At 40.9% G+C, this 144,179-nt stretch overlaps 3 protein-coding genes, 2 long non-coding RNA genes and 1 pseudogene across 13 annotated transcripts; 2 read left to right on the forward strand and 4 right to left on the reverse strand.

Annotated features, from left to right (window-relative positions):
* Positions 1–49,121: 49,121 nt before the first annotated feature.
* Positions 49,122–73,503, reverse strand: LOC139954840 (uncharacterized). Of its 7 annotated transcripts, none has more exons than XR_011788201.1 (12): positions 71,752–73,503; positions 70,260–70,360; positions 69,597–69,675; positions 68,871–69,023; positions 67,869–68,625; positions 65,628–66,955; positions 64,674–64,756; positions 55,399–55,735; positions 54,568–54,835; positions 52,814–52,906; positions 52,333–52,423; positions 49,122–52,234 (listed from the first exon to the last, which is right to left on the reverse strand). It is a non-coding gene; the product is annotated as an uncharacterized lncRNA (long non-coding RNA). The 7 variants fall into 7 exon arrangements; XR_011788199.1 differs by having other exon boundaries at positions 55,190–55,735; XR_011788200.1 differs by having other exon boundaries at positions 55,190–55,735; positions 65,628–66,958.
* On the forward strand, positions 52,838–55,347 carry LOC139954836 (uncharacterized). The gene is made up of 4 exons (XM_071954802.1): positions 52,838–52,950; positions 53,163–53,274; positions 54,615–54,761; positions 55,202–55,347. Exons 1-4 carry the CDS (start codon positions 52,867–52,869, stop codon positions 55,345–55,347), a joined length of 489 nt encoding a protein of 162 aa, XP_071810903.1. The 5' UTR covers positions 52,838–52,866.
* On the forward strand, positions 67,900–71,424 carry LOC139954834 (uncharacterized). The gene is made up of 4 exons (XM_071954799.1): positions 67,900–68,088; positions 68,447–68,606; positions 68,899–69,005; positions 70,303–71,424. The coding sequence occupies exons 1-4, from the start codon at positions 67,900–67,902 to the stop codon at positions 70,408–70,410; spliced, it is 564 nt and encodes a 187-aa protein (XP_071810900.1). The 3' UTR covers positions 70,411–71,424.
* A 20,026-nt stretch (positions 73,504–93,529) lies between the features above and the next one.
* LOC139984486 (uncharacterized) lies at positions 93,530–99,029 on the reverse strand (annotated as a pseudogene).
* A 4,720-nt stretch (positions 99,030–103,749) lies between these two features.
* On the reverse strand, positions 103,750–114,365 carry LOC139984859 (uncharacterized). Of its 2 annotated transcripts, XM_071998963.1 has the most exons (6): positions 112,479–114,365; positions 108,775–109,491; positions 108,367–108,572; positions 106,330–106,538; positions 105,493–105,658; positions 103,750–105,054 (listed from the first exon to the last, which is right to left on the reverse strand). In XM_071998963.1, exons 3-6 carry the CDS (start codon positions 108,554–108,556, stop codon positions 104,909–104,911), a joined length of 711 nt encoding a protein of 236 aa, XP_071855064.1. In that variant the 5' UTR covers positions 108,557–108,572; positions 108,775–109,491; positions 112,479–114,365; the 3' UTR covers positions 103,750–104,908. The 2 variants fall into 2 exon arrangements, with proteins under 2 accessions (XP_071855064.1, XP_071855063.1); XM_071998962.1 differs by lacking the exons at positions 108,775–109,491; positions 112,479–114,365 and having other exon boundaries at positions 108,367–108,759.
* Positions 114,366–129,217: 14,852 nt separating this feature from the next.
* Positions 129,218–135,953, reverse strand: LOC139985054 (uncharacterized). 2 transcript variants are annotated; one of them, XR_011799267.1, is made up of 4 exons: positions 135,507–135,953; positions 132,812–132,926; positions 131,662–131,790; positions 129,218–130,022 (listed from the first exon to the last, which is right to left on the reverse strand). It is a non-coding gene; the product is annotated as an uncharacterized lncRNA (long non-coding RNA). The 2 variants fall into 2 exon arrangements; XR_011799266.1 differs by lacking the exon at positions 129,218–130,022 and having other exon boundaries at positions 131,347–131,790.
* Between the last annotated feature and the right edge of the window lie 8,226 nt (positions 135,954–144,179).

Genomic DNA, 144,179 nt, shown 5'->3' on the forward strand with positions numbered 1-144,179 from the left:
CTCTCCAGATGTGTGGCGGTCTGTGTGTTGCAAGTCACTAGATAGCCGTCTCAGGGACTTGGCGTGGAGGATTGCACATGGGGTCCTCATCACTAACCATTTTCGCCTAGTCAGGTGGCGATTAGGTGATGGGATTTGTCCCCGTGTGGGCTGTAAAGCCATCGAGACTATGCAACACCTTTTGCTGGAGTGTCCCTTTGTCCGGTTGGTGTGGGATTGGTTTCACGCCTTCGTTATTGGTGTTATTGGTTGCACACAGTGGGCCATTAGTAGTGATTTTGTTTTGTATGGTTTGTTGCCCTCTGTGTGCCCAACCTGGGTTAGGGATCTGCTGTTGTTGTTTGCCGCTGTCATCAGGAGACACATCTGGAACAGCAGATGCCGCCTAGTTTTCGACGGGGACGTCTGGAGGGCAGAGGATGTTGTCCCCCTCGTGCAGAGTGACATCAGGTTGCGCATGGAGGCGGACCATGCACGGCTTCCCGACACTGCCTTTCGTAGACGCTGGAGCAAGCCCGTCGTCTACTATCGGGACGGCGTACCCCGGATGAAATTTTGAGTTAGTTGGTAGGTGTTGGGGCTGTGTGGTCGTTACATATTATAGGTTGGTTTAATTTTTCTCTTTGAGGTTTGGGGTTTTCGCGTCACGTTAAACGCTGCGTTAGTGGGAGATTGATGGGTTTCAGTTGTTGCTTTACAGACTGGGTTTGTTTTTGGTTTTGTTGACCTTTGGTCCGTGTCCGTTTCTTAGCACGTAAAAAGCACACCATCAATTGCCTTTCAGCATCAAACAGACCAGCAATTCCTTTTGAAATCATCTCTTTTGTTCACTGCTGGTCAGCCTATTTAACATTGTGACTCAACAGAATAAATCAGGCAAGCTCACCTGTTGTTGAAATATCTTCACTACCGTACCCTAGTAGATGTTTTTGTATCATGGCAAGAACTGGCCAATCAAGAGACAGTCTTGAAAAAAACACATGACTCAATTTTGTGGATACATAGCATGTGCAGCCATTTTAGTACAAGGACTTCACCCTGGAAGCAAGAAATCTCTGCTAGACACATGCAACTGTATATTACAACTCATCTGCACTACGTTATGTTTTATCAGCTGCAATAACTACCAAGAGGAATTCTCATATATATTGAATCCATGAGCAGTAGCAGTAGTATTATTGTTATTAACTATGATACTTTTAAATAAGGTGTAAGAAATCGGCCTGACATTTCGACTGTGGAAAACAGTCGAAACGTCAGGTCGACTTCATACATCTTATTCTTAAACCTTGGTGATTTTGTGGATAAGCAGTTTTTATCAGCTACGTTATTTTACTTTTAAATTTGGTTTTGTCAGGGTTGTCCAAGCTTTTGATGAGGAGGGCCACCTCGAATGATTATGATAAAGGAGGGGCCGCATGAGCCTACAAGCTCCTGTGGCATATCCAGGGTTTCGTGCCAGAGCGGCCAATTTCAGTGGGCCCGCTAGGGGTCTGTATTGGAATGTAATGGATAGAATTGGATATAATTGATATAATGATCTCTGAAATTTATCCAAAAAGAATTCCTGGGTAAAAGTACATTTGTAAATTAATGAGGTTGGCTGGCCGGACGGGACCTTGCGGCGGGCCGCACTATGGCCCGCGGGCCGTACGTTGGACAACCCTGGGTTATATAAAAGACGTGCAACATCCGGTCAATTTCTAATTACTACATGCATTTTTGGATTGTCATGCTTTAACGTTTCATATCAGAAAAATAATCTGATATATCACAATCAGAAAATAATCTCATATATCAGAATAATAATCTGAGATACCAGATTAAGAAAATTTTCTTTCATGGCCCTAATGGGCTTTCGTACTACGGAGTTCACCAGCTAAAGGTCCGCCTGGTTAACGGGCTCGTGGGGGGGGGGGCGCTGGGCGTATTTTGGTTTAGTTCGGGTAGTAACCTGGGTGAGGTATCTGTGCCGGTGTATCTGTGCGGGTAGAGTTTTCCCGGAGGTAATTGCTGGGGGGTGGGGTTAATTGTCCTCGGGAGTATTTGTTCTCGTGGGTGTTTGTCCGGGGGTAGTTGTCCCGGGGGTAGTTGTCTGGGGGGTACTTATCCTCGGGGGTATTTGTCCTCGGTGGTGTATGTCCGGGGGGTATTTGTCCGGGGGGTAGTTGTCCTCGTAGGTATTCGTCCTCGGGTTTTTTTGTCCGGGGGGTACTTGTCTCGGGGGTATGAGTCCGGGGGGTATTTGTCCGGCAACCCAAACTACAGACTCTCAAATACTAAGACATAAAACTTAAAACAAAGCTGGCAAGATACGTAAAAACGGTAAAATACAGTAAAACAGCACCAGAGATACTTGTGAAACATTGGATTGCACAATGAGCAAGATTACTGACCTAACGAGTAAAAGAATCATTATGAAGTTTAATTCAACGAGGGATAAAGGAGGATTTGTAACGATTCGTAACGGCACGGGGTAGTCTCATCCGCCCTCTGCGGGGTATTATTGCACTTTCCAAATTAATGTGTACAGGGTGACTACAAGAAGATGATATGAGGTGTTCACTGACTGCTGACGTTCGCCTAGGATGCGACTGACTTGGCTTGTAATAGAATCTATCCGTTTTCTGTCGGTACCATTGACGTTACCTCCCCAACAATTAATGCAATATGACCACACACTGGAAATCTTAGAATTGCAGAAAATAGAAAGAATGTTTCTACTGATGTTGAAGGTGTTCAATTTCCGCAAGCAATAGAGTCTTGGCTTGATCCGTCTTACCAAATAATCAATGTGGTCATGCCAATTCAGCTGATCATCCAGAACTACGCCAAGTTACTTATAGGACGAAACACGGTTTACAGCCAGGTCTTTGATAACAACAGTAGGTTCATGATCTCCTTTGCTAAAATCAATCACCATTTCCTTCGTCTTCTCCACGTTAAGCTGAAGGAAATTTTGATCACAGTAGTCTACAAACCAATTTATTTGAGACAAATTTTCACCTCCATCATCTCTTGTAATCAAACCCACTAAAGCAGTATCATGAGCAAATTTAATTAGAGGGCAGCTGTTATGTGATGATCTACCATCTGAAGTATAAACATAAATATGGTCATTCAACTGGTTGACAAACTGCTGAAGTGTACGCCGAATACGCGGCAAATACACTTAAGTAGAGAGCATACATCTGTCCATCACTGTTAGGATTAAGGAGTCCAGTTCTCTCAAGAGCAACAGAAATATCATAAAAGACATTTACACACCCATTCCACATCTCCTTTCTCTTATGGCACTTCCTCGTCCCGGCCCGTGGTACATTTCCGTGAATTCACACCCCTGGAGTTCTCACCTCCATTGTCACATCGGATTCTCGAAGGGATGCCATACTGCCTGGTAGCATCTTGGAACAACTTAAGGACAGTGTTAGAATGGTTGCTAGTGCTGGCGTCCATGAAAGTTATTAATCGTGAGTATCCGTAAATTTCACCATGTAGTACAATTCGCTACCTGGATTTCAAAATATAAAAAGTTGCTACTGATTATGCCATGAATTCTACAAAACATGATGGAAATCAAATATCACCTTCTAAATGTTGAAAAGAAGAGCTCCACCAAGATTTTGTAACCAGGTCTTCAGACTAAACCCTGCTGAACTTACAATGTTTCACTCGTGTAACAGCAGGGATCATCTACTAACACTAACATTTACCTCCTTGAAAATAGGTCTGAATTTCAAGCATCCATACTTGTTAATAGTCTTTGTGAGGTTTGCACACTTTGCCATATGTTGACCTTAAAAGACTAAGCAATAAGGATTATTTACTCACACTGGGTTAAAAACATGCCCAGTTTGAAATGCAGGCAACTTCACCATCTTGAGGCAGCTTCTTTATAAGCTTGAAGCATGAACCTTGCACACACACACTCCATAAACACATCACATGGATAACATCAGTAATTGAAATGAAAACCAAAAAAGAGGAGCTTCTGCACTATTGTCAGTCTAGAAGAATGTAAGAACTTATGGTAAATATAGAAATTCGATTTAATGGATTACTTTCTGAACTTTGGGATGTCCAATGTGTAACAGTTTTCAGGTACTAATTTGGTTACATATATGTTAAGAACCCAGCATGCAGTTAAGTTCAGAATAAGTGGTAACAAGACCTTAGACCTACCTTATAAATATATGTTTGCCATCCAAATGGTACACTCTCCTCTTAACAACCCTCCTAGAACGAAGAGCAACTCCAGCTGGATCTACTCGACGTATGGACTGACGCACTCGTTCCCTCGGCACCCACACTCCATTATTGTTTAGGCGGGTGAGAACAGCATTTGCACCAATACTTATGTTGCCCATCATTACTGGCCGCACAGCACTATCCAAATCTTCATCAGCGATTTTCACTGCACTCTGTGGTAGCTAGATTAAAGGTTGTAGTGAAAAGAAGCAAAGTGAAAACAACAATTAAATCATAATTGCAAGTACTTGTGGCTCTAAAGCTTGCACCTTCAACTTTTCACCAGTGACCTAACAGATGAGGAATCTGGACCACTTCATAGTATGCATTTGATGATAATACAATCAAAAGTGTATGGTTTGGTTTGGCTTGTGTGTTTGTGTAGTGAAGGGTGGGGGGGGGGTGCGAGGATTGTTCCATGACAATGATTATCTAATGTAATTAATTGCCAGTATTTGACATAGCGCTATTTCATGCTAAAATGTACTGGGTGGATGTCCTCATCCATTCCTCTCCCCCTCCCCTCCCACCTTGCACAGGCCACCATGATGTCGGAATTACCACCGAGTCATTAAAAGGCATGAGAAAAGTATATAAACAGTAAGGCCCATTACTGTTATGGTAATGTATACCAAGTATAATGTATATACCAAGTATTTCAAACATTTACTATTAGCAATAATTACATAGGTACAGGAAGCATGTCATTCTTTGCCAGCGAATATATGAGCGAACAGTTTAGGTCGTAAAATGACCAACGGCTGCAAATGAGCCAGCACTGCCTGCTGAGCGTTTTATGTAGACCCTTCATATGCAATGTATCCAATGTTATGTTGGTTTTAAAACACCAGTATGTCACATTATACAAGTCATTGAGTAGAAACTTTTGGGGGCTAATACCACAAATTAAGTAAATTTCTTTTCCTTTGTATATTTCCCTTTGGTATACCAAAGGACGAATGAAGGGCCCAGCAGGATAAGAGCTAGGACAGGAGTAAGCTTCATTTTACCTGGCCTGATCAGTATTAGTCTCTACTCACTTTAAACGATTATTAACAGTTTTAGTTGGAACATTTAGCAGCAATCTGTTTCTTCTTAAGTCGACAGTTCAAAAGGAACTGCAGCTGTGTTTTTGAAATGTCATATCTTGGTGCACCTCTTCGCATAGGCATGGAAACTCGCCGACTGTGAAAATGCATAGAAAGTCGTGGACCTGAAAGTAACAAAAGTATTAATTTCAAAGTATCCATCATGCTCTTACAGCAATAATGAATTCCCGTACATCTGTCTAACAACGTTGTGGATTTTTTTTGTGCAAGTAATTAAGCTCTTTAATCTTTTCATTAACAAAGTATGGTTGCATGCAAACATTTAATTATAGCGACACTTTTCTTGCTTTCATTAATGCAAACTGGGGGGTAATGAACATGCACAAAACATATATTCTCATGATAATTGGGTGAAAAAATTCAACTAAAGTTAGGTGATACTGTCAAAGTTCTACAGTTCTATAGAACTATATGTTATTAAATATTACATCTTTTGCTCATAATTGTAAATGACCTCCCAAGGTTCCCATCTGTGCACAGGAGAAAAGGGCACAGCCTGTTGGTACTGGTCAGTATACTGTGTGTTACATGATCAGGTGAATACTAAATACGGATTTACTTGGACCATTTCGCCTTCACACACAGTGATTTAAACCAATGATGTCCACAGATAGTTAATTCATCCGAAACAAATTGTTTTCCACTAATCAGAACCATCTGAAGAAATGCTTGTCTAAATACATGTTGTAGAAAACAGACACTTAAAACAGACACTCTTGTATCGTTTTAAGGACAGGGAAGTAAAGACTAACTTTCAGAACTTTCTGGTTCTTGTAACCCTTTTTTAATTATGGGTGGAATTTGCTGTCTGAAGGGGAGTGCCAAACATGGGTAATGGTTGTATGTGCACACTCCTTTGTATCCATTAAGAAGTTGGGGGCAAGCCACACATCAGGCAGTGTAATCTTAAACAGGCTATGGATATTTCTTTGTTTATAGTTGTCACTGCAACTTTAGTTGCACTATAGTGTAGATGAAATTTTATTGGCAAGCTTCATTACGTGTTTCCAGCTCTTCCAAGCTTTGCGTATCGTAATGCTTTTCGAAGATAACAATACGGTTGAAAGCATTGCGAACTGGTAAATCATCGGACTGGGATTGAGGGTCAACATTTTTCAATAACCTACAAGTATCGTTCGCTTCTCGACGAAAATGCTGCAAAAATTCTTCTTTGTCTGTCGTGTGTGCCACTGCATTGTATGTTGCACCTTACTTGCTAGCTACAACTACGAGCCTTTTACGCTGGGGGATTAACACTATAACTCAGAGCGTCGTAAAAAAAGATCGCTGCTGTCATTGCTCTATTAAATACCCGTATCAATTCTATTTAATACCCGTATTAATTATATTTGCTGCATGGTGATTGGCTGAGAATTAATGCCGGTATTAAACATAATTAATACCGGTAATAATTTTAATTCCTACGGACATTAAATCAGCAATTATTTCACGTATGGCCTACCATATACGTGTTGGCACAATGAAATAACTTTGGTTTTGTGTCTTTATTTGTTCAGCGTCAGGGGCTATTACTTTAACCTAAATAAGAGGGCGGACGAACCACATATATTACACATAATACATATATATGTGAGTTTTCCCTAAGCGGAGCGAACTTTGGGGGCTCATTTGATAATCGTTTGTCAACAATCAATGAGCCCCCAAAGTATCAATATAGATCAAATCATTTGCGTAAGGGAAGGGGGATTAAGAAAAGACAACACACATTACGTGAGGAGAACAATATACTTTCTTTTAGCTGAAGACCAAAATCCAGCTGTCAACTTCGTTTTGATGTTCAAGTCGGTTGCCGAAACTTTGAGGCTTTCCTGTTAGTTAGTCTTACACATGATTTCAACTTGATCTGAAATAAATCTCTGTGTACTGTGGTCAGAGTACTGTTGTTACGTGAAAAACCACATACCAGGAAAAGCCAAGTACAGCTTCTGTTACAAACAATAGCAGCGCTTCTCAATTAAGAACTCGATGATCATTACTTTCACGAAGGTTCTGTGGATGTGTGCACTCAAGCGTCAGCGTTATGCAGGTGTATATAGTTTTTACCGTAGACAACTAGCACAATATGGCGATAGCCTAAGTTAGGCCATACTACCTATAGGCTTATTTCACAAACAATTAACGATAAAACATGGCGAGTAAGTTTAACGTTTTGGCGAGTAGGTTTTGCCTCGGCCGCCAGTTGGCGAGTAGTTTCAAAACAAATTGTCGAGACCTGGTTACAATGAACCTCAGTCTGTAAACATGTTACTTAGATGAGGATCTACATGGCGGACTGGTGTTTCATGGAAGGATTATGTGTTTGCTCACTCAAGAAAGCATAGAGTATTGTTTAACATTCTTTAACTAAAAATTAATAACGGGGTATATGATATATCTTACTGTGAGGGCATCATGAATATTACTGTGTCATAGGCTACATATTCCTGCTAAAAGTTGTACTGCACATACGAACTTTTGTTCGTCAACCTTGTTAAAAACAGTTATTTAAATCATGCCAAAAGAAAAATCAATTACAAATTGATTCAACTTAACTGAATTTCTTTGCGATCTATTGCTGATTTTGCTGTTGTAGTCGAGAAATTGCAACACAACAGAGTTTGAGGGTGATAGTTCCCACTCCTCAATTTCAATGGCTTTAAATGCCGATAAATCAATTATGTTAGACTGATAACAGAAATGATGATCCCAAATGTTTATATGAAAACACAGTGAGACAAATTACTGTTACTTGTCAGATCCAGCTGTGCAGGAATATCTTTGAGACTTCTGGTGTTGGAGATGACGAGGACAAATGGCAGTCAATTGTTTCGGCAGTACTTGGTCCTTCCCGAAGGAATCAATGCGATGGTGATAGCGTGTTTGTGTGCGTGTGACGCCTTGGCTTGTAAACATGATATCTCAAGAAGTAAAAGTTGGTTGAACTTCAAATTTGCTATTTGGGTAACCCTTAGTTAGCAGATGATCCCTTTTGTTTTTCATGGAGGTCAAAGGCCATGTGAGGTCAACAATGGTGAAAGTCTGAAAACCTTGTAAACACGGTATCTCAAGAAGTGAAAGTTGGTTGAACTTGAAACTTAGTATGTGTGTAGCCCTTAGTAAGTAGATGACCCTTATTGTTTTTTATGGAGGTCAAAGTCAGAAATCTTCGTAAACACGATATCTGAAGAAGTGAAAGTTCGTTAAACTTCAAACGTGGTATGTGAGTAGCCCTTAGTAAGTAAATGATCCCTACTGTTTTTCATGGAGGTCAAAGTTCCCTTTAGGTTAGAAGTAAGTCTGAATATGATCACTGAGGAAGTTAAAGTTGGTTTGAACCTTCAAGTGATATTTTTGCATGTATTTTTTGGCATGTATGTGTTAATCAATATTCCAAGATGAGATGTCGAGCCACCATCGAGGTTTTCTGAGCTAATGAATATACTCTAATGACAGTTAAAACTTGATAAATTGAACAAAATTCCAAACTAAAAGTTTAAAAACACTAGCTGCGATTGTGACATGGAATACTCGCACATTATCTAAAACTTAAAACAGATAGTGGCAACGTCTTCACATGAATTCATTTATTGCTGATATTTCTTGAAAAAAAAATCCTTTTAATGTATCCCAACAGGAAGAGAGGAAAGGAGTTGTGAAAGTTTTCGTCAAGTTTGCTACACTAGACCATGATTGTTACCAGATGCTCCATCAAATGTTGACGCTGCATAGCAACGGGAAGTTGAAGGGGCAAAAACTTTCTCCTTTGGACATTGCCAATGGCCCTGACCTAAGGCCATATACGTTTGTTGGCCTAACAGAACTGTCACTGAGTGACAGTCAGCGGGTGCTGTCTGAAGTGAGGGACAACGTAATATAAGTTTCGGTAATGCAGGTGAAACTGCTGAAGAAGTTGTTGAGAGTTGAACGGTTTTTTTTTTGGACCTGGTTGGTGCCACTAGCTGGGATGACACTCAGACTCGATTTCCTCATGCAACCACGAGGGAAGTCTTGGAACACTTTTGCAAGTGTAATCTGCGTTCCACTCCAGGGGTACTGAAAACATTCTGCCGGCAATTACAGAGAGAAGAGGACATGGAATTTGATGGCTTCCAAGGTGATGGCGATGCCCTTGGTACTCTCCTCAATTGTGATGTGGCACTGTTTGAGGCACAGATGCTGGAGGAGGTTCCAGTATTCACTGGATCATCACTCATCATTCTTGACATGCCTGAGGTAAAGAATTAGTGCAGTTATTTTTGAAATGTAGCTTCAGTGTGGAAATGTTAAGCTCATATTGGAAAATTGCCTCACAGAACTTACTGTGGGAACTGCAAATGGGTTGTGTCTATATAAATCTCACTATTCCATATTTAATTATTAATCATAGAGCCCATGAAGCTCTCCAGAGGTGAATGAAACAGAAGCTGAGAACCACTCTTGGTAACTTGATGGCAAAATTTGACCTATGTTGTCTGTGATCTTTTCAGGTCTGCAATTGAGAAATTTTAGTGCAAGTGTTAACTAATATCAGGCACCGTCCTACCATTGTCATCCCAAAGAAAATGCCATCATAGCCATGCTCTCTGTTTGAGTCAGTCACTAAAATTTCACTACCTGAAAGCAAACACCCATTATGTGCTTTTTACGTGACCCGTCATACGGGATACAAAAACGTCACGGCCAAACGGCACTACCAAACCATCCCATTCTGAAAAACGAACCTCAGGTCAAGCGAGCCAAAAAAAGTACAAACGCTCACCGACCTGCAGAGACAAAACGCCCAACCCCCCACTGAAATATTAAAAAACTACAAAAGGACGACCAGCACGCAGCAAAAGAAAACACCCTTCCCCAGCACACCACCGTCCAAAAAAGGCAGCCCTAGATAAACGGCGAAAATCGCCTTCAACCTGAAGGCGAATGTCAGACTTCACCGCCTCCAGGACTGCCTGCCAACTGGCGAATTTCCCCCTAAAAACAACATCACATCTATTCCTCGAAATAAGTTTTTTTACAACAGAACAAACATAAATAATACGCTGCAACACAGCAACGGAACAAACTGGAGGATCTAATCCATACAAAACAAAACCCTGTCCTACCGACCAGGAACGGTCTCCCGCTAAACGGTCGGTCCAGGACTGAAACCACTCCCACAAGTTCAAAACAAAGGGGCAATGCCAAAAAACATGGGCAGTACTCTCTAAACTGTCACAGCCGGTCCTCGGGCACAGTCCATCACCCAATCGCCAGTGATACCTTTTCAGATTGGTCACCAAGGCACCGTGTGCAATTCTCCATGCAAGGTCACGGAGCCTGCAACCATTCAGCCTTGAATGCACCGAACGCCATACTTCGACAGGATGACGTCCCTGTACAAAAATTGCATTCAAGGCCCTATCCCGCAACGAACTGTGAACGAGGGCCGGCTGTGACAGGTCAACAGGGGGCAACTCAATCAGAGCGGAGCAAATGACACGCACCACCCTGTTTGGAGTACTACTATGCGGTTCTCTGTTGCTAAACAGCGCCGGGACCCATCGACGCAGGTGCAAACCGCCCCAAAAACGTACAAAATATGAACAAGGCAACCCTGGGTCAGTTACCGCTACAAACAACTGCTTAAATAACAAACAAGTTAACTTACTTTCCAGATGAACCACCCCTAACCCACCCTTCTCCAGTTTTTGGTACATTACCGCCCTTTTGACAAGCTCTGTATCACCCGACCAAATAAATGAAAATATCGCTCTCTCCAACCGCACCAGGACGCGACGCGGAATTGGATACACCGCGCCCGGGTACCACAAGATGGGCGAAACAAAACGATTAACTACGGTGACTTTCCCTAGGATCGAAAGCCAGCGGGTGCCAAAGGTTTCGAGCCTGCTCTCAAATACCTCAGCCCTCTCGCTCCAGGTGACATCACCAGGTGCATCGTAGCCGAACCATATACCATTAATTTTGATATTCTGATCCGACCACGACGCACCGAATGGTAAGTCTCTGTATCTCCAGCTACCAAGACGAAGGCCCTTTGTCTTTTCTGGATTCAACTTCGCCCCGGTAGCTCTCTCAAAAATAGATAAATCCTGCGAGAGTGCGCGAAAGGAGCCCAGACTCGAAACAACACATGTCACGTCATCTGCATATTGAGCGCATTTCACTTTGGCACCCCCTGGCACAACGAATGGAACAAGTCTGGAGTCCCTTTCCAAAAGACGAGAGAGGGACTCGCTAAACAAAACATAAAGTAATGGAGACAGAGGGCACCCCTGGCGCACCCCCCTCTCTACGTTAAAAACCTCCGAACAAAACCCATTTACGATAACAGAACTGAAACTTTGTTCATACAAAACAGAAATCCATTTACGAAAATTTGGGTGCAACTGAAACGTCTCCAATACATTCATTAAAAAACCGCGATCCACCATGTCAAAGGCCTTCTGCTGGTCCAGAGACACCAATGCACATGGCAGATCACGCTCAATAACAAAGTCGGTCAAGTCGCGCATCAACCACAAGTTCTGCTGGATGCAATGACCCTTCACTGCACAAGTCTGGAGATCACCCACAAGATGCGGCATAGCCAGTGCAAGGCGGTTGCACAAAGCCTTAGCCAGCAACTTATAGTCCACATTTAACAAGGTGATCGGACGCTTGTTACGGGGATCCAAGGGGTCCCCAGACTTGGGCAGCAAAGTAATCATGCCCATACGTTGACTTTGGTTTAACAGTCCGTTTTGGAAGGCGTCCTCGAAGACGGCTCTGATGTCGGGTCCTATTATTGCCCAGAAGGTTCGGTAGAACTCCCTCGGAAGCCCGTCCGAACCCGGGGACTTGCCATTCTTCATCTTCGAAAGCGCCTTCCAAAGCTCAACAGTGGTTATTCCGCCCCCCAAAATATCATTGACATCGTGGGGAACGGTTTTTGAGATTCCCCTCAATAAATCAGACTGTGCCGACAAGTCGACATTGCCACGCGTAAACAAACTCGAATAATACTCTTTATATACGCGGACAATGCCGTGAGGGTCACTGACCACGGTCCCATCGGTAGCGCGCACAGACGGGACGCGTCTGTCACCCGCCGATGAGCTAACGGACTGGTAAAACCTCAGTGAAGGGCGCTCCTCGGCTTCCACCGCTTCGACACGGGCCCTGACGCGGGCACCGTGGTACTTTTCATCGAGATACGTCTGCAAAGCGATGACTGCCGAAGGGTCGCCAAACTTCACCTCCGCGCACAGCTTCGAGAATTTTTCTCTTCGACGCCGTGCGCGGGTCACGCAATACTGAATTGCGTAGCGTTTGATGCGCAACTTGATATTATCCCACCACTGGGATGTAGAAGCAAAGGCCGGCTTCAATGTTTGCCATCCTTTGTACCTGGTCTCGAAACCTTGGCGGAATTCTGCCTCGCCAAGAATCCGACAGTTAAGCTTCCATAGGCCCCGCCCGATCGGGAAAATGGAAGGCAAAACAAAACGTGCTACCACAGTGTCATGGTCAGAGAGCGGACAGCTGAGCGTCTCGCAACCCGAAAATTTAAAACTTACGGGCGCATACACTCGATCTATCCTGGAGGCATCTTCTCCGTTAGGCCTCACCCACGTATACACCGTACTACACGGGTGTATACGCCTCCAGACATCGGCTAAAAGGTGTGCGGAAGTGAATCTGTCCAATTCTGTGATCCCAGCGTCGGGACTAGCAGACACAGAAGCCCCGAGTCTGTCAAGACCCGAGTCTGGGACACAGTTAAAGTCTCCGACCATGACACATGGAGCACTACCAGGAACAAAGGAAGGCAGTGTGTTAAAAAAATCTCGTCTAGCAGAAGGCCGATTGGGAGCATACACATTGCAAAGGGAGATGTTACCCTGTGGATACTTGAAAAGAATGCAAACCAATCGGCCCTCGTGATCCGTCTCCACCCTAGTGGCACAACCCGCCTGACGAGGTGACAGGAGGATGACAGTGCCACAGGATGAAGACGAACCAAACGAAGCATGCAGCCCACCACCCCACTCATAGGCCCATAGAGGGACATCTTCTTCCAAAATATGTGTTTCTTGTAGGCAAACGCAGTCGACTTCCATTGAAATACAATATTGGAAAATGCGACTGCGCTTGCGATGATCCCTCATGCCATTCACGTTGAAGGTGGCAACTGAAAATGTATGGGCCATGAGAGGGCAATGGGGCAAAACTACGCCGACGTCGATTCTGTAAGCTTCAAGCGCGCTCTAGACGACATATCGTCGTCGGAGTCGTCACTTGAGGCCGACCTTTTCAGTGATGGTTCCCCCATCTCGTCGTACCAGCTCGTCCCAGTGGCACGTTTCGGCTCGACGATCACCGAGCCTCCGGAGTCGCTGTCAGACAGCCTCCGGAGACCGGACGACCGAGTCGTCGTCAGACAGAGTCTCCGGATCTGGCGATACCGGCGGCGGACTGGGGACGGAACTGGACGGGTTGATGGGGGAAGCTGGTGGAGACCCCGTGTCCGCTTCGCTGTGTGGTGGAGACGGTGTGGGCACGGGGTTGATGGGGGAAGCTGGTGTAGACATTCTCGGTGCGGGCACGGGGTTGGGGTCTGCAACTACGGGGGAGGGTGAAGGAGGTGCGGAGAGTGAATCCGCACCCGTTTCCCCCTCGCGTGGAGCTTCCTCCGGGGCAGTAGGTGCGCCAGAACTTGGCGCCTTTGCTTGACCCCCACTCTTTGTCATAAAGACATAAGAGGAGGGACAAGCGCGAAAGACATGTCCCTCCTTCCCACAGAGTGAGCACACGACTTCGCTTGGGCAAGCAGAGGTATCATGCCCAAGACGAAGGCAGCGCCCACACTTTTTATTTGGGCAGCCCTTGGCTTCGTGCCCGGTCTCCCCACACCTGAAGCAGGTACGGGGCTGACCGGGGTAACGCACGTGAGCTTTATGCCCGGCAATAAAAAGGAAGGAGGGAATGTCCTGCTTGAGGTCGATCCGAACCTGTCGGTGCCCGTTGAACACCCCAGGGGCCTGTGCGTAGGAGCACATTTTAATAGCCTTGACAGCCCCGAACCGACCTAAAACAGTTGCGACAAGTTCTTGACGCACCTCTAATCCTACGTGGATGACAGTTACCCATACGGAACGTTCGTATGGAGTAACTGTCAAACCTTCAACCCCACTCAGCAACGTGACACCCTTCTGCCGGGTCACGTCACTGGTAAAACGTAGATCATACGTATTACGACCCTGGAGAGCTTGTAGAGCATCAACCTCTCCAGGCACAACAACACCCTTACTTTTTAAAATACTAAAAACTTGCACCGGTGGAACCGCTTGTTCACCGGTGAAGGTCAACTTAACAATTTTCGAATCACGGCGCGATGCCATGATACCGAAGGTGGCCAGGCCACAGAGGAGTAACAAAAACAAACTATAAAGACAGGTTTAAACTTAAAACGATATACGATAACTATATACGACAAACGCACACACCCGCCTGGCGGGAAGTATAGCACAGTACAGTACAGTAAGGTAAGGTAAGGTAAGGTAAGGTAAGAAAGTAGCTGTATCAGATGGAGAGCGAGAGCGAAACACGTCTGCACTCCACGAAAGCCATTATAGAGATATGGCATTCACTTCTGCATCTCCAACACTTAGTAATTCCCTCCCCTTTAAAGATTTGCTTTATTGGCCCCAATTACAGCACGCTATAGCTGGTAAAGTTTTGTGATTATGTAATCGACCCCATGCTCTATAAGTAGCCTTTGTAGCTTCTTGACACCATGAGGGTTTTTATGTAAACAATGTGTGGAAATATGTCCTAACATGTCTACAGTGTAGTTAATCATACAGCGTATACACAAACACCCTCATAGAAGGATAAAACATGTGGCAGAAGTTGTAGACAAATTGGTAAAGAGAGGTAATTTTACTAACAAGGCAGGTCGATAACGTAATCTCAAGAAACCTTTTTGTGTTAGCGTGCTATACTTGGGGTCTATACAGCTGACCTTTAAGTTATATGCTCCCCAACCCCCCCCCCCCCATGTGACTCAGGAACTCAGATCCCATCAATTCTGTCCTATTTCATTTGTGAAGGGCATTTAACAGTTCTGTTGTTGTTTGCATTGTATAAATTGAAATATTTCTATTTTTATCATTGTTAATGTAATCAATATTATATCTCATATTTCATTGTCATTTTTTAAACACCAACTATGGAGACTTTTCTATGAACATAAAATCTCACCATTTTTCATGTATGTAATCCTTAACTGACTCCAATTACATTGCTGTAATTAACTTTACCAATTTCGGACGTTAAATAAGTGAAAAATGGGACGAAAAGTCAGCTTCTATTTCAGACATTCCTGAAACATTCCTAAGACATCAGCTGACCATGTGACGTCAACGTTTGTATACCTCACTCACAACTATACTTTTAGTGTGTAAAGTCGTATACTTGAGCTGCCAAAAACATCAAAGATATTACTCCTTTTTCCTCAAAATGTCACAATTCTGTGTTGTTGGAGGTTGCAGTTATACCTCATCCAACAAAAGCATCAGCTTTTTTAGATTTCCGAGTAAAAGAACCGACGTAAAACGCCGCAGACTTTGGATCAATTTTTTGAGATCCACGCGGAAAGATTTTTCAGCACCCGGAGTATCTCATGCCCATGAGTCCACATGCATGACCCTGCTTCTGTGTATGCTGCAAATGTCTCATTCTGTGAAAATTATATACTGTCGATAGCTGTGTGGGACCATGGTCGGACATAGCTAATGTGAAATTGACCGTAAACACGCCCTGGACGTCCTTACATGTAACATTATATCACGCAATTGACAGTTATATATTTACTGTAAGAGATGACCGTATATATATATACAGTGCCAAGGGTATAGCATTGTTAGTACATGTACGGTAGTTAGAACTCTCGCCGGCGTTGGCTCACAGCATGTGTAAATAGCCATGTTAGGATTTATCTATTTCATTTGTTGTATTCCAGTATCATGAGTTCGTGATACATGTGTAATATTGTCCGTTCTGTTTATTCCGACATTTGCATGGTCCAAGGAGTTGAATAAAAACGGTAGTATGTAGCGATCGGACGTTTTATTTCGTTAGTGACTGTCTTGTGATTGTGGGATGTTACTGGTCAAGGCCTGTTTCAACTAGACCTAACTGTATGGAATTATACTATGTAAGTATATTGTACCGTACGGACCTATTTACGCTAGGCTATGTAAAAGATGTCTCCATTTGAGTGTAAATTTTGCTACTAAAATAAGCAATTTAACTAAAATTTCTGCTTATAATTGTGTTAAAACTTGTTGTTAACCTTCATGTGTTCTTGTTTTAAGCTAACAGCTTTTCAAACGCTCGAAATTGGAAGTCAAAAACAGTACAATTGTTCGCTATCTGTGTACAAACAGTGCCTATATCAGCGTTTCATTTTCGCGGTATACAAACTTTGACGTCACACGGTGACCAGAGGCTCCTCTGGGTCACTCTCTGTTTTCAGACGTTCCAGAGGTTCATGTCACGTGACTACCCAAAATGTCCATTTTCGTGGTCGTTTTTGATGGGTTATAGTAGGTTTTTTCGAAGATTATTTTTTACACATGTTGATTATGGGTATGTAAACTCCTAAATTAATGGAAAATCTCAAAAAAAATTGCCTCCATATTTGGTCTTTAAGGATTGGATGTGTGCAGAGGTGAAAACTTTTATAAACCACGTCACATCGGTTAACATCAACCACCGGATACAAGATTTGACTTTTGTCATCCTTAGTCCTGTCAGGGAAATGGCCAAATTGCAGCAAGCCATCAGAGAATCCAGGCATTTAAATGAGCCGATGTTTGTTTTCTACATGATAAACAACCAAAGTCCATGTGAGTGACTTCTTTTCTCTACACACATAATCTATGTTTTACAATGTTTGTGTAAGATCTTTCCATTAAGGAAATAAAGTAGGTGAATTACAGATTTTTGGAATTTAACAGCAATCACCATTTTGAAGACAAAATTCTTGTCGGTTCAAATGCTATGTTATCATGACAAAAAAGCTTTTCCATTTGCAATCTTACATGGTGTGTCAAGGTACTTTTAATGAATGTAGGAATTTTGGTTTCTCTTATCATTCAGCTTATTATTTTCAACTACTTTAATAATGTATGCAGGGATGTGCTAACGCCGGGCGGCGGTTGGCTGCCCCGCCCAGTAATTCTTCCCTAGGTCAGCGATCAGTGGATGCACCCGAAACTCCAAAATTCTAGTACCATCCCTAATGTATGTGTAATTTTGTTGCTGGAAATGAAGTTACAATGCATTTTGCATTCTTGTATATTATTTGAAGAACCTGAATTACATGTTGGTTTCGTTTTGAGCAAGTAACTTTTATTCTGTGAGTTTATTTTCATTTTTTGGATTTTATATTAGGTGTGGCTGTAAGATTTACATATAAAATATAACATATATAATGGTATGAATGAAGGTATAAGGTTTGAGTCTTTTCCAAAGTTTAACTATCTGAAACTGTAAGCACCTTTTTGGTAATTTTACTTACAGTAAGCCAAACATTTTGAAAGCCCTTATTCTTACGGTCTGCAAAGCAGTTGCTTTAATTATTTTGGAAGCAAAATAATTTGCTTCATTCTTTTTGTAGCAAATGATGGTAAGCCTGGTGACTATGTTGGCGGTGTCACCATCGCCCGCCCAGAAAGGTTGTTGCAGTACTAAATTTAATTGGCCTGCAGGACACAGAAGAAGGAACTACCTGGAGGTTTCTGCAGATCAGCATTTCTGTGTCGATGGTGCGGTGGTGGATGACCATGAGAAACCACTGTATCATGTACAACTGTATCATGAGTTGATACTCGCCTTCACTTGCCCTAAGGATTGGGTGATTATGTCATAAATGAAAATATGCTAAAAGATGGATAGTTATTGCAAAGCAATAGATTTCCGATGTTTGTCTATGTTTTCATGTTAAAAGGATTTTCTGGAGATCAAGGTTTACTGTTTCAGAAAAATCAAGTAATTTCCGTACAAGTAGGTCAATAAATCATCGTGATCGCATGTTTATGTGCGAAAATATGTGCGAAGAAAGTGAATGCATCTGGTAATAGCAGTGAGTGATATCATCAGGGCTAATTCTTTGAAAATGTGTCTATTTTTCTTTATAATGTAAAGTTAATTTATGAATGGAGAAAAATATATTTTTACACCTAAGGTAACATTCCAATAGTGTCACATATGAAGGACAAATACACAAGAAGATTATAAAAGGAAAGTAAAACATTTGAAGGACATTTGCCATGACTGCATCACGGACCACCTACTGTTATTCCTCTCATGGAGTATGGGAGCGTTTTTGTGGCAAAAAGAAGTTGTTCCCGAAAAACTCCATCGAGAGACCGTACAGGCCCTTTACATATTTATCTAGGTCGAAGATCCGGTTTTCCCACGAGAAGTTTTAACGATCTTTACATTATGTTACAGGGCCTTTTCCCAAAATAGATCCGATGTGTCTGTGCAACATTCGAGAAGGCTCTTCTCACGTGGTATGGAAGTTTACATAAAAAAGGGGTGGACTTCCAAACTCCCAACCAATCGGGGCATATCAGTGCCAACACACTTATTTTTATATCGTTAAGTTAATGCAGGATGAGCAGGTTATTGGCTGCCTTCTGACTATGCGCAGTGGGATTTTCGGTGTAATGATCTATAAAAGGGCAGCATGGTTGCCGCAAGTTCGTCACCACTTCGTCACTCCTTTGAGTACGTAATTGACGGAGTCAGAACATTGTCATTTTATTACAGAAGAGAATCGTCAGAGCATACTACACGTACGTAGCATACTACAGCTCTAAACATCAGAAGTGAACATTTTCGCAATCTAAGCCTAAGCTCTACCCGATGTCAACGGCGAACAAATCTGCAGTTATTACGAGATGTAGGCGTACCTGCTACATCTACTACTAACCGAGGGACTTCATTCATCGTTTGCAGCACCAGTTGTTAGTTAAGGGTCAGTGAAATCATGCCAATTTATAACCCAATACCCCCTATTTTGAGATCAGAGAGTATAAATGATTTTAATCGTGTCCATGTATTGCATATTTGTATTGCGGTCATAGCGTGTTCAAGTAAGTCTAGGCTCAGGTTGTATACTCGTAACTAGCCTAATTGTATTCGGCATGTCCGTTAGTGAACAGGAAACTTCGACCTGTGTTATACAGAAACATAGGCCCACTGTTTTTTGGCCATCACGATTTTTGGCGGAATGTAGGAAAATATTCAAACACAGGGGAAATAATGAATTTTCTCCATGAAAAGGGAATGAACATTAGAGGCAATTCAGGCATGATGTTGCAAACAGTATTTGGTTAAATATGTATAACTTCATATTGTTTAAGTTGAGATGAACAGGTGCTTAACCTACGATTGTATGTATGGAATGCGTCATGGCAATTACCTGCATACCTATTAAGTGGAAGTCATTGTACTGTATGGTGTGACAATATAAGCTTTATTGTTAAAAACACCACCAAGTGACCTACTTTCATCTCTTATAACAAATGTGTAATGAGTATGTATTCTGAACCTTATATGTCCTTATGGATTCGGCCAAACGCTTACTCGGCATTTAGAACCTATCCGGAATATTAGCAACATGGGTTTACATACAATGAGAAAATATTTTAAGGATATTTACATTGCATCATTGATGTTATATTGAAGACTATTCGGAGATAGCATTGGTGATGTGCAACTTTTGCTTACAGCAACAGTTATCCAAGCAAATGAAAGTATAAATCTTTTGAGGAATTTATGTATAGATTTTTTTTGTCCTCAAATATTCATGCAAAAGTAAATTTCTTCATGAAGCAAGAAGTTGAAAAGACAAGATGTTAAGTAATATGTAAATTTGAAGAAAGATTTGTTGATGTCATAGTCTATAAAGCTGGCAGAAATACATATTAATATTGCAGACTTTGCCATTTGATTATGTCAGTACATGTCCCCTCAATACTTTATGTGGGGGCATAGTTTTTTGTGTTGCTATAAATAGAAAATAATGCGTGAGATTATTAATCCAAATCATATATGGCGGTGGCTAATACTCCATCCAACACATACTGCATGAAGTAAATGACTCTTCGTGGTCGTTTCTGTAACCTACGACCGTATAGCATGTAGTCACTCATGATTATTATCAAAATGTCTGTACATCTCTTGTGTATGATGGCATCCTGCCAGAAGTCATGAAGGTTGGAAAAATACGACACTCATTCACCACCTGCACCAACTACTCTTACAGTGCTGGGAGGAAGGGACTGTGCCTTGAGATATGCGTAACGCTAACATAGTCACTCTCTACAAGAACAAGGGAGACAAGTGATTGTAATAACTATCGCGGTATCTCTCTTCTCAGCATCGTGGGAAAAGCCTTCGCCCGAGTCTTACTTCAAAGACTACAGTTACTTGCAGACAGAGTGTACCCTGAGTGTCACTTCAGAGCAGGCATGTCAACATTCGACATGTGGTGTTTTCACTACGCCAGTTGCAGGAGAAATGCCACGAGCAGCAACAGCCACTTTACATGGCTTTTATTGACCTGACAAAGACCTTCGACTCGGTCAACAGGAAAGGTCTCTTCATTCTATCGCAGAAGATCGGATGTCCACCCAAGCTCCTTCGGCTGATTATATCCTTCCACGAGGACATGCAGGGTACTGTCCAATATGATTGCCAAATGTCAGACCCCTTCCCAATCAAGAGTGGCGTTAAGCAAGGATGCGTGCTTCCCCCAACACTTTTTGGCATCTACTCTTTGCTGCTTTCATACGCCTTCAGAGAGTCCGTGGATGGTATCTTTCTTTCAGTTCTATCTATCTTTCTTTCAGTTCAGTTTTCAAGACAGTTCAGTTCTCAGACAGACAGTTCAATATTACAAGACAGTTCAGTTCTCGTGGAGTGCGGACGTTTTCGGCTGCTCTCCACCTTTCGTTGACCACACCTTTATTGTGTTTTTACGTTGGTTCTTCATTAGTTTACAGTTTGTTTTAGTGTAGTTTGTGTGTTTTGGGTTTGTTTCGTTTTGGTTTGTGTATAGGTGCGTGGCTTTGCCACACCCCTAGCTGTCATGGCGGCTCGCCGTGACAGCAAAATCGTATTGTTGAGTTTTTCGGGGGAGGCTAAGGTCGTCCCCGTACAAGTTTTTTCAGTTTTGCGTTCTGTTGGTTTAAAGGTCCCTGGAGAGGTTGACGCGCTTCAGCGTAAACCTCTCCGGGGTATCAATTGTTTTGATGTACGGTTTACCTCGGAGGCTGCCCGCGTCCGAGGCGTCCATGTGTTGGAGAGAGTTGAGGGACTGAAGGTCACACCGTATGACAGTTCGGTGTGGGTGACAGTCCTCCATCTCCCTCTGGACATGTCTGAACAGGTTGTTGTGCGGACACTGGGGCGTTTTGGGAAAGTCACCGGCTACGAGGAGCCGGAATTCCTTGAATGTAAAGGTGTCAAGACCGGGACTAGACGAGTTAGAATCGAACTCAAGTCCGATGTCCCCTCTACCTTGTGGGCTAATGGGCACAGGGCCCACATTGCATACCCGGGCCAGCCTCGCACTTGTTGGAGGTGTGGGCTGGAAGGGCATGAGGCCAGGTTGTGCCCGAACAAGCGGTGTAGCCGCTGTTTACAGGTTGGGCATACCCTGGCCGAGTGTAAAGGGGATATCGTTTGCAACTCGTGTGGGAAAACGGGCCATCTCGCCCGTTTATGCCCAGACCGCTCATACGCCGCGAGAGTGGCTACGGGCGTGGTTGAAGCGGTCCCTGTCCCGGCCTCTGACACCGTACCACATGATGCTCCTGTCATCGCCCCAGTGTCCGACACTAGCGCCCCGATGGAGGCCTTGTTCCCCCTTTCGTGTCCGACCTCTCCCCTGATCGAACTTGCCGAGACTGCCAGCCTGCCCACTGAGGCAGAGCAGGACAAATTTTTGGTGAGTGTACATTAATGAAATCATACCTGTTTGCATCAAGTCTGTTTATGGTAGAAACTGCAATTATACTTCAACTGTCAATATCTCAAATCGGTACATAGTATTTAAAGGAAAGGTTCTTTTTAAGTTTTGCTCCCCATTAAATGTAATACTGTTTAAAAAAAACTAACATGAAGATTAGGAATGCCATCGGACGCAGCTTTCCATCGGTTTCTTGTTCTTTTAGGTATCTGAACTCCAATTTCCTGTAGGTATCTGTTGAAGTGAAAGACAGGTATATGAATGAATTAGGCTGCATTCTTAAGTACCAAAACACACTGCATGTTAAAATACTTATCTCACAGCATTAGTAAGAAACTCACTAGAACCTAGTGTACTTAGGTTGGATATGCTCCTTGCGGTATATATATAAGTACACTAGGTCTAGTGAGTTTGTTACTAATGCTGTGAGATAAGTATTTTAAGTATCTGATCCTCTTTACTTGGCATATAGGTCTATGTGGCCAATGCCAGAACACCCATTTCAGTACCACTTCACAGTACCTAAATTTTCCTTTATTTATAATCATATTATCATCAATAAGTTCCAGTATAATGCACCTATCACATAACGCACCCTCCGACCCCAAGTAAATTTTACACACATTGCACACCTGTGATTCACATCAGATACATTTTGACTGACCGTGGTGGACCCTTTGTGGCACATTGACGCACCTAATGTGCACTTTGACGGACATCGGAGTCATACAATTCATCGAATATGAAATACCTTCAACCCACCATTCCGGATGGTCTTTGGGTATGTCTAACAATTGAGAGGTGCATAAGTTGACAACTACTGCCTAGTTCATAATCATATTAGTTCCAGTATAATCATATAACGCACCCTCCGATCCTAGTTTAGCTGCCTAATTTCACAAGAATCTTAAATTTTAGCCATGGTCTTCAGCTAGTTGCAAATGCGTATTTTTTTCATTTGTATTTGGTTCATTGTGCAAGAGTTGATAAGCCTAGGCCACTGTACAAACTTGAACCTGAATCAGCCTATAGCTAGGCCTATAACTACCTACTAGTAGTACTATGCTATAGGCCTATAGTAGGATTTCACATTTTCCGCGAATATTTATGAATTTTTTCCAATGTTTACCAATCAGGAGCAAGAATAATGTCAGCATAGAAGTTTACCACCTGTGATTTCTTGTGCTATGTGCGCAATGTTCCGTACGTTGGCTTGGTATAGCTGGCCTAAACAGGAATTAGGAATTATAGTTTTGTAACTGACATTAACAATACGCTACGCTAATGGCAATACAACGTGTTGTACGCCAGGAGTGGATCCATTCTCACCTTGTCGGTGTTAAACGTCACCCATCAATTCGAATTAATATAAACGGACATCAGTCTTGTTAGTTGAATGATCTGATTTTATCCAAGCGCGTACCGACGCGGAGCGTAGATTGACCATGGAATTATATATATATATATCAACGTAGGTTTTTTTTTTATTTATCATTTCATAAATTCGTTTCAATTAACTGTTTTTGCTGCATTTTGTACAACAACATGTGAATAACAAAACATATCCATATAAAATACACTGAAATACCTCTGAAGAAATACCAATAAAAAATCATTGAAGAGTATATTACTACGGTTAGTACCCTCATAAAATAGAATCTCCTTATTTGTGGTTAGGCGTCGAGCGCGAAAACCATATGAGTTATAGCCTAAGAAAGATAGTTCACCTTCGGATGTAACATATATTATTCAACAAATTTAGTAGTGAATTGACTATTCTTCCTTAGTAAATTTGTACGAAGAGAAAATTTCATATGTCAAGTTAAATGTCTCACGTTATTATCCAGTGGCCAAAGTGACAAAGGCATCAACATACTTCCTGAAAAGGATATTTTCAGCGTCGATGATAAGTGCAAGACCGGAGATAAAGTGACAGCTCGTGACAAGAACAAGTTTTTGCCAGCAAAAGTTCTGCCAGCAAAGGTGGTACGTATATCGAAATAAGTTTGTATAATTTCAGTCTCAGGTGAAATATATCTCAAATTTTATTCAGAAGTTGTCATATTTTGATTTAAGCCTCACTACTTCTAGTATAGTACTGAAATTAATAGCTATATCGATACGTTATGCTATTACTTCAGTAACCCTCACAGATATTCCCAATAGTTCTAGGCCTAGGTTTATTGGGAATGTGCGGCCTAGCGAATTTCTTCTTTTAATTAAAATATCATGGCTCCAACATTTATGTTTTGTAGGCTAGGCTGTATAATAATACTGGTTCAACCAAATGTATTCGATTAATTAAAGTTGGGTAGGCATATAGCCTAGGCCCATATGGCCTATGGGTTTACATATAGGCTTGTACTGCTAGGCCTAGCCTACATTACTTGTACTGTATCATCGAAAATGGTTAGGCTACACTTCTAGCCTAATTTCTTTCTAACTGGTGACTACAAATTATGGCACAAGAATATAAAATGAAATTGTGTTGTAGTTTGGTGAAACTGAGGCTATAGGGGGGGGGGGCTATATATCGGTCGGCCTAAGCTATTTATTGACTTTATTAACCCAAACAATTTGCCACATCTTAGAGAGGCCCAATTTGTAATTGAAGTTGTGTATATATAGGCCAGGCCTAAACTGGAAGAACGGTATAAGTTTAGGAACTTTCTTTTAAAGGTGCCGTATGCTAGCCTGTGTAATTATATACTGTCCTTCATGTTTTCATCAGGACAAGAAGATATGGAGAGACAGATGCGACAGATTGAGCCGGCTCCATCAAGCTGTTCGGATTCACCGAAAGGTCGAGGCCATCGGACGGTGAAGAGGAAACAGCTGCCAGACGATTTTACGTGCGACATTAGAGAAGAGGAACCACGAGAGTGGTGTGATTGTTTAGGCAAGAGTAGTCACCCACTTATCCGTCCCCGGCCCCCCCTCCCCCCAAAAAAAAAGAATAAGAAAAGAGAAGTTTCTTATAGTAATTACAAGTAGGAGGAAATTACCAAATATTGCAACTTCCCAATCACACAATCCTGGCTTTAAGTTTGGTCCAGTCCGTTGGACCCTTTCTTTTTAAACGTTCCCCAAAAAGATCAACTTAAGATTTGCATTCCAGAGTCAAAGTAACTGCACTCAACAACAGTACCCCAGCAATAATGTAACATGGCTAGTAACAGTGTTATCAATGAATTATTTTCACAGAAAAATGTCAACCCCCCCAAAAAGGCCAAGTCTGCAGCAGGTAAGGACATCATAGAGCCTCTCCTGAGTCAACGTGGCAGCTGCCAAGATGAAGACTCAGCACATTCCGATCATCATGATGGGAGTGATGATGTAGAGTCCAAGGTAGAGTTTTTGAGGAGGCAAAACCAAATTTTTAAGGACGGATTTGATGAGTCTGAGAAGAAGGTGGAAGCTGCCCAAAACAAAGTTGAAGACTGGGAAAGACCCATTTTGAAAGGTATGTGTTTCTGTGGAAATATGTATCTTGTGCTAACTTCTATATTGAGCTCATGTAGGTTAACTGGACTCATGTCAGTGAAAGTGTGTTTCAATTACTGTTCTTGGTTTGCACAATTAATAATAATATACAGGTTACATTCCCAACATCTGTCTGTGGATGGAAACTCTGATTTAATATTGCATATAATGCATGACCTCTCATAGGCTAATGGCTTCATATACTTTCTCTCTAGCAGGTACCAAACCCTGGCCGAGTGTAAAGGGGATATCGTATGTAACTCGTGTGGGAAAACGGGCCATCTCGCTCGTTTATGCCCAGACCGCTCATACGCCGCGAGAGTGGCTACGGGCGTGGTTGAAGCGGTCCCCGTCCCGGCCTTTCACACCCTACACCTGATGCTCCTCTCATCGCCCCAGTGTCCGACACTAGCGGCCCGTGGAGGTTTTCAACTCCCTTTCGTGTTCCACCTCGTCCCAGGAGGAAGTTGCCGCTCCGGCCGAGACTGCCAGCCTGCCCACTGACGCGGGCGGAGCAGGACAAAACGGCGGAGATGGTATTAGCGGAGTGGCATGCGGAGCAGGATGCCGCTTCGCAAGTACTGGTTCACCGGTAGCTACGCCCGCTATCGGTGACACTAGTCGGGCCTCGAGTCAACCGGCCCAAGAGACATTAAGTGGCCCCGATTCGGACTCGCCAATGGAGGACTGTACTTCCGCCTTAGTAGTTGTGACTAAGGAGTCCTCCGATTGGTTTGATGAGACAAAACACGCCACTGATCTCATTGACTCGAGCGGCCCTTCCACCATGCCCGCAGTCGCTTCCACTATACCGGACACGATGGTCGTTAGTGGACCTCCTGTTCCTTGTGACGAGGAGCTAAGAGGTCTGGTAGGTCGTAGGAAAAGGGGAAACACCGCTAAGGGCCTGAAAAGAGCCGTATTGGGAAAACATCGCAAATTATGACACCAGACACCTTATCCTTCGTCACCCTTAATGTGAATGGGATGAGGGGTACCCCCAAAAGGCGGCGGATTTTACAGTTCTGCAAGTTGGTCCAAGTGGATGTGGTCCTTTTGCAGGAGACCCACATATCTTGTGAGAGTGATGTTCATCTTTGGTCCTTGGAGTGGGGAGGAGGTCTTTATGCCTCCTTGGATCAGGGGCATCTTGCGGCACTAATTTTGGTGTCCCAAAACTTTTTCATTATGTGGGAAAAGTGGAGGAAGACCATGAAGGTCGGGTGGTGTGCATACACTTAAGGCTCACGCGGGGTGAGTTGGTGGTGTGTAATGTGTATGCCCCCAACCGGCCAGCATGTAGGAAAGATTTTTTCACGGTCTTGCCATCCTTTGTACCGGGCAGGGCAAATTGTATCCTTGGGGGGGGGGACTTCAATTGCGTCCCTCACTCTGCTTTAGATAGACGTTCGAGGTAAGAGTCCCCTAATTGTACCACCGGCATGATTGAGCTAGGCTTGTTTGTCAAGCACCGAGATCTTGTGAATGTTTGGATCTCCCAAAATCCCCAGGTGGTTGCTTGTACGTGGCATAAACCAGAAGGATCAGTTTCATCCAGACTCGACAGGTTTTATGCCCCGCGCAAGTTTCCTCGATCTCGGTGCTCGATTATTTCATGTCCTTTATCTGATCATGACGCAGTTGTTTTGCGCTTGCAACTGCCGGAGTCCTTTCATGTGGAGAAGGGACTTTGGCGGCTGAAGACGGAAATTGTTAAAGAGCAAAACTTCAAGGAGCAATTCGTCGAGAAGTACAGAGGATGGTAGTCCCTCAAGCCTGCTTTTCCCAATGCGTTAGTCTGGTGGGACGAGGTCAAGTCCCTCATCAAGCAGTTCGCAATCAGGTATTGTGTTGAGAGAGCTCATCAACGGAGATTCAAGTTCCATTCCTTGTGCGATAGAGCAAGGGATGGTTCTTCATCGTCTGATCTGCATGCACTTTGAGTCTTTCTCGATGAGAAACTGCACGGAGCCCGAGTGCGTGCCAGAATCCACTTTGTTGAGGCGGTCGAGAAGCCTACTATTCGTTTTTACCGGGACGACACCAAGTCTGTGGTTGACCGCAGAATAAGGGCAGTGTGTCATCCTGCTGTTAGCGAGGATCTCCAGGACTTGTTGTCTGGTATAGACAAGCCCCCCCCCCCTTGAGAGTAAAAATGATAGCTTGGGCTCGAATCTCTCCGTTGGTGAGCTCTGGACAGCGGCAGCAGCGATGAAGAAGGGAAAGTCCCCCGGTCCCGATGTCCTCCCGGAAGAGTTCTATAGGACCTTCTGGGAGGTCCTCGGTGGGGACTTGAGAGATGTGTTCGCTACCGCTTTCCAGTTAAATTACATGAGCCAAACACAGCGGGTTGGAAATATTGTTCTCCTCCCAAAGTCGGGAGACCCTTTGGACCTTAGAAATAGGCGTCCAATAACGCTGTTAAATGTGGACTACAAAATCCTGGCCAAAGCATTAGGAAATCGCTTATCGGACGTCATGCCGGATATTGTAGGTCCTCTCCAGACTTGTGCTGTGCAAAGCAAGTGTATTCAACATAACCTCTGGTTGATGAGAGACTTGATCGAGTTTGTAAAAGTTCGTGATTTGCCATGTGCACTGGTCTCATTGGACCAGGAAAAGGCCTTTGACATGGTAGATCACGACTTCCTGTTCAGAACCTTACAGTCCTTCAGATTGAAGTCCGTGTACATTCGTTGGGTCTCGTTACTATACAAGGACGTCACGAGCATTGTCACTGTTAACGGATTAACTTCTGGTCCCTTCCCGGTTCGAAGGGGGAGTCCGTCAGGGTTGTCCCCTCTCCCCGTTATTGTATGTTCTCTTCAGCGAAACGCTCAGTACCTCGCTGGACAGATGCTTGGGATTTCGACCCTTCAACGTACCGGGTGGGACTAGAGTTAAATGCGTGCAGTATGCCGATGACGTCACTTGTATTGTGTCGGACCTCGCCTCCTTCAAGCCTTTATCGAAAGTTTTGACCACCTTCCAAGAGGCTACTGGTGCCAGACTGAAGAAGACCAAAGGGCTGCGTTTAGGAGGTTGGCGCGGCCAATGCCTCCCGTTCGATGCTACTTGATCAGATGTCATGATCAAGGTAAATGGCATCTGGCTAGGTTATGGTGCCCCGGAGGCCACCACTTGGGCCGAGAAGGCTGATCAGGTGGAGGCAAGGCTCGACACATTCAGTCACAGGTGGCTCTCCCTCCCTGGGAAGGTTACAGTTGTTAATAGGTTTATTGTTCCTCTTCTTTGGTATCCTGGTACGGTGATCGCCGCACCGGATCATGCCTTGGTGCGACTGGCGAGGATCATTTTTTTAATTTCATTTGGGGAAAGCGCAAACCAAACCTTGTCAAAAGGACCGTTCTGTATAAGACCCCCTTGAGCGGTGGGCTTGGTTTGGTCCACCTACCATCTAAACTGCGCTTTCTCCTCTTGAAAGGTGTTTTTGTTGCTTTGGAAAATTCTTCGTTTCCCTTTGCTTTTTGTGTAAGGTACTGGGGGTGGGTTTCTTTTTAGCCACCACTGGCCCGGATCCTTTTCCAAAGGCGACACGCCCTTCTGGGGTCTATACTCAGATTGGTGACTCTCTTCGTATAATCAAAGAAGAGGGTGGGCCACATGTTCTGCTGAACGTGGCCCCCTATATACCCACCATTGTTTCGTTCAATGCTCGCGCCTGTGTGCCCGTCGGTTTGCCGGACCGCCATCAAGGGGTCCTCATCACTAAGCATATTCGCCTAGTCAGGTGGCGATTAGGTGATGGGATTTGTCCCCCTGTGGGCTGTAAAGCCATCGAGACTATGCAACACCTTTTGCTGGAGTGTCCCTTTGTCCGGTTGGTGTGGGATAGGTTTCACGCCTTCGTTATTGGTTGCACACAGTGGGCCATTAGTAGTGATTTTGTTTTGTATGGTTGTTGCCCCCTGTGTGCCCAACCTGGGTTAGGGATCTACTGTTGTTGTTTGCCGCTGTCATCAGGAGACACATCTGGAACAGCAGATGCCGCCTAGTTTTCGATGGGAACGTCTGGAGGGCAGAGGATGTTGTCGTGCCAAGTGACATCGGGTTGCGCATGGAGGCGGACCATGCACGGCTTCCCGACACTGCCTTTCGCAGACGCTGGCGCAAGCCTGTCGTGTACTATCGGGACGGCGTTCCCCGGATGAAATTTGGAGTGAGTTAGTTGGTAGGTGTGGGGGTTGTGTGGTCGTTATATAATATATACGTTTTTATTTTTACTGTTTGTGGTTTGGGGTTGGCTTTTTGGGGCCGGTTTGTAGTGTTGTTTGCTTTGCTTCTGTTGGCCTTTGGGTCCGTGTCTTTTTCGCGTCACGTTAAACGCTGCGTTAGTAAGAGATTGATGGGTTTCAGTTGTTGTTTTACAGACTTGGATTGTTTTTGTTTCTGTTGACCTTTGGTCCGTGTCCGTTTTCTTAGCACGTTAAAAGCACGCTTACTGTAAGATACAGATACGTCCAATAGTGAACAGTATTGTGTCTGGCTAACCGTAATTATGATAGTATGCATATAGCAGACACAGTTGTCAACAAATTTGTTGTTATTGAACTTGTTACTGTCTTGCTAGTGACTAATATACATGATTTAAAAAAAAAAGGAACGTAATGGTTTTATAGTAGGTGGAATGCTGGAATGAACGATTAAAAGTAAATGGTTCATTCCATTAATTGAGGTTGAAATTACTGATATTTTATGTGCATATAATTAACTAATACATAACTCAAATATAGACCGACAATTAATGGAACATTTGATAAGAATTCCCAAGATTTAAGCCGATTTTTCTACCTGGCAATTTCGTCTTGGAGGTTCCTGTGATGTATTTTCTGAAAAATTTCATCACCCTGTCATAGCTCTTTTCCCATATGGTATCATTCTTTACTGAAAGAAATAACCATCATATGACATCAAATAATAGCAGGTACTCGGGTAGCTAACTCACAGTGAAAACTTACAAAAAACAGAAACTATTGTGCACTGACGTACAGGTGACCCTTCATACAGTCTATACTCTCCTGCACTTCCATGAACAGGCATCTCTTCACACGGAAGCAATTTCAACAAGAGCTGCAATGCAGCTGTATCTCCATCTATATTATTTCCACCGATGTAAAATGGTATTGAAACATTTCTTGAGAAATAAAAGGTGATCCGTCTCCAGTGTCTCGCCTGGTTGAGCTGTCAGTGGGTTTTTTCATCGGTACCCATGCAAATCACCAGTTCCAGAGCAAATGAGCCTATATATAGAGGGTATATATAGAATAATCAACGCTCTGAGTTTATTACAAGCGAAGCCAGAGTGCATCCAGCGATAGCATTAAGCACAGAGCGTTGATTATTCGTTAGATAACCTCACGTTAAGACCAATCAAATTTGAGGATTCTATTGAAGCATGAATGAATGTCTAGTAAAATGACCTCCCCATTTTGCAGCAAGAAATGTTGGCTAAAGGTACCAAGTTTCATGTTGATCCAACAATGTCTAGTAATTTGACCTCAAATTTTCAACACATTAACATGTACAGAAATGACAGTCGTAATTGTTTGTTTTATAGGCTCGTTTAATTTCAACACTATTGTAGAAATGGCTGATAGAACTATAAACATAAAAATAAAGAACAACAAATGATGTGAAAGGAATATAAAAAGAAACTTAAAAAACAATGTCATAGTCTGTCTAAAGACTAAATGGCAGGAATGTGTTGGATATTACATGGTGGCAAGGTGATATAAATTTTGTACTTGAAATACAGGTGACTTTTGGAGCACACATGATAAATAAGTACTATTTTGGGGGAAAGAATCGGTTGAGAAGACTGGAAGTAGAAAATGATATGTTGTGAAGGTAAAAGCCCCCCTCCGGTTTGTTCTCTCTGAATAAATATCATGCACAGCCGACACTGATTGTGGACCTATCCACCAAATATGGAGTTTCACCATAGCTGTGCTTCATGTGGAAAAATAAATTAGAACCTTTGTTATTACTGGATTACTGGAACAATAAATAAAAAAAATTATTTTATTTATTTGAACTTTATTTGAGGGTAGCTCGTTGAGCAATAGCTAATCTTCCACGAGGCCCTCTGATAAGACATATAATAATATAAAAAGTATGAACATTTAAGAAGTCATAAATACATTAATAATGCTTAATAAAATAGTTTGAAAAAAAAAGAGTTTTGTAAAAAGACATAATAAAAAAATAGTTTTTTAAATAGACATATAATAATATAAAAAGTATGAAGATTTAAGAAGTAGTAAATACATTAATAATGCTTAATAACATTTTTTGTTTTTTTAAACAAATATTTAAAAAAAAACCAGTACAGAGAAAAGAAAATTCAGAAATTGGGTGAAAATAAAAGAGAGGTAGGCCTAAACAATATCAGATACTAGGCGTTTAAAATGGTTAAGATTTCTTGCTGATTTTACTCTTTCATCTAGTTTGTTGCAGTCTTTTGCAGCAATGCAGGAAAAACGGTGGTAATAAAAATTACTGTGTCCGCCTGTAATGTGCAGGTTACGTGCAGTAGAGGATCTTAAATTATGATTATGAATGTTCGTAACTGGTTCAAACATCTCGTTCATGTACTTCGGTCCTTGATCATTAATTGACTTGAAAACCATGGTTAATCTTCTATACATAACGTGTCTGTCAAAAGTCTTCCATCCCAGCCTGGCAAATAAATCACTTGAACAATCTTCATATGTAGCATTTAAAATAATGCGTGCAGCACTTTTCTGTAATTTAATAATTCTATTGGTATTATGGGCAGTGGTAGTTCTCCAAACTAGACAGCATTAGTCAAGTATTGGAAGAATGTATCCATTATAATAAAGTATGCACGTGGGAATGTCTAAATACTGTTTAATCCTTCGTAACAGAGCTAATCTTGTACTAATAGTACTACATATGTAATCAATCTGAGCTTGCCATGTCAGGTGAGCATCAATTCTGACTCTTAAAGTTTCTCTGTATCAGAATTCTGTAATACGATATCATTCATCTTGCCAGAAATATTTCTTTGTCCTCGTAGATTATCATAGCGTTGTCTGGAACATATTAACATTGATTTGGTTTTATTAGTATTGATTGCCATTTTATTATTCTTCCACCAATTGGAAACATTTTTAGCATCAAAATTCAACTTGCTTTGAAGAGATTCAACATTGGAGCTTGAAATGTGGAAAGTAGTATCATCTGCATACATGTCGGCTTTGCAGTGAGTTAAACATAAACATAAACTAAGATTGACCCTTGTGGAACGCCATTACTAATATTCATACATGAGGACGCAGTCCCTTTCATGACGACATACTGACTTCTGTTCATTAAGTACGACTTAAACCATCCAATAGTAGGCACTTGAAAAGTGGTATAATTTCAACTTTTTTATCAGAATATCATGATTTACTAAATCAACCGCTTTTCTGAGGTCCAATAGAACAGCCCCAGTCAGTTCTCCTTTATCAATTGCTTCCATCCATAAATCCATGACATGTAATAGAGCAGTTTCGCATGAGTGCTTCGATCTGAAGCCAGATTGCGCGTTTTCTAATAAATCAAATTGCTTTAAGAAACTAGTAAGAGCAATATGAACATGTTTTTCCAAAATTTTGGACAAAACAGGGAGAATAGAAATTACTCTTGAAAATGGGTATTACCTCTGCGACTTTCCATCTAGATGGAAATGTATTTGTCCTAATACTTATGTTTATAATACGAGTAATACTTGCATATATATGGGGGCCGCTCATTTTTAAAACTTTAGCACTCAGTTCATCAACTCCTGTTGCTTTGGAGGCATCAACAGTAGTTAAATATTTAAATACAAAATTTTCAGATATACATGGAATTTCGAATGTTTCATCTGGAGGAATTTTAGGACAGATATGTCTTTCAATAGACGAACTATGAAAGTTTGAATTAGTTGTGTCAGTGTAGCTTCTTGCTACTGAAGTGAAGTACGAATTAAACATTTCTACTATATTAGCATTTCCAGTAATGTTCTTATCGTCAACTGTAAGTATACTGGGCCTACGTTGTTGGTGTCATGGTTCCTTGATTGAACATTTTTTTTAAATCTTCCACATCTCCTTTGTGTTACCATTCTTTGAAATGACCTTCTTGAAATAATTTTGCTTTGCAGATCGTATAAGACATGTTACCTTGTTGCGCCAGAATCGATATAAGTCAGGTTCTTTTCAAACTTCTCTCCCAGTTGGAAAGGGTTTCATCAGGAGAGCTTGTCCTATCAAAGCTACGAAGATCATTAAAGAACAAGAGCCCAAGGGCACTGTGGTTCCTTGCTTGGGGTATATGACAATACACATAATATTATCTAGCAAGATTGGGCTCAAATAGTCCAAGTAATTGTGGTCCTACATGTTCCCATAAAGTAACCAACTCTATAGCCAACACTTTTGTGATCACAAAATGTGATCAGATTTTTTATCAAAAGGCACTTTTGAGATCTAAATATGGCGTCGAAAATGTAAGAAATATAAGAGACCTACAAGCGTGTCAACAGATATGACAACATTGGTGACCTCAGATGACATGACCTTTAAGTTTAAAAATGTTCCACCACCCCATTCACAACTTGTCCCAAAATATCAACCATGTCACACCTTGGCATTGAGATTTAATTGCATTAAATGTCAAAAAATTAACTTTCAACTTGTATACATAACTTCACACACAAAGGTCACCCGAAGGTCAACCAATTGACATTTTTGATCGGTGAGACCTAAATAGAGCATGACTGTAAAAATTCAAACATTTTTTCTTTGCCCATTTTCTCCCCCCAAAATACTACTTTTTTAACATTAGCTGACCTTTGGTGACGTTGGATCACATGACCATTACGTTGGAAACTATTCCCCTATACCATTTGCAACTACTCCAAAAATATCAAGCTTGTCACACCTTGGAACTGGGAGTTATTGCATTAAATGTCTGAAAATTAACTTTGACCTCATATAACTTCGCACATGAAGGTCACACGGGGTCAACCCATTGACATTTATGATGAGAAGGTACCTTTAACATCTGAAAATAGCATCGAAACTGTAAAATTCCACAAAACACGAAAAGGTCACCAGAGGTCAAATTGAGGTCAAGGGTCACCCAGATGCGGGTCGACAATTGGATTACATTGAAGCAACTCCCAACCTTAACGGACAATTTGTTTTCAAGTTATCGCAAAAATACTAGTTTTTTATCATAAATTGACCTTTAGTGACCTCGGATCACATGACCGTTAAGTTTGCAAATATTCCCCTATACCATTTGCAACTTGTCTCAATATATCAACTGTGTAACACCTTGGTACTGGGAGTTATTACACTAAATGTCTGAAAATTAACTTTGACCTCATATAACTTAACATACAAAGGTCACCTTGGGTCAACTTATTGACATTTTTGATTGATGAGACCTAAATTAGAGCATCAAACTATACAAATTCAAACATTTTTTTCTTTGCCCATTTGCTATCCCCAAAATACTAGTTTTTTAACATTAATTGACCTTTGGTGACCTCGTATCACATGACCGTTAGGTTTGAAAATATTCCCCTATACCATTTGCAACTTGTCCGAAAATATGAACCATGTCACACCTTGGAACTGGGAGTTGTTGCATTATATGTCTGAAAATTAACTTTGACCTCGTATAACTTCGCACACGAAGGTCACACGGGTGTCAACCAATTGACATTTTTGATCGGAAGGTACCTTTGATATCCAAATCTAGCATCGCAACCAAACATTTTCTTTTTTGCTCGTTTCCTCCCAAAATAAGCACATTTTTTCTAATGTGACCTTTGACCTTTTGACCTAGGTTTCAGATGTAGTTTAATCTCCTGATTCCAAAAAACAAAACGACAAGTCTGTACAACCATCCTAACTCCGACCGAAAAACTTTTACCCCATATAACTTCGCACACGGGGTCAACCTGATGACATTTATGATCAGAAGGTACCTTTGACATCTGAAAATAGCATCAAAACTGTAAAAATCCCCAAAAACATGTAAAGGTCACCAGAGGTCAAATTGAGGTCAAGGGTCACCCAGATGCGGGTCAACAATTGGATAACATTGAAGCAACTCCCAACCCTAACGGACATTTCGTTCTCAAGTTATTGCAAAAATACTAGTTTTTTATCATTAATTGACCTTTGGTGACCTCGGATCACATGACCGTTAAGTTTGAAAATGTTCCCCTAACCAGTTCACAACTTGTCCTAAAATATCAATCTTGTCGCACATTGGCACTGGGAGTTATTGCAGTTTTAATATTTTCGGTTTTTGGACCATAACTGACCTTTGGTGACCTTTGTGGGCACCAGAAACAATGGGGCACACCTTCTCCATATGGCGGATCTATAGTCCAAGTTTGGCCTCAATCCAACATTCCCTTATTGAGATAGAGCATACCCAAGCAAGTGTCACAGACACACACACACACATACACACACGCCAACCTGACTGCATAGGTTCCTTTTGCTAAAGCAAGGAACCAAAAAGGATGTATTTATATTATCAATTGATCTGTATACAACAGATTTATGAGAATTTGGAATGGTCTGCCTTGTCATAAGATTGTTTTTCCAATTGAAATATACTGGAAAATGATCACTCAATCGAATATTTGGAACATCTATATCACAAATATGATTTTCATTAGTTGCATAGATATGATCAATTATGGAGGCGGTGTGCTCCGTCACCCTAGTTGGCATATTTACTAATTGTTTAAAGTTAAAATGACTAATTATCTCATTCCAACACGAAGGTATATTAGCGTGTAGATAATCAATATTAAAATCACCGATCATTATTATCTCCATGCATGAGCTATATGCCTTGCTAATCATTTCATGACAATGACCATACCATATAACCCTGGAATTTGGTGGACGGTAAACAGCACATACTAAAATATTTTTGGTAAATGGTAAGACAAGCTCAATCCATATGGCTTCAATATAATCACATTCTAACTCATTTCTCCTATTAAATGGAATGTTTTCATTGATATAAATAGCAATACCCCCACCAGCTTTATTTAATATATCTCTACGGATAGTATTATATAGAGGAACAGTGATTTCCAGATTTTGATAAGTATCATTTAAAAATGTTTCGCAGCATCCAAATATATCAACATACCTTCCATTTCTGTTTATAAGTGTGGGGATTTGATCTAGTTTAGGATGAAGGTGTTGGATGTTTATAAATCCGAATTGGATACCCTTAGTTATAGTTACATATTTACCTTCTTTACTCTGGGGTTGTATTGTATTAGTTGGGAGATCTTGACTTACATCACTCATGAGTGGGTCCTCATACGGCAAAATAAAATGGTCACATTTGTCCAATACATTAAAATGTTTAGGTGTGGGTGATATACTGACGGCACGCTCCTTCTGGCCAGCATCCTATCGGTTCCAGCAGTGGCTTGCCTTGTGACCGAGTCGATGACAGTGATGGCATTCTATCCTCCTTTCGAGACGGCAGTTTGCCTCTACATGGTTGCGTTCACCACAGTTGAAACATCCGCGGTGATTGAAGTGGTCAGCAACTGGTTGGCGGTTTTCTTTGCGGTGGCATTCCCGCTGCCAATCTTGACGAGATGAGTTGGATGTTCGTGGATGGCGATTTGGTCTACGGTGGTACTCACGTTGGTGATCGTTGTTTGTGAAACCCCTCATCCGTTGCTGCCTATGTTCATATCTGGACGTGTTGTTGTGGATAGTCCCATTTGAGCGGTGTTGACTATAGAAGTTGCGGGAGGGATTTGAAACTCCCATATGCCGGGCATTCTCCATCTTTCACCATCTGCGATTTCACCATCTGCGTATGTGAACGACGCCATATTGTCTAAAAACTTACAATCCGGCTTATTGGTGAGTTCCTTCAGGTGAGAGTTCAAATCTATAATTTGTGGCGCATGATCATCACTCCGCGGACAGGGGCCCGAAATATAGATGCTTAGTCTATGCCCGTTCAGTAGCTTGATAGATGTCATGAGCTCCTCGAAATCAGCGGAAATGTCGTTGACATTTGGATTATGTGTGTTAATATCGTTCGTTCCAACATGAATTATAATATGGCTACATGTATGTAAATCTTCCCTTTGAGCCAGAAGAGCGTTTCTCACGTCCTTCACAGTGGCTCCCGGCAGGCAGTTTACCTTCACGATCTCATCAGTAAAATCATCCTCATATACGTGTTTTTAAATAGAGTCCCCGATTATCATTACTGGTCGTACGGCTTGGGGTGGTGGTGTAGGTATAGATGAGACGCATTCGGCGTAGGTGTTATGGCGGACTTGATCGGGAGTGTCTATGTTATTTTGGTTATCTGATTGTACATTACCAGTCTCTGTGTTTCTTGGCCTTGGGCTTGAAAGTTCCGCCAGTTGAGCTTGCAGAGATATAATAATTTGAGTTGGTGCTGCGTTGATTTGCAGCAGGCCTGGAGTTTTAAGGCATCCCTGACAGAACCACCTCGATTTCGCTCCTTTAACAGGCTGTTAAAGAGATGGTATACTACACCACAGAAATCACAGGCGACATGCTTGGCTAGTTTACCATTGGGGTAGCGGCAGTTTGTTGAGCATGGGTCGATTAATGACGGCTCTGTCTGACACTCTGAATTGATTTGAGTGGTAATCCCGTAGCGTGTGTGATCTGCTTCCATTGTGATGTACACACTAATTCACTGTAATACTATTGAGCACTGCTTGCTACGGTAGGCACTGTGTGTAGGCCTGTTAGGATGAGTTATTCCTGTATTGCACTGAGACTATTGCTTAAGATTCTCTAAAAATTATGGTTAAAATATATATTAAAAACGTCCAAACCATAGGTATTATAACAACAAACGTAGTCATTAATACAAAACTGTTCAAATCGTAAAAAATAGCCGTAAATTTGTAAAAATGATGTACGCTTTGACAATTGACCGCCTGCTTCCTTCAGGGTACCGCCTTCACCGCCTGCTTCCTTCAGGGTACCGCCTTCAATAGGGGTAGACTAGTTCCTTGAGACTGCCCAAGATAATGAAAGGTATAAGTGAATACTGGAAGTAATAACCAGAAATCTGTAAACACCGCATTTTTGAATGGTGGTGTTCACAAACAGAATGAGGTCACTACTGACGTTGTCTGGTAGGCTTCTTATGGAACCGTATGTAGAAAGTGTCATTGTTGTACACTTGCTTAAAAAATACCATTAAAATACCATACCTAAATTTACTGAATTGTTACATGGGCATGTTCAACAGAAGTAAAGAATACAGGTTTTGTAGTACCTGTATTGATACCTACATGAAGACATCCTGACACACAATCATGATTGCATAGATTCTTTGAGCCTCTGGCAAGGAATACAAATAATTTATTTGGAAATAGACAGTTTGATAAGACTGGAATTATGATATGTAGTGAATAACTTCAGTCAAAAACTTTGCACATGAATATGTTTGACTTTGTATTTACACAGCTGTCTTTTGCATATAGTTTCAAAATGAAGAAGTGTATTACATGTTATGAAAAACCGTGTCTAATGGAACAGTAAAAGTTTGTAAAAACGAATGTTTAATCTGATTATACAGATGACCAAATAACAGGGGGTACTTTTGTAAAAAGAAACGTCTGGTCATGAGTTTCGCCCCTTCAGAATTTTCATGTGAGGAAATTTCGTACCACACAAAACGTACCAAACCACCTACCAATGCCATGAAAACAAGTTTGATCAAAATCGGACATGCAGTTGCCGAGATAATGACATTTTAGAGAATTCGCTCTAAGCAATTGCCCACTCATAAATATTCACGATATTGGAACCATAATAAATAGAGAGAGCCTACTAATGATGGGCAACTTCTGTACTAAGTATGACCTCAATCCACTTTTGAAGTGCCGAGAAAACCTACTTACAAGCTGTGTGTCACACACACATGTCACATACCCATGCACGCACTCATGATTGCATAGATTCCTACGGCTCGAGCCCCTGGTTGTCAGTTTCTTTTTTTTTTACTTGCTAACTATACACCTGTAGCAACAGGGTAAACTGTGTATCTTTGACTTTATTTTCTATTGTCAATAAACATTGAAGCGGAGTCATGTCAATAAGGTCAAGGCCAGAGACTGCGAGCAGACTGGAAGGTAGGTCGAAGGTGGTCCCGCATTCTGTGATGATGGAGATATTGTCTGTCTGAAATTTGAGAAGAAATAAAAGTGAATAAAGTAGGGCAGATGAATTTGTTTCCTTGGTACAGGAAAATACTGAAGATAATGTGTCTCCTAAGGACAGGGAGAAGGTTGTCGGACACAGTTCCGAACGTACACTTGCATGTTTACTGATAATCATCAATCAGCAAAAGGCGACAGAGGCATGTTTGGAGAAGTTTCAAGCTGAAATTCGAATCAAATTTTACTGTCCCCTGGTCAGAGCAGATATGATATGAACCAGGCAGGGATGTAAGTGCAGCCAATAAAAAAAAAACCGGAAAAATATTCGGAGACCCCAGGTGAATGCCGTCCTAACACATCCTACTCCTAGCTCTGACTACTTACACACTATCGTTACTGTATGTTAGGCTAGCTAACATACCAAGTATTAGCGCTAACACATCCTACCCCTAGTTCTTACTACTTACACACTATCGTTATGTTAGGCTAGCTGAAAGTTACGAATACGTCGCAGCGAACTACGGAATAAAAAACAGTCTCACATTCGAATGCGATCACAAATATCGACTTTCATATGCGTATCCCGTAGATTTCCGCCGCTCACAAATATCACAAGCGTTAATTCCAAAACTTATGTCGAGCACCAGCAGTTACGAAGATATTAATTAGCAGTCCAATCAACATGAATTAGGTAAGGTTTTTCAACGACAGAAATGAGCTATAGCGATTTGAAGTTCGCACGTACGCAACGATATTCACATGGCACAATGTTGTACAGTGCAATGCGATGATGCGAAACTGGAAATGGTATTTTGAGTGATCGATGAGTGAAAATTGAAGTTAGCTTGCTGCAACGGGCCAGGCATTTTTGCCGCGTTGTGTCTTTGATATTCGAACAATTTTGTGGAACTTTATTGGAATTAAAAAAAAAACCGATTTCCGTAAAAATACGGAAGACTTATTGGAATTAAAACAAAACCGGATTTCCGTAAAAATACGGAAGACTAACATCCCTGACCAGGGTACATTTTTAGTTGCGGGAGAGCAGCTTTAAGAAATCATCATGTCTCTCCTTCTGTTATTCTGCTCCTTATTCTTTTGTTCCTTGTTCGTAACAAACGTTCATAACTCAAAAAGTATTCAATGGAATGGGATCAAACTTGATACACATATGTTAGGTATGTGTCATAGATGATTAAACGTTTAAACGATGTTTCGTTCGTTTACACGTTTAAACGTGTAAACGGCACAGCACTACATAGATCAAAACTCTTTGGACCATATAAGTGTTTAGACCCTGGCATTTTTGGGGCTCAAACTAGACATTGCTGGATGAACATGAAACTTGGTACATGCAGTCCACATTTCGTGCTGAAAATTCCGAGAGTCACCAGGGGTCATTTGAGGTCAAATTACCAGACATTCTTGGATGAACATGAAACTTAGTACATTGTGCTGAAAATTTGCAGGTCAATTTTTTCGCCACCAGAAGCAAATTACTAGACATTGTTGAATCAACATGAAACTCGGTATGAACATGTAACTTCGTGTTATTGAAAATATAGGGCCATAGCCCTGGCCACAAAAGACCCTTAGTTGACCTTTGATCTTAAATTTGAGGTCACCAGATTGAGAACAACTCACAGAATATTGTTGAACATTCGAGTGATTGTTAATGGTCCGCAGATACCAAGATATTTCTCATTGTTTTACCGAAAGTGAAAACAAAGGTAACGGAAGGCTGTTTTTTCTTCCTAAACTTTCAATTTGCTGTTAACCTACAACTGAACCATATCTCATTTGAACTTGAATAGTAGGGTGGTGTTTTGTTCAAATTTCTATTAAAAATGATTGGTGAGGATGTCAATTTTCTTGTAAGGAAGGACACTAATGGTCATGTGTGACGAGGAAATTATGTCAATTGAACTTACTCTTCGTTATCTATGCCAATGATGGTGTAGGTTGCTTCGGCTGAGACGTTTTCCTGTTATCTGTGAAGAAATTGCAAAATAGTCGTCATGAGCATTTTTGTTCATGTGTTTATGGTTTACTGGTTTTGATTGTTGAGTTAGCTTTATAATTTGTTGTATTATATTATAGACAGGATCTGAAAGGCACAATTGAATTTTGATACTGAACTTTGAAGGGTCATTTGACTTGGTTTGGAATGCAGTGTTCAGGGTTGTGCACAATAGAGAGGGCAGAATATTAGTACTATAAGAGCATGCAGTAAAACTTTCCCAAGCTTTTAAATCAAGATAAGATATGCTTCTAACAAGCATTCTTATGGCTCATCAGGTTTTTTAATTAACACTTAAAGATTCTCAGGAGTACAGATTACAAAGACTACATAAGTCTCTTTCATTAAAGTTGAAGGTAAAGTTGAAGGTTTACAGTCTTGTATGAGGCTAATGCCTCCTCACACGACTTTACAACTTAACCCCTGGTCATTGGTAACTTGTCACACCCACACACCAAAGTGTGCACAATTCAATCAATCTCTCCTGGGGCACCACAGTGCACCACAACCACGTGTCCCCCGGGGGACTTCCCATAGGGTGCAGCCACAAACCGGCGCACGCAACTATATTTACAAGTTACCTCGCAGGTCCCCATTTATACACCTGGGTGAAGAGAGGCAATGGAGATAAAGCGCCTTGCCCAAGGACACAACGCAATGATCTGGCCAGGGCTCGAACCTGTAATCCTTAGATCACAAGTCCACTGCCTTAACCACTTGACCACAACGCCCTCCTAGTTTTCATTAAACTCAATGGGTGTAAACAAGTTAATGAGAAAATGTAGTTTCTGACCACACTGAAATCACTACAATACTTTAAAAAAATTCTTTTGGAAAAAATCATTTACAAATAATATTTGTCAACAGACTTCAGCATCACTCCGTAATGACGTGGAAATAGTTTATTAGTATTTACATCACATGGGAGTCTATATATTTTGAAGGAAAAAGTTAAAAATCAACCTGGCAGGTGGTAGTCTCCAAAAATGTAGCAGGCGGCAATTTAAAAAATTAAAGAAAAGCCTCCTAATTTTTTTCACTTGGTCTAAACAGAGACAATACAAGGTGAAATAAACATCTTTCAAATATTGGCATTTTTTCTAAGTCGCAGGGGAGCAGGCAGAGTGGCTATGATGGCCCCAGTTACACGTACTTAATTCTGCCTAACCTGTTATACAGAAAAATAATGACAAATATTTTAAGTCTGAGGGTTGCAGGCAGAGTGCCTAAGATTTAAGAACGTTTAGCCACCTAGGCCTACAGGGTGCAGGTAAATTGTGGCGGGGTATTAAAGCAACTAGGCCTGGCTGGAGCCTTTGTTACATATATTTGAACTGGTAGGTATTTATTTTTCCCATGCTGAAATATTACGAAAATGAAGGTGTTCAGACTGCATTGTTCCTAAGTTCGCATTACTCTTACTGTAATATAGTACTTACGAGTACAACTAGCCTAGTACTAATAGTATTACTAAATGGACCCTGCATAGTTTATAAATAGAATATGAGAGGAGTTTCAACCATTCAACTGAAGAAATACCCGTGTGAAACAAAATTCACCCTGGCCTAACTTTAGAATCCGTACCATATGAATGGGGAAGTTTACTTCGAATCGGCAGAATAAGGTTAGGGGTTAGAAAGTAGGGTTAAGGGGTAGGAATTAGGGTTAGGAAGTAGGGAAAATGGTTAGGGGTTATGGAGTAGGGTAAGGAACGGTAGGGAATAGGGGTTACGAAGTAGGGTCGATTGGTACGGATTCTAAATTAGTACCTTCACTCTTTATTAGATTTGCTCTGCAGATATGAATTGTGTAAGTTTCTGAAATTCCGGTAAATTTTGTAAGGAAATTTTTGTATTTTTTGTACAGGAAACTATTGGCTCAGCCTAGCCTATGCCTGGGTAGACAACGTCGGAGTATAATTCGAACGGCCAACTAAAATGGCGGCTTAAAGTTGATAGGCATTAAATATTTGAAATAGACTGGTCTAATTCTTCAATTCAAAATATATTGATTTTATTCAGCGAAAATTGTGGTTGATTGGTAAAAGAGTTGAGATTTTGCGAGGTTCCATTCTAGTTAAAACAATGTTGAAATACCTGAGGAAATATTTTTCAAAGGTCATTTTTGCTGGGAAGGACGTAACATTTTGTGACCTAACATTCAATTTATTTATGATTTAATTACATATTTGAAAACTGGTAGGTTTTCATTTTCCCTTGCTGTAATATTACGAACATGAGGGTGTCTGATCTTAGAAGAGTTCCTAACTTCGCAATACTGTATACAGGCCTAGGCCAGGCCTAGTAATAACCCAGCTAACACACAACGTAATAATAACGTTATTTTTTGGTTGTATTTACGTTGGTGTCCGCCCAACGTAACGAGAACGTAAATAAAACGTACCAAACATACGTAATATCACGTTTTTTAAACGTTTCCAAAAAACGTTTTAATGACGTTAAATAAAGGTTACGTTTTTAAAAACGTTGTATTAACAGTTTCACGATTCGTTATATTTACGTTTAAATATTACGTCCCCACAACGTAAAATGTTACGTTGACATAACGTTGCAGTTTCGTTACCCCCTGACGTAACATACCTTACGTTGTATAAACGTTAGCATCTTCCGTTATATTTACGTTTAAATATTACGTCCACACAACGTAAAGTTTAACGTTGATATAACGTTGTAGTTTCGTTACATCACAACGTAACAAACTTTACGTTGTAAAAACGCTAGCATGTTACGTTTTATTTACGTTTATATTATTCGTTAATACAACGTCATACTTTACGTTGTAAAAACGTTAGCAAGTTTCGTTGTAATTACGTATAAATTATACGTAAATACGACGTTGGTGTAATACTATATATTACGTTCTAACTTCGTGAAGAAAATAACAAAACAAGATCATTAATTTTCAATGTTACCTATTTATAGAGGCCAAATTCATATGTTTCTGTCGTTGTATAGTAAACGCAGTATTATTATACAACCAGTATTAGTAGGTATTAATGTTCAAGGGCGGCGGAAGCACTTTTTATCGGGGGGGGGGCACCGACATCAAAGGGCACTTTGCAGAAATTCGATTAGACTGATGCAGCCTTATATTTAGTACCCTTTTATAACTCTTATTGTATTATCTTATTTGCGTATACACATCACTCCGTCGACGCCCCCCCCCCCCCCTCAAGGAAAATATGCATACTAGCACTGCAATATGTGCAAATTGGGAAACAAGGAACAAGTTTTCGTTTGAGACAAAATGAGGTGATCATGCTAGTTGCTAATGTAGGAATCTTCCGAATTAGAGTTTATTTCTTGTTAATATCTTAACAATTTTTTCCATTCGAAATAGCTTTGAGTTTGACCCACATAAATTCATTCAAAGTCAGGGGCGTAGCCAGGATTTGCAAAGTTGTATGCACGACTATCTGAGCGGAGCGCCACCATAGGTTGGCGCGGAGCGTACAAGAAATTTTTTGGTTTTACAAACCCCTCAGATGGCCGGAAACGGCCCTTCCCGAGTGTTCATTCTGGTTCCCTTGCCTCTTGCTAACTTGAGACACCTCAATTTTTATGTAGAAATAGGCCACATTTTTAACCTGAGGAAAAGTGGGGGGGGGGCACGTGCCCCCTGTGCCCCCCGATTTCGCCGCCCTTGTTAATGTTATACACAGCGCTTACGTAAAAAGTTCCGTGCATAGGTCTAAATCGAAAGCTGTTCAAGTATACCAACTATAGCTGTCGATCACTTTAATTAATGAGTCCCCGTGAATGAATAATTCTTGATTATAATTATAATAGACTCCAAGGATATTAACCCTTTCTTCCCCAAATTCCCACCGAACCGTCCAGTTCTAACGCGGTTCTATGCATTCTCAGATCCCATATACAAAGTCGTTATAAAAACATATACATGTAATACCTACATTGTTAGTCTACTAATACTATGCCGACAATCCCAAGTTCACAACAAACCTATTCGCAGGCCACAAGCCTAAAAACATGCAATGCGTGCAGGCTTTATTATTTACTGTACGTCCTGCACGTTAATCTAAAAGAGCTTGATCGGCCTTGCATTACCCGTACGTGGGGTTGCTTTAAAAACCCGCTGAAAGCAAATTCCTGATACAACTGGGTTCGTACGACAACCCCGGTCCTGTCCGTGCAGCGTATGAAAGTGTTCATGTGAAGTGAACGTGGTTCTATAAGGAACTGAGCATGGGCAGTACGGTTTGGAACGAAAAAAAGGCGCCAAAGTAAGAAACTACCTAAAAGTGTCTTCATTCTTTCAACCAAAGAACTGGGAAGTAAGCGCTTTTTTCTAAGCAAAATCGCATATACTCGCATTCAAACAAATTTAGACGTAAACTCGCAGTGAATCAGATAGCTGTCTGTCGTAGGGCCGTTATTACATGCAGCAGGCGGCAAATTTAACAATAAAAAGGGTGCAGAAGAGCTTCACGCAGATAAACGAAGACTTAAGTACATGAATTTGTGCAAGGCCCAATCGCTGCACTCAAAGGCGACCGCCTGCAGTAAGCACGCACATAATTGGTTCGAAGCTGACGGTGTGGGCGTGGTTATTAGGCTGAGCATGGGCAGTACATAAATAGGCATAAAGGCGCCAGTTTTGGAAACTACTAAAAAGTTACTTATTCCAACAAGAAAACCAAGCAAGGTAAGTACTCAATTTTTTTTTAAGCATAAAATCAGTATTATTTACAGCTTCAATGTAAACGCAAACACTATTTAATGAATAATTTGGAAATACATATCAAATGTTGAAAGTTATTTGTACTTCTTGTAATTATTTTCTTCTTTTCATATAAAGTAATTATATTCCGAAAGTGACTCACTTAATTAAAAAATGTGAATAGGCCTAGGCTAGGCCTATAATAAAGACTCAGTACACTGAGTAAAATAGTCAAACACATACACGGTAGCCTTGCTATAGTGCCGTTTTCAACAGTTCAGCTTAAGTCGGTTAATATCTGGTCCGATATTATTTTATTTACTTAATATATAAAACAGCGTAGACTTTTGTAAACGTCCCAGTTTCTATCCTGTAATCAGTAACTGCCGTTAGGTAGCCTTGTATAGCTTTGAGTTAAAAGGTAATTATAGCCTAGGCCTAACTGTTACAAATTAAAACATTAAGTTATCTTGTGGAAGTTGTGGCGAATGGCTGTGTCAATTAAAGAATAAACGGCCTGTATTATAGAGTTTCAAAGCGTTCATCATGCCTTTTTTTATAGGCCTATATGCATTTGTTAAGATAGCAAATATGATCGAGGGCCCATACCCATAGCCTACGTACGTTAATTTATAATTATTTAGGCTAGGCTATTTTTTTTAAACTTTGGCGGTAGCACGACAAGACATGGTTTGGTATCGGCTGCTCCCCCCCCCCAGCCTTCACTTTAAAGGCCTATCTAAATTAGACGACTATATCTAGTAGGCTATAGTAGGCTATATCTCATAATCTATAAGTGGTAATTAACACCAAACGGACACCATCTCCCGCCCCTTCAGCTAAAACGAGTAAAAAACTAAAAAAGTATAAAAAAATAAATAAAAAAAAGTCTATGCATGGCTAGGCTATAGCATAGATAGTATGTGTATATAGCTGTTGGTGTTAGAGCGGCAAGTTTGAAGTAGTAGAACTTGAACAAGGTCTAGGCTACAGCGATACTGTAGCGTAATTAATTTAGAGAATATGATACAGTGATGATTAAGCCTAACTTAATCTTAACAGGGCTTCAGTCTCTGCATACAACAATGATTCATGGCCGGGTGTTTACCGGCAGTTATACTATATATCCTCGATCTTCTTAAGTTGGCTAGCCTAGCTAGGCTAACCTGGCTATAGCCTAGGGCTAGGCCTACACAGACTGGTAAAAGTATCGGACTAGTACTATTAGTAATACTAGGCAAACTGGGCATCATGCTCGTAGCTAATTAGTCCTGATTGTAGCATAAATAAGGCGTAAGAGTAGGGCCTAGGATTTTAAGAAGGTTACCAGATACAGTTGCAATGGAGCCTGGTATTGGTAATTAAATCTGTCCGTCGACGAGCTTAGTCTTGCATGATACATGGCTGAGCTAAGTTGTAAATAATTAGGCCTATAATAATATTACTAAGTAGGCTAAAACCATTTATCAATGAAATTCGACTAATATTACTACCAAGTATTATTAAGTCAAATAGCGGTGTCGGATCAACATAAGAAACGAATTTCACATTGTTAGGCCAATTGGTCTAACTCTGTCAAAGTATAAGTTGTAACTTGCAGCTAGGCCTAGGCCTATTAATTTTATAGTTGATAGAAGCCACATGGCCGACGGAGGCAGTCAAATCACGCGAAACACTATAAAATAACATGTCAATAGGCCGATACCTTTTTCTTGTGTTTAAGTCTGCGAGCATTCCTTTCTACAATAAAGTTAGCCTTTTATTTTTAACTGAGGGAATTTTCTATATCTTAAACATAGCTTAGGCTTACGTTAGACATACGGTCTATAGGCCTAGTACTAGCGCGCATCGCCATTGAGTACTAATTTTTAGGCTAACTTTGTCCTCGCCAATAAGTATATGGGTTTAAAGCAATAGTTAAAATAACTTAAATAAATTAAGAAGCTAACCCGATGACCAATTAGGTACGAAAGTAACTTATAATTCCACTAAACTGTAACATATATATTATAACTTGTACAGTACTACTACACTAGTACAGTACTATACAACTATGTTCTTCTACAGTACAATACTGCTAGCTCGCGCACATCAGGCCGATGACTAATCGGAGAATCCAACTCTCATACGTACAGCTTCTTGTTGTCATGACGACAATGACGACTACGTCATTGGGATTCCCAAACGGCTTGTCAGTTGTATATTACTAGTTAGTAAAATGATAGCACTCCCCCTTTGGATAAGTTCTCGGCTGATATTGTTCGTAACTTGGAGCTTTGTGCGCCGAATTATAAGCTTTTGGCCTAGCTTACCGTTCTAATATTTTGACGACCAAATCTTTTGACATCAGGCTATGTGCAGTTTGAGAGGGTCAGGGGGCACGTCCTTTTTTTTGTTGCATCAATTGGAATCGTAAATGTATGATTTATTGGCCCCATATGCATGCCATATTTTCAAACATGGTCACCATTTGGTCAAAATTCTGAATGTCTGAGAACAATTGGAGAGTGTAGACCTCAAAGAAATAATGTTGGAAAACTTCTTGCAATTTTAACGTGCTATAATTTGTGGTCATTTAAGTCCTCTCCACATGTCCAGATATGCTACTTTTCATTTGTCAATCTTCGTAACCTAAATTTGTATTTGGTTTTTCACTGGGTCTGTGGCTATGTCGTGGGGAAGCAAGACCTCTGGGAAAGTAGGCCTAATTCTAACACGTTACCAATAACTTTGGTCCAATTTAGACACAATAACCTTATCACATGTCACTTTCTATCCGTACCACGTAAGTTCGCCTTTTTTGAAGAAACTCGGTTAACTTCACTGGTTTGACAATTATTAATGTCATGTCTGAGCTGCACAGCGAACACAATTTCTTTGAAAATTACTCAAATGACAACATATTTGAAGAGCAAGGGATATTGTGAAGTGAATTTGTATTATTCATTGCATGCATATATTTAATTACAGACTACATACAAGTTTCAATAAAGGAAATCCACAAGAACAAGTAATGTTGCACCCTAAAGAGCCACACAAACAATTAAGTTGCAGACTTAACAATTAAGAAATAATTTGAATCCTTAAAAAAACAATTCAATTTAATAGGAGTAAATATAAATAAATAACTTGTGAGCTTGTACTTAAGAATTAGGCACAGTTAACAAAGAGGGAAACTACATGATGTGTGACTATAAAAGCCCCCAAAAACTTTCAAGTGGAAACTAAAAAGAACAATTGATGAAAAACAACTTTATGAATACCTTTCGAAAGATAATTAACCTATAAACAAGGATTTTAGATAATGGAAACCAACAAGAACAATTGATGAATGTAATTAATGTAACCACCCGAACCCTGCCAACCCCTCCCCCTAACAAATGTTGAATCCATATTTTACAAATGCCTTAAGAAAGATAATTAAATTATAGAGGATTTTAAATAATGGAAACCAACAAGAACAAGTGATGAATTTAATTTTGTAACCTCTATAAACCCTCTCTCCCCCAACTCTAACAAATGTTGACTCAAAAACACTTTACAAATGGATGCTTAAATATAATTTAATTATAGACAATTTCCAATAATGGAAACCTACAAGAATTGATTCATACTACCCCCCTCCCCCACCATACAAATGACCCAGAACCTTTTGAAAAAATATTGCCTATTGTAATGATTTATAACCTCAGGTGGTAATAGATCCTGAAAATTCTTTATATCCCTGCAGCCATTTTACTATGGAAACGCACAAAATACAAACGCAAATGGATTTCTGCAGCTCGTTTGCTTAATACTGGAAGAAACCACCAAACTCTCAGAGACGAGGATTATGGTGCTAGTTGTAGCTTGGGATCTACTGAAGAACTTCACAGTACTGCAAGTGCTGAAAAGCAACTTGAGAATAGGGCTACATATTCCATGTTTGATTGTGATGGCACCCAATCATTACAAGCTGATGACATCAGTGAACATGATAATGAAAAGCCAACAGAGCCTGGTCCTGAACAGAGGTATGATGATGAATCCGAATCGGATGAATGTGACTCTGCCGAAGAGGGTCATTCAGTGGGAGAAGGCCATTCTAATCACAGCACCAAATTGTGTACAATTGAAACCGACCTTGCTAGTTGGGCAGTTGAATATCATGTTAAGCATAATGCAATTGATGGCCTACTAAAAATACTACAAAAATCAGGACATAGTTGTCTCCCTACTACTGCTCGTACACTGTTAAATTCTCCAAGGAATGTTACCTCTACCATCAAATCTGGCATGGACTACATATACCTTGGATTAAAGAGTGAACTCCTTAAGATTGTCAAATGTTATGCTTTAACAAACTCTACTATTGACCATGTTGAAATCTCACTGAATATTGATGGTTTGCCATTGTTCAAAAGTGCCAACACATCCCTTTGGCCAATACTGTGTGGTGTAATGAACTTGCAACCAGTCAAAGTTTTTCCAGTAGCACTTTCCTTAGGAATTTCAAAACCCAAAAATTTGGACTTCTTGATTGATACCACAAATGACTTAAATGATTTACTCTGCCATGGTCTTTCAAATGACGGAAGAAACATAAAAGTCACCTTACGTTGTATTGTGTGTGATGCTCCTGCTAGAGCTTTTGTGAAATGTATGAAGTTATACTCTGGTTATTATGGCTGTGGACGGCATAACTTTGCGAACTGACGACTCTTTTCGATGCCAGACAAATATTGAACATCACAAGCAAGTCTCATCTCCATTCTGTGATGTCACCAATGTGAATATGGTCACATCGTTCCCCATTGATTATATGCATCAAGTTTGCCTTGGTGTCATGAGAAAATTACTAATATCATGGATATGAGGCAAAAAAGAAGTAAGAATGTCAGCAGGACATGTCGAAGAAATCAGCAATCGATTACTAGCTCTGAAGCCAAGTTTTACCAATCAGTTTGCTAGAAAGCCAAGGAGCCTGTCAGACATCGATCGATGGAAAGCAACAGAGTTTCGTCAATTCCTTCTTTACACAGGCAAGATTGTTTTGAAAGGAATTTTAAGGAAAGACCTGTATGACCATTTCCTATGTCTCAGCTTAGCTGTCTCAATATTGGTTTGTCCATCAACTACACACATTCACTACCAGTATGCAGACCAGTTATTGAAGTATGCGGTACACCAGTTCCGTACCTTGTATGGTGATGAGTTCCTTGTGTACAATGTTCACTCGTTAGTTCATTTGGCAGATGAAGCTGTGTTACATGGCAGCTTGGACAGGTCTGCAGCTTTTCCATTTGAAAATTACATGCAGCACTTAAAGAGGCTAGTTAGATCTGGCAGGAACCCACTTATCCAGATAACCAAGAGATTATGTGAATATTCCGAGGCACACAGTTTTCCGCCAATCAGCAAATGCAGCATTTCTGTTAAGAGACCAAACAATCATTATATTATAAATAATTCATGTTGCTGTGAAATTTTACACAGCATCAGCTATACTGGAGATGAGAGGAATCTTTACTTGTGCAGAGCCTACGAAAAGACTCATCCAGTAACCAGCCATCCATGCGATTCCAGAATAATTGGTGCTCATTTAGTTTACAAGAGGGATGCTGTCATAAAAGAAATAGTCTCTGATCAATTGACCACTAATGCTCTGGCATTTGAAAAATCAGATTCCATCATTTTTCTTGCAATATTACATCAAATTTAAAAAGTAAGCAGCACAAATGTACTTCCAAATTTATAATGATGATATCGCAATCACTACTGATGTGAAGAGGAAATATTCATGACTACATACAAGCTAATTCTTAGAATAATTGACTGTAAAGATCACTTATCGAGACTTTCCAACAACATTCCATGCAGATCCTAGGAATTTTAAACATGTAAAAAGAGTTCTTTAAATAAAACTACATCAGCGTAAAACAATATTTGCAAGTAGTTTCATTGGATCTTTTGGTAGATTTTAGAATTATTGTACAGCATAATTGAAATACCTTTGAAATATATCTGGTTGTCATAATTCTTCATGTGACTTTATTTCTTGCAGATGAACCAATTTGCAGTTGTGGAGTTTGTGGCTGAGGGGTCTGTGGAAGTTGTGAGCAGAAAATGGATTGCAGGTAGTTGTGAAGTAAGTCATTTCCAAATATTTCTACAACCACTTGGAATCTTACATCACTCTTTAGTTTTAGCCAACCATGAGTCACAGGTATAAAGACCCATTAATGTGTATTGCACACTTACCATTACAATGTGTCAGAGTATGTCAATATGTCAGTGAAAGTGGTACAAGTACAATCACTTCAATACTGTCCCAACAATCATATTGCTTTGTATTTTCAGAATCTACACTGTTATTGGCCAAGAAGCAATGCCACTTTCAGGGCCAAAAAGGGGGAAATGCCTGATCCCGAAAGATGGTCGAAGCACAAAGTGCGCGTGTTTCGTTTCGTTGGTAGGCAATTCCAAATTTCTCCTTACTTCCAAATTCCATCTATATGCTTGTTTGAATATTGACACAAACTTAGTGACATTAGTTCAAGAAACCAAATACTCTCTCGCAGAGCTGATAAGTAGCCTACAACCACAATTTTATATTGATGTACTTCTTTTCTAGATTTTAGCTGTTTCATAATGCAGGCGCAAATTCAAGCCAAGTGGAAAGCAAATCAAAACAAGAAAACCAAGAGGTTTTGAGATTCCTTGGCATCTAAATATTACTGTAGGTTCATTGTGTACACTTGGTTCCGACCTTTTATGAATATCAATGTAGCATCAACACAAATGTTGTTCCTTGCTATCAGCTCAAGTTTGATGAACAAATTGATATTTTAAAGAATTTGCTTTCAGCTCTACCACTCATTAATATTCATGCCCCCCTCATTAATAGTATTGGGGTAGAATTCCGACTTGCAGCTGGAAGGTTAGGGGTTCGACTCCTGGCCGGGTCATACTGAAGATTTGTTGAAAATCACTCTAAGCCCCGCCCACTCATTAATATTCATGAATTAGCACAAAAAAATAGGGATCGTCTACTCATGATGGGTAACCTATGTACCAAAAATGAGATCAATCCACCTTGGGATTGCTGAGAAAACCTAATTTCAAGCTTTTTTGCGAAAAACAACTTAGCCCCGCCCCTCATGAATAATAATGAGATTGAACTAACTGTTACCATATTCATATAGAGGACTTTCCTCTTGTACCACCAAACCAAGTTCCATGAAAATTGAACATACGGTTGCGAAGATATTAACATTTGTTGAAAATCACTCTAAGCCCCGCCCACTCATTAATATTCATGATATTAGCACCAAAATAAATAGGGATCGTCTACTCATGATGGGTAACCTATGTACCAAGAATGAGATCAATCCACCTTGGGATTGCTGAGAAAACCTAATTTCAAGCTTCTTTACGAAAAACACTTAGCCCCGCCCCTCATGAATAATAATAACATTGGACAAACTGTCACCATATTCATATAGAGAACTTTCCTCTTGTACCAACAAACCAAGTTGCATGAAAATTTAACTTACGGTTGCGAAGATATTGTCATTTGTTGAAAATCACTCTTAGCCCCGCCCACCAAAAGGCATTCCCTTCAAAACGGATTCCGTATGACATTGATGGAACACTGACTGAGTGAGCCTTCAGTTCAAACTGCAATTGTACCCCCTTTACAATGTATTAGTCAATAAAGTTGTTAATTGCTCTATGCTATGATGAAAATCCAAAATAATCATACCTGAACACACTGGGAACTGTTAGTCTGTCATCATTTCCATACCACAGACAACTATAACAAGGCACAGAAACTGTCACGGCTGGCCGAGGAAACTTCCAACATAGATTCTGAAGGGGAAAGCCTTCAGAACAGCTCAAGAAAGAGAACGGCACCGGCAAGATTTGTCTCCAGTGGTTCTGAGAGTGATGGAGACGGTAGGCATCTGAAGATGATGTTATTTTTTTTCCAGCAGTATCTAGTTCTTCCTCAGTTTCGTCAAGTCCTACCCCTGTTAAGAGGAGAAAACATTAAAACATTTCTCTTAAATTATGTTACAAAAAATGCTACAGTATCAATATGAATCAACATGTCATGGAAGAAAACATTGGTTTTTCAAAGCCCTTTGTTGAAGATTATGACATTTGACTTGCTAACAATTAATTTTTGCTGATTTAACGTTTTCATTTACAAGAGACAGCCTTTAATAATAGCCATATCAGAGAGTTATTGAAGAATAAGGTTTTAAGTAATTGTTGCTGCATATGTCATATTTCAACTTTAAGACATTTCGGCCTGATTGTATTGCCACGAGTACTATCATATGTACAATCATTAAAGAAAGTTTTTTGTTGTTGTTGCTCACATGCCATTGCAGATGAAAATGAAGACAACACTGAAAAAGCCATATCTGCACCAGTTGCAGCCCTTCCAAAGCCTCCAGTTCTTTCAGGCATCCATCAAAAGAGGCCATTCATTACATCCATAGGTAAAGCAGATGCTTTTTCACAATTATTCTCCTAACGTTTCTCATGGATTCATTCAATGCGGTTTAATGAAAGTCAGTAGGTTTACCAAGTAGGAAATGAATACAAGGTCCCCTTCTTCAGGTAATGTTCTTTCAAGGTTTTGACATATTGTCACTGGCAGCTGACCTCAATTGACCACCAATTATCTCAGTTCCATCAGAAACACAGTATGCATATTCCAAACATGAGAACTACCAGGCTTCTGAAAGGATAGGGGCTGAGAGGGCACGCTGATAGAGGCGGTAACAAAAGGGAAGGGCCGTCTGCAGTTAAGTCACAGCCTACGTAGGCAGAGAGGACCAAGATCTGTTCTTGAGTTTCCTTATCTTTTCAACTCGAACCAACCAATAACGTTAACCAAAAATATAAGTAGTAAACAGCTCCTGAAAGTGATATGAAGAAACAAACATTAAACAACATGGAAATATGAAATTATAACAGTACTCCTGCAAAAGTAAACTAAATCGCTCATACTACAATATGCACACGTTGGTACAATACTTCTTTCAAATAGCATAGTTACACCGAAAGCATTCCCAACATAAGAATTCATGTGAAATAATTGTAGAAATAGCAAACAGTCAATGACTGTGAAAAAAATTAGCAACAAATCCTTACTGAACATATAAATTATTGTAAAGGTTCATTCACAATTTCTATGCGTAAAATATATTCATTGATATTTAAACCTGTTCGTATTTATAATTTGTAAGCTCTGCAGCATTCTCGTGCAATCTTGCATGGCAACCATTCCCAGATGCGAAATTCTTCACATGACAGCACCGCACAATAGTTAGTTTCAATTGTTTTGTGTAAGAAGCCGAGACGTCTCGCACTGGGCATATTCCTCACATACTGAAAAGTCTTTGTACAGACCACAACCATGCATGCTGTTAAGATAAAAAATTTGGCCACACCTTAAGACTACCAACTAAGCCGTTATTTTTCAAGAGTCCAAAGTGGTACGTTAATTTATGTTATGGTTTAATGTTATAAGTTTACCCAGGACCTAAAGGCTTCTTCCTGTCCAATTGTATATGTATTTTATCGAATGTGCACTTTGTAGTTGTTTGTATCATTATTATTTGTATTTGTAGTTTTCACCAAGGTAAAGAACAAAAGAAGAAGAATAAATTAAAGAGCAACCTTCCGTAGAAGACTCGGTCCTTTTTGATGGCTTCAGTTATAGTGAAAACTCTTAACCATCTAAGAGAGTCGTAGACTACAAGACGGGCTGTCAGCCACTCCCTTTGAAGATCGGAAAGCGACGGTCCCGACTTCGCCAGCGTCGCCGGAGTAAACCAGTATCGGACATCGACGATTATTCGCCCTCCACCAGCCACAGTACCAGTAAAGGGGATCCAGACCTGAGACCATCCATCACGGATTGAAGAACAACCCCAGCGCTCTGGTGGTATCAACTGGACGATAACGGTGAGAGTACATAATCGTTTTTACACCAGTGAGTCCCTTCCAGCCGTTTGACAGACCATTCTTGTAACCTCGTATGGCCACTCTGAAATGTTGTTAAGATTACCTCTAATTGCATTATTAATTTACATTGTTATCCTATTTTATACCATTGGCACCATGAGTACTCACAGTGAAACACAATTAGTCCTAACCCCTCCCCTAGTTGACCAGAGCAGTTTACAGCCACCCCTAGCTGAAGGCATACCCGGAACTTTAGAGGGTTCGACAAATGAAACTGCTTTGCGCTCTAGTTCTCGTAAAAGACAATATTCAGAAAAGGGTCTTTTATATGAAATTGATGAGAGGCAACGGCGTTTGAGGGATAAGGTTTCAAAATGGCGGCGTTGCGCAATCAAAATTGAAAGCTTAATGGCAGATCCTAGGGATGTTTCTGTCCTGAAACAAGAGCGCGATTCACTAGACCAAATAATGAATGATGTTGCAGCCGCTAGTGAAGACTACAATCAAATCCTAACCATAGCAGAGAAGCCTAATGATTACTCTAAATTTGAAAACGTTGAGGCAGAAAACTACCATCTACTCAAACGCGTTGCTGCACTCATTAAAGAAATCGAAGATCGAAAGTCATATAGGTCTAGTAGTCACAAATCTTCCCGGTCATCTCGCAGCTTGCGCTCTTTTCAAAGGTCCACCGCTTCTAAAAAGGCAGATCTCGAAGGTCATAGAGCAGCCTTGCAAGCGAAACTTAAATACATCGAACAAGAGGAGAAGCAAAATGCTGCATTGAAAAAAATACAAACTATGAGAGAAATTGAAATGGCTCAAGCTAAATTGGATGCGATTGCAAAGGTTGAACAAGAGTCAAAGGTTTCATTAGAGGATATCCCTGACCAGAGTGAGAATAAAGGGCAGTATGTTCAAGATTACTTAGTATCCCACTCATCATATAATCCTATAGCAGAAACTAAACCAGTAGAGTCCTACTCAAAGGACCCAATTGTTGAATTTAAACCCCTGATGGATATACCTTGTCCTCCTACGACCACCATGGGCTCAGAAATATTCAATCATATGTCAACACAGCCAGCTCCTAGGCCTAATCCCCCGAATTCAAATGCAAACACTCAAAATACATGGTGTTACCCCCTTGGTTTGCCTAGTTTTGAAACAAATCGTCACAGAACGGTAAATCGGGAACAGGAAGAATCGGGAACTGAAATGAGGAGTTTGGCTAGAGCATTTGGCGAACAGGCTTCATTGAATCGCCTACCCCCTCCTGAACCTGGTATATTTTCTGGGGATCCCTTAAAGTATCTGGGGCGGAAGAGTGCCTTTGAAAGCCTTATTGATCATAGATCCATCCCCCATGTAGAAAGAATGCATTACCTGAAAAAATACCTGGGTGGTCTAGCTAGGGAAGCTGTAGAAGGGTATTTCCTTTTATGTACTGACCAGGCCTATGGGGAAGCAAAACAACTACTGGATCAACGTTATGGAGATCCGTTCGTGATAGCCAATGCCTTTAGGGATAAGTTAGACACTTGGCCAAAAATTCCTCCCCGCGATGGTGAAGCCCTTAGAAAGTTTTCAGACTTTCTGAGACAATGCGAAAGTGCCATGCGCATCACCAATAGTTTAAACGTCCTCAATGATGTAAGAGAAAATCGCAAAATGCTCTCCAAGTTACCCGATTGGTTAATTACGAGATGGGGTAGAAAGGTTTCCGAACGAAGAAGGGAGGGTAGAGGGTTCCCACCATTCAGAGAATTTAAGGATTTTATGGTTACAGAATCAAATATCAGTTGCGATCCAGTGATTTCAATTCAGGCGTTAAGGGGTAATCAAGGAATGATCAAGAATGACCGTAGTAAGGCTGGGGCGAATGCATTTTCTACGAGTGTTACCCAAAATTCAATTCAAAATGGGAACTTCTACGAACTAAAATGTTTTCTGTGTGGAAAAAGGCATCACATTGATGACTGTAAAACTATTCTAGAAATGACGTTGCACGAAAGAAATGCTTTCGTCAGGGAAAAGGGACTTTGCTATGGATGTCTTAAGCGGGGACATAGAGTTCATGATTGTCGGAAGAAATTGGATTGCAAAATGTGTAAGAAAAATCATCCTTCCTCACTCCATCGGGATATAGTGGAAAGTCCAAAGCCCAATGTTGAGAGCGTTGATAAAGGGGTCCAAGCAAACATTTCACTTAATGGTAATGTTAGTGTAACTCAATTGAATAACACTAAAGAGATTAGCAAAAGTTCCCTTACAGTACCAGTTTGGTTGTCACATTGTGGTAACCCTCAAAGGGAGATCCTAACATATGCCCTTTTGGACACACAGTCCGATACTACATTCGTCCTCGATAGTATACCCAATGAATTAGGAGTAGTTGGAAATCATACCAAAATATTGCTGTCAACAATGGTGTCCAAGAACCAAGCTATTGATACCACACGGTTTGAGGGACTTGCGATACGTGGTTACAACAGTTCCTACAAGATCGAGCTACCTGTAACCTTTTCAAGAAATATTATTCCAGCCAATAAATGTCACATCCCGACCCCTGAGATGGCTGAACAGTGGCCTCATTTGCATCAAATTTCCTCTGAATTAGTCCCCTTACAGGACTGCGAAATCGGGTTGCTAATTGGATATAATTGTCCTAAAGCCTTATTACCTAGGGAAGTAATACCCCCAGTCGGGGATGGCCCATACGGGCAGAAAACTGCCATTGGATGGGGTATAGTTGGACTTATTGACCCAACACAAGTTGAAAATAGATCATCTGACCCAATCGGTTTTAGTCATCGCATTCCGAGTTATGACGTCCCTTCCTACAAATTTCAAAATGCAAGTCAAACGTCATTTGAGAATTGCGCGCCAAATAAAATTGAAATATGTTTTCAGTCCTCAATTAAGGAAATCGACCCCGCCCATATTGTGAAATTACTTGAATCAGATTTTAGTGAAAGAAGTTTTAATACAGTAGCGTATTCTCAGGACGATTTCAAGTTCCTCTCAAAATTAAGAGATGGGATTCATCAGACTGCTGATGGTCATTATGAGATGCCTTTGCCATTTAAAACCTCAAACCCCCGACTTCCTGACAACAAAGATCTAGCGCTTCATTTCTTGCGGCGGCTTGAGCGGCGCTTTAGATTAGATACAAAGTATAGGGCAAAGTACGAAGCCTTCATGAAAGACCTTCTAAGTGAACGGTATGCCGAAAGGGTTCCCCAGGAGGAAATTGTAGGGACAAATGGTGGAATTAATTACATTCCACACCATGGAGTGTATCACCCCAAAAAACCTGACAAACTTAGAGTTGTGTTTGATTGTAGTGCAAGGTTCAAAGGTCAGTGCCTTAATCAGTATTTGCTCCAGGGTCCTAATCTTACGAATACTCTTATTGGGGTCCTGTGTCGTTTTAGACATGAACCAGTCGCTTTCATGTGTGATATTAAGGCCATGTTTCACCAGTTCAGTGTAAACCCGGAGCACAGAGACTTCTTAAGATTCCTATGGTGGGAGAATGGGGATCTCCAGTCAGATCCAGTCGAGTATAGAATGAGGGTTCACCTGTTTGGTGCAACATCCTCTCCAGGCTGTGCTAATTTTGGGTTGAAACAAAGTGCTATTGATCACGAGAAGGAATATGGGTCTGATGTTGGTGACTTCATCCGCCATAATTTCTACGTCGATGACGGACTTAAGTCCGTTGCCACTGAAGATGAGGCAGCCCATTTGATTAATAGGTCAAAATTACTGTGTCAACGTGTTGGTCTGAAACTGCACAAGTTCACATCAAATTCCACGAAGGTTATGGGTACCCTCCCCCCTGAAGAACACTCTAAGGGTGTTAAGGACCTTAATGTAATGTACAACAGTAGTAATATAGAGAGAGCCTTGGGTGTGTACTGGTGCGTAGAATCAGATACGTTCCAGTTTCGAATTTCCTTACAGGATAAACCACTCACTAGGAGAGGTATCCTTTCCACTGTAAGCTCGGTTTACGACCCATTAGGGTTTTTAGCTCCCGTTGTGTTAGTAGGGAAACAAATACTTCAGGAGATGTGCAGTGAGCATTTAGACTGGGATTCTCCCCTCCCCAGTGCCCTAAGACCTCGTTGGGAAAGGTGGAGAGACAGCTTGTACCGATTGGAATATCTTAAGGTCAAAAGATGTTTCAAACCACCCAATTTTGTAGTCCAATCGGTCGAATTGCATCATTTTTCCGATGCAAGTACAACAGGATATGGCCAGTGTTCATACCTACGGTTGAAAGATTTCGAGGGCAGGGTTCACTGTTCATTAGTTATGGGAAAGTCTAGAGTCGTGCCACTCAAACCCATTACTATGCCCCGTCTAGAATTAACAGCTGCTTTGTTGTCCGTTAAGATTAGTTCTCACTTGGTTCGAGAACTCGAATTTGAAGATATTTCAGAGTATTTCTGGACGGATAGTCAAGTTGTATTGGGGTACATCCAAAATGACGCAAGGAGGTTTAAGGTGTTTGTTGCAAATCGGGTACAACAAATACGGGATCATTCCAGCCCAGAACAGTGGAGGTACGTTAGTACCACTGATAACCCCGCAGATGTTGCCTCTAGAGGGCTCACTACCGTTCAATTGACATGTGAATCCAATTGGTTTACAGGGCCCTCCTTTCTCTGGGCGAGGGATATACCCAATGCACCACAGCGCTTGCCAGAAATAATTAGTACTGACCAAGAACTGGCAAATGCACAGGTTTTAATTACACGCTCTGATAACTCCCCCAGCTTCTTTGAACCCGAGCGTCTGAATCATATTTCTAATTGGTATAAAGCAAAACAAGCAGTTGCGCTCTGTTTGAAATTGAAGTCTCGGTTGAGATTACGAAATGACTCAAAAATTCAGTCTGCTCCCCTCCATAAGCAGCTAATAGCAAACGATTTTCTTCAGGCTGAATTAGAAATTGTCAGGGCAGTTCAAATGAGATATTTTGTAAGTGAATTCAAAAGCCTAACTAGTAAGAAACTGGCAAGGTGTTGAAAGGGTCCAGTCTTTTATATCGCCTCGACCCATTCATTGGCGAGGATGGTATTATACGTGTAGGGGGGCGTTTAGGTAGGGCTCACGTCTCTATTACATTTAAGCACCCAATTGTTCTACCTCGTAAACATCATATAACCAATTTATTGATTCGTTACTTTCATGAAAGGGTCAAGCACCAGGGACGTGGTATTACCACGAACGAGATAAGGAGTAACGGGTACTGGATAATTGGTTGCAGTTCTGCAGTATCTAGCCATATCCACAGATGTGTAACGTGTATAAAACTGCGTGGTAAGGCTCAAGTACAGAAAATGGCCGACTTACCATCGGATAGGGTAGATCCATCCACCCCCTTTACCTATTGTGGTGTAGATTATTTTGGGCCTTTCTTTGTTAAAGAGGGTCGAAAGGAACTGAAGCGTTATGGTGCGCTGTTTACCTGCATGGCATCCAGAGCTATCCATATTGAAATAGCGAATTCCCTTACCACAGATTCCTTTCTGAATGCGTTACGGCGTTTTTTAGCCATACGAGGGCCTATTAAACAGCTTCGTTCCGATCAAGGTACTAACTTCATTGGGGCAAGAAACGAGCTCTAGAAAGCTTTAAATGAGATGGATAATAGTAAAATAAAGCATTTTCTTCTGGAGCATGATTGCGATTTCTTTGCATTCAAGTTAAACGTACCAGATGCGAGCCACATGGGTGGCGTTTGGGAGCGCCAGATTCGCACTGTGCGGAGTGTGCTAGCTTCTATGATCGATGGTATGGGTACACAATTAGATGATGAGAGTTTGAGGACCTTCGTATATGAGGTGGCTGCTATTGTCAACAGTCGGCCTCTCACCACTGATAATTTTAACGATGCCAGGTCTTTAGAACCCTTAACTCCCAATCACTTACTCACACAGAAATCTAAGGTCTTACTTCCCCCTCCCGGTGCGTTTCAGTCAGCCGACTTATATTGTCGTAAAAGATGGCGTCGAGTACAATACTTGGTCAATGAATTTTGGACCCGCTGGAGAAAAGAATACCTATTGAGTCTACAGCCACGGCAAAAATGGGTTTCCCATACTCGTAACATGAAAGTAGGTGACATTGTGATTGTTGAGGACAAAAATACCCCGAGAAACCGCTGGCAATTAGCTACAATCAGTCAAACAATTGTCGATCATGATGGTCGTGTACGTAAGGTTAAGATTAATATGAGTTCTACTCTAGATAAAAGGGGCAAACGTACAGGTCCCGTAGTATGTTTGGAAAGACCTATTCACAAATTAGTTGTCCTTGTGGAAAGTACGGAGTAATCCAAAGTGCGTTCACGAGGGACAATTTGTGTTTCGCACCTTGGTTCCCCATAAGGGGCCATAACGTGTTTTATGTGTTACGAATTTGTGTATTAAATGAATTTGGTTCCTAATTATCGCAATTGTTTTTATGTATTTGAAGAGAAAATTACTATAAAAAAAATGTTGAATGAATGTTTTTCTTACCTAAATGTGATATTGTCGACTAAATTTATTCGTCGATTGTAAAGAAAAAAGCTACTAAAAAAGAAAGGATAAATGCATGTTTCACGCACCAACGTGTGAAATTGGTTTGTAAAGTGCAATTATTGAAATATAAAGGGAGTACGTGAAATTAAATAACTAAGTGGAATATATTGATGTAAGCAATAAACAAACAAAACAAAAATCCTATTTTTCGTGCCATGGATAATGAATAATTCTATATATATATTTTCGTACGACATTTAACGTGAAAATCCTACTATATAAATACTCTTTATAGCAGAATTTGCGACATGACTTTAAATTTATGTATTACGTTGATCTTTTTTGTGAAATGATTGCTAGGTTTTGTAATTGTAGGTATTTATTATTGGTTATATATATCGATCATATTATTTGTGTAATGTGCATATTCCCATCTTTGATAATATGTCCATGTTTTAATATCTATGGATAGTTAGGCTATGTGAGAGGGTAATTGTGACACTAGCTTAATTTTCGATACGTGTAGTATAGTATTTGTGATGTGAATCAAATATCAGGATTCGTGGTTAAAAAATGAAAGTATCATTTTGAGGGGCCATGTAAAGGTTCATTCACAATTTCTATGCGTAAAATATATTCATTGATATTTAAACCTGTTCGTATTTATAATTTTTAAGCTCTGCAGCATTCTCGTGCAATCTTGCATGGCAACCATTCCCAGATGCGAAATTCTTCACATGACAGCACCGCACAATAGTTAGTTTCAAATGTTTTGTGTAAGAAGCCGAGACGTCTCGCACTGGGCATATTCCTCACATACTGAAAAGTCTTTGTACAGACCACAACCATGCATGTTGTTAAGATAAAAAAATTTGCCACACCTTAAGACTACCAACTAAGCCGTTATTTTTCAAGAGTCCAAAGAGGTACGTTAATTTATGTTATGGTTTAATGTTATAAGATTACCCAGGACCTAAAGGCTTCTTCCTGTCCAATTGTATATGTATTTTATCGAATGTGCACTTTGTAGTTGTTTGTATCATTATTATTTGTATTTGTAGTTTTCACCAAGGTAAAGAACCAAAGAAGAAGAATAAATTAAAGAGCAACCTTCCGTAGAAGACTCGGTCCTTTTTGATGGCTTCAGTTATAATTATAAAATCATGAAATTTAGAATATAAATATTGAATGAAGAAATGATAACAGATTTAACAATGGAAAAATGTCAATCGATAAACCGCACTTCTACAGTTTAGTAGAAAATGAAAGAGAAAAATACAATCCTTCAGCACTTTAATTTAATTACCCTTAAAGAAACAACATTATATACAGCACCGCTATTACTCACCAAACCAATTACGAAAACAATTTACAGGTGGCTACTGACATCAGTACTAGACCATCTTAGTTCCAGACTCTGCACATAGACATCTATGTCAACAAAAAAGATGAACCTTATAAAAAATATACGTGTACAAAATAACTTGGAATGCGCCCTGCAAACCCACAACATTTGCTCGGCTAAATTGTCACTAATCACGTATGGTAAATGAACATTGCAGAACAGTATAAATGATCTACATGCTAACTTTAAAACATATAAAATATATGATGAGATGATTGAATAGAAGAACAATAAAGCCATTACATTAATTTACTTTTCCTTGTAGCCTACACTACAGTTAACTGTATATATATATATATATATATACTGCTGTACACAGTGGAACCATTGAACATGTGCCTAGGCCCAAATTCTTTGTTCTAAAGTAACACATATGGCCTGCAATATATTCAGTTGTTTACTGAGGATCAACATATTAACAGTGAAATATTACCAACACAGAAAGAAACACTGCTGAAATTATCAGTGCATTCTTCAATACCATGCTCATATAACCAGTGTAACCAGTCTAGGTTTATACCTCTTTTCCTTGCCAAATAGTGCAACCTAGGCCCTCCAAAAATTGGTGAAATTATTACTTATACATACTGAATGTGTGACATAAAATATGAATAATTAAAATATAAAATTAAGCTGACATAGGATATCAATTGAATGTTACCATGCTGTAATATGAAGCTGTATAAATCACATCGAAATTTCATACAAATATAAACTCTTATCAGTTCTTAGTAACGTTAAATTTCGTGGAACTAATACCTACATACTATTTAAATGACCAATTTGCACTTACACAATATCGTGATTATACATAATTTTAATCAATATCTTATAGCCTCATTCTACCCCAAAACAACAGCTAAAGAACCACGTGAGACAATATTAATGTTTACTCACCAAACAGAACCAAAATAACTCTTCATCATCGTTTTAAACTGCAAACGGACGAAATAATCTTCTCTCATTCTAATAGACACCTTGCTTCTTGAAATTCTCACATGCAAATAACCAACGTTACCAGCGACAGTTGACGAAAAAACGCTACATTTACGAAAATAAAACCCCAGAAAACGCTAGTTTCCCTAACTTTCGTGTTCTTTCGAGTCAATTTAGCACATATTCGTAGGATGAATGGTCACCGATCACAAAATAGATTTTGAATAGTTGATTTGTGTGATAGTCTGACCCAGAAAATCTGAAAAAATATGCAAATTTTCGGTAGGAAATTCAGAAGATTGCTCAAAAATACTCCAAATAAATTTGGGTGGGTCTCCAAGTAAGAATTTGGTCTAAAAAATCGGAAAATTTTTCTATTATTTGTAAATTTAACTAGTTTTAGGCAAAGAAAGCTAGAATTACCAAACTTAGAAAAAACGTACGCAAGAACCCCAGAAATGACTAAAAACGCTAAATGTAGTGTAAAAACCCTAACGCTGGCAACACTGACTCTAACCCACGCCAAGCCAGGAGGGTGCATTTGCATAAACTCAGGGCTACAAGCGCAAGAATATTCTTCATCTTTAACATCCAATCCCTGTATTACTGCAGATTTGACTCTAGCACCAAAATATAAGTAATTATAAACATGTTTACATAAGAAAAGTAACAATCAATAGTAAACCAGCAGCTCACTTTAGTTTAATAATGTACCTACATTACCAAAATAAGGAAAGTGAGGTTGTAGACAAAGGGGTTCTGTTGACCACATGCTGCCCATGTGGACCAAGCTATGAATAATTCACGAGCCAGTCAAATACAGAAGGACAATGACATTACTGTACTAGGGACCTATTTTCAACTCACTACACTCCCCTGCTCAAGTATTACCGAAAGCAAAGGCTGCTAAGACGGTCATCTCTTATTATAAAATCAAAAGGAATGGAATCTGACTCTTAAATTGTAACAGCACTTTTCTTCTGGATTGATTGATTTCAGTGTACAAGGAAAGCAGGCTTATGTCTACCCAATATCTTGTCCTTTCAAGATGCTGTGTCACACAGATCTCTTGAAACCAGGAATAAGAGGATTCCTGGGTCAAATTCACAACAACGTAAGTCAAAATATATTAAAAATCACAGATTTAACAAAAAGTTCTCTAATACCCTAGCTGTAGAGCAAGGATAATTACAAAGATCAGATTCCATGATGCTACGTCATCTGTCTCCAAATCAAACAGCCATGAGGGGATATGCTTTGCAAATTGTTAGGACCACTTGTGGAGAAGGCTGCTGATAAAAAGAATATGACAATATGAGATGTCAAAAAATGAAAACACTCTATTCCATGTAATCAAGTACCGTGTTTATTTAAACTTAGTTTTAAGTTGTTTCTGCTTGAACAATCAGAGTGGTCTGAAGCAAACTTGCTCATGGTGTGATTTGGGAAACTACAAGCAATCTGTTTTCTTTGAAGTGGATGCAACATTATTTCGTTGCCTCAATCACAACACAAAACTGTAATTAATTAAACCAACTGGTACTTCCAATAATCTGAGCAAACATTGAGAATTTTACCTATGTCAACCAATTGGCAGCAGTAATCCATGTTGCAGTAATCCAATTGTAAATCCAATAAAACTAATGGTCATTTGTGTCTAAAAACTTTTATCATCTCTTGATCTGCATGCTCATGTAACAGTTATGACTTGAACCTTCTTAATCTTTTTTTTACCTATGGGATGAGTTTAATCACAAGAGTGGGAATGAGCACAAATCTTAAAATACAGGTGAACATTGTCTCCATTGTATCAGGTTGAATAAATGCAGTGGCTCTTTCTTTTTCTTTTTACGTTGAGCAGATCCTGACATTTTTACGCCTCCAGCTGTGCCTACACCGCAAGAACCAGAACCACCAACCACCCCCACAAATGCAGTCACTTTGGTTTCTCCTAGAAGGGCTTCACAAAGAAAGTAGGTTTATAAGGCAACATCAGTTGCTCTCACGGTTTTCTAAGATGCTTATTCCAAAGAGTACAACGTTCAAAGCAGGATTGTGCTTAATTTGGAAACAATTTATGAAATGACAATCTAAAATTTAGCACAACTAATCATCTTTTTTATCACAAGCACCTTTTGTACATGTACTCTATGTGGAAGTTTCTGGAATTTGTTCTGAAATGCTATGTTGAAACTACTCTACCTCTTAAACAGATTTCCAGTTAACTGTACTCATGAAACTGGATACCATAATTGAAAACCAGAAGAAAGGGCTGTCACTGCTGCGGACCCTGGCTAGCAATCTGCATGTTGCTTCTGATGAAATAATGTTGGAGGACATATTTGAAGAAAAAATGACAACAGTTCAACAGATGAATGAACTGTCTGAAAAACTAAAAGAAGAAAACTACAAGAAGAAATTGGTAACCTTAAACCTAAATTTATTACGAGTTACATTTAAAGAAATATTAGAAGAACTAATGAGCTACCAGAAAGTCAAATGAACCTGGTTATACAAACTTTTACCAGAAACAATCAGCTGGCTATGATAGTCCTGTGCCTACGTAAAAGGAGGAAACTAATTCATCACTAATTTCTTCAATAATAAGACTGACCTCACACACCATCAGTTTCACCATGCACCGGAATAACAAGAAATGGAAATGGGTTAATTAAATTGTCAGAACCTAATGCATACTCTGAAAATTGTGTTTATATTGTTCTTGATGGATATAAGCATTTTCACGTTTGCTTGTTCTTGTATTTTGCGCTTTGCAACAGGTAAATTTCCTTAGTGCACTGGGAGGATACCGTGTTGGTGACACCGTGAGAATAATCATGAAAAATCTTGGGACTAATGCATTGTGGTCCAGGTACAGCATGAAGGGTAGACGGGGAAAGCTGCCTTTTCAGAGCCTTCAGCTGTTTAGAGTCATCATAAGTAAGTATTATCAAACTTCCTACAAAGATATAAATGTAAAGCATCCTTACCATGTATTGAGAGTCATGGTCAGTAATATAAGACAGATCAAAGTATAACGGATAATCAGTGTGTCAAATGTGAGGGCAATGTGTATTAACCTTTAAATTTTCCTTTCATACTTACAGGTAGTTTAACCGCATTTTTGTTAGGTATGGAGCAAAAGGTTTACCCATACAATTGATACAAACAAAATCAAACAATGTAAATAATGATAATACGTACATAAATTTCATTGAATGATTTCTTGCAGAAGCCTGTCTACGGTCCCACAAAGGTACATCTGTGTCTCTTGTAGAGAGAGAAGTTGCAGAGACATTGAAGCATGCCCCCAACAAACCTGGAGGTTCCAATTTCACGGTAATCTTTGGGTACAAACTTTAGAGAAGGGGCAATGTTTATATCCATGTCTGAAATGGCTTGGAAGTAATAATGCTCTATGACAAGTTCAACTAAACTACAAAAGCAAATTATGTACAGGCAATTGGGTAAAGAAAAATCAGGGGTTCTTGTTGCAAACAACAAAAGAAAATCCCGAAAAACATACGTATTAACTGTTTACTTCAATAAATAAAAATTCATTAAAATTAAACTCTTCTCCACAGTCTATGAAAGCCATACGTATTGTATATTCTGTGGAGTGTTAGCTCAGTGTTATGTGGAGTGTTAGCTCAGTGGTTAACTGGTGCCTTCCAATCATAAGGTCCCCGGTTCGAGTCACTCTAAGACTAATGTATGTCGTCCAGTTACAGAGTTGTTGGGAATTCATAACCATGGACGTTAAATATGAATCTAAGAGACTGACCTCGGTCAGCTTGCGTCATTGATAAGCCAAAGAGGCTTCTCCGCAAGTTCCTGCTTGCAGGAGGATCTAAAATACACAATCTACATCAATAATAAGGAAATATCTTTATAACATATATACTACTTTTGTCCTAAGCTTGCCTTTACCTTTCAGATAACTCCATAGGGCCACAACAATTAAAGACGTTTAACAAAGCTTGTTGAAAGTAGTTAACGTATTGGTTCCCTGAGAACGTAAAATGTACAATCCTTGAAATGGTGTTGTGGGTGCATTATTATCGCTTTCATTAAAGAAAATTAAGGTGTATGCAAAACAGTAGTCATTTTCTATTCGTAATAGACTTGATAAATATTATATTCTCATAACCTCTCAGTGCATTTTACTTTTACTCCAACCCTTAAATATGTTTAAAAAAGGTATACTGTTTTGGCCCCAAATATGCCAGATTTTTAAATATGGTCATCTTTGGTAAAAAAAAAAAACATGCTTAAACTATTATTTTTACCACCCTGAAGGAAATTTACCTCACTGGGACATTCAAACATCTTGTGTGTTCATTTAGAATTCTGACAACACTTTAGAGAGCAAAGTTTGCCAAGTACTTTTTTGACACATAGCAATGATAGCATGCTCTTTTTTGGGTCTCTATGACTACTGTGAAGAAAACAAGGTGACCTTATTATATATACTATTTACAGTTACAGATGTAATATGGAATTTAATGGCAATTGAGCAGATTTTCAACCTTGAAAATTGCTTTAAACTGTAAGTGTGACTAAATTAGCTTTCTATGATACTATTTTCGTTACCTTTGATATTTAAAACACTTGTTTCTTGAAATTGTTCTTGTAGGCACGGACATCTGCAGGATTCTCAGATGAAGGAAGCAATGATGGCTTCGATTGCCGTCCTGGGAAGGGGATGAAGGGGGAAATGTTGACTTCTGTTAGGGGTCTGTGATATACTATTATTTCCATGATTTCACTATGTCTCACCGATTCCCATGTTTTGTTATTATTCTCAACGTCTGCGATCTCTTCTCAATATACACTAGCCTAGTGTATAGCCTAGCCAATTCAGCCTACACAGTAATATTACGTTAGGCTAGCCTATGTTATATACTCGGCTAACCTTACATTAACCGATACATCCTCACACTTAACAGTATCGATACACCAGCCTATTCTGTCGATGGAGTGTGTTAAAAGTCGTCTGGAATTTTACACCACATTTCCTATGGTAATAGGCAAGGCCACACTACACCACGTCATCAGTAACAGTAAATTTCTAGTTGCACGCTGAAGATATTCTAAATAGCAGATACTTTCCAGTATGACTCAAAAAGGGGTAGTTACATGTTGCCTCTTATATTTATAACGTAGCAGAATACTACAAACATTTATATTGTTTTAAAATTGTGGGTGCAGAGAGACGCTTTAAGCAGTTCTCTGATGTGTGGATTTAATACGTGTAGGCCTATATGATGGTCATGACTAATGCTGCATTAGGCAAAATGATAAAGATGACTTGTCCTTGGTCACACTCACAGTACTTACCATGCTGCTGTATCATGTAGTGACTATTGTTACAGGGAAACTGGTTATTCACTAGCCATTAAATATCAGCTCAGTTCTATTTTAGCCTACAAAATTCTACAACTTGCATAACAAATGCTAGAATTGTGTTTAATTTACAATATTGGTAATGGTATAGGAACTAGGCTCATCTTTGCTAAATGGGAATGTGGCATTATCGTGAAAGGACTTGTTATGCGATATCAGGTACCACTCAGCGCTATTGACTCTAAACTGTAAATAATATAGCCTGGATTCTGATTATAGTTGGCTATAGCCTTCACTGTCATGTACACTAGGGTACACACAATGTAAAGAAATTGAAGAGGCTAATTGGCTAGGATATACCAATACTGGGCCTGCCATGGCTACTCGATCATTATACTTCATAGAAACCTGTCACTGTTTATTTGTAAATAATAAAAAAGTTCACTAACGGCTGGAATGTTGATGAATGTAGCGTGACTAGTCTAGGTACCTGTAGCCTATTTAGCCTAGCCTTCATGTGAATGTGTGATACGGAAGATCATACATCCAGCACATGGCTGTTACTAATTGCAATGCGGAGCTCAAAATTAATGTCACACTGGCAGGCGAAAACAAAAAACAAAAGGCCGCTAGCCACAATACTAACGTTCACGAAATACTATTCATTTATTAAGTATTTAGGGGATATGACTGAACTGGAAGCGTTACAAATGGCAAAGATACGAGAGGTTATACTTACATGACATGCCCTGCCTGCCTTGTCAGAGCGTTCACGTGTGCTTTTTACGTGACCCGCCATGCGGGATACAAAACGTGACGGCCAAACGGCACTACCGAACCATCCCATTCTGACAAACGAAAGTCAGGTCTAGCGAGCCAAAAAAAAACATACGCCCGCCGACCTGCAGAGACAAAACGCCCAACCCCCCCACTCAAACACGTTCACGTGTGCGCGTTATAATATAAGTCAGTGGCACGCTGGCTGCATTTATTACGACTACACTATAGCACGCAGCGTGCACGGTATTGCTATTTCCACCACCAACGTCCACATCACAAAGCGCACAGATCAGTGGAATGCAAAAGCTGTTTATGCAAATGAGCAGTCGTTGAATAACAGTGCTTTGGAATGCCAAATGGGTAAAATATAGTAGGGCTTCAGCTATATTGTTCATTGTATTCAGTGCTTCTTCTTGCGGGATCGACAAGCGAGACCCAAAAAGCAATGCATTATGTCAAGTTTGAATGAAACTTCAACAGACACCAGTAAAGCCAAATTCTTCCATTTTTCTTGACAACTAGGTGGGACTAGTAAGGTGATATTGCTTTAGTGAAAATAGACTTACAAACCAATATTTTTCTGCCCCATATGTTACCATATTTCCTTTGCTTACACAGTTATAGAATCGGGCCTCTACAATAATTTAAGGACGATTTATTTAAGGAGTAAAACATGCAACTTTGGTATAATCGAACATATTAATAGCATGAAAAGTCATATTTAATACTTAATTTTGCACTAAAGCAATTCAATGAACTATAAGCTCTTATTATATACCGTTTCATATAAATTACAAAGGTCTACTATATATAAGAAGGGTATCTCTGGTACTTGTTTGAAACCAAAATCCAGCAAAAAGGACGAACTTAAGGTTGTTACGTTTTATTACGTTATTAACACGATTGAGTTTACATTAGTTCGTGGAACTCATTTTACCTCCATCTGTTTTTTAACAAGGCATTATCCTATTTGTACTTCGTATTTGATATTTAGTGATTTTTCTTATTGAAGCTTTTGAAAGAAGGGTACCCTTTCTTATAACTATATCTTGATCTATACTCTATACAAATCTACTGTGAAATATGCAAAAAAGGGCATGAAAAGAAAAAGAGATTTTTTGGTTGAAACCGTAAAGACTAGTAAGAATGATAATCGAAGGGAAATCTTAACTCCTTAAAGATTGCAATGAACATGTGAGAGTAAACTTATTTAATCATAGACTATTTTGGGTACCGTTCTGTGCAAAAACTTCTATATTATTTATAAGAAGTTGCTTTTAAATTTATCATTGCATGTTAAAAATGTTGTGTATCATTCAGTCATTGATCATTTTTTATGGAGAAGAAATAAAACATTCTCTGTATCTATAAAGATGGAAATGTCTTCAGTCCTTTTTTAAGTTGCCAAGGTGTGTTAGGGTATACTCAGTGTGTACGTGGAGGGGCGGCGGGGTTGGTTTCTAAGTTACGTAACCATTACGTTATATCACAACGTAACTAAAACGTAAATCACTAAAGTCGCAAAATCTCGTTGTATAAACGTTGTAGCAACGTATTAAAAAGGTTATATATAAACGTTAATGCGACGTTATTGTAACGTAACAGATGAACGTTACAAAATTACGTATTAAAAACGTAAACACAACGTTACTTTTTGGTCAGATTATAACGTAAATATAACGTCCCCTGGAGTCTACAAAATTTCTTAACTACAACGTAACATTATAACGTAATTACAACGTAAACGGTACGTAAATATAACGTTATAACAAGAGCCCAAGGGCACTGTGGTTCCTTGCTTGGGGTATATGACAATACACATAATAATATCAAGCAAGATTGGGCTCAAATAGTCCAAGTAATTGTGGTCCTACATGTTCCCATAAAGTAACCAACACTATAGCCAACACTTTTGTGATCACAAAATGTGATCGGATTTTTTATCAAAAGGCACTTTTGAGATCTAAATATGGCGTCGAAAATGTAAGAAATATAAGAGACCTACAAGCGTGTCAACAGATATGATAACAATGGTGACCTCAGATGACATGACCTTTAAGTTTAAAAATGTTCCACCACCCCATTCACAACTTGTCCCAAAATATCAACAATGTCACACCTTGGCATTGAGATTGAATTGCATTAAATGTCAAAAAATTAACTTTTGAACTTGTATGTAACTTCACACACAAAGGTCACCCGGAGGTCAACCAATTGACATTTTTGATCGGTGAGACCTAAATAGAGCATGACTGTAAAAAATTCAAACATTTTTTCTTTGCCCATTTTCTCCCCCCATAATAGTACTTTTTTAACATTAGCTGACCTTTGGTGACCTTGGATCACATGACCGTTAAGTTTGAAAATATTCCCCTATACCATTTGCAACTACTCCAAAAATATCAACCTTGTCACACCTTGGAACTGGGAGTTATTGCATTAAATGTCTGAAAATTAACTTTGACCTCATATAACTTCGCACACGAAGGTCACACAGGGGTCAACCTATTGACATTTATGATCAGAAGGTACCTTTGACATCTGAAAATAGCATCGAAACTGTAAAAAATCCACAAAACACGAAAAGGTCACCAGAGGTCAAATTGAGGTCAAGGGTCACCCAGATGCGGGTCGACAATTGGATTACATTGAAGCAACTCCCAACCCTAACGGACAATTTGGTCTCAAGTTGTCGCAAAAATACTAGTTTATCATTAATTGACCTTTGGTGACCTTGTATCACATGACCGTTAAGTTTGAAAATATTCCCCTATACCATTTGCAACTACTCCAAAAATATCAACCTTGTCACACCTTGGAACTGGGAGTTATTGCATTAAATGTCTGAAAATTAACTTTGACCTCATATAACTTCGCACACGAAGGTCACACAGGGGTCAACGTATTGACATTTATGATCAGAAGGTACCTTTGACATCTGAAAATAGCATCGAAACTGTAAAAAATCCACAAAACACGAAAAGGTCACCAGAGGTCAAATTGAGGTTAAGGGTCACCCAGATGCGGGTCGACAATTGGATTTCATTGAAGCAACTCCCAACTCTAACGGACAATTTGTTCAAGTTATCGCTAAAATACTAGTTTTTATCATTAATTGACCTTTGGTGACCTTGTATCACATAACCGTTAAGTTTGAAAATATTCCCCTATACCATTTGCAACTTGTCTCAAAATATCAACGGTGTAACACCTTGGCACTGGGAGTTATAACACTAAATGTCTGAAAATTAACTTTGACCTCATATAACTTAACATACAAAGGTCACCTTGGGTCAACTTATTGACATTTTTTATTGATGAGACCTAAATTAGAGCATCAAACTATAAAAATTCAAACATTTTTTTCTTTGCCCATTTTCTACCCCCAAAATACTAGTTTTTTTACATTGACCTTTGGTGACCTCGGATCACATGACCGTTAAGTTTGAAAATATTCCCCTATACCATTTGCAACTTGTCCAAAAATATCAACCATGTCACACCTTGGAACTGGGAGTTGTTGCATTAAATGTGTGAAAATTAACTTTGACCTCGTATAACTTCGCACACGAAGGTCACACGGGTGTCAACCAATTGACATTTTTGATCGGAAGGTACCTTTGATATCCAAATCTAGCATCAAAACCAAACATTTTCTTTTTTGCTCGTTTCCTCCCAAAATAAGCACATTTTTTCTAATGTGACCTTTGACCTTTTGACCTTGGTTTCAGATGTAGTTTAATCTCCTGATTCCAAAAGACAAAACGAAAAGTCTGTAAAACCATCCTAACTCCGACCGAAAAACTTTGACCCCATATAACTTGGCACATAAAGGTCACACGGGGTCAACCTATTGACATTTATGATCAGAAGGTACTTTTGACATCTGAAAATAGCATCGAAACTGTAAAAATCCCCAAAACACGAAAAGGTCACCAGAGGTCAAATTGAGGTCAAGGGTCACCCAGATGCGGGTCGACAATTGGATTACATTGAGGCAACTCCCAACCCTAACAGACATTTCGTTCTCAAGTTTGAAAATGCTCCCCTAACCAGTTCACAACTTGTCCCAAAATATCAATCTTGTCGCACATTGGCACTGGGAGTTATTGCAGTTTTAATAACCGAAAACCGAAAATATTAAAACTGCAATAACTGACCTTTGGTGACCTTTGCGGGCACCAAAAACAATAGGGCACACCTTCTCCATATGGCGGATCTATAGTCCAAGTTTGGCCTCAATCCAACATTCCCTTATTGAGATAGAGCGTACCCAAGCAAGTGTCACAGACACACACACACACACACATCGAACACAGTGGCGTACCAAATTCATATTATTATTTAAATATTATCATTAAATACTTACTAAATAAATAGACTTACCGCTTTCTTGCACTGGATCTATCTAATTGTTGAGAGTTTGGTTTGGTGTGCTTTTTGCGTCACCCGCCATGCGGGATACAATAAGTCACGGGTAGTACGAGCACGCAGTTCCATTGATTTTTACCCCAAACATCCAGCATATCGACAAGCACTCGTCCAATCACAATAGGAATCAAAAATTCAACCAATGATATTGCCTTATTACTGCATGATCACCGTGTGTTTTTATCTAATTATCATAAAGACAGGGAGTTGAATTTAAAGGTACAGGTCACAGTATAAAATAATAACACTATGTTCACCGATGTAATTGAGAAAATGGTTACGTGTACATCGCAATACCTTTAAGTACCATGCGCTGTATTAAAAATCACCTACAAAATTACGGAAAACGTACCAAAAGTATGTTTTCTGATCATTTTAAAATGTTATCAATAAGTAACATTGAAGTGTCATCATGTGATGTACACTACGATGAAATTTCATATGAAACAGACATTTGGGTAAAAACTAGTAGGCATTTAAAGAGCGATTGGTGTGAGATAATCTCCATATATGTAATATATGCTTTTTTGCCAAATTCACGCATTCAGCATGGGAAACCTTGTACTTTTTGTTCTATTTGTTACTCATGAATAAAATGTTACCCAGTGCCAAAGTTATTGTAATAGCATATAAAGGGAACCCCAACAGCAATAGGATTGTTCTATTCACTAGTAAACAGTGAAAGACCTTTGTAAGAAGTATCGCAAGCATCCAACCTGATTTTATCAACGAACTGTTGTGTTAAGGCCACTAAACTTGTGCAAAAAATAATTGAGGTTACTGTTTTTGTCACCTGATGTGATAGGCCTACATGTAGCCTAGGCAAGTGTATGCTGCAGTTAATTGTAACTAACGTAGGAGCTAAATTGATTGACCACATGTATCATCACATTCTAAATTACTATTCAAAAGTCATACATTTATTTACATTCCAGATATTTTGTGCTGTACCACCCTTTTTTTAGTATTTCAAGTTCTTCCGTATCTATGAAAAGAATATCTCCTTTGCTTTGGAGATTCGAAGAAAAGCTCAGATGTAACAGGTTAACACCGCTCTATGTTCAAATGGTTACAATGAAATTGGAAAGAAAGTGTTTTTCTCACATATAATTTGAATAATAACCATGGAATAATAACTTTGGAAAATAGTTTCACACTCCTTCAGTGTAAGCATCGTTGCTCAGAAATAGGCTTAAAGAAGTCAAGAACATGAGTTAGACATAAGTTAAACAACAAAGCATCCTCAGATTAAATAGTCTCATCCATGTGACTTTGCACTTCAATGCAGTGTTTCTCAGTGCATTTTTTCAGGTTTTAAAGGTCAAGTGACACGTAATAGATTTCCTTCAAACTTGCAGAAATTGAGAAGCTACATATCAAAACCCTATACTCCAAATTTGGAGTTCCACGATTGTTTCTTTGCTGGTTTAATTAAATTAATAACCAAGCTAATTCCGTAAGATAATGACGTCACGGGGGAACCGCCAATGTTACCAAAACTAAGTAGGCCTAATATGCTAACCGAGATCAAAGCTGTAAACAATACGTCACGGACAGTAAAGAAAATATCATATGAGAATGGGTGCACAAGAGTACAAGAAAGTTTCGTGTTCGTCAAACACTGTATACAGCGATAGCTTAGTACCAGTGCACTCAGCCAGCCTAGCTGCCTAAGTAAAGATTGGCTTGGACCTTCGAGCGGATCTTATGTGTGCAGTGCGCACTTCACTAGGTAAAGTTTCGTTTCCTATCGCCTATCCGCGCAACTTGGATTTGGAACACCAACAGCTCGCCGTCTACAAGACAATGCCGTACCTTCTCTATTTGAAGAAAGTCAATCAAATCTTCAAATCTCGAGGAGATATAGAAACAAGTAGAACAGTAGTTGCGAAGCTGGATCGGAAAAGAGTAGGTGTATTTTCTGGCCTAGGCCTACTACAAGGACTTAGTATTATTACTAACTTACAGTAGGCTAATTCTTATAATTTCGTTCAGTTAGTTAGGCCATAAATTAGGTATGGCGACGATAAAGTTAGGCGTAGGCTAGGGCTTACTTAAGCATTTGATCAGTGGTACATCATGTAGCATCAGCTATTTACATGTCATTTTGCCTAATAATGTGCTCCCACCGATCTTCATACTCAGAGTCATGCCTCATATGTTGAACAGTAAATGACATCCTTATTATTTTGCCATTTTTGGTGGTATTTTTGTTACAAGAAAAAACGCTTGTGACAGGTGCACATGCTTTAAAAAAAATGAAACTGCTTTCTTAAATGAACTTTCATAACTTCCTTGTTCTTTTCTTTCCCAATTTTCACTACTTAGATTAATCTAGAAGCTGTTCATCATTTGCAATGCTCATGGTGTGAGTGGCCCATATTTTTGCAGCCACATAAAGTAGGAGGATATGCTCCTCCAGATAAGAGAACCATCTAGGCAGCAGACCCCTGTCCAAGAGCAGCCTACTGTATGTTTCTCTTTGTGGTTGGGGTTGGCTTTTTGGGGCCAGTTTGTAGTGTTTTATTTGTCTTGCTTCTGTTGGCCTTTGGGTCCGTGTCCTTTTCGCGTCACGTTAAACGCTGCGTTAGTGAGAGATTGATGGGTTTCAGTTGTTGTTTTACAGACTGGGTTTGTTTTTGGTTTTCTTGACCTTTGGTCCGTGTCCGTTGTTCTTAGCACGTAAAAAGCAACTGTATGTGTGTGGTATAATAAGCGTTTATTCTAATTTTCAGTGAATGTAACACATGTACAAGTCCAGTGTTCACTGGTCCCCTACCACCATTGAAGTTGCTGACTGGACCAACAGAGACAAGATGCTGTGGCATCCTCATCGGGATACACCGAAAAACCGCCAGGTAGTACGGACTACACTCCATCAATTCACTCATCTGATGAATCTGAACATGACAAATCAATTGGTGCTATCACTTTCTGGACAGAGGATCATTATTAATTTTGACACCAACACTGTGGGGCAGTCTGGAATGTGTGGTGAGGCCATCAGTCTTTTCTTCAATTATCGTATACATGCTGTATCTGGTAGAGTTGTCACAGCGGTATGTGAACAAGAAATAAAGGCACAAACAAGTAGTTGGATTTAACAGAGTGCTTTTTACGTGACCCGCCATGCGGGATACAAAACGTCACGGCCAAACGGCACTACCGAACCATCCCATTCTGACAAACGAAACTAAGGTCTAGCGAGCCAAAAAAACATGCGCCCGCCGACCTGCAGAGACAAAACGCCCAACCCCCCCCCCCCCCCCCACTGAAACATTCAAAAACGTACAGAAGGACGACCCGCACGCAGCGAAACGAAAAACCCCTCCCCAGCACACCAGCGTCCAAAAAAGGCAGCCCCAGATAAACGGCGAAAATCGCCTTCAATCTGAAGGCGAATGTCGGACTTCACCGCCTCTAGGACTGCCTGCCAACTGGCAAATTTCCCCCTAAAAACCAAATTACACCTATTCCGCCAAACATGTTTTTTTACAATAGAGCAAACAAAAATGATGCGGTGCAACACAGCTACCGAACAAACTGGAGGGTCTACCCCATATAAAATAAAGCCCTGCCCTACCGACCATGAACGGTCTCCCGTAACACGGTCGGTCCAGGTCTGGAACCACTCCCATAAGTTTACTACAAAGTAACAATGCCAAAAAACATGAGCAGTACTCTCTAAGCTGTCACAGCCGGTCCTAGGGCACAGTCCATCACCCAATCGCCAATGATATCTTTTTAGGTTGGTCACCAAGGCACCGTGTGCAACTCTCCATGCAAGATCACGGAGCCTGTAACCATTCAGCCTTGAATGCACCGAACGCCATACTTCGGCAGAATGACGTCCCTGGACAAAAGTTGCATTCAAGGCCTTATCCCTCAACGAACTGTGAACGAGGGCCGGCTGTGACAGGTCAACAGGGGGCAACTCAATCAGAGCGGAGCAGATGACACGCACCACCCTGTTTGGAGTACTACTATGCGGTTCTCTGTTGCTAAACAGCGCCGGGACCCATCGACGCAGGTGCAAACCGCCCCAAAAACGTACAAAATATGAACAAGGCAACCCTGGGTCAGTTACCGCTACAAACAACTGCTTAAATAACAAAAAGGTCAATTTACTTCCCAGATGAACCACCCCTAGTCCCCCCTTCTCCAGTTTTTGGTATAATGCCGCCCTCTTGACAAGCTCTGTACCCCCAGACCATATGAATGAAAAAATCGCCCTCTCCAACCGTACCAGGACGCGACGCGGAATAGGGTGTGCTTTTTACGTGACCCGTCATACGGGATACAAAACGTCACGGCCAAACGGCACTACCAAACCATCCCATTCTTACAAACGAACCGCAGGTCAAGCGAGCCAAAAAAAAGTACATACGCTCACCGACCTGCAGAGACAAAACGCCCAACCCCCCCCCCCTGAAATATTAAAAAACTACAAAAGGACGACCAGCACGCAGCGAAACAAAACACCCTTCCCCAGCACACCACCGTCCAAAAAAGGCAGCCCTAGATAAACGGCGAAAATCGCCTTCAACCTGAAGGCGAATGTCAGACTTCACCGCCTCCAGGACTGCCTGCCAACTGGCAAATTTCCCCCTAAAAACAACATCACATCTATTCCTCCAAATAAGTTTTTTTACAACAGAACAAACATAGATAATACGCTGCAACACAGCAACGGAACAAACTGGAGGATCTAATCCATACAAGACAAAACCCTGTCCCACCGACCAGGAACGGTCTCCCGTTAAACGGTCGGTCCAGGACTGAAACCACTCCCACAAGTTCAAAACAAAGGGGCAATGCCAAAAAACATGGGCAGTACTCTCTAAGCTGTCACAGCCGGTCCTCGGGCACAGTCCATCACCCAATCGCCAGTGATACCTTTTCAGATTGGTCACCAAGGCACCGTGTGCAATTCTCCATGCAAGGTCACGGAGCCTGCAACCATTCAGCCTTGAATGCACCGAACGCCATACTTCGACAGGATGACGTCCCTGTACAAAAATTGCATTCAAGGCCCTATCCCGCAACGAACTGTGAACGAGGGCCGGCTGTGACAGGTCAACAGGGGGCAACTCAATCAGAGCGGAGCAAATGACACGCACCACCCTGTTTGGAGTACTACTATGCGGTTCTCTGTTGCTAAACAGCGCCGGGACCCATCGACGCAGGTGCAAACCGCCCCAAAAACGTACAAAATATGAACAAGGCAACCCTGGGTCAGTTACCGCTACAAACAACTGCTTAAATAACAAACAAGTTAACTTACTTCCCAGATGAACCACCCCTAACCCACCCTTCTCCAGTTTTTGGTACATTACCGCCCTTTTGACAAGCTCTGTACCACCCGACCAAATAAATGAAAATATCGCTCTCTCCAACCGCACTAAGACGCGACGCGGAATTGGATACACCGCGCCCGGGTACCACAAGATGGGCGAAACAAAACGATTAACTACGGTGACTTTCCCTAGGATCGAAAGCCAGCGGGTGCCAAAGAATTCGAGCCTGCTCTCAAATACCTCAGCCCTCTCGCTCCAGGTGACATCACCAGGTGCATCGTAGCCGAACCATATACCATTAATTTTGATATTCTGATCCGACCACGACGCACCGAATGGTAAGTCTCTGTATCTCCAGCTACCAAGACGAAGGCCCTTTGTCTTTTCTGGATTCAACTTCGCCCCGGTAGCTCTCTCAAAAATAGATAAATCCTGCGAGAGTGCGCGAAAGGAGCCCAGACTCGAAACAACACATGTCACGTCATCTGCATATTGAGCGCATTTCACTTTGGCACCCCCTGGCACAACGAATGGAACAAGTCTGGAGTCCCTTTCCAAAAGACGAGAGAGGGACTCGCTAAACAAAACATAAAGTAATGGAGACAGAGGGCACCCCTGGCGCACCCCCCTCTCTACGTTAAAAACCTCCGAACAAAACCCATTTACGATAACAGAACTGAAACTTTCCTGATACAAAACAGAAATCCATTTACGAAAATTTGGGTGCAACTGAAACGTCTCCAATACATTCATTAAAAAACCGCGATCCACCATGTCAAAGGCCTTCTGCTGGTCCAGAGACACCAATGCACATGGCAGATCACGCTCAATAACAAAGTCGGTCAAGTCGCGCATCAACCACAAGTTCTGCTGGATGCAATGACCCTTCACTGCACAAGTCTGGAGATCACCCACAAGATGCGGCATAGCCAGTGCAAGGCGGTTGCACAAAGCCTTAGCCAGCAACTTGTAGTCCACATTTAACAAGGTGATCGGACGCTTGTTACGGGGATCCAAGGGGTCCCCAGACTTGGGCAGCAAAGTAATCATGCCCAGACGTTGACTTTGGTTTAACAGTCCGTTTTGGAAGGCGTCCTCGAAGACGGCTCTGATGTCGGGTCCTATTATTGCCCAGAAGGTTCGGTAGAACTCCCTCGGAAGCCCGTCCGAACCCGGGGACTTGCCATTCTTCATCTTCGAAAGCGCCTTCCAAAGCTCAACAGTGGTTATTTCGCCCCCCAAAATATCATTGACATCGTGGGGAACGGTTTTTGAGAATCCCCTCAATAAATCAGCCTGTGCCGACAAGTCGACATTGCCACGCGTAAACAAACTCGAATAGTACTCTTTATATACGCGGACAATGCCGTGAGGGTCACTAACCACGGTCCCATCAGTAGCGCGTACAGACGGGACGCGTCTGTCACCTGCCGATGAGCTAACGGACTGGTAAAACCTCAGTGAAGGGCGCTCCTCGGCTTCCACCGCTTCGACACGGGCCCTGACGCGGGCACCGTGGTACTTTTCATCGAGATAAGTCTGCAAAGCGATGACTGCCGAAGGGTCGCCAAACTTCACCTCCGCGTACAGCTTGGAGAATTTTTCTCTTCGACGCCGTGCGCGGGTCACGCAATACTGAATTGCGTAGCGTTTGATGCGCAACTTGACCTCATCCCACCATTGGGATGTAGAAGCAAAGGCCGGCTTCAATGTTTGCCATCCTTTGTACCTGGTCTCGAAACCCTGGCGGAACTCTGCCTCGCCAAGAATCCGACAGTTAAGCTTCCATAGGCCCCGCCCGATGGGGAAAATGGAAGGCAAAACAAAACGTGCTACTACAGTGTCATGGTCAGAGAGCGGACAGCTGAGCGTCTCGCAACCCGAAAATGTAAAACTTACGGGCGCATACACTCGATCTATCCTGGAGGCATCTTCTCCGTTAGGCCTCACCCACGTATACACCGTACTACACGGGTGCATATGCCTCCAGACATCGGCTAAAAGGTGTGCCGAAGTGAATCTGTCCAATTCTGTGATCCCAGCGTCGGGACTTGCAGACACAGAAGTTCCGAGTCTGTCAAGACCCGAGTCTGGGACACAGTTAAAGTCTCCGACCATGACACACGGCGCACTACCAGGAACAAAGGAAGGCAGCGTGTTAAAAAAATCTCGTCTAGCAGAAGGCCGATTGGGAGCATACACATTGCAAATGGCGATGTTACCCTGTGGATACTTGAATAGAATGCAAACCAATCGGCCCTCGTGATCCGTCTCCACCCTAGTGGCACAACCCGCCTGACGAGCTGACAGAAGGATGACAGTGCCACAGGATGAAGACGAACCAAACGAAGCATGCAGCTCACCACCCCACTCATAAGCCCATAGAGGGACATCTTCTTCCAAAATATGTGTTTCTTGCAGGCAAACGCAGTCGACCTCCATTGATTTACAATACTGGAAAATGCGACTGCGCTTGCGATGATCCCTCATGCCATTCACGTTCAAAGTGGCAACTGAAAGTGTATGGGCCATGAGAGGGCAGTGGGGCAAAACTACGAAGACGACGATTCCGTAAGCTTCAAGCGCGCCCTTGACGACATATCGTCGTCCGAGTCGTCACTTGAAGCCGACCTTTTAAGAGAGGGTTCCCCCATTTCGTCGTACCAGCTCGTCCCAGTGGCACGTTTCGGCTCGCTGATCACCGATTCACCGGAGTCGCTGTCAGACAGAACCTCCGGAGAATAGATGACCACCGATTCTCCGTCAGACAAAGCCTCCGGATCTGGCGATACCGGCGGCGGACTGGGGACGGAACTGGACGAGTTGATGGGGGAAGCTGGTGGAGACTTTCTCGGTGCGGGCACGGGGTTGGGGTCTGCAACGACGGGGGAGGGTGAACCAGGTGCAGGGGAGGGTAAAATCCCACCAGATTCCCCCTCCTCTCGTGAAGTAGTAGGTGCGTCGGAACTTGACTTACCCCCACTCTTAGTCCTAGAGACATAAGAGGAGGGACAAGCTCGAAAGACATGTCCCTCCTTCCCACATAGTGAGCACACAACCTCGTTTGGGCAAGCGGTGCTATCATGCCCAAGACGAAGGCAGCGCCCACATTTCTTGTTTGGGCAGCCCTTGGCTTCGTGCCCGGTCTCCCCACACCTGAAGCAGGTACGGGGCTGACCGGGATACCGCACGTGGGCTTTATGCCCTGCTATAAACAGGAAGGAGGGAATGTCCTGTTTCAGGTCGATCCGAACCTGTCGGTGCCCGTTCAACACCCCAGGGGCTTGTGCATAGGAGCACATTTTGGCAGCCTTGACAGCCCCGAACCGACCCAAAACCGTTACGACAAGTTCCTGCCGCACCTCTAGTCCTACGTGGATGATAGTTACCCATACGGATCGCTCGTATGGAGTAACTGTCATCCCCTCGACGTTACTCAGCGACGTGACACCTTTCTGACGGGCCACGTCACTGGTAAAACGTAAATCGTACGTATTACGACCCTGGAGAGCTTGTAAAGCATCAACCTCTCCAGGCACAACAACACCCTTACTCTTTAAAATACTAAAAACTTGCACCGGTGGAACCGCTTGTTCACCGGTGAAGGTCAACTTAACAATTTTCGAATCACGGCGCGATGCCATGATACCGAAGGTGGCTATGCCACAGAGGAGTAACAAAAACAAACTAAAGACACGTTTAAACTTAAAACGATATACGATAACTATATACGACAAACGCACACACCCGCCTGGCGGGAAGTATAACACAGTACAGTAAGGTAAGAAAGTAGCTGTATCAGATGGAGAGCGAGAGCGAAAAACACGTCCGCACTCCACGAAAGCCAACTGACCAACGGAATAGGGTACACCGCGCCCGGGTACCATAAGATGGGCGAAACGAAACGATTAATAACAGTGACTTTCCCCAAGATTGAAAGCCAGCGGGTGCCAAAGGTTTCGAGTCTGCTCTGAAATACCTCAGCCCTCTCGTTCCAGGTGACATCACAAGGTGCATCGTAGCCGAACCATATACCATTAATTTTGATATTCTGATCCGACCACGACGCACCGAATGGTAAGTCTCTGTATCTCCAGCTACCAAGACGAAGGCCCTTTGTCTTTTCTGGATTCAACTTCGCCCCGGTAGCTCTCTCAAAAATAGATAGATCCTGCGAGAGTGCGCGAAAGGAGCCGAGACTCGAAACAATACATGTCACGTCATCTGCATATTGAGCGCATTTCACTTTGGCACCCCCTGGCACAACGAATGGAACAAGTCTGGAGTCCCTTTCCAAAAGACGAGAGAGGGACTCGCTAAACAAAACATAAAGTAATGGAGACAGAGGGCACCCCTGGCGCACCCCCCTCTCTACGTTAAAAACCTCGGAACAAAACCCATTTACGATAACAGAACTGAAACTTTGTTCATACAAAACAGAAATCCATTTACGAAAATTTGGGTGCAACTGAAACGTCTCCAATACATTCATTAAAAAACCGCGATCCACCATGTCAAAGGCCTTCTGCTGGTCCAGAGACACCAATGCACATGGCAGATCACGCTCAATAACAAAGTCGGTCAAGTCGCGCATCAACCACAAGTTCTGCTGGATGCAATGACCCTTCACTGCACAAGTCTGGAGATCACCAACAAGATGCGGCATACCCAGTGCAAGGCGGTTGCACAAAGCCTTAGCCAGCAACTTGTAGTCCACATTTAGCAAGGTGATCGGACGCTTGTTATGGGGATCCAAGGGGTCCCCAGACTTTGGCAGCAAAGTAATCATGCCCAGACGTTGACTTTGGTTTAACAGTCCGTTTTGGAAGGCGTCCTCGAAGACGGCTCTGATGTCGGGTCCTATTATTGCCCAGAAGGTTCGGTAGAACTCCCTCGGAAGCCCGTCCGAACCCGGGGACTTGCCATTCTTCATCTTCGAAAGCGCCTTCCAAAGCTCAACAGTGGTTATTCCGCCCCCCAAAATATCATTGACATCGTGGGGAACGGTTTTTGAGATTCCCCTCAATAAATCAGACTGTGCCGACAAGTCGACATTGCCACGCGTAAACAAACTCGAATAATACTCTTTATATACGCGGACAATGCCGTGAAGGCCACTAGCCACGGTCCCATCGGTAGCGCGCACAGACGGGACGCGTCTGTCACCCGCCGATGAGCTAACGGACTGGTAAAACCTCAGTGAAGGGCGCTCCTCGGCTTCCACCGCTTCGACACGGGCCCTGACGCGGGCACCGTGGTACTTTTCATCGAGATAAGTCTGCAAAGCGATGACTGCCGAAGGGTCGCCAAACTTCACCTCCGCGCACAGCTTGGAGAATTTTTCTCTTCGACGCCGTGCGCGGGTCACGCAATACTGAATTGCGTAGCGTTTGATGCGCAACTTGATATTATCCCACCACTGGGATGTAGAAGCAAAGGCCGGCTTCAATGTTTGCCATCCTTTGTACCTGGTCTCGAAACCTTGGCGGAATTCTGCCTCGCCAAGAATCCGACAGTTAAGCTTCCATAGGCCCCGCCCGATCGGGAAAATGGAAGGCAAAACAAAACGTGCTACCACAGTGTCATGGTCAGAGAGCGGACAGCTGAGCGTCTCGCAACCCGAAAATTTAAAACTTACGGGCGCATACACTCGATCTATCCTGGAGGCATCTTCTCCGTTAGGCCTCACCCACGTATACACCGTACTACACGGGTGTATACGCCTCCAGACATCGGCTAAAAGGTGTGCGGAAGTGAATCTGTCCAATTCTGTGATCCCAGCGTCGGGACTAGCAGACACAGAAGCCCCGAGTCTGTCAAGACCCGAGTCTGGGACACAGTTAAAGTCTCCGACCATGACACATGGAGCACTACCAGGAACAAAGGAAGGCAGTGTGTTAAAAAAATCTCGTCTAGCAGAAGGCCGATTGGGAGCATACACATTGCAAAGGGAGATGTTACCCTGTGGATACTTGAAAAGAATGCAAACCAATCGGCCCTCGTGATCCGTCTCCACCCTAGTGGCACAACCCGCCTGACGAGGTGACAGGAGGATGACAGTGCCACAGGATGAAGACGAACCAAACGAAGCATGCAGCCCACCACCCCACTCATAGGCCCATAGAGGGACATCTTCTTCCAAAATATGTGTTTCTTGTAGGCAAACGCAGTCGACTACCATTGAAATACAATATTGGAAAATGCGACTGCGCTTGCGATGATCCCTCATGCCATTCACGTTCAAGGTGGCAACTGAAAATGTATGGGCCATGAGAGGGCAATGGGGCAAAACTACGCCGACGTCGATTCTGTAAGCTTCAAGCGCGCTCTAGACGACATATCGTCGTCGGAGTCGTCACTTGAGGCCGACCTTTTCAGTGATGGTTCCCCCATCTCGTCGTACCAGCTCGTCCCAGTGGCACGTTTCGGCTCGACGATCACCGAGCCTCCGGAGTCGCTGTCAGACATAGCCTCCGGAGACCGGACGACCGAGTCGTCGTCAGACAGAGTCTCCGGATCTGGCGATACCGGCGGCGGACTGGGGACGGAACTGGACGGGTTGATGGGGGAAGCTGGTGGAGACCCCGTGTCCGCTTCGCTGTGTGGTGGAGACGATGTGGGCACGGGGTTGATGGGGGAAGCTGGTGGAGACTTTCTCGGTGCGGGCACGGGGTTGGGGTCTGCAACTACGGGGGAGGGTGAAGGAGGTGCGGAGAGTGAATCCGCACCCGTTTCCCCCTCCCTGCGTGGAGCTTCCTCCGGGGCAGTAGGTGCGCCAGAACTTGGCGCCTTTGCTTGACCCCCACTCTTTGTCATAAAGACATAAGAGGAGGGACAAGCGCGAAAGACATGTCCCTCCTTCCCACAGAGTGAGCACACGACTTCGCTTGGGCAAGCAGAGGTATCATGCCCAAGACGAAGGCAGCGCCCACACTTTTTGTTTGGGCAGCCCTTGGCTTCGTGCCCGGTCTCCCCACACCTGAAGCAGGTACGGGGCTGACCGGGGTAACGCACGTGAGCTTTATGCCCGGCAATAAAAAGGAAGGAGGGAATGTCCTGCTTGAGGTCGATCCGAACCTGTCGGTGCCCGTTGAACACCCCAGGGGCCTGTGCGTAGGAGCACATTTTAATAGCCTTGACAGCCCCGAACCGACCTAAAACAGTTGCGACAAGTTCTTGACGCACCTCTAATCCTACGTGGATGACAGTTACCCATACGGAACGTTCGTATGGAGTAACTGTCAAACCTTCAACCCCACTCAGCAACGTGACACCCTTCTGCCGGGTCACGTCACTGGTAAAACGTAGATCATACGTATTACGACCCTGGAGAGCTTGTAGAGCATCAACCTCTCCAGGCACAACAACACCCTTACTCTTTAAAATACTAAAAACTTGCACCGGTGGAACCGCTTGTTCACCGGTGAAGGTCAACTTAACAATTTTCGAATCACGGCGCGATGCCATGATACCGAAGGTGGCTAGGCCACAGAGGAGTAACAAAAACAAACTATAAAGACAGGTTTAAACTTAAAACGATATACGATAACTATATACGACAAACGCACACACCCGCCTGGCGGGAAGTATAGCACAGTACAGTACAGTAAGGTAAGGTAAGAAAGTAGCTGTATCAGATGGAGAGCGAGAGCGAAACACGTCTGCACTCCACGAAAGCCAACAGTAAACAGAGTATATTATATCTTCACTTGGGTGGATATCTGCTACTGAATACAAATGGTGAAAGTTGCATCCTATACACTCTTTTACCATGGATGGGACAGGATGTTACTCTGTCCACATGTTTCCTTTACTACATAAACAGTGGTTAAGCTACTGAGGCAATGACCACAAATCCTGCTGGGGTTTTTGTTGTAATCAGTAAAAAATATATTGGAATTGTTCAGGCACAAGTTGTCAGGTAAAACCTCACACATGTATCCACACCAATCGAGGTGTATCAGCTGTCGCCTTAGTTGGGCATCCAATTCTTCGTATCTTTACTTTTCTACAGATTACGTATGCAAGCTCCTATGTTCATCCAAACAATGAGGATGCCATAAAACAACACCGAAGCAGATTTCAAAAGCTTTGCTGAAGTGGTTGATGGCCTTCCAATTTCTAATTTTCTTTCATTGTAGTGGGGAGCAATCGACTCTGTGAATTGTCTGTTCACATGGTGTTTTGGCACAGCTGCAGAGCAGTGTTAATTAACGGGTCGCTACCAGCCTTTAGGGAAGTTGCTTAAGTCTTACATTAAAGTTTTACTTACATCTGGTTTCCATTGTAACTAACTAAATGATAACATTTTTAAAGAAAAGTTCCAATGAGAAGTATTCCTCTCTAGAAGGCTTTAGACTTCATAAATATCAATTTCATGCTGACTTAATATTTGGTGTTTTCAAACATGTTGCCAATTTTTGTTTTTTCAAAATGAATTGACAGAAATTTGCTGTTTGTTTCCCCGCATGGGATCAAATGTGATTTTTTTGTCCCATTTACGAACAAGTAACTTTCATATTCCATGGATTAATGAACAATTTCAGATTGATTTTCATTACACTTTTATGAAAATGAAAGCCTAAGCTTTCCAGGTCCCATCCACATAGTGGTTTAGGGTACTTTATTCAAACTGTTCTTCTATTTCAACCTAGTATATTTGAGATTTCAATCATCCAGATTTTGTTGGCAGGCTACTAGAAGTTACAGCTCTTGTTACAAGAGAGAATACATACAAAAAATTCACTTGACTTTTTATTATTTATTAGTTATGTACTTCCCAAACTTGAAAATGTCAAATTTCATCCAAGATTGTAGTTAATATCATGAACCAGAAAAATGTATCCTGGAATTACAAAATGGTCACCAATCAGCCACAAAACAGACAGGAAACCTCCTTCCCTAAAAACTGCCAGCACATCCGTGCAAGTTGTCTGTATGCTGTGTGTCTGTATTTCCTGTAAAATAATCATATGAAAACCACATATGAAAGATGAAGACACACAAAAGCTTGGAAGCCATCTGGGGACGTAAATTTTCAAATAAATGTCCATATGATTTCCCTAATTTTGATTGGCCCCTAAATCTGCCTCCCCTAAAGTTTTAGGCATTGTCACGGATTCTTTTCAAGAGAGCAGTCGACAACGGTGTAAAGACGGACAGAGAGAGTATATGAGTTTCACAAGTTCAATATAATTGTTAACAACAACAATAAAATTAATATTGGTTACATACAACAAAATAAATCATCATTTTCTATATATATATATATCCTTTTAAACTTCCACTTCTATACTTCATATGGCTTTCTGTCTTATGGTCCTAGTTTTGTTCGTTGAGGGTTCTGTCAACGTTTATGGTTTCTACACAAATGAATGTTCTTTCTTTCTATATACGAGCGTCGGCCTTTCCTTTTCGTAGTTTCACGTAACTCTCTTGCCTCTTTTGCCATCTATAAAAGTACAATAAACACCGAATTTAATTCGTAAAGTAATGAGTCCATGTTATCTCAATGAAGGTGGAAATTGGTTTCTTTTGAACTAAAATTCTGAGCTAACATGTTATAATTAAACAACAGCAACTTACGGTTTTGCTTTCGGTTCAAGACCGAGATTGAAAAGAGAGAGCACGTGGCTTTACTGTTCTATTTATACCCGATGCCGACGGAATTCCGATACTCGTTAACAAAGAAATGATTACGTAATGCTTAAGGATGCACAAAACCATGGCTAAATAAGTAGCATCCAATTAACTAAACACGTAAAGCAATCAATAAAATACTTGAGGGGGTATTTTATCCCCGAACGGGTTGTGACATTTCACTCCCCTCCTCTTGAAGAAAATGTTTCATTTTCTTAATACTTTTAAACATTTACAACACAACTCTTTTCTTAACATTCTTTAACATTTGTAACTTTTTTTTCTTTATATTCTTAGAATTTGTAACTCAATTATTTCCTTATAGTAAACAATACTATTACGATACACTGTTCAACACTTCAATTACTTTACACTCCTCTAAGTTCATACAATGATTCAGTTACCAGATCAAACGACTTAGACAATCTGCACCAACATTTGATGAACCCTTAATTGCTTCAATTCTCAATTGATAGGGTTGAATACTTAGAGACCATCTCATAATACGTGGATTTGCTAATCTAGCCTTTTCAAGAAATGCTAGAGGCTTTATGGTCTGTTTGTACGGCAAATTCCCTACCGTAAAGGTATCGTTGCAATTTCTTAATCCCCCAAACTAAAGCAAGGCATTCCTTCTCCACGACAGAATAAGCCTTCTCTCTTTGTAACAGTTTCCTACTTGCGTAAGCCACAGGAAATAACTCGTTATCATGCTCTTGTAAGAGTATGGCTCCTAATCCAAATCTGATCCATCTGTTCTTAGAATAAATTGTTCTGAAAGATCAGGCAGGTGGAAAATCGGAGAGCTTATTTCTCAAAGACTGTCTCCCCAAACTAGTTTGTTAGGTTCCCTATTTTTAGTTTTGTCAGTGAGAGGGGATGCTATCGCAGCATAATTAGGTATAAAACCCCTATAATATCCAGTCAGACCCAAGAAAGATCGGAGTTGCTTCTTGGTCTGTGGTTTTGGTGCAGCCTTAATCTTTTCAACTTTATCCAATTGGGGTTCTAATTTTCCTTTTTCTACAACATGACCTACAAATTCTACCCTTTGCTTTGCAATGCAGCATTTGCTGGGCTTTGCTGTCAAATTTGCTTCTCTGAGTCTCTTAAATACTGCACTAAGTACGTTTAAGTGTTGTTCCCAAGATGGAGTATGGACAAGAATATCATCCAAATAGCAGTCTACATGACGTAATCCTTTGAGCAAAATTATCATATCCCTTACTAAGATCTAGCTTCGAAAAGAAGTGATCTTGCGCAAGATGGGTTACTATTGCATCCATACTTGGCATAGGTTCAGCATCAAATACTGTTAGCTTATTTAGTTGTCGATAATCTATGCAGAAACGGTTACCCCCGTCTTTTTTTCTTAAAAATGCACTGTATGGTGAATCGGATCGTTCAATTATTTTCATTTGTAACATCTTATCAATCTCTTCCTGAACAACTTCCTTCATAGCATGTGGAATAGGGTACTGTTTTACTCTTAAAGGTTCATCAGAAGTAAGTTTAATACTATGTGCTACAAGTTGGGTGTGACCTGGACGGTCAGTTAACACATCCTTGAAATTATACAAAATTATCTTAACTTTCTGAGTTTGCGCCCATGTTAAGTTTTGATTGACCTCTACATTCTCATACGTTTCCTCTACCTCGGTTGGTGTCAATTCTAGGTAACCTAGATCTTTATTCTCCAAATTTTGGTTAATATGACCTTCCTGAGTTTCACGATCTAATTGTGCATCGTGTTCTACAATTACAGCACTGCACACCACATCTACCAAACCACCATCATCAATTCCCTTGAACTCTGTGGTCATACTTTTGTCCTCTGCTTCTCGATTAATATACCGTTTTAACAGATTTGCATGAAACATTTTGATTTTACCATTAACATCGATACTATAGTCTAATGAACCAGACTTTTGTACTACTTTGTAGGGCCCTCGCCATTGTGACACTAATTTGTTGGTATCACTGGGGGAGTAGAAGCACAGAGTCCCCGACATTAAATGATCTATGTTTTGTCTTCTTGTCATAGTTACGTTTATACCTAGTCGACGCTTTTGCTAACTCCTGACTAGCCATTTTACATGTTTGCTGAAGGCGTTCTTTCAACTGAACAACATACTCATACGTTCCTCGAACAGTGGGATCGTCTTCCTCGTCAGCCCATAATTCTCTGAGTATTGTCAATTGGTCCACAAATTTTACGACCGTACAATAGTTCGAATGGGGCAAAGCCCGTACTTTCTTGAGGGGTTTCTCTATATGCGAATAGGAGGGGGTCTATGTATCTGTCCCAGTCACGTGGGCGTTCGGTACACATTCTCCTTAACATGAGCTTTAGGGTGCCATTAACCCGTTCTACCAACCCATTGCAAGCAGGATGGTAGGGGGTAGTCGTAAGTTGACGCACAGATAAAAGTCGACGACTTCCCTCATCAAGTCGGACGTCAACTGGGTGCCCTGATCAGTTAAAACTTCTCTCGGAACACCTACCCTAGAGAACACAGTTATTAGAGCTTCGGCAACTCTTGTTGTCTCGATACTGGGAAGGGCTACTGCCTCAGGATAACGTGTAGCATAGTCTACAATTGTAAGTATGTATCGGTTATTTCGATCAGTTTTGGGCTGGATTGGTCCGACTATATCTATAGCGACTCTCTGGAAGGGGGTCTCGATTATAGGCATGGTACCCAGGGGTAATTACCGACACGACCCTTAGGTACAGTTCGTTGACATACGTCACAACTTCTGCAGAATCTAGTTATATCTGCTTGGCAACCTGGCCAATAAAAATCAGATAATATCTTATGTTTAGTCTTTCTAGCACCCTGATGTCCTCCGAGTATCGACTCATGAGCCATCTTCATGACAAACTGCCTGTATGCTTTGGGAACTACAAGTTGTAAAGTAGTATCCTCAACTTCGCCATTAATCACTTTAAAGTTGCGATACAAAAATCCATTTCGCCAAACATAACTATGAGTGCGCCCAAACCTATTGAGGGGTGCCTCCTCATGAGAATCCGCTAATCTTCTACATTTCGACAAAGTTACGTCACCCATTTGTGCTTTCTTAAAATCCCCCGTTTTAACTTTTGGTAATGCCTTTGGAACATTAAGTTTTGGTAACGGTTTTCCAATGGCAGCTTTCTGAGCCCTAGTTTGAACTGCTCCAACTTTTTCTCTACATTTCCCATCCGTTGTTTTTCACCAATTAGGGTCTGGATCACCAGGTCCCCTAACACCATCTATATTTCCCAGGAGAATATCATACAATGGATTACGGAAACAAGAAGCTTCTACAATTCCCGAAAAAAATGGTGTATCAATCCGTAGTCTTGCTACGGGGATTGTTCTTATAGTACCGTCTGCTAATGCCAATGTTTCAGCTGCCCAGTAAATTGTTCGGGTAAAACCAATTCTCGACGTATAATCACACCATCACAACCACACTATCCCTAAGCACACTAACTACCCTTCCATTTACACGACCTTGTTCTACAGGAGCTTTCCGACAAAACTTTACATCACATGCCGCACTCATCAATGGCAACGTATTTCCACACTTAAGGGTTACTTTTCCTTCATTTACGCAACAACTACCTAACTGACTATTTGGTGTAGATACCATCACACATGCAACTGTACCAATATGATCAGTAGGTTCATATTCGAGTTCATGATTTGGCCATGTTCTTTCATGCGACACATGAGGAACATCTTTCTCAGTTACTGCGGCTGCTCTACTCTGTGGAGTGGTTCGAAACCAACATTCAGTTGCGGTGTGACCCAATTTGTGGCATATGTCACACTGACGTTGCCTGCTAGGTCGCCTTACGAAAGGAGGTTGGGCCCAGGCTTCAGGACCTACTCTACGTCTGTCAGGACGTTGGTTAAAACTATTACCTTGCGACGGTTTATTTTGCTGGGAATGGGAGGGGTGCCCTTGAGAGGGTCTTCTTTCAGCGGCAGAATAGTTTTGAAATTCTCCCCCATGTGCATCTAAGTATTGTTCCGCCATTTTAGTCAAACCGTTATTGATTTCGGAGCTCTTTGGAACATGCGTTAAGGAATTGTTCTCGTAACAGCAAATCGACCAATTTGGTATATTCTTTTGCCACTTTAGCCATTTCAACCCAACGCGTTAAGAGGTTTTCAAGTCGTACTGCAAACTGGACGGCACCCTCCCCATTTTCTGGTCTAGCCCATCTGAATTTTTGACGGAAACCATGTTCCGTTAGTTGATATTTCCTTAAGAGGGCATCTTTCAATTCGTCGTAATCAGTAGCCTTTGCTACGGGCAAGCGAGAATAAACTTCCAATGCCTTTCCCTGTAGTAATGCACCAAGATTTATAGCCCACTCGCTACTACGAACCCAATTTTGTGCAGTGGCAAAACGCTGAAATCGTTCAATGTACGCATCTAAATCATCAGTGTTATCATTGAACGGTGGAAGCTTGGGTGCAGGAGCCCTATTCAATAAATTCGGCCTACTGTCAAACTGTCTGTTACTCTTTCAATCTTCTAAATTTGTCTTAAAAGTTCAAGTATTTCCTTTTCTTGTCTTTTCATTTCTATTTCATGGGCCCTCAAATCACGTGCAATTGCATCAGCGTCTTTCCTAGCCCTATCAGCTCATTCTCCCTCTTCCTTTACAAACTTATGTAAATCAGCTCCACTAAGCCCAAACGACGCGCTGAAGTCCGCCAGTATTTGAGTATCCATTACAGCAACTACAAGTTTAAATGCTCGGTCAGGTACAAACACAGTTGGCCTTCAATAGGTACTGATTACTGGTTAGGTACTGATCTTAAATACTACAACATATAATATATTACGAAACACATATAAACTCTCTTCTCTAAACCCGATGTCAGTTGTCTGCTCTCACCTTTAAAAAGCTTTCATAAATTTCGTTTTAATAAATTCCCGGACAGGCCACCATAAATGTCACGGATTCTTTTCAAGAGAGCAGTCGACAACGATGTAAAGACGGACAGAGAGAGTATATGAGTTTCACAAGTTCAATATAATTGTTAACAACAACAATAAAAATTAATATTGGTTACATAGAACAAAATAAATCATCATTTTCTATATATATCCTTTTAAACTTCCACTTCTATACTTCATATGGCTTTCTTTCTTATGGTCCTAGTTTTGTTCTATGTAACCAATATTAATTTTTATTGTTGTTGTTAACAATTATATTGAACTTGTGAAACTCATATACTCTCTCTGTCCGTCTTTACATCGTTGTCGACTGCTCTCTTGAAAAGAATCCGTCACAGGCATAGCTATGCAATTTACACAAACTGATGATTGAATCTCGGTAATTTGTAAATGGATCATGCCCAAGCATGGTGGACATTTTTTGTGTGGCATTTGGTTCCGTGGCTCAGCGTAAATGACTACTACGTCAGTCAGCATGGTAAGGGTTAATCTCGAGGACATTGCACTAGATTTTGTTTTTGCACAAAATGTCCTAATCAGAAGCAGGTTTTGAACATGGTGCACACATTTTCTTGATCTAATCTATATCTTAATGTAATTCCCTTCGCAACAAAACTAAACTATGAATACAAGCACACCCTCTGTATTGTTACATCATTCAAGTCAGAGCAATGAAGCAATGAGCAATTCGGGTCAGAGCAATGAATAAAGGTATACAACAAATATCATGTATTCTCTACTTACTCGTGGATGCTATTTTCCTGTGCACGGCCACCATACTGTTGACGGTACACGTAGTCTGTTGCACCCATGGGTGCAGCATCTACACTCACTTGCTGTAGGCATCACAGCTGCACAATGGCCACAATGACACCTGTAAACAATGCAAACCAGTTCAAACGCTAAAGAGCTAATTTCAATGACTTCATACCGGCCTCAATTATTAGGGCATACTAACATGTCAAAATAGAAAAAAAAACACGCCGATGCTGCCTCGTTTCCAACTCTTTTTCCCACTTCTGAATCCATTCCCTAGATTGAGAAAATCTGGTTATGAAATTAGCTCAAGCGGAAATGACGAAAAGCTGGTGTGAGGTGCCACGTTCTCCCTCCCCCCACCCTTTCCGTGATTTGTGGTAACTTCACTAATTTGCCACTACAAATGCTAGGAAATTACTAATAGACCACCCCTGAATTTCTTGTGCACTCTTACAGTTGGCTCCTTCAATCTGCTAACCAAATGAAATATGTGTAGGGCAAGTAAAGTACTCAATAACTGTGGAGGTGAAATAGCGCCCCCTTTTTTGTTTCTTTGCCATGGGTTGAGATGTTATACATGTAGCACCTATGCTTTCATATCAAGCCATTGTATATACCATGAACAAGAACTCTTGTGTACTTTTTTTCTGCCCATATCTACTCAATCAGATATGTTTATGTTGTTTTTAGTTCAGGAGTAATATTAAGAAAGATGTAGGGACTTGCTAGGGAATAAATCAACACTCGTAATGTATTTAGGGTTGGGTATTTATTGATTATTGTTGAACGTTATTTCTAGTCCGAAGAGTAATTGGGCTTACATAGACTCAACAGGGGAAGGGGTTTTGCGAGTGTTTAACGGTATGTAAATGCACTCATAGTTAATTTAACCTAACTTGTAACAAGTTCCACGCTCTGTAAAACGAGGGTTTCAGACCCAGAGTGACAGGTTGAATAAATCGCCGATGCTTTCATATCAAGCCATTGTTATATACCATGAACAAGAAGTCTTGTGTACTTTTTTCTGCCCATATCTACTCAATCAGCTGGCTCATTAGCACCACCATCTGCTGTAATAAATAAGAGGAAGGCTAAGCCGAGGAGCAGGAACCTGTGATGGCTATAAGCGAGACCTGTGACCTCTAGACGCAAAACCTGTGACGGCTAGACGTAGAACCTGTGACGGCTAGATGCGGAAACCTGTGGAACACCCCAGGGCAACATATGTCTGTGTGAAATGTTCCTAGGGCATGTGCTGCCACGACTTTTAAGGAAAATAGTAACTTCTTTAACTTAACTCCACCGCACATTCATGTTAATTTTGCTGCCCCATCAACAAATTGGCTAGCTAAGTGTATGAGCAAAGTTAGGAAACATTTATCGGTTCTAGGCCTAACTAGTGACACAACTATCCTATATACAGTAGCATGGTGGGCTCATAATTGACGCACTTAAGGATTTGATGAACGATATCTATGAAGGAAAAAATCAAAATTACTCAACTGTATGTGTTTTTCATATGTGTAGTTACTCATAACTGTTCTGATCTCAAAATATTTAAGGTTCTGTGCTTATGCACCGTACAATTGAAGAGAATTTGACCACAAAATGTCTGCCGTGTCAAGTTCTTTCATACCCCTAAATTGACACATTCGTCGATAAGCTAACTGTAGTGTAGGCCTTAGTATACATCCATTGACTTTATGATGCTGTTTGCTATGCTCTGAGCCTCTAAGCTCAGACAGGTCAGGTCCCAGAGAGAAGTGTTATGAAATTGAGGTAATGTTGGGTATTTTTAGGGTGTAACATTTTCAAATGGCCAAAAAACGTGCAAAACTGGGGGAGGGTAAAAGCTGAAAAAATAGCACAATTTGGTCAGCCAACTTATGAAATATGCAATTCTGCTTGACTGCAAAAAGTTTAGGTGGCCTGCTGTATCGTTGCTAGTAATAATTGGAGGTGCGTCAATTACGGGGGTGCGTCAATTATGAAGCCTTCACTATATAGTACGCTAGGCGTAACGTTACCATTGTGTTCCGTGAAGATCAATTTCGACATCGCTGTCCGATCCCGCTTCCTCTTCGCTGGTCTCTGGTTCGAACATGTAGGGAAAAACTTCCCCACGATCGTCGACCATGTCCTCCATTTCCCTGCCTTCTTCGCTATCAATTGCTATCTGAATACTGTGTGTCAATGCCACAGGCAGCCATTTCGCGATATGTATAAGTTATGCTGTGTATGCTGTGCTGTGTATATATGCGTACTACAGTGCGTGTATAGAAACTGTATGTGGTAGCAATAAGCAGTTCCATGCGACGATATCATGCACTTTCGTCTTCGTAAACAAATGACGTCATTTGTTTTCGACTTTCCCTGAACGAGTCAATGTAGCCGATTTTTTCGGAGTTTGTCGCTTGATAGGAAGAAAATGCAAAGAATTTATGAAAAAAAGATGTCATTAGATGTTTTCTTCGATCTCTTATGTATCAATTTGTGATTTTTCATGTTAATCCAAATCTTAACTTTCTTGTAACAGACTGGTGAAAAAGGTAATATTTTCGAGAAGTTGGAGATTTCTACATACCCAATGCACTGCGCAGAACATATAGAGTTTGCACTCCTCTGCGCTCCCCCGTGACGTCACTGAATCTATTACGTAATAGTACCTTTTTTTATACCCCTTTGGAGACGGAAAAAAATCGCGGTGTTGGGTTTTTCTTAATGTAAGAATTGTTAAGTTTAATATTATGTAAAGTCAAGTCTACGTCTCACTTGACCTTTAAACACTATGGTTTTGATATAACTGTTGCACGACGTATTTGTTACATCTGGAAAGAAATATGAAATTCCTAATTGTTTCACTGAACCTCTCTCTCATGTGAAATGGTTTCCTAGAGAAGACTTTGTGCTATGAAGAAATCTCATTTATGTACTCTTATAAAATATTTGATGTCAGTACCTGTTGTATAATATCCAGACAGAATTTTGTGCTTTTTACGTGACCCGCCATGCGGGATATAAAACGTCACGGCCAAACGGCACTACCGAACCATCCCATTCTGAAAAACGAAACTCAGGTCAAGCGAGCCAATAAAACATACGCCCGCCGACCTGCAGAGACAAAACGCCCAACCCCCCCCCCCTGAAACATTCAAAAAAACACAAAAGGACGACCAGCACGGAGCGAAACGAAAAACCCCTCCCCAGCACACCACCGTCCAAAAAAGGCAGCCCCAGATAAACGGCGAAAATCACCTTCAATCTGAAGGCGAATGTCAGACTTCACCGCCTCCAGGACCGCCCGCCAAGTGGCAAATTTCCCCCTAAAAACCACATCACATCTATTCCGCCAAACATGTTTTTTCACAATAGAGCAAACAAAAATAATGCGATGCAAAACAGCAACCGAACAAACTGGAGGGTCTACCCCATATAAAATAAAGCCCTGCCCTACCGACCATGAACGGTCTCCCGTAACACGGTCGGTCCAGGTCTGGAACCACTCCCATAAGTTAACTACAAAGCAACAATGCCAAAAAACATGAGCGGTACTCTCTAAGCTGTCACAGCCGGTCCATAGTTAATACTACTTTGCATCTCATTTGGCAAGTGCAATGGGTATGTTGTCTCTATGCTTTTTATACAGTAACTGAACATACATGTCATATTAATCACTCACATATACAGGACACATTTAATAATACTATTCAATGAATTTCCACATTCCTCTTGAAGGTAAATTTTGCAGATAGGGAACTTTAAGTGATAAACAGATTGTTCACATTATTACAGTCTTTTCATACAATGTTTGGAAGTTCTTTTCAGTAAACTCTCACTGGAAGTACATATCAGTTATCTTACCCAGTAAACATTTTGACGTCGGATCGACGTTGGGTTTGGGTCGCGTGAAATGGTCGGACCGACGTCTCCCACGTTTCCGTTTGCAAAGTGGGGCAACGTCGATTCGACGTCGATTCAGACGTCCAATATTCGTTGGTCCGACGTTTGGCCGACTCTTCGGTATACCGTTGAAACGACGTTCATTGGACGTCTTTCCAACAATTAATGTCGACGTCAATTCGACGTCGATGAAACCGTCCAATATTCGTTGATCCGACGTTTGGCCGACTCTTCGGTATACGTTGAAACGACGTTAACTGGACGTCTTCCCAACATTCAATGTCGACGTCGAAACGACGTCGATAAAACCGTCCAATAATCGTCGGTCCGACGTTTGGCCGACTCTACGTTATACCGTTCAAACGACGTTCATTGCACGTCTTTCCAACATTTAATGTCGACGTCGAATCGACGTCGATGAAACCGTCCAAAATTCGTTGGTCCGACCTTTGGCCGACTCTTTGGTATACCTTTCAAACGACGTTCATTTGACGTCTTTCCAACATTTAATGTCGACGTCGAATCGACGTCGATGAAACCGTCCAATATTCGTTGGTCCGACGTTTGGCCGACTCTTCGGTATACCGTTCAAACGACGTTTTTCCAACATTTAATGTCGACGTTGATTTGACGTCGATGAAACCGTCCAAAATTCGTTGGTCCGACGTTTGGCCGACTCTTCGGTATACCGTTCAAACGACGTTTTTCCAACATTTAATGTCGACGTTGATTTGACGTCGATGAAACCGTCCAAAATTCGTTGGTCCGACGTTTGGCCGACTCTTCGGTATACAGTTAAAACGACGTTCATTGGACGTCTTTCCAACAATTAATGTCGACGTCGATGAAACCGTCCAATAATCGTTGGTCCGACGTTTGGTCGACTCTTCGGTATAACGTTGAAACGACGTTAACTGGACGTCTTCCCAACATTCAATGTCGACGTCGAAACGACGTCGATAAAACCGTCCAATAATCGTCGGTCCGACGTTTGGCCGACTCTACGTTATACCGTTCAAACGACGTTCATTGCACGTCTTTCCAATATTTAATGTCGACGTCGAATCGACGTCGATGAAACCGTCCAAAATTCGTTGGTCCGACCTTTGGCCGACTCTTTGGTATACCTTTCAAACGACGTTCATTTGACGTCTTTCCAACATTTAATGTCGACGTCGAATCGACGTCGATGAAACCGTCCAATATTCGTTGGTCCGACGTTTGGCCGACTCTTCGGTATACCGTTGAAACGACGTTCATTTGACGTTTTTCCAACATTTAATGTCGACGTTGATTTCACGTCGATGAAACCGTCCATTATTCGTTGGTCCGACGTTTGGCCGACTCTTCGATATACCAAACGACGTTAAGTGGACGTCTTTGTAACACATCATTTTAACGTCGGATTGACTCTGGCTTGGTTTATAGTTTACTAACAAATTACACAATGTATGGTAAGTTTGTTTTAAATCGAAAAATGAAAAACATGAGTTGATTGAAATATTTCGTTTTAAAAGAAAACGGCCCTTTTATATTTGATTACAATAATATGATAAAGTCACAAGAAAAGTCTACTATAAATTTAATAGAGGTGAAATGCGCTACATAGCACAGACTATATGTTACTACAGCTGCATGTTTATTAGTTTCCAGTTAAAATGCAATAGAAGTTGTTGACTGTTGTTCCAAACTTGTCAACATAAACCGTTGTGGTAAAAAGGAGCGCTCTACATGTACATTGTCGTACGAGTTACACCCCACCGCCGATGAAATGCCATATGTTAAAGTCCCATTCAGAGTTTCCTCATGAATTTCAGAAAACAAACTTCCGAATTAGATTCCAACGTTTCTTAACCTAAATACACTCTGACCAGGTGGGTTTTATGGAGAAAAGCTGTCGCAATCGAAAGAAAGAAAAAAAAAATTTTTCTGTCGTCCTTATGGCGGTAACGATTTACCGTAATATCACTGCAACCGCCTACGGTTCATTACACAAATGTAAAGAAAATAGTCCATGCAGTCCTATTGGTATCGCATTTTACAAGTAGAATATGTTTGACACCGCTAGGTCACGGTACTAATCTCCCACCAAAATATGCCTTCTCGCATTCACTACACTAGAGGTAGGGAAAATCCCGAAAACACTCGAGAAGTACAAAAAGGAAAATTACCAACAAAATAAAACAATGTAAAATATAAATATTGAAAGCCACGAGCATTTTCCCATAACAGCAATCCAAAACAAGTAGTGATTGCCTAGTCTGTAATACAACTGAAATTTCGAAATATATAATCTACAAGATGTAAGGTCATTAATCTCGTTGCACTTTTGACCTTCCCTTGGTTCCCACGATCCCTTAAAAAGAAAAACATAAGAAATTGCTTGACCCGCTATTTCAGACGTCTAGTCAATTCAGAAAAAAACAATAAAAAGATAAACAGCACGTGACGTTTCTTTCTCACTCTTGGTTGGTCCTTTCAATGACAGATTTGATGAATTAGGTAACATTGAACCAATCAGTGACCAGATGCCCGAACATGAGTGAGCCCAATTGCGGAGTTGTTATTTCAGAGGCATGTCAGTAGGGAAAAGTTAGTCGAAACAATCGCTCTTAGCTAGTGATCGTTGTTTGCGGACGTACAGGCTATTTAAGTAAACATGGTTTCTTATCAGTATCTTGAAGTAACTTAACAACGCTAATTGGACTTTAATTTAGAGACGGGAGAGGTAATCTTATAATCAACGGAATATTTGACTCATTTACTTGAGCAAGGGCGAGAAATCGAGATACCAGTTACACCGAGCTCACAAGGCGTCGTCACACTCGCAGCAGTAAACCACCTCATAACACTTGTTACGGATCGCCATTCCAGCCTAATAACTTTTTTTCCAATTAATACGAGAATAAACGCAATAATATAGATATCGTGCTACCAAAAACACGGAATGAGCAGTATCGATAGAGTTGATAGGTAAGTACATATTTATCCCATCAGTTGTTTAATCATCATGTTACTCGTTCTCAGTTGCTTAGTCAATAACTGCAGAGTAGAAATAAGATACCGAATTGATCATGCCCTGGATAACACTACAGTCTGTACAGGAAGGGCATATGCCGTGGACCTATCAAGTATCAACCGATGTTTTCAATAGCAGTTGGTATATAGTTGCAGTACAATATTTGTATATACTATTTTTATTTGTAGCTTATTTGGCTAATGCTTGAATCCCAACACCCTCTAACTTAGATTAAAGTTCAGGCCAGGATTTCCTTTGTAAGAATTTTTTTTTTGTAAAGTCGGCCTGCGTATCGACCAGCATGTAGCAGTGCTAATTTTAAAGGTATGCAGTATTTCCGCGAAATATGCCAGAAAATTAAATATGGTCACCTTTGGTCATAATTCTTAAATTGTTTTTATTACCGCCTTCGAAGAAATTTACCCCACTGAGAAATTCTTTCATCTTGGGTGTTCATTAAGAAAATGTCCGAGAACAATTTGGAGAATAACGACCTCCAGGAAAATACTTTTTGAAAATGTCTAGCAATTATAAAGTGCTATAATTTGGGGCCTATGCAGACTACTTTTAAACTGGGGGTGGTAACTTGATAATAGTCACCAAAAATATGGTGGGATAAGAAAATTGCCAGAATGGCTTCTGGTCACTACCAATCTTATATAATAACTCACCATTTTGTATTTAAGCACTCTTAATTTGTAAGAAAAAAGTAGCACCATCCTCTGGGAAAGGCACTGGAGGAGCCAGGAAGCAAACAGAATACCACCAGCATGTAGTTTATAGGTCATGCAGGCACTTTGGGCTGATATGAGGCTAAGGACTACTTTGAATTGTAATAAAAAATCTTTCACTAGGAGAATGGAATTGCATTTGATGCAAGGATGTAGACCCTGCAAGATTTTTTACTGATTACTTTTACTGCATAGTCTTCAAAATGTGTTAGAAGACTATAATATAGCCATTACTATTTACAAGGCATGTTTAGTGAAAGGAACAGTTTAATGACAGTTCAAAAGTGTCACACTAAAGTTAAACAATGTGAAAGCAGTCTTGATATTGATAATGGAAAGATGATCTAGGCTTATGTTGAAGTTAAAGTATCGACTTTAATCAAGCTGACAATCTGGCTGTTGTGCCTGCCTGTCCTTGCGGGCACCAGTCCGGTCTGCAGCATGTTTTAGCCATAATTTAATGACTGCTTCCACCTGTGACTGGGTTGCTGTTTTTGTCAAAGGGTTTCTTGAGATGGCCCCTAGGGACAATAGGAAAAAACGAAGAGCAATTATAAGTATAATCACATGAATAAACCAAGAGAAAATGTAATCTAATGACTGACCGCATGACTTTATTGATATTATGTTGTTTATTTCAGGCAAGTCTCATCCCAAATGATTGGAGGGCATTGATGATACTTATCAACTTGGTCCAATTTTACTGCTCTGCTCAGCGCTTTGCAAAGATGAGTACATTATCTTATATGAATTACAGTCACACATTGCAGTCTGACAAAACCATTAAATCTACACAAAGTTGCTTGATGGTTAAAATATGGGCCTTGGCCTTTTGGGAAGATGTATACAGTGCATAATGTTTGTGTGATGCATCATTGGAGCACTGTTAGTTTGTCACAGTATATATACCATTTGAACAACTGGGACGATTTTGTAATTATAGGCATTTGTATACTTACTAAAAATCAAATCTTTCAGAAGAAGGGTAGAAAAGGCTTTCTTTTCGGCACTCCCCCTGCCTAACCAGTTGAATTCTGTGGCCAAGGCACTGCTCATTAGGAAGGATAAAATCCTTCTTACACTACTATCCAAGTTAGTCCCACCTATCATAGACAGCTTCTGGACCTATATAAGGAGGTGATGGCGAAAAAAGATGAAATTTATTAAGGAACAAAGTTTATGTTATCCAGTTGTAATAAGTTATGAATTGTTTACTTGTTATTTACCACCACACTACTATTAGTATTACATTAGTTGTAATTAATTTATTTGCTAAAAATATGTATTTGGTAAACATTACTACAAGAAGTATAATTAAAAAGTAATATATTTCAGAATGTATGTAGTTAACAGAGATACAATTTTTTCAAAAACATAATGCAAATATATCTCAGATAGAGGTATGACTTATGACAGGAGTGGGGTCACTGGGTGCATAAGTATCTAAGAGTTTGGCAAGATTGTTTAAAACTGTACGACTCCTACCACTCCCAGTTGAAGAAAAAAAAGTAGTGCAATTTTTAAAGCAATATGAAATTATAAGGCTCAAAGAGCAAATTTTAAACTGTGCCATCTACACTTATAACTTGGGTTGAAATATGAGACTTATAGACCACATAGCATCATATGTCTATTTAATATGGCTGTGAAAAGGTTTTCATTAACTTTATATTACAAATTGATGGAGCACGAAATTACAGCAAGTTACATTTAGTCTAAAACTCAATCATAGAACGCTTACACTACTGGTTTCTTTAAAAACTTGCAATCAAAAACACACAAAAAACATTTCTTACCAGTTTTTTCCTTGATCCTGTGTCATTTTTAAGTTTTTCCTCCAAAGAAGTTATACCTTCAAGGGACTTTAGAGGAAATTCATTTAGCCAATCGTCTTCTTCACTCTCTGGTAGGACGTTTGCCTCAGTCAGTGTTTTTAGCAACTCCTTGTTGTGCTGAACCTCCGCCTTAATCTCCGTCAGCATCGAGATTACCCTTTTTTCAAAATCTAATAAAAGTTGACAACAACAAAATAAACTTAGTTACATTCCTATAAACTCCATGTGTCATAGTAAAACTGTGTTCCCTTAAAAATTATACTGTACATTAGGTCTTTCATTTTTTGTTGTTGCATATTTAGCATCAATTTAATAATAAATAACAATTCACAAGAATATAAATAATATTAAATAGTAACAAATATTACTTCGTCTTCATACCTTAGCATTTTTTGTTTCGATGATAATCATAACATTTGCAATCATGCGTGTGTGTGTGTGTGTGCGTGCGTTTGTGACGCCCAGCTTGTAAACACGATATCTCAAGAAGGGAAGCTTGGACAGTTCTCATATGTGGTACATAGGAGTACCTTATTGAGTACAAGAAGCCTATTGTTTTTGGTGTAGGTCAGAGGTCATTTAAGGTCACCAGGGGTCAAATAGTGATAAGCTTGTAAACATGATATCTCAAGAAGCAAAGCTTGGATTGATTTCATATTTGGTATGTAGGTTGACCACATTAAGTACAAAAAGCCTATCGTTTTTGGTGGATGTCGAAGGTCATTTAGGGTCACCAGGGGTCAACTTGTAAAAACCTTTTCATAATATATAGGTATCTCCCATCGTCCAGCCTATAAGTAGATGACATGGGCGATTCGCCTCATAAGAATAGGAGAGCCTATTGACAATTGCAAATGATCTTACGGGCATCCGTAGATTTGAATCTGAACTCGCGACAATATCCCCATTGACGTAAGTGTGTCGCTAAAAGTCCTGAATTGCTATGTACATAGCTACATACCTGTGTGTGTGTAACAGTGTCTTCCAAGGCTTGCTTGCAGACCATAGATATATATAAAAGTGCTAGAGCTACTGCAACACTTGTCACTCATCCGTATGGATATTTTCCTAAAGTGTTCATGGATTTCGATGGAATAGTGCATTTGAATGGCGAAGCATGCCTTCTCTAGAAAATATTTGTAGATCATTGGTAGTTCTGGTTGGATGTAAGTTGCACAGGTACCACGAATTTCAAAACATTTCTTGGCCAGCTGCCAATGAGAAACTGGGTCACGCACCTGTGAACTTGAGATTTGTTTTCACTTCATGGAGTTGGCTGTAATGTTGGCCTAGTTTTTCTCAACTTGTGAAACTACCATTGACAGGTTCCAACAAGGTTGATATTTTGGGACTAGTTGTGAATGGGGGTAAGGGATTGTTTCAAAACATAACAGTCATGTGATCCAATGTCAACAAAGGTCAATCAGGGGTCAAAAACTAGTATTTTTGCAATAACTTGAGAACCAAATGTCCATCAAGGTTGGGAGTTACGCTATTGTAATATAATAGTCGACCTGCATTTGGGTGACCTTTGACCTCAGGTTCACCTCCAGTGACCTGTGTTAGCTTCTTTCAAGTTGATTCTTTGAAGTTTCGTGGGCATATTCCAATCTAAATTGTCCATAAGTGGACTCCTCTGCAACCTTAATGTGCGAAGTTATTAGCGATTTGGTTTGGTTTGTAATACTTGGTGTGCGGATTCATAACATTGAGTACAAGAACCGTACTGTTTTTGATGGAGGTGTGTATAACCACGTACAGACTGACCTGTGTTAGCATGCCATAGTGTTATTGTAACAGCTAGTTCTGGTTATATACTAACAAGCAGAAGTCTAGTGCATTGAAGTCATCGAAACCTCAATGCATTTTGCATTCTGGTTTTAATTGAAACAATTCAAACATGTGTCAATTGCTTTAATGAAGCTGAATGTTCTGTAAACCAATAGAGCTAATGTACAATGCTTTATAAATAATTGAAAAGAGTTAAAAGAAAATTACCAGGGAAATGGAAAGAAGAGGCTGCACTATTGTCCAAAGTTTGGTTGGGGAAGCAAGGTGGGGTTGGAGAGCGTGGTGGGGCAGGAGATAGAGCAAGCGGAGTTACTGGTGTTGAAGTTAATGGAAATGATGGTGGTCTGGGTCGCTTTGGTGAGGCAGGAAACTCCTCATCACTCGAGCTTTCAACCATATAACGTTGATTAGGTCTGCAATAAAAAAAAAATAAAAAAATTACCATAATACAATAATGATAACCGAAAATCTATCTTACTTTGACCACTTTTACGCTAACAAATCACCCTCCCACCCCAGTTGAAAAGAGAAACTTGGTGATAATTATACTTTGGTGCTTCACTGCTTTGTATATATGTGTGACTCTATCAGTCTTTTTGCTGTGTTGGGACTTACTTTCGTTTTCTTCCTATGGTTACTTCCTCATCTCCTGTCTGTAGGTCTGACTCATCTTCAGCCTGCCTTAGTTTGGAAACTGCCTTGTCATATGAATCTGTATGGAATAATATAAAATATGCCCCATGTATTTGAATACCTTTACTTTGAATTTGTGAAGTTACATTTTTATTTTATTCCTTGGTAAATTGAAAAATATCAGGAAACAGTTGGATAACCCAGCCAAAATGAGAAGGATAAACAAAGGGCATGAGACAGGGTGGGGGGGGGTCCTTATAGATTAGGTAACCACTGGACAGAGCACTTGTGAGTTCATAGCCCATCGTGGTGAAACAGTGCGTTCAATGGTAGTTACTGCATTAATTTATTTACTGTTCTCCAACATTTCATCTCAAACTTCTGGGCTGGGCTGTGTAGCATATTAGCAACAAGTATTAAAACCAGTACTTAGAAATGGGGGCAAATAGAGAGTATGAAGACACACCCTTCAATTATATTTAACATAATTTTTACTTACTTGTTGCATAGAGTTTTCTTATTTTAAAAGCCTTCCAACTTGTCTCGGGCTCTGTGGTAGTCTTCAGAGCCTTTGCCAAACTTGCTGAAGATTTGAAGGGGGGCCACAAACAAGTACCCTCAGAAACCATCCATTTCTCATTGATGATGGCTATCTCCTTAGAGTCCGTAAACTCCACAATGTGATACAATGGGTCCATGCTAAGATTGAGTAATATAATTTTTCTAATTTATGTTAAAGTGATGATCATATATGTAAGTAAATGAAGTGTTAAAATGTATTTAACATTAAACTTAAACTAACAGTAACTGGCCTCAAGTCTCCTTAATATAAACTTCCTCTTTAATGTAGGATAGGCATAGCAATAAACCAATTTCTATGCGGTAAAAGTGCATATTTTTTGAAAATTTCCCTTGAATGTGATACCTGTAGATTTTCACTTATACTGTCAACTTGTAAAATTCCTATACACATTGATTCACAAGGATAGCTAAAATAATTTTCCTTGTGAGTGAATGATCGATAAACCACATACAAATCATCATTGGTAACAAAAAAGTTTTGCACTAGGCACACATCATTCCCTATTTGAACACAATTGTCCCCAGTGCAAAGAGTTATATGGACATTCAAATCTTTGTCATAAAAGTAGGCATACTGTGACATAGCTAAATGTCCTTCTGGCACTGGCCCATTTGAATGTTCTTGTTTGAGGATAGTGCACTCATTGTTCTTCATGCTTTTCTGAATTTCCCCCTTTCTCAACAGATGCCCAACTACTTGCCGCAGTGGCAGTGATGGCTTTTTCACCATTTTCTTCAATGTGCCCAAATAACTTTCAAATGGAAATGCAGAAACATTATCTAGTGGACCATATTTACGTGCATCATCAGCAAGATGAAGCAAACAATGTACATTGTACACTACCATTTCCTTGCCATACAATTTGGAGAAATGTGCAACAAACAGTTTTAATAATTCTTCAGAATAATCAATCAATGATGATTGGTTACAAAGCCTTGGTGACAACAGAATTTGAACTGCAACGGAAAGCAGCATGAAGTTGTGGTAAAGGTTCACTGGTATTTGGCTAGAAAGGACTAATGGACCAGTGTAGACTAAGAATTGACGGAACTCCGTAGCCTTCCATCTATCAACTTCTCGGAGTGATCTAGGTTTTCTTGAAAACTCTCTTGGCATGAACTCTCTAAGTGAAATCATCTTCTCAGAAATTGCATTGATCACTCTGGTTGGCATTCTAGTTTTGAGCGGACCTTTCATCCACAAACCCAGCAGTTTACGCGTAACACCCAAACACACCAGATGCATATAATCTAATGGAAATTGGGAAACTAATCCTATAGAAGTAGATGAAAATGGAGATTGTTCAAGGTGGTGATCTTCGTCAAGCATTTGTTGGAAACTTTCGTCAGTTCTTAAACTATCTGCACTTTCTTTGTACACCATTTTTCCCATCCAAGTTCCAGTTTGTATGCACCGATCACAGCCTTTGTAGGAGGAATGCCCTTTTACACGCTTTATTAAGGCACGAGCCGGGGCATCACAAATAACAGCAGATATTGAAAATTGGTATTTTGCCCCACAATGCTCAATACCATGTTCTTCGAGACTTTTAACCTCGTCAATTAATGGTTTTAAGAATTCATTAACTGGAGATGGTTTCGACATTCCAGAAAATATTCCAATTGGAAATGGTGTACTGTCAAAAATTTGATCAGTGATCCCCAAAATTGGCCAGAACTGCATATTTGAACTGCGAAACAGGGGTAGACCATCAATGTTAATTTTAATTGAGATAGATTCTTTACATGGCTGTGATAACTGCATTTTTGATTTAATGTAGTTAGCAATGCCAAAGTGATAGTACTTGCCCCCTGCTATGTTTTCAAAAGAAATGTCTTTAATGGGCTTCAGAAGTGATCTTGGATCCTTTGGCAAATCTATGTGGTATGGTTTTAAAATGTTTAACAAACTAGATACTGCTGTTTGTGATATGTTGTTTGATGTAGCCCATTCCCCCAACTGATCAGAGAGGCTCATTTCATCAACATCTGACTGGCTACTACAACATGGTGAAAGCTCTTCAAATTCACTTTCAGAATTACTGCTAGGCCTGTGGGTAACTCCAGGATTGTTTAATGTATTGTTGAAGAGGTGTTTGCTTTCAGAAGGCCTAGTGCTAAGCCTAACATTGTCATGGCCTGTTTGTGATACTGTGGGGCTAGAAGTAAAATTTAGTGCAGTATTTGTGACTGGAATGTCTAAGTTGCTGGGCTCTTGAACCAGTTTAGGAACTTTACTCTTATCTATTTTGAGATAGGGGTGGTGCTTTAGTTGAAATTGTACATTACGTCTTGTTTTCCAATACGATATTGGTTTTACATAAGCCATAGCAAAGAACAAATGTTGAAAATTCGAGACTTAAGCTAGCTACGGGCAGTTGTGCTCAACTGGCCTAAAATATCCTCTTAGTCTCAGAGGGAACTATATTGAGTATTCAAGACAGGTGTGGGGATTTTGTCTTTCCTAAACTGTTATTGTTAAATTAATATCCCAGTGTCCCTGGGCATTCTCTTCTTTGGGATTGTGAACTAGCCTTTGGTCTAGGATAGTATCGAATATGGTAAAAAACACTTTTGCTGCCGTTTTTGGTAATGTTTAAGAATACGATATAGGAGGGGGGGGGATCCTAGCTTGGGGCAGTTTGAAACTGGGAGTGGGACGAAAATTGTAGCAACCCCTGGGCCTAAGCTCAATTATTTACCTTTATTGTTATACCGTTCGAAGAATAGACCTAGCCTTTGTTTGAAAAAATAAAATTGACCCCCTACGTCTAGGCCTTGTCCGACTTCATAAAGAGGAACAAAATGAGGACGTTATCATTTCAGTTTCTGCTATACTCCAGTATAGGGTATAACTTAATTCGAGGAATCAACAAAAAACAGACAAGGCCTAGGCTATAACATCCTACCGCCTGTGCAGTATATACAACAGCATACACTAGGTTGGCCCATAAATAAATCTGAGCCTATAGGCTATACATAGTATAGTATAACAATATAAGTATACAGAGCAATGTCCTTATTTCCACAAATTATATCGAATCCTTGGCAGTTTTGTTTTTTTGAGACCGCTGCCACTAGTTTTGCATTTATTATATAAAAACCTTGTACTCCGAAAAATCTCGTAACCGCAAATCCCTGTTTGATGCTGATCAATTTGTTATAGCTATAACGGCCGGTTAATGTATGTTAGACGTGGAATGTTTGTCATATATACAATGTATAATCCATGCCTCGCAAGCTGCGAGATCAAACACGTGCATGTAAAACGTGTATGAGTACAGCAACCAGCCGGTCATTGTGTAGGAGAGTGATTATTTATGTTAATATTTACGCGGGAAACCTTCAATGTGAGGGCGTGTGTTTGCACTAAAGGGAATATATGACTTATCTAACGTGTGGGATTCATATCAGTTATACGAGCAAGGGATGATACACGTAGCATATTTGGTCCCCGTTTCCGGAAACTGAATAAATTAAGAATTAACTAAAGATCTGATACTGTAGTCTATTGTAATATGGAAAGTTGCACTTGTGAAATATTGTCGAATGAAACCTTTTGTTTGACTTTTTGCTTGCACACATTTTGCAAGTCGAAGAGGCACTCCCCCCATGTAATCGCAATACTCCCCCCCCCCCCGTCAAGGAAAATTTAATTTGCCTCAAGTAATCAACAGTAACAGCTCTACAGAATCGTGCTATTAAGGCTTAGATCTTTATCAAATTTTAGTGTGATGTAGCTCACACTATTTGCACAAGAAATATTTGGAAGTAATTTATTCTAAATTAGTTTGGATCCTTTTGTCAACAGCCTTTAATTCACCGAATGTCCGAACGTTATATGTAGGCTTTATTTTGCATGTTTACAGTTTTGTAATGACGTACTTTGTGCTAAGAAAATGTAATCTTTTGTATTTTCAATTGTCCGAATGGTTGACTCATTAAAAGACCGTTTTGAACGAGAAGTCAATTTTGTTTCTATTTCTTAAGCCAGGTTCGGCATTTGCACGATCGTATTTAAGAATAAAATACGGTAGTGTTTTATAACCGCGAAAATAGATCGCATTCTGGCGCAGGAGCTATGTTTGATCTACCTAAGTTAGCAAATAACCAGTAGCTATAAAGGAGGTCCCACACTAGAAGTTTCAGCCTCGGCAACACTTAAAAGATGGGCCTGACCTATACTAAAGCATTAAAAACTTGACCCTTTGTTTATTTGCACGTGATTATTGGGCCTATATGACCAATTATCATGGGTCATGGCCAATCATACATTACATGACCCAGCCTATACATGAGATTTAATGCAGAGTTTTGGGGAGGGTGGGGGTAGTCTGCTGTGCTGTGAAAATATAAAACGGTATGAAAGAGTCGTACTGTTTTTATGTTGTTTACATTAATTCCAATTTAAAATTGAGTTGCCGTGGCAACAGCCCTAGCGCCCACACCAAATTAACAAACAGATTGTGACCGGAAATGGCGGATGAAACTCCCTATAAATGAGTGTTTCTGTGTGTGTGTTGGGGGGGGGCACCACATGGCTAAACCATGGCCCAGAGTCTACCTAGAATTAAACCAATGGTATAAGCTTTTTGACAGACATGTCAAGAAAGCGTCGGTACCCGACAGAACCACGATTTTTGGCAAGAAGTTGAGTTATTCTATAATGTGTGAGACATGTCCCCTTATGACCACCGTTAAAGTGTCGTGTTGCACAATTACAACTCGTAAATATTAAAAAACTGAACAAGCAACAACACTGAATTCCACTAAGGAGCAACCAAAATTCAACGCAATTATATAATGCTATGTTCGCGAGATTAGTATAGTGCAATTCGTCAAATCATTGAAGAGTAATTTTCTTTTTAATTTCCCGACTTTCTTTGAAAAAGTTTGGCACTCTTCAAATTACAGAAAATTAATCCGTTGACGAGATCCGTCGGTTGTACGGTCAAAACGGCAATTTCTAGAATCACGTTACCATCTCAACATTTTTCAGATATTTGTAGTTTTGCCAAAGTTGGTAACCTGCCAATTTGCAGAAACTTGAAGGAGATACTTTATCTCGTCAACATTTTCCGATTTCTGTCATTTTTGAGATAGTAGCAACTCAGTGTGCGACTCAGCAAATTACAGAAAATTAATAAATTAACAACATTCAATACCAAGTTTGTGAATTTTATGACGTTATCGTCTCGTCAACTCGACAATTTACCGTTGTTTGTGGTTTAGAAAAGTCGGTAACTGTTCAATGCAATGTCCCTTCTGCGCTACCATAGTCTTGGACAGCGCATAGAAAGAAACTGACATTCCTCTTTCACGTTCGCTCAGCAGAAGATGAAAGCGCTGCCGACGCACATTTGTCTACGGAAGTGTTATAAAAGCGTAGTCGGGGATGTGTTTGTGAGGATATGGGATGGGGTATAACGAGGTATGCTCTAGTGCATCAAACGATTACTTGATTCATTGTTATATGGAGATGCCATGACCGAATCAATTAGTTAAGTTAAACGTTACCTCAATATTACTGCACCAGATATGGTTCTTTCTTTCACTCGCAGTGCAAGTGTTATGGAAGAAAACGAGTGTAGATTTGCAATATACTTGTTAACATGTTTAACATTGCTCTATAGCTTCATTTTACTGAATATATGTCTCCTTTTATTGGATTCATTTAAGTTTTACTTACCTTAATAATGGCATGATAAGCGAGAAGTTGTTGTATATACTGACGGTACTTTCACAGCTTTCGTCTGAGTCGCATGATTGCCAGTGTTAAGTTGGATGTCACGGATACACGTATTTCGAAATGTTTATTTTACGTTATATTAATAAACTTATTAAACGTCGAAGGTATACGTATTCACGTAAGCGCCCGCTGTGGCAAAATTGATTCGACACCGATCCAACGAACTGTTTATGATATAGTATATTTCTAGATAGTCATTGGAGCGTATAAAGAGGGAAGCTTATATATTTCTACCGCCAATGCCGTTCCAACACCGAACTAGTTCAGCCGACGTCGATCCAACGAATCGTTTATGATTAGTCTATTTTGAATTGTTGTTTTAACGTCGTTTAATATGGCGTCTCTTCTCGACACTTCATTCGACGTCGATCCAACCAACTATATCAATGATTAAGTCGGAGAGACATTTACCGTGCGACGTCACCTGTCCGTAGTTGAACGGACGTCGATCCAACGAACCGCTTATGATTAGTCTGTTCTTTCTGGTCGTTTGAGCGTCGATGGGACGTCCTCAGTGCGACGTCGCCTGTCCGTTGTTGAACGAACGTCATTCTAACGAACCGTTTATGATTAGTCTATTCTTTGTGGTCGTTTGAGCGTCGATGGGACGTTCTCAGTGCGACGTCGCCTGTCCGTAGTTGAGCGGACGTAGATCTAACGAACCGTTTATGATTAGTCTATTCTTTCTGGTCGTTTGAGCGTCGATGGGACGTTCTCAGTGCGACGTCGCCTGTCCGTAGTTGAGCGGACGTGGATCCAGCGAACCGTTTATGATTAATCTATTCTGACTGGTCGTTTGAGCGTCGGAGGGACGTTTTCAGTGCGACGTCGCCTGTCCGTAGTTAAACCGACGTCGATACAACGAACCGTTTATGATTAGTCTATTCTGACTGGTCGTTTGAGCGTCGGAGGGACGTTTTCAGTGCGACGTCGCCTGTCCGTAGTTAAACCGACGTCGATCCAACGAACCGTTTATGATTAGTCTATTCTTTCTGGTCGTTTGAGCGTCGGAGGGACGTTTTCATTGCGACGTCGCCTGTCCGTAGTTAAACCGACGTCGATCCAACGAACCGTTTATGATTAGTCTATTCTGACTGGTCGTTTGAGCGTCGGAGGGACGTTTTCAGTGCGACGTCGCCTGTCCGTAGTTAAACCGACGTCGATACAACGAACCGTTTATGATTAGTCTATTCTGTCTGGTCGTTTGAGCGTCGATGGGACGTTCTCAATGCGACGTCGCCTGTCCGTAGTTAAACCGACGTCGATCCAACGAACCGTTTATGGCTAATCTATTCTTTCTGGTCGCTTGAGCGTCGGAGGGACGTTTTCAGTGCGACGTCGCCTGTCCGTAGTTAAACCGACGTCGATCCAACGAACCGTTTATGATTAGTCTATTCTGACTGGTCGTTTGAGCGTCGGAGGGACGTTTTCAGTGCGACGTCGCCTGTCCGTAGTTAAACCGACGTCGATCCAACGAACCGTTTATGATTAGTCTATTCTGACTGGTCGTTTGAGCGTCGGAGGGACGTTTTCAGTGCGACGTCGCCTGTCCGTAGTTAAACCGACGTCGATCCAACGAACCGTTTATGATTAGTCTTTTCTTTCTGGTCGTTTGAGCGTCGGAGGGACGTTTTCATTGCGACGTCGCCTGTCCGTTGTTAAACCGACGTCGATCCAACGAACCGTTTATGATTAGTCTATTCTTTCTGGTCGTTTGAGCGTCGGAGGGACGTTTTCAGTGCGACGTCGCCTGTCCGTAGTTGAACCGACGTCGATCCAACGAACCGTTTATGATTAGTCTATTCTTTCTGGTCGTTTGAGCGTCGATGGGACGTTCTCAATGCGACGTCGCCTGTCCGTAGTTGAGCGGACGTCGATCCAACGAACCGTTTATGACTAATCTATTCTGACTGGTCGTTTGAGCGTCGGAGGGACGTTTTCAGTGCGACGTCGCCTGTCCGTAGTTAAACCGACGTCGATCCAACGAACCGTTTATGATTAATCTATTCTGACTGGTCGTTTGAGCGTCGGAGGGACGTTTTCAGTGCGACGTCGCCTGTCCGTAGTTAAACCGACGTCGATACAACGAACCGTTTATGATTAGTCTATTCTGACTGGTCGTTTGAGCGTCGGAGGGACGTTTTCAGTGCGACGTCGCCTGTCCGTAGTTAAACCGACGTCGATACAACGAACCGTTTATGATTAGTCTATTCTGACTGGTCGTTTGAGCGTCGGAGGGACGTTTTCATTGCGACGTCTCCTGTCCGTAGTTGAACCGACGTCGATACAACGAACCGTTTATGATTAGTCTATTCTGACTGGTCGTTTGAGCGTCGGAGGGACGTTCTCATTGCGACGTCGCCTGTCCGTAGTTCATCCGACGTCGATCCAACGAACCTTTTATTATAGGTCTATTATAATAGGTCATTTCGGCGTCGGATGGACCATTGAAACGCGACGTATATTAAAGGGCTGTCATCCGACGTCGGAAAGACTACCTTTATATAACTACGATATTAACAAACGTCCATCCGCCGTCGTTAGGACGTCTAAAATTGAAAGGATTTATTTGTGACGTCAATCCGACGTCTGAACTACTACTTATGTTGGACACCGACGTTTAACCGACCATCTGGACCTAAACCCGACGTCGATCCGACGTCAAAATGTTTACTGGGTACAGACCTTTCTTTGTTTCCTTTTTACATATCAGGATATCTCATGTCACCCACTTCACCTCGGGATAGAAAACTTTATTCCCTAAAGGAGATGCACCAACAACATCGTTTTCCAATTTGAGGCATAGATGTTAATTAAAAAGTATCTGCAATCAACACCAGGAGGAGAATTCAATCAAAGAAGAAGAAAAATCCACACTTGTAATGCTAAAGTAGCTCATAGATGTAGCACCATACACTAACTTTGAAAATTTTCAATTCAACTAATCCGAGTAGAGCAAATATGACAATTTTAATTTATATATATGCTCTGAACATTATTACAGCAGTTAAACACAAACTTTTGAAACATATTGTTATAATTGTAATCACCTTTCACAATTCGTTCATAGAACATGTTTATACGAAATTTCAACAACGGAGCAACTCTGGGCATTCAGAGAATGCAGGTTGTAATTGAATATAACTTGCTTTATCTTTCTTACACTTACTGGTCTTTGAATGAATATAACGTTGAACATCAATCGCAAATATTAGGTAAGTTCGTATTTCGCTTACAATCATAAATATAATACTTCATGTGAAGTATAAGAAAATGATATGGGTGACTATATCCATTTCCGAACCCGAATACAAAAATCGTTTTGAAAAGAAGAACTTGGTTTAAAAACCGATTCTCTACGTGTAATATGAAAGACCCAGTAAAATGACAGTCCCAGTAAAATGAGTCCCAAAATAGATGCTCGATGTTCTCAGTTTCTCTGTTGCAGAAGGAACAAACCTCTATCATTTCTACCCATCAACGCTAAAGTTTATTTCAGCAACTCCACTTCTCTCTAGCAGTCGGAACTTTTCATAAACGATGGAAATACGCTTTAAAGATATACTGAGAGATATACGGCTAGCTCTATCTTGTGCTGTTCATAACATCAGTGCTATGGCAACCTGACCTTTTCCACAACTGGGGAATTGCAAGTATTAAACCCCAGTAAAAGGTATATCAGCATTAAAAACCTATTTCAACCTTACAAAAGTTAACGGCTTATTATGCTCATGAAACAGGTTACTAAGATAAATAATATTTCTATCCATTAAAATGTCATTCATAACAAGTTTGTTGTCGATACGAATATGAGAATTGTTCCAAATGACTTGGTTACCTAAATTCTGTTGGAGTAGAGAATGAAATATCACATCAAGCATAGATTATCTTACGAATGAAAGAATTTCTAATACTATATAGATATCATTCTTAGAACAGTTACAATGAAAAATAAACTGTTTCCCAAACGGCTTCAAATACATATCCAAAACCTTTTCCAAGTAACGTTTATATCATATGTATACCGCACAATCCAGGTACACTTTAAACTATTTATAACACTGTGTGGTTGGGAGAGTGTGATGCATTACTAAGTTTCTCGGCCTTTTGGTTAAGATCATGTGAAGTATCTGATCCTTTTCGAGGGAATGGTGATGCACACCGGACGATGATCACACAGTGACAGTCCCGATGCAAGGGGACTGGGGCTGAGAGCGGATCAGTCGTTTAATAGTTTGGTTTTCGTGCCCAGGTTCTTTCCTGTGCGAGTTTTCCTTAACAAATTTTTTTGTATAAAGCTCATGATTTGTGTAACTTTTAGTCCTCCGTTGCCAATAGTATTAATCATGACCAGCCTTTACTTTATCGGGGTCTACCACCCATATAAAGTCCAAAATAATTCTTTCTAAATCCTTTACGAAACTATTCGGTCGTTTTGACAATGATATTACGCCCTATTGGGGTCGAATCTCTAGATGACCATATTCTCAAAGTATTCTTAAGTCTAGAAAGTTTTATTTCATAATTCAGCCGGAAAACAGATCATTGCCATCACCCGTAAAGAGATCCCAAGCATCTGAACTGGTCCATGCGTAATAGTAAAGTCATATACTGCAGCTGGATTATGATTGCTATATGGGCCCTGCGGAAAAAGACTATACTTGGACATATTCATAGACAAGGCGGAAGCTTCTTTTAACTGCTTAATAAAACGAATCATATCCGTAATCGTGGTAACACTGCCATAAAGAAAATGTGTTACTTCTGTGTTACTTATTCTAATACCCTTAATTATTTCATTATTCTGTACTTGTATGGCAAATACCTCGGCCGCCAAGATAATTAAATATGGGCTTAATGGGGATCCCTGACGGACCTCTCGTTGAAGTGGAGAGAAACCCGTCCAATAACCAGTATTAAAAATACAACTATGACAATTACTATAAAAAAAATCAATCCACTTGTTAAAACTACTACCAAAGTTGAAATATTAAAGAGTTGTTTCAACGAACGACCATTGTAACTTATCAAAGGCCTTTTTAAAATCTACAAGAAACAAAAACCCTGGAATTTCATGATAAGAGCAATACTCTATTCAGTTTTAGACAAATGTAATGCTTTCCCCAATAAATATATTTCCCCCCCCCCCAAAAAAACGGTATGCTCAGGGCCAATGGTATTATGGAGAACGGATTTTAATCTAGAAGCTATCGCTCTCGAGCCAATTTTATAGTCAATGCTCAGGATGGAAAAAGGCAGGACCCTTATCAGATTTCAAAACTAATGTCACAATGCTCTTGAATGCTTCGCCGCCAAACTCCCATTATCATACCCATAATTTAACGAATCTAGTACTGTCACGGCTGTATTACTGGGACATGTGGGTTCGCAGATTTCCTTACAAATACTGGGGTGTTTACACTATCACAATCAACAAAATACAACAAGACGCTGTCAAAGTTAGTGAACAACTATTATTAGACGTCTTATTGCACTAATTTTAACATCAAAGTACTTAACACCAAAAGAAATCAATTAACTTATAATTAAATATTGAATATTATTCGCCCGTTAAGTTATATTGCATCCTCTATTATATTGCCCCTCTTGTTTCAGCTTACTATCCCTATGCAACGTGTAAACCATAATGTTCATACTATCCGTAGTTCAAAGTGGGTAAAAACGTCGCGTGTATACTCCAGGGTTCACCAGTATATATATGGGGCCACGTTCAGGTCTGTTCCTGGTACTTCGTTGGGCCAGACAGGAATCCCGGATTAGCTGGAGAAGATGCTAAAGTGCCCGTGGCACAGTGGTACCTTTTATTCAGACCTCCGACTTAGGTTCATTAAATATCCTTACACTAGCACTTAGCCTTACATTACGCGTCCAACGCGGCGCCACACGCAACGTACAACGCGGCGCCAAACGAAGGCGCAGGACGCAACGTGTAACGCGGCGATAAACGGAACGCCAAACACAGGGTCTAAATATGAAAACAGATACACAGCTACAGAGTCAACTTAACGGTGTCTACAATGCCGTTAACCGATGCAAATATACTAAGAACCAATCGATGTACCAAACGGCAGCAACGTATCTTTCTGAGAGCTGACCTAGGCGATTTCCTAATGCTCCTAATTACGGACTAACCGAAATATATACAGTCACAGCAGAATAATCTCTACTAAAGTACACACATTGCACGCAATTCAGAGCGCTACTAAATAACGTCAAATGATAACAATCGGTCAATAACGTTACTCATAAATAACTGGGCGTAATCTCCTCAGTGCAATAGTGCAGTTTGCTAACAATTTATACAACTCACAAATGTATCCAATAATATTCTAAACGCGTACAATATCTACTAACAATTATACACGGTGCTGTGGTATTAGAAACCTACCAACTTGGATAATAGTAAACTATATGATAACGTACCGTACGTCGACGTCTAGCGAGATTTTGTCAAAGAGTCCCCGCTGCACGTACCAACAGCTCCTTTTATACTAACCTGAACAATAGCTTAAGTTTACGCGCGTGAGAAAGTTACTACTTCAAAGAACACCGCCTCAGAGTTGCAGTCACCACACTTCCAGAGACCGAGAGGCCAGGTGCACGATTACTTACGTCATAGTAAACAACATAACGGGGATTTCCCGACATGGAAATATTACATTACTTCAACATTTAATACAGCATAAAGGATAGCCCTCAAAGTTTAAATACTACCCAAGTTCTGTTACACACCTCCCACCTTAGCTCCTAATGCGTCCTCGCATTAACTTACTTGAAACTAACTATTACTTTAAACAAATTCTTCTACGTTGGAAGAACACGGCTACCACTCACGTTATCTTACAAAATTATATAAAGAACTGGTTCAGTTCCACGCGTCGTTCCTCTGGAATCTTTCAACCACGACCTTGGTTAGTCCATCTGGGAATACGTTAGTGGTCACCCTTTGTTCCAACTTGCTGTCGTCTTCCAGGTCAACTTTATCCTCTCCTATAATGGACAGAGCCGATCGAGGGGATTGACGGTTTGACTGTTTGGCCAAGTGGGTTGTGGTGAGAACGGTGGAAGTTTTCTGGCAGTTCTTTTTCCTCGCCGGTGTCGTTTGTGGTGTAGGCGGAGGGGACGGGCGATCTTTGCCATCCCTCTTGTCCTTCCCGTCATTCGGTCCACCAATGTCCTTGATCGGAGATCCAAGTAGGGAATCCAGTGATGGCCATACATTTTTCCCTCCTCTTGACCTTCGGAGGTGTCTTAACGCCGTTACTTTGCCGTTTTCTTGATCCATGTCCTTATTCTAATTCGTAAGTTTCGGTGGAAACGGTGCAAAGATCTTTCGGTTTAGCATTCTCGATGTGTCGGCTGGCAGTGTGACATGTGATGTCGAATCTCCTGTCAGAAGAATAATCACAATGCTGGCAAGTGAACTGTCGTCGAGGTCTCTCGTGTTTCTCCTTGTAGTGGTTTTCAAGATCGCCCCTCTTTGAGAACTTCTTACTGCAACTTGTACAACAGTACTGAACCTCGAAGTTATCTTTCTCCATTTTCGGAAAAATAAAAAGAGATAGAAGAACATTAGGATAGCTTTGACATTTAGTATCCATAGAGGGTGATCGTCACCCGTGTACGTCAGTCAGTTTCTGGAGTACTTTTCCTGGTCCTACCCAGGGTCCCTGCAGTTTAGGGGAGATGCCTTTCTTCCTGGTAGTAATCAGGAGCCATATCAGATCTCCATCCTGATAGGTCTGACAACAGGCTCTCCTGTCATGTAATCTCTTCTGTTTGTTACTCGCCATCTTGAGATGTTTCCTTGCATTTTCATGTACTGTCATCAATCGCCGTTCGAGCTCCTCGACGTACTGGTTAAGCGATTTAGTCGTCTCATCAGGTGTCTTCTGGAGGTGAAATTGTAACGGTAGTATCACTTGTCGCCCTAGCAAAAGTTCAGCGGGGAAAACCCAGTACTCTCGTGCTTATAACAAAGGGAAGCCAGGAATCCCGAGTCTTTTTGATTCTCGCTTACGACCGTAGACAGCATCGCCTCCAGCGTCCTGTTAAATCTTTCCACCATCCCGTCTGATTGCGGATGAAATGGTGTAGTCCTGGTCTTTTTGACGTCAAGAAGTTTGCACATCTGTTGAAACAATTGGGACTCGAACTGTCTGTGTGAATTTCCCCTGGTATTCCGAAGCGACAGAAAAACTTTTCTACCAATATATTCGCAATTGTTCCTGCCTCCATATCCGGCATAGCATAAGCTTCCGTCCATTTGCTGAAATAATCTGCTATCACCAGCACATACTTATTGCCCCTGTCTGACACTGGAAGTGGACCCATTATGTCCATAGCGCATTTTTTAAGAGGCTCACCGGAGATATACTGCTTCATTTTCCCCTTCGGTCCCTTCATAGGTCCCTTTCGTGACGCACAGGTATCACAATTCTTGCACCACCTCTCCACAGCTCGACGGTACCCGCTCCAGTAGAAATGATCACGTATTCTACCTAGTGTTTTCCTTCCCATGAGGTGACCAGACAAACGATGGTTGTGAGCATTTTCCAGTATTTCTTCTTGCAGTTCCTGTGGTACTACAAGTTGCCATAACTGCGTTGCGCCTGTTCCAGACCTGAAACACCGGTGGAGGACTCCGTCTCGCAGCTGGAGCCGATCCCATTGTGTCCAGTAGTTTCTCAAAGTGGGACTCTCAGATGCGACTTGTTCCCACGTCGGCCTTGATTTCTGAAGTCCAACATCTTTATCACGAACTTGTATGTCCCTCCATTCTTCCTTCGTTCTGGTCCGAATCCATGAGTTTGTCTTCTTCTCGGGCGGTGTACCTAGTTCACTCTTAGTCTCTTGGTTTTCGATAACATTGTCCTCTTCCTTTCCCGTTAACTTGTATAGTCGTAGTGCTGTAGTATCAGATAGTTGTTCATTAATGTAAAATAGCTCTATTTCTGTTTCTTCTTCTCCCCCATCCTATTGGTTATGTAATGGCTATGCCTTTTACTCTTCCACAACCTGTGCTCATATTCCCCTGTATAAGTACTAGTGAGCCAGTGGCAACAGTACTTTCTTTGTTCTGCCAAAGTTGCTGGTTGCAGTAAACATCTTCTCTTCTTCCTTTCTTTTCTTAGATAAGGGATGCTTTTTTCTTACTTGTTTCAGTTATAGGATAGACACTTGTATGCAGATTAGTCTGTGTAATTAGCTCTGATTGGTTCTCAGTATTACTCTTGGTATCTAAGGAGTGTATAGCCAATCAGAGGTGTTAAGAGGGTCACATGTTGTACCCTGTGGTTTAGGAGCTGCCTCCAAGGTGTCTTAGAGAGGCAGTTTAGTTGTCAGCCAGTCCACAGGGCATGTTTGTATATTAGTTACCCTTGACATCATGTAGTCTGTACACTACAGTATACATATAGAAAAATAGAGAAGTTGTCTATCTCGTGCTTAAAGAATACATATATATCTACATAAATATAACTTTACTGGAGGATGTAATTGTTAATTATTGATTTGCTGTACGTTTGTGAACATTATTCCATCGTTTATTTAATGGATTCTATGGAACTGAGAGCTGTGTTCTGCTAGTTGCCATTTTGTATTTACATATCTTGTACCTGGACTTTATACCTACTCTCCTTGGGAAGAACGTTTCTCTGAACATATATATTATTTATTGGAGTATTCCTGGAACTCTCACTCATCTATTTTCACTGGAGTATATTCACAGAACTCTTACTACTCAGTTTCAGTTCTGTTATCGTAAATGGGTTTTGTTCGGAGGTTTTTAACGTAGAGAGGGGGGTGCGCCAGGGGTGCCCTCTGTCTCCATTACTTTATGTTTTGTTTAGCGAGTCCCTCTCTCGTCTTTTGGAAAGGGACTCCAGGCTTGTTTCATTCGTTGTGCCAGGGGGTGCCAAAGTGAAATGCGCTCAATATGCAGATGACGTGACATGTGTTGTTTCGAGTCTGGGATCCTTTCGCGCACTCTCGGAGGATTTATCTATTTTTGAGAGAGCTACCGGGGCGAAGTTGAATCCAGAAAAGACAAAGGGCCTTCGTCTTGGTAGCTGGAGATACAGAGACTTACCATTCGGTGCGTCGTGGTCGGATCAGAATATCAAAATTAATGGTATATGGTTCGGCTACGATGCACCTGGTGATGTCACCTGGAGCGAGAGGGCTGAGGTATTTGAGAGCAGGCTCGAAACCTTTGGCACCCGCTGGCTTTCGATCCTAGGGAAAGTCACCGTAGTTAATCGTTTTGTTTCGCCCATCTTGTGGTACCCGGGCGCGGTGTATCCAATTCCGCGTCGCGTCCTGGTGCGGTTGGAGAGAGCGATATTTTCATTTATTTGGTCGGGTGGTACAGAGCTTGTCAAAAGGGCGGTAATGTACCAAAAACTGGAGAAGGGTGGGTTAGGGGTGGTTCATCTGGGAAGTAAGTTAACTTGCTTGTTATTTAAGCAGTTGTTTGTAGCGGTAACTGACCCAGGGTTGCCTTGTTCATATTTTGTACGTTTTTGGGGCGGTTTGCACCTGCGTCGATGGGTCCCGGCGCTGTTTAGCAACAGAGAACCGCATAGTAGTACTCCAAACAGGGCGGTGCGTGTCATTTGCTCCGCTCTGATTGAGTTGCCCCCTGTTGACCTGTGACGGCCGGCCCTCGTTCACAGTTCTTTGCGGGATAGGGCCTTGAATGCAATTTTTGTACAGGGACGTCATCCTGTCGAAGTATGGCGTTCGGTGCATTCAAGGCTGAATGGTTGCAGGCTCCGTGACCTTGCATGGAGAATTGCACACGGTGCCTTGGTGACCAATCTGAAAAGGTATCACTGGCGATTGGGTGATGGACTGTGCCCGAGGACCGGCTGTGACAGCTTAGAGAGTACTGCCCATGGTTTTTGGCATTGCCCCTTTGTTTTGAACTTGTGGGAGTGGTTTCAGTCCTGGACCGACCGTTTAACGGGAGACCGTTCCTGGTCGGTAGGACGGGGTTTTGTTTTGTATGGATTAGATCCTCCAGTTTGTTCCGTTGCTGTGTTGCAGCGTATTATTTATGTTTGTTCTGTTGTAAAAAACTTATTTGGAGGAATAGATGTGATGTTGTTTTTAGGGGGAAATTTGCCAGTTGGCAGGCAGGCAGTCCTGGAGGCGGTGAAGTCTGACATTCGCCTTCAGGTTGAAGGCGATTTTCGCCGTCTATCTAGGGCTGCCTCTTTTGGACGGTGGTGTGCTGGGGAAGGGTGTTTTGTTTCGCTGCGTGCTGGTCGTCCTTTTGTAGTTTTTTAATATTTCAGTGGGGGGTTGGGCGTTTTGTCTCTGCAGGTCGGTGAGCGTATGTACTTTTTTTGGCTCGCTTGACCTGAGGTTCGTTTTTCAGAATGGGATGGTTTGGTAGTGCCGTTTGGCCGTGACGTTTTGTATCCCGTATGACGGGTCACGTAAAAAGCACTCACCTTCTATTTCGTACTATCGGACATTTACTGTATTAAACCTTTCAACACCGTGCCTACCAGTCCTTCAACTACATTGCTGTGCCGTGCTGCAATGTGCACATACATGTATTAGTCTTGTGGCCACTTGACACCCCTAGTTGTTTTTATCAATATCTCTAGTTTTCATTGTTGATACAAGTGTAATTGTGTTCTTTACGAAGATTCTTTAGGTTGCATACTTTCATGTGTGTGACCGAGCAAATATAGCTACTTATACTGTATACCTAACAGCCAGTCTTATTCTTGTTTTTAGCCTCTTGTATTTGTAATACAGTGGTCAGCTGTCTTCACTAGGGGGATTCCCAATAATCTTGTTGTACAGCTAGCTGCTGTCAAGAACCCCATATCCACTTGTTCTCTGGCTTCGACTCTATCGCAGTAGATACAGTCTTGACAAGGTCTTCGTGATCAGCCATCAGCATTTCCATGTTGTTTTCCGGGTCTATGTTGTATTTCACAGTCATACGTCATGAACGTATCCAGCCAACTCGCCACTTGTCCTTCAGGATTTGGAACGTTCGTCAGCTAGCTGAGTGCTGCATGGTCCGTTCTCAACACAGGAGCGTCTTTGTGTCTTCGAAAGAGACCTGCTAAAATATGCAATCACCCTCTCGCACTGTTTGCCTGGCTGCCTCTAAGAAAGTACAGCGCCGATTCCTACGTCACAAGCATCAGTATCCAAGATGAACGTTTCATCGCGAATAGGTATGCTAACACAGGTGCTGACGTCAGGGCTCTTTCGCAGTTTTCTGTCCATCTGAACTTTACATTTTTCTCTGTCAACTTATGCAAAGGAGAACATATTTCGGCAAATCCTTGGATGAACCTTCGGTAATAAGAGCAGAGTCCTACAAAGCTACGAACCTGCGTCGTGGAAGATGGGAGTTGGCGAATCTGTTACAGCTTGTGTTTTGTCCATATCTGGTAAAATGCCATCTTGGGAAACGATGCGGCCCAAGTAGGTTACTTGGTTCTGAAACAGGTTACCCTCCTTGGGAGAAAGTTTTAGTCCGGCGTCCCGTAGCTTTCTCAAATGTGTCTCCATAGACTCCATAGACTATTACGTCGTCCAAGTACAAAAGACACGTCTGCCACTGTAGCCCTTTCGACACTCTCTCCATCAATCTCTCAAACGTAGCGGGAGCGTTGCATAACCAAAAGGTAATACTTTGAATTGATAAAAGCCACTGTAGGTCACGAATGCCGTCTTCGGTCGGTCTCCTTCCTCCATCTCTACCTGCCAGTAACCACTGGCCAATGTGGAAAACCACCTCGAACCTGCCAGTGTATCCAGAGAGTCATCAATACGGGGTAGCGGATAACAATCCTTCGTAGTGACGGCGTTCAGCTTCCGGTAATCTACGCAGAATCTAGTAGAGCCATCTTTCTTCTTAACCAATACCACCGGAGATGACCAAGAAGTAGATGAAGGCTCAACAATGTCTTCACGTAACATCCTGTTAATTTCCCAAGGTCTGCAGCCTCTTCGCCTGAGAAATGGACATTACGGTCCCTTAAGAACGGAAAACTCAGCCTGATAATTTATTGCAGCTATGGCAGTCTTCAGGATTCTCTTGTGCCGAATGATGATTGTGATGATTGCCGAATGATGATGATGTGCCGAATGATGATTGTTATCCGCCATGTAGTGACCAGTTGTTGCATCTTTGCATGCAGTGTCGTTTGATCACTGAAAGAGAGCAAGTATATTGGCAGTTGAAAATACCTACATAGCAATTAGTAGTGCTGTGACATTATCATTCTAGTAGTGTGATGTAAATAATATTACACATTCTATTAAATGTGTCGTTGTGTGATGTAAATAATATCACATTTTCATTTTATTATAATTGTGTAGTTGTTTGATGTAAACAATATTCCTGAACATGTCTCTTTGTGAATTATTTGTCAATTATTCTGACCAATTTTTCTAATCACCCATGAGTTCTTCATATTTCCATGAAATGTCTGAAAATGGCCTTGATCAATGAACTCTATCCACATGATTGCATAATAGGGCCTAATAGTGATAACCAAAAAATACCATTGGACAATATTTATTTGAACTAATTTAGAAGTGCAGAAAAAAACCCTATCATTTTTGTTTTTAAACATTCAAAACAGCTACAATGAAGCGTTTTAGGCAGAAAATTGACGCTAGATGACCTTTTACTTTGGTCAATGAGATTGTTGACAACATTATGGTCGTTCAATTCAGTCTGTAAGAAGGAGCATTTTCTGTGTCCTTTTCCAAAATATGAAAATGGCCAAAAAATTACCCCTACATGAATTTGATTTTCAATTCCTGAACAGCCTGTATGGACCACTGATCAATGATAATTCTAACCAACCTTCATGACCATCCAATATCATAAGTGGCACTTGTTTTAACCCAATGGCTAAAAAAAAAACATGTCAATTGCATAAACACTCACTTCACGTGAACACTGGTCAAAGATAATGGTGACCAACACTAACTTGAGTCTGTATGAGACACATTTTACATGGTCTATCCCAAATTATGCAACGTGTCTAAAAATGACTGTTATATGACATTTGACCTTAACACCCTATATGGATCACTGTCAGTGTTAATTGTTACCAGCAGCCATAATCTTCAAGATTGCCACAATTTCACAAATGACCCCTATATAGATTACCTCCACTTCCAAAATACTACAGATGCATACATGTATACTTACTTTGTCATTGTGACCTACCGGACCTATGACCGTTGTGTGCGTGATGCTCCGTAGATATGAGCAACGGAGTAGGGAAAACAATCCAGTGCCCCACAACTGGAAAAGGGCTGTGGGCGCCGCTAGTTAAACCAGAAGGTTACACGAATTGAGGCGTTAAACTCCATCTAAAATCTAAAGCCTTTTGTCACTGTCACTCTTATTCATCAAAATTGGTCCATGTATGCACTTTGAAACTAATTGTTAGCAAAGATAGTGATATAGACAGTCGGACATGCAGAGTGATAGATGCCCCATGATAAAAATAGCTGCCACCATACTGGCATGAGCAAAAAATTTAGCTGCACCGTTCAGAATATGGGAATGACAAGATGTCTTCTAAAAATTACTAAATGTGTGCATATAGTATTTTCAGGTTTTCTGGGCAAAATCCAATGAATGTAGCAATGAACTAGAAAAGAAGAAACATTGTGGAGAATAAAAATTACTGCCCAACTGTACATGGGTTGCAGATCACCGAAGGTTGTGTGTGCTTTCACACCTTTCAGCAGGTGCACCAATACACCCAAATATTATTACCTGTCGTCAACTAAGCTCAACAGGCTCTCCTTGAGGATATAAGTGGTGACTTCATCATTGCTGATGGCGTCCTCAATGAGGTTCACATAATCAGCTGTATACCTGCAAGGGGAAGTAGCAGTTCAACATTAACATGTACATTGTGTCTCAATATTCCAATCAAGTACGATGACGTCTAATGGAATCTGTCTACACAAAAATGACCTTAACGTCATGTATATGTTGTTTTAGTTTTCATGCTAGGATATAAACCTATAGCACTAACACAAAGCCAGCAACCAACAGCACTGACACCTGATTTATATGGATTGATCGTTTTTGTCATGGGTTATTTGAGTAGTCTGTATGTTATACCGTTATAAAACTGACAAGGGTTGCTTGGGATATAGTAATTTTGATCAACTTTCAGAATATGGCTGTTCTAACTTTTAATTGTTGGAAACTGCTGTTGGGTGTTGTCTGGGAAAGCAGGAAAAATAAGATATTAGGTATGCATTTATTGACTGGCAATGAATTGCCTGTGTGGGCGAGGTATGTTGGGGGAACACAATTTTAGGTCTGATAGGATATGATTGATTGAATAATTTATAATGAATGACACACAAAGAAGAACATGCTGAGCATTGTCTTTGAGTTGTGAAACAATTAACACAAGTCATACCATTTAGTGGCCTCCTACAACCCTTTAGTTGCCCATGACTTGTCCTTGCTGTATATCAACCAACACACCTAGGAAGCTGTAACAACCAAGTGAAGTGAAGGTGGTAGTAATTAAGAAACAAACTATCACCATATCATTATGCAGCCAAAATTGGACCATTAGCTTGTGCTTTTTACGTGACCCGCAATGCGGGATAGAAAACGTCACGGCCAAACCGCACTACCGAACCATCCCATTCTGACAAACGAAACTCAGGTCTAGCGAGCCAAAAAAACATTGGACCATTAGCTTGTGTATCATGTGAACATGTATAAAGTTATTGATTGACCTTTTACAGAGAAATCTGGTGATTGTCATGATATGACAACATTTCACAGCTTTTTATTTTTAAACAAGAGCCGAGGGTTACGTGATTCCTTGCCTTTGGTATTAAAATCATCAGATAAATGAAAGGTCAATTAATTATTCCTCAAAATAATAGGGACCATATACTCATTAGGACTTACATATATGCCTATATCTGTGTTGCACATATGGCCAAATGCACTGTATATCCCAACTGTACAATTTGTGATAAAAGGCCACAGGTAGTGATAATCACTTTTATATTTTTCACTCCATTTCTTTAGTGGCTTCTTAATTGGTTTCGCCATCTTAGATTGATTCCCCCCCCCCCACCCCCAAAGAAAAATTGAAATATGGTGGAAAAATGTAGGCCTAATAAAATGTTTAAATTTTGTCTTAACCCTATGCTACTGTCAGAGCTATAGTTTTTTCTCTTAATGTGATGTTTTAATCATTCAGTCCATACTCATAACACTCATTAGTTTTTGGCTAGGACTACACACATTCGAGATTTGGACGCAATTTCCTGATATTCTGATATCTGTGATGACGCAAAACAAGTTTGGAATAGACCTAGACTAGGCCTAACGTTAGTAATATTAGCCTAGGCTAGTATTTATATCACCCACATCGGAATTGTACAGAAAGTAACAGACAGATAGACATACATGCACGATCACAATAGCTAACACCAGTACACAAATATGATCTAAACAACCAGGGAGGCTTCCTTACCTGTCAGATTAAGAAGACGTGTGTACGGTTGTTTCTGGCAGAAAGGATTGTGTGGTAGATGGTCCTGATGTAGAAGACTGTCTCGGATGTGTGGTACATGCTGGTCCTGGCTGATCAATCACTTCATTTCTGGTTTGTGGAAACAACAAAACCAATATAGAATATTCAAAAAAATAATGTTTGTGTGGGCATTTGCATGAGTGTATGTAAACAAGCTAAAGCTAAGACAGTATTGCATAGATTCCTCTCACTTCTTCAAGGAAACAAAAATATGTGTCCTACAAAAGCCTGTCAAAATCTAACCCCGCCCACTTGATCAAGCTAGGGCCATATGCAGACTAAAATTCAGGCCGCCTCATACCTGAGATGTAATGTAAATTAAGGAAACCAAGCCATATATATGGGTACTTTGATGGACAGGTCACGTTGTGAGAGTTACTGGTGGGCAAATTTAATATACATACAGAATTTTTTTCAAAATTTACATTCACCCTCGGTGTGAGAATGAGGCAAACTTACTATGATGTAACAGATAATGACCAGTCAACTAATACAAAGAAGTAATATTACACAGTGGCTAAGTACCACATGATATAAGTCGACTGTCAAAATAAATTTTGATTTAAATGAAGAGTTATAAGGTTGTGTAGGAACTGTCAGTCTCAGAAATTCATCAAATAGTCTACAAAAACATTTTCTACCTCCTTCAGGAACTAGCCAACACAATTGTTGCTATCTAAAGCATATGAGATAAGATGTCTCAGAGCTGACAATTAAGCTGCAAAACCACCAGGAAGGGGGGGGGGGTGGGTTCTTGCTTACATCTAGCCCTGAATATATGTGTGCATTCATGTTCAGCTTTCTATGATCCAAGAGACCTGCACAGAATGTCTTCTTTGCAGGTTGCATCTGCTACCACTTCACCTACAACAGGCTCTTACAAGTTTTTCTTCTCCATGAAACTAAATGCAGTAGTCTGTTCTAAACTAGGCTAAACACCATGGCCTACTATTGTTTTGATTAATAACCATTGATAGTTCTCAAAAGAATGTAAATTTTTAGCCCATTGTTTTTCTATCAACCTATGGTTTGTATGAGGTTTACAAATGAGCAATATTAAAAATATCTGATCAATTATTAGCTAAATTACCTTATACCAGAGCAGCTTTGTCGATGTTCATCAGCCTTGTCTCGGGTATGTCGACCCCACAGCCAAAGCACTCCTGCATAGTGTCATCTACTATGGGCTGCTCACCAGCGTCATCCTAAATGGCCAAATCAATATAAGTACATCAATGTAAAAAAAAAAAATAAAACAGAAGCTATTTAATTAAGAAGTGAAAGCATGAAAATTAAGAAATCTGAAATTTGTGATCCCTTGTCTTTACAATTATTTTCTACTGACTTTCATTGAGCTCCTCTAAAATATAACTGCTAACACACGTGTGTGTATTTGAATGACAGTGTTAAGTACAAGCCCTCTCGCAAGTGACCTCCTCAGTGAACTTCACATCAGACACCAGGTATCAGACATGTATCATTGAAAACATCTACAATCTATCAGCTTATTTAAAGTTTACAAGTTTTAAGTTGTGCTCCTGCTTACACAATTATTAGTCTTAGACTTTATTATAGTATAGTATCCTGAAGGCACTGTATAACAAGTATCTAGTAACCTTCAGTACTGGACTAATGTAATTTGATCTCCACAAATGCAATAGCAAATATGTAAAAATCATCACTATAAAAGACCTATCCCAGTGTGAACTTGAAGGTTGTTTAATTCATTCAGTTGAAAGTACAGTTTTAGTTTATATATTCTGCTTTCTACTTCTTTTAAGCGCAGATGACATTTAATCTTCAACATAAAGTAATAGGGATCATAATCACTACATGCATATCCTGCCAACTATCAAGATCTCCATTAACATTTCTACATTGAGCATTTCCACAAGATCTCCCTTAACGTTTCGGCATTGAACTTTTCCACCATGAAGTTCCTGCTTGAGGACAGTAGGATAGATCCAAGGTATTCCCTGCATATAGCAAGAGGTGACTAAAAGGGAGGACTTGTTATACTGTTTCAACATGAAGAAACCATTTATTTATGTGTTGATGTGTCATTAAACTGTCTACCTACCTGTCTACCTACCTGCCTACATACACAGTTAATGCACACAGGTTTTGCTCAGTTGTACTATATTGACCACATGCCATAATCATCCAATTCTAGCTGTTGAAGAACCATTTTGACTATATGACCCCAACAAGACACAAATGTGTGTCATGATTCATCGCATTTTATATTATTTCAATTCTTCTTAAAAATAATCTTCACAATTTTGAATTGTCAAGGATGCAAAATTCATAAACAACTATGTAATATTTTAAGTAATATAACATTACAATTGTAAATGATAGCACTACTTGGCATCTAAATCATTTGATGTAAAATATCAACACATCCTCCCGTTCTCGCAAATTAAACAAACACCAAATTTACACCTTAGAAAATTCAAATGCTTTTTCCACTGGCACACAATGCATTTTGTTCCAGTCAGTCGCTAATCCAATAATAAAACCACAAAAAACCATAAATACCATGACATAAACATCTCTTCATTCCACTCTAGATAGCATCCCAATGCCCTAGCTAATTAGTGTAAATTCGGATTCCTGGGAATTAGGGGTTGGCATATTTTTGGGGTCTAAAGTTATTGGAAGGAGATTGTGATAGGAGAATAATAAAATGAGAAAATCCACTGATACGATGACAATATTCAGCACCAAAAACATCAGGATTCTTGTATGGGCAACATACAAGTCACATATGACCTCTGCAGACACTTGCGTTAGAAACGCCAGTTGTTGCGATTACAAGGTTTTCGTTTTTTGACCTCTGTTGACCTCAAACAACCTTGGGACACCACCAAAAATAATACGCTTCTTGTCCTTTGACCTAAAATCCCTGGTCAACAATATTACAGACTTACTATTAAGAAAATTCAACTTGTATAGGAGAACAAGCATTTTGCATATTTTTAAAATGATTAGTGTGTATTTTCACAAAATGGTAACGAGAACACCGATGGTGCTTTAGCTCGATCATACTACTGTATGTATCGGCCAAGAAGCACTAGCCAAAGGCTAAAACTGACCCCTAGATGACTTTTTGGCCTGAATTCCGAAATGTAACCATTCATTGGCCAATTATGGTTCTGGCAATATACCATGGCTATCCATTTCAATCTGCTGAAGGAACATTTTGTAGTTGTCACCCCACAAGTAGCGGATTTGGGCCGAAATGACCAGTTATATGACCTTTCACCAGAAATTCTTGACAGATTGATATATACCTACACATAGACATAGATAGTGCACCACGATATCACAATAGCTCACACCAGTGCTTTTTACGTGACCCGTCGAACGGGATACAAAACGTCACGGCCAAACGGCACTACCAAACCACCCCATTCTTACAAACGAAACGCCCAACCACCCACTGAAACATTCAAAAAACCACAAAAGGACGACCAGCACGCAGCGAAACAAAACAGCCTTCCCCAGCACACCACCGTCCAAAAAATATCTCACACCAGTATATTGGTAGTATATGACAGTCACTGAGAAAACTGCTATAATACCACCAGATTTAAGTATCTACCAAGGCCAGTATACGTTGCAACATAAACCAGTAACAAGTCAATAACACAAGCAATCAAACAAAGCAATCCAATTAAACAAAGCAGCTCTTTAGTATGATTCAAAGAAATGAGATTGCATCTTTCACTTTTCCTACATGTCACCATACTAGGATAAGAATTATTGCAAATACTACTAACCAGCTCTGAGATGTCCAATTCTCTCTGGATCGGCCGTAAAAAGATAAATGTCTGATTGGCAACAGCCTTCAAGTTGGCCACGCTGTATCCTCCACCGGGGGGCAATGGAATCACTTCTATCTCCTTTGTCCTTGCAAACTGAAACCCTCCGGCATCCCGCAGTTTGGGAAACTCATTGAACAGGGTCTCCCGCAGCCATGGCAGCATCAAGACTAAGCTTCTTGTGGCCAAGGCCCGCAGCCTTCAAGACTTTTTTTTATGTCAGGGATTCTCTATTTCTTTAAAAAAGAATGAACATATTGGGAACTAGAGCACCAATGGTGCAGAGCTCATACCAAATATGTAACCTGTACAATTACAATGATGAATAACAATGCCTATTTTACTTTTGACTATTACTAAACTAACAGTTATTATATGCCAAAACCTGATATTTCCACAATACAAAATGACAGATTTCTTGTGATTTCTCATAATGATTTCAAATGCCTCAGAGGGGAATGAATGATGACTGTGGGAAAAGAAGCATTTTTAGTGTTTTCATAATATGACCACTCGATGACCAATGACGAAAAATCCCTGGAAACCACTCAGTGATTAACACTACAATAGTATCTATATGACAAACAATGAAGATTGCCATAAACACTGTAGGAAGAATAATGTTCGGTGTTTTCATGAAATTACCAAAAATGACCACTTAGATGACAACTGACCCTAAATCCCTGAATGAAGACCAACCCAACCATCATGACAAACACACGGGATTCTGCACTTAAATCTGTACAAGCATTTTGGGTATTTCCATACAATGACCCAAAGTTTCCTGAATCACAGGTCACAAAATTGAAGCAAAGATATGAAAGAAGACATTCATTAACTTCTTTTTTTAAAATATCAACTTCCATTTTCAAATACAGAGGTATGAAAAATCAACAAATGCCCCCCCCCCCCCTGACGTCGGCGGGTGTGGACAGATTAACTGAATGTAGTTAATCAGGTTAACAGAAAAACACAGGGCGTTAAAGACTCAAAATTTGGGATGTAGGGTTTTCACATACGCTCTTTTCATCTGTACAGGTTTAAACCTTTGCCTGTATTGGTTTCCACATGCAAAAAGTATATTTTATAGAAAGCTGAGACATAAAGCAGTCCAAAAATTTTATTTTTACATAGTGGGTGACAACCGGTTTATGTTTTTGCCATGGAATCTTAGTTTTATGTTCCAGTCGTTTCTTTTGTAGAGGAGGAATATTAAGTATTGTACACAATCGGGACTTTCTTGACGTAAGGAATATTAGGTATTGTACAGGCAAAGGGTTAAATGCAATCCGCTGCAGGTCTATTGTCCATATGATAACAAGGAAGTCTATAGACCAACTTGGGGGAGGGGGTGAAAGTCACTAAGAGTATGAAAATAAATTGTCATCATAAGCAGCATCTACATGCAGATACTATAGTAGGTGAAGCCAAACAGACAAAGTTTAGGGTGGTTGACGACCTGTTCTTTTTTTTTGGCATATGGTGCAAACAGATTGGAGACATGCCTATCTGTGTGGAGATTAGAAAAAAAAACCCACTAAAGCCAATATAGTCACAGTGTCACATTAAATGGAGCTTTACAGGTCACTTTTCAAGTTACTAGGTCAGAAACAGGCGAAGTACCCTCACTCGACCACTTTTTGTCCGTAATTATATACCACCAGGCACCACCTTACGGCTTGACGTTTCCTTGAATGGATTGATATTATTGCATATTTCCACAGAATTGTCAAAATTGACAATATCGCAAAATAATCCAATTAAATTCACTGTTTGACCCAAATATGACCATTTAGGATCATAACAACCCCTAGATGACCTTGGCCTAAAATACCTGAGAAAAACTTTTTTTTTGGTGTATTCACAAGAGAAGTTAATGAAATTCCTCTTCCATATCTTTGCATGATTTGTCAGTTAGTATTCAGATCCAGGTCTTAATTTGTTACAGATTGTTAAAATAAAAGTATATGTTTTGGACTTCTTTTGTATTAGACAGGTTCTCGTGGACCCCCCACCCCCACATGTGACAACATGTGCTATTTACGTGATCCGCCATGCGGGATACAAAACGTCACGGCCAAACGGCACTACCGAACCATCCCATTCTGAACAAGAGCCCAAGGGCACTGTGGTTCCTTGCGTAGGGGTATATGACAATACACATAATATTATCAAGCAAGATTGGGTTAAAATAGTCAAGTAATTGTGGTCCTACATGTACCCATAAAGTAACCAACACTAATCACTATAGCCAACACTTTTGTGATCACAAATTGTGATCGGATTATGATGAAAATGCACTTTTGAGATCTCAACATGGCGTCGAAAATGTAAGAGATATAAGGTCACCTATAAGCAGGTCTTTGAACTTGTATACATAACTGCACACACAAAGGTCACCCGGAGGTCAACCAATTGACCTTTTTGATCGGTGACACCTAAATAGAGCATCAAAACTGTAAAAATTCAAACATTTTTCTTTGCCCATTTTTCCCCCCAAAATACTACCTTTTTAACATTAATAACTTTGCACACGAAGGTCCCACGGGGGTCAACCCATTGACATTAATGATCAGAAGGTACCTTTGACATCTTTAAATAGCATGGAAACTGTAAAAATCCCCAAAACAAGTAAAGGTCACCAGAGGTCAAATTGAGGTCAAAGGTCACCCAGATGCGGGTTGACAATTGGATTACATTGAAGCAATTTCCAACCCTAACGGACAATTCGTTCTCAAGTTATCGCCAAAAAACTAGTTTTTTATCATTAATTGACCTTTGGTGACCTCGGATCACATGACCGTAAAGTTTTAAAATATTCCCCTATACCATTTGCAACTTCTCCCAAAATATGAACCGTGACACACCTTGGCACTGGGAGTTATTGCACTAAATGTCTGAAAATTAACTTTGACCTCATATAACTGAGTCCACAAAGGGTCACCTTGGGTCAACTCATTGACATTTTAGATCGGTGTGACGTGAATATAGCATCAAACTATAAAAATTCAAACATTTTTGTCTTTGCCCATTTTCTCCCCCCAAAATACTATTTTTTAAACATTAATTGACCTTTGGTGACCTCGGATCACAACTTGTCCAAAATATCAACCATGTCACACCTTGGCAATGGGGGTTATTGCATTAAATATCTGAAATTTAACTTTGACCTTGTATAACTTCGCACTCGATGGTCACACGGGGGTCAACCTATTGACATTTATGATCAGAAGGTACCTTTGACATCTGAAAATAGCATCGAAACTGTGAAAATCCCCAAAACAAGTAAAGGTCACCAGAGGTCAAATTGAGGTCAAAGGTCACCCAGATGCGGGTCGACAATTGGATTACATTGGAGCAACTCACAACCCTAACGGACAATTTGTTCTCAAGTTATCACAAAAATACGTTTTTTATCATTAATTGACCTTTGGTGATTTCGGATCACATGACCGTTAAGTATGAAAATATTCCCCTATACCATTTGCAACTTGTCCAAAAATATCAACCATGTCACACCTTGGCAATGGCGGTTATTGCATTAAATATCTGAAATTTAACTTTGACCTTGTATAACTTCGCACTCGAAGGTCACACGGGTCAACCCATTGACATTTATGATCAGAAGGTACCTTTGACATCTGAAAATAGCATCGAAACTAAAATTCCCCAAAACAAGTAAAGGTCACCAGAGGTCAAGGTCACCCAGATGCGGGTTGACAATTGGATTACATTGAAGCAATTTCCAACCCTAACTGACAATTCGTTCTCAAGATATCGCCAAAAAACTAGTTTTTCATCATTAATTGACCTTTGGTGACCTCGGATCACATGTCTGGGAGTTTTTTTCTTTGCCCATTTTCTCCCACAAAATTCTACTCGTTAAGTTTGAAAATATTACCCTATACCATTTGCAACTTGTCAAAAAATATCAACCGTGTCACACCTTGGAACTGGGAGTTATTGCATTAAATGTCTGAAAATGAACTTTGACCTTGTATAACTTCGCACACGAAGGTCACAGGGGTGTTAACCCATTGACATTTTTGATCGGAAGGTACCTTTGATATCCAAATCTACCATCGAAACCAAACATTTTCTTTTCGTTCGTTTCCTCCCTAAATAAGCACATTTTTTCTAATGTGACCTTTGACCTTGGTTTCAGATGTAGTTTTATCTTCTGATTACAAAAAACAAAACGACAAGTCTGTACAGCCATTCTAACTCCCACCGAAAAACTTTGCACAAAAAGGTCACACGGGGTCAACCCATTGACATTTATGATCAGAAGGTACCTTTGACATCTGAAAATAGCTTCAAAACTGTCAAAATCCCCAAAACACGTAAAGGTCACTTGAGGTCAAGGGTCACCAAGATGCGGGTCCACAATTGGATGACATTGAGGCAACTCCCAACCCAAACGGACAATTCGTTCTCAAGTTATCGCAAAAATACTACTTTTTTTATCATTAATTGACCTTTGGTGACCTCGGATCACATGACCGTTAAGTTTGAAAATGTTCCCCTAACCAGTTCACAACTTGTCCCAAAATATCAACCTTGTCGCACATTGGCACTGGGAGTTATTGCAGTTTTAATATTTTATGTTTTTGGACCATAACTGACCTTTGGTGACCTTTGTGGGCACCAAAAACAATAGGGCACACCTTCTCCATATGGCGGATCTATAGTCCAAATTTAGCCTCAATCCAACATTCCCTTATTGAGCAAGTGTCACAGACACACACACACGCCAACCTGACTGCATAGGTTCCTTTTGCTAAAGCAAGGAACCAAAAACGAAACCCAGGTCAAGCGAGCCAAAAAAACATCATACGCCCGCCGACCTGCAGCGACAAAAAACCACCAACACCCCCCCCCCCCCACAGAAACATTCGAAAAACTACAAAAGGACGACCCGCACGCAGCGAAACGAAAAACCCCTCCAACACACCACCGTCCAAAAAAGGCAGCCAGAGACAAACGGCGAAAATCGCCTTCAACTTCAAGGCGAATGTCAGACTTCACCGCCTCCAGGACTGCCTGCCAACCGGCAACCTTCCCACTAAAAACCACATCACATCTATTCCGCCAAACATGTTTTTTCAAAATAGAGCAAACAAAAATACTGCGATGCAACACAGCAATCGAACAAACTGGAGGGTGTACCCCATATAATATAAATCCCTCTCCTACCGACCATGAACGGTCTCCCGTTACACGGTCGGTCCAGATCTGGAACCACTCCCATAAGTTTAAAACAAAGCAACAATGCCAAAAAACATGAGCGGTACTCTCTAAGCTGTCACAGCCGGTCCTTGGGCACAGTCCATCACCCAATCGCCAATGATACCTTTTAAGGTTGGTCACCAAGGCACCGTGTGCAATTCTCCATGCAAGATCACGGAGCCTGCAACCATTCAGCCTCGAATGCACCGAACGCCATACTTCGGCAGAATGACGTCCCCGTACAAAGATTGCATTCAAGGCCGTATCCCGCAAGGAACTGTGAACGAGGGCCGGCTGTGACAGGTCAACAGGGGGCAACTCAATCAGAGCGGAGGAAATGACACGCACCACCCTGTATGGAGTACTACTATGCGGTTTTCTGTTGCTAAACAGCGCCGGGACCCATCGACGCAGGTGCAATCCGCCCCAAAAACGTACAAAATATGAACAAGGCAACCCTGGGTCAGTCACCGCTACAAACAATTGCTTAAATAACAAAGAGGTTAATTTACTTCGCAGATGAACCACCCGTAGTCCCCCTTCTCCAGTTTTTGGTACAATACCGCCCTCTTGACCAGCTCTGTACCACCCGACCAAATGAATGAAAATATCGCTCTCTCCAACCGCACTAGGACGCGGTGCGGAATTGGGTACACCGCCCCCGGGACAAGATGGGCGAAACAAAACGATTAATGACGGTGACTTTCCCCAAGATCGAAAGCCAGCGGGTGCCAAATGTTTCGAGCCTGCTCTCAAATACCTCAGCCCTCTCCGTTCCAGGTGACACCACAAGGTGCATCGTAGCCGAACCATATAGCATTAATTTTGATATTCTGATCCGACCACACCGCACCGAATGGTAAATCTCTGTATCTCCAGCTACCAAGATGAAGGCCCTTTGTCTTTCCCGGATTCAACTTCGCCCCGGTAGCTCTCTCAAAGATAGATAAATCCTGCGAGAGGGCACGAAAGGAGCCCAGACTCGAACACACGTGACGTCATGGTTATATTGAATGCATTTAACTTTGGCACCCCTTGGCACAACGAATGGGGCAAGTCTGGAATCCGTTTCCAGAAGACGAGAGAGCGACTCGCTAAACAAAACATAAAGTTATGGAGACAGAGGGCACCCCTGGCGCACCCCCTCTCTACGTCAAAAACCTCCGAACAAAACCCATTTACGATTACAGAACTGAAAGTTTCCTGATACAAAACAGAAATCCATTCACGAAAATTTTGATGCATCTGAAACGTCTCCAAAACCTTCATTACAAAAACGCGATCCACCATGCCAAATGCCTTCTGCTGGTCAAGAGACACCAATGCACATGGCAGATCACGCTCAATAACAAATTCGGTCAAGTTCAGCTGGATGCAATGACCCTTCACTGCACAAGTCTGGAGATCACCCACAAGATGTGGCATAGCCAGTGCAAGGCGGTTGCACAAAGCCTTAGCCAGCAACTTGTAGTCCACATTCAACAAGGTGATCGGACTCTTGTTATGAGGATCCAAGACTTGGGCAGCAAAGTAATCATGCCCAGACGTTGACTTTGGTTTAACAGTCCGTTTTGGAAGGCGTCTTCGAAGACGGCTGTGATGTCGGGTCCTATTATTGCCCAGACGGCCCGGTAGAACTCCCTCGGAAGCCCGTCCGAACCCGGGGAATTGCCATTCTTCATCCTCGAAAGCGCCTTCCAAAGCTCAACAGTGGTTATTCCGCCCCCAAAATATCATTGACATCGTGGGGAACGGTTTCTAACATTCCCATCAACAAATCGGCCTGTGCCGACAAGTCGACATTGCCACGCGTAAACAATTTCCAATAATCTTTATATACACGGACAATGCCGTGAAGGCCACTAGCCACGGTCCCATCAGTAGCGCGCACAGATGGGACGCGTCGGTCACCCGCCAATGAGCTTTACGGACTGATAAAACCTCAGTGATGGGCGCTCCTCGGCTTCCACCGCTTCGACGCGGGCCCTGACGCGGGCACCGTGGTACTTTTCATCTACATATGTCTGCAAAGCGATGACAGCCGAAGGGTCGCCAAACCTGACCTCCGCGCACAGCTTCGATAATTTTTCTCTTCGACGCCGTGCGCGGGTCACGCAATACTGACTTGCGTAGCGTTTCATGCGCAACTTCACATCATCCCACCATTGGGATGTAGAGGCAAAGGCCGGCGTCAATGTTTGTCATCCTTTGTACCTGGTCTCGAAACCTTGGCGGAACTGTGCCTCACCAAGAATCCGACAGTTAAGCATCCATAGGCCCCGCCCGATCGGGAAAAAAAGGCCGATTGGGAGCATAGCAGATGTGTCTTATCTTTATAAAGACATGGGCTGAAAATCGGTCTGGAGTTTGGATTTCATCAATATACTTAATATAAGGTGTAACTGCTCTTGGGCTCGGAGCCAGTTTGGTGTAGAGGGCGCTCTACGGTCTCTACGGTCACGTCACACAAACACGAAGAATGACAATTGCTTAGACGACCATCAGTTTAACTCTTTATTTGGTTCTAACTGTGTCTTACTTTCTTCAAGTTGTACATTCGTTGTTCGGTGACTACATAAGAATCAAGGAAATAACAAAAAACATGCTTAATTGATAAATCTACACCGTAACACGATATCAAACATAATATATGATGACACTGAAATTGGGTTGATGAAGAGAAACACGATACGAATTTGGGAATATGTCACTACCATCTTCTGACCACAATATTTCAACCTGCCGGTTGTGACCATTAGCATGAATGCAAATATAAGACTTTCCAATAGACTGATTCACAGCGATACACAAATACAGTGCTACGTTATAAGAAACCTATATAAAATACAACAGTGCTCACGTGAATATGACCGCTCTAGGCCTCACAAATCGTACATTCTCTTAAGACATCAACTTTCCCGACTTCAACCCTGTAATATAAACATGACAATAATTACATCTTTTCATTAGTACATCTTGCGATACAACTTGCAGTAAAACACAATAATAAACAAAGTGAACAAATCTGCGTTGTTTATAACACAATAAAGGCTATCACAAAGTCTCCACAAGGTCACTGAACCTCTACAACAACTGAATCTACATAGCTCATGAATATTCATATCACCATTACAACCAGCGTTACCCCTGTCTTAGCAAAGACCATGTGTATAAATATCCTATAATAATTAACCGCAGCTCTCACGGTGCATAAGCCATCGATAAAACACACAATTTCTACTGAAATATTCCCACTCATAAAACCCTGAAATATCGTGAACACAATATGAACGATCGTGTGTGTGTTTGATAGAATTAAAGGACATATATGACTTTGGTAACAGTTTAGATGATAATCTTCTAAGTCATATATGTCCTTTAATTCTACTTTCCAACGCTACT

Source organism: Apostichopus japonicus, chromosome 17 (assembly GCF_037975245.1).
Source record: "Apostichopus japonicus isolate 1M-3 chromosome 17, ASM3797524v1, whole genome shotgun sequence".
Taxonomy (NCBI): domain Eukaryota; kingdom Metazoa; phylum Echinodermata; class Holothuroidea; order Aspidochirotida; family Stichopodidae; genus Apostichopus; species Apostichopus japonicus.

Coding starts and splice junctions, on each gene's coding strand:
- LOC139954836 (XM_071954802.1), top strand. CDS start 52,867: ATGAACCAATTTGCAGTTGTGGAGTTTGTGGCTGAGGGGTCTGTGGAA. Junction 52,951..53,162: donor GGATTGCAGGTAGTTGTGAA/GTAAGTCATTTC, acceptor TTGTATTTTCAG/AATCTACACTGTTATTGGCC. Junction 53,275..54,614: donor GCGCGTGTTTCGTTTCGTTG/GTAGGCAATTCC, acceptor TCCATACCACAG/ACAACTATAACAAGGCACAG.
- LOC139954834 (XM_071954799.1), top strand. CDS start 67,900: ATGAAACTGGATACCATAATTGAAAACCAGAAGAAAGGGCTGTCACTG. Junction 68,089..68,446: donor AAAACTACAAGAAGAAATTG/GTAACCTTAAAC, acceptor GCTTTGCAACAG/GTAAATTTCCTTAGTGCACT. Junction 68,607..68,898: donor GCTGTTTAGAGTCATCATAA/GTAAGTATTATC, acceptor GATTTCTTGCAG/AAGCCTGTCTACGGTCCCAC.
- LOC139984859 (XM_071998962.1), bottom strand. CDS start 108,604: ATGGTAATTTTTTTATTTTTTTTTTATTGCAGACCTAATCAACGTTAT. Junction 106,539..108,366: donor CTCTTCTTTCCATTTCCCTG/GTAATTTTCTTT, acceptor AACTTTTATTAG/ATTTTGAAAAAAGGGTAATC. Junction 105,659..106,329: donor CAGGATCAAGGAAAAAACTG/GTAAGAAATGTT, acceptor CTCCTTATATAG/GTCCAGAAGCTGTCTATGAT.